Here is a 144,179-nt window from a genome sequence, read left to right on the forward strand (position 1 = left end):
TATCTGATTCCCCGCCTCTGAATCCCCAACTCTGATGCCCTGCCTCTGATTCACCAGCTCTGATTCCCCGCCTTTGATTCCCCCCGTCTGATTCCCAGCGTCTGATTCCCCATCTCTGATTCACCGCCTCTGATTCCCCACCTCTGATTCCCCATTTCTGATTCCGCACATCCGATTCCCTGCCTCTGATTCCCCGACTCTGATTCCCCACCTCTGATTCCCCCAGCTCTGATTCCCCGCCTCTGATTCCCCGCATCTGATTCCCTGCCTCTGATTCCCCGCCTCTGATTCCCCATCTCTGATTCCCCACCTCTGATTCCCCGTGTCTGATTCCCAGCCTCTGATTCCCCGCCTCTGATTCCCAGCCTCTGATTCCCTGCCACTGATTCCCCGCCCCTGATTCCCCGCCTCTGATTCCCTGCCACTGATTCCCCGCCCCTGATTCCCAGCCTCTGATTCCCCATATCTGATTCCCTGCCTCTGATTCCCCATATCTGATTCCCCGCCTCTATTTCCCCATATCTGCTTCGCCGCCTCTGATTCCCCAACTCTGATTCCATGCCTCTGATTCCCAAGTTCTGATTTCCCGCCTCTGATTCCCGGCATCCGATTCCCTGCCTCTGATTCCCCGCCTCTGATTCCCCATCTCTGATTCCCCGCCTCTGATTCCCCGTGTCTGATTCCCTGCCTCTGATTCCCCGCCTCTGATTCCTTCATCTGATTCCCTGCCACTGATTCCCTGCCCCTGATTCCCCACCTCTGATTCCCCATATCTGATTCCCCGCCTCTGTTTTCCCGCCTCTGATTCCCTGCCTCTTATTCCCCATATCTGATTCCCCGCCTCTGATTCCCCAACTCTGATTCCACCGCCTCTGATTCCCCAGCTCTGAATCCCCGCCTCTGATTCCCCGCGTCTGATTCCCCAACTCTGATTCCCCGCCTCTGATTCCCCAGCTCTGATTTCCCGCCTCTGATTTCCGGCATCCGATTCCCTGCCTCTGATTCCCCGCCTCTGATTCCCCATCTCTGATTCCCCGCCTCTGATTCCCCGTGTCTGATTCCCTGCCTCTGATTCCCCGCCTCTGATTCCCCGCGTCTGATTCCCTGCCACTGATTCCCTGCCCCTGATTCCCCACCTCTGATTCCCCATATCTGATTCCCCGCCTCTGTTTCCCCGCCTCTGATTCCCCGCCTCTGTTTCCCCATATCTGATTCCCCGCCTCTGATTCCCCAACTCTGATTCCCCTCCTCTAATTCGCCAGCTATGATTCCCCGCCTCTGATTCCCTGCATCTGATTCCCTGCCTCTGATACCCCGCCTCTGATTCCCCTTCTCTGATTCACCACCTCTGAATCCCCACCTCTGATTCCCCATCTCTGATTCCGCACATCCGATTCCCTGCCTCTGATTCCCCGCCTCTGATTCCCCGCCTCTGTTTCCCTGCCTCTGATTCCCCTCCTCTGATTCCCCAACTCTGATTCCCCGCCTCTGATTCCCCAGCTCTGATTCCCCGCCTTTTATTCCCGGCCTCTGATTCCCTGCCACTGATTCCCCGCCCCTGATTCCCCACCTCTGATTCCCCATATCTGATTCCCCGCCTCTGTTTCCCCAGCTCTGATTCCCCACCTCTGATTACCCAGCTCTTTCCCTGCCACTGATTCCCCGCCCCTGATTCCCCACCTCTGATTCCCCATATCTGATTCCCCGCCTCTGTTTCCCCAGCTCTGATTCCCTGCCTCTGATTCCCTGCCCTGATTCCCCATCTCTGTTTCACTGCCTTTGTTTCGCCACCTCTGATTCCCCATATCTGATTCCCCGCCTCTGTTTCCCCGCCTCTGATTCGCTGCCTCTGATTCCCAACCTCTGATTCCACACCTCTGATTCCCCATATCTGATTCCCCGACTCTATTTCCCCATATCTGATTCCCCGCCTCTGATTCCCCAACTCTGATTCCCCGCCTCTGATTCCCCAGCTCTGATTCCCCGCCTCTGATTCCCGGCGTCTGATTCCCTGCCTCTGATTCCCCGCCTCTGATTCCCCATCTCTGATTCCCCGCCTCTGATTCCCCGTGTCTGATTCCCTTACTCTGATTCCCCGCCTCTGATTCCCCCCCTCTGATTCCCTGCCACTGATTCCCTGCCCCTGATTGCCCACTTCTGATTCCCCATATCTGATTCCCCGCCTGTTTCCCCGCCTCTGATTCCCCGCCTCTGATTCCCCATATCTGATTCCCTGCCTCTGATTCCCCAACTCTGATTCCCCGCCTCTGATTCCCCATATCTTATTCCCCGCCTCTGTTTCCCCCCCTCTGATTCCCAGCCTCTGATTCCCCATATCTGATTCCCCGCCTTTGATTCCCCATATCTGATTCCCCGCCTCATTTTCCCCATATCTGCTTCGCCGCCTCTGATTCCCCAACTCTGATTCCCCTCCTCTGATTCCCCAGCTCTGATTTCCCGCCTCTGATTTCCGGCATCCGATTCCCTGCCTCTGATTCCCCGCCTCTGATTCCCCATCTCTGATTCCCCGCCTCTGATTCCCCGTGTCTGATTCCCCGCCTCTGATTCCCCATATCTGATTCCCCGCCTCATTTTCCACATATCTGCTTCGCCGCCTCTGATTCCCCAACTCTGATTCCCCGCCTCTGATTCCCCAGCTCTGATTTCCTGCCTCTGATTTCCGGCATCCGATTCCCTGCCTCTGATTCCCCGCCTCTGATTCCCCATCTCTGATTCCCCGCCTCTGATTCCCCGTGTCTGATTCCCTGCCTCTGATTCCCCGCCTCTGATTCCCCGCGTCTGATTCCCTGCCACTGATTCCCTGCCCCTGATTCCCCACCTCTGATTCCCCATATCTGATTCCCCGCCTCTGTTTCCCCGCCTCTGATTCCCCGCCTCTGTTTCCCCATATCTGATTCCCCGCCTCTGATTCCCCAACTCTGATTCCCCTCCTCTAATTCGCCAGCTATGATTCCCCGCCTCTGATTCCCTGCATCTGATTCCCTGCCTCTGATTCCCCGCCTCTGATTCCCCTTCTCTGATTCACCACCTCTGAATCCCCACCTCTGATTCCCCATCTCTGATTCCGCACATCCGATTCCCTGCCTCTGATTCCCCGCCTCTGATTCCCCGCCTCTGATTCCCTGCCTCTGATTCGCAACCTCTAATTCCCCACCTCTGATTCCCCATATCTGATTCCCCGCCTCTGTTTCCCTGCCTCTGATTCCCGGCCTCTGTTTCCCCATATCTGATTCCCCTCCTCTGATTCCCCAACTCTGATTCCCCGCCTCTGATTCCCCAGCTCTGATTCCCCGCCTTTTATTCCCGGCCTCTGATTCCCTGCCACTGATTCCCCGCCCCTGATTCCCCACCTCTGATTCTCCATATCTGATACCCCGCCTCTCTTTCCCCAGCTCTGATTCCCCACCTCTGATTCCCCAGATCTGATTCCCTGCCACTGATTTCCCGCCCCTGATTCCCCACCTCTGATTCCCCATATCTGATTCCCCGCCTCTGTTTCCCCAGCTCTGATTCCCTGCCTCTGATTCCCTGCCCTGATTCCCCATCTCTGTTTCACCGCCTTTGATTCGCAACCTCTGATTCACCATATCTGATTCCCCGCCTCTGTTTCCCCGCCTCTGATTCCCTGCCTCTGATTCCCAACCTCTGATTCCACACCTCTGATTCCCCATATCTGATTCCCCGACTCTATTTCCCCATATCTGATTCCCCGCCTCTGATTCCCCAACTCTGATTCCCCGCCTCTGATTCCCCAGCTCTGATTCCCCGCCTCTGATTCCCGGCGTCCGATTCCCTGCCTCTGATTCCCCGCCTCTGATTCCCCATCTCTGATTCCCCGCCTCTGATTCCCCGTGTCTGATTCCCTTACTCTGATTCCCCGCCTCTGATTCCCCCCCTCTGATTCCCTGCCACTGATTCCCTGCCCCTGATTCCCCACTTCTGATTCCCCATATCTGATTCCCCGCCTGTTTCCCCGCCTCTGATTCCCCGCCTCTGATTCCCCATATCTGATTCCCTGCCTCTGATTCCCCAACTCTGATTCCCCGCCTCTGATTCCGCATATATTATTCCCCGCCTCTGTTTCCCCCCCTGATTCCCAGCCTCTGATTCCCCATATCTGATTCCCCGCCTTTGATTCCCCATATCTGATTCCCCGCCTCATTTTCCCCATATCTGCTTCGCCGCCTCTGATTCCCCAACTCTGATTCCCCTCCTCTGATTCCCCAGCTCTGATTTCCCGCCTCTGAATTCCGGCATCCGATTCCCTGCCTCTGATTCCCCGCCTCTGATTCCCCATCTCTGATTCCCCGCCTCTGATTCCCCGTGTCTGATTCCCTGCATCTGATTCCCCGCCTCTGATTCCCCACGTCTGATTCCCTGCCACTGATTCCCTGCCCCGGATTCCCCACCTCTGATTCCCCATATCTGATTCCCCGCCTCTGTTTCCCCGCCTCTGATTCCCCGCCTCTGTTTCCCCATATCTGATTCCCCGCCTCTGATTCCCCAACTCTGATTCCCCTCCTCTAATTCGCCAGCTATGATTCCCCGCCTTTGATTCCCTGCGTCTGAGTCCCTGCCTCTGATTCCCCGCCTCTGATTCCCCTTTTCTGATTCACCACCTCTGAATCCCCACCTCTGATTCCCCATCTCTGATTCCGCACATCCGATTCCCTGCCTCTGATTCCCCGCCTCTGATTCCCCGCCTCTGATTCCCTGCCTCTGATTCGCAACCTCTAATTCCCCACCTCTGATTCCCCATATCTGATTCCCCGCCTCTGTTTCCCTGCCTCTGATTCCCGGCCTCTGTTTCCCCATATCTGATTCCCCTCCTCTGATTCCCCAACTCTGATTCCCCGCCTCTGATTCCCCAGCTCTGATTCCCCGCCTTTTATTCCCGGCCTCTGATTCCCTGCCACTGATTCCCCGCCCCTGATTCCCCACCTCTGATTCCCCATATCTGATTCCCCGCCTCCGTTTCCCCAGCACTGATTCCCCACCTCTGATTCCCCAGCTCTGATTCCCTGCCACTGATTCCCCGCCCCTGATTCCCCACCTCTGATTCCCCATATCTGATTCCCCCCTTCTGTTTCCCCAGCTCTGATTCCCTGCCTCTGATTCCCTGCCCTGATTCCCCATCTCTGTTTCACCGCCTTTGATTCGCCACCTCTGATTCCCCATATCTGATTCCCCGCCTCTGTTTCCCCGCCTCTGATTCCCTGCCTCTGATTCCCATCCTCTGATTCCACACCTCTGATTCCCCATATCTGATTCCCCGCCTCTATTTCCCCATATCTGATTCCCCGCCTCTGATTCCCCAACTCTGATTCCCTGCCTCTGATTCCCCAGCTCTGATTCCCCGCCTCTGATTCCCGACGTCCGATTCCCTGCCTCTGATTCCCCGCCTCTGATTCCCCATCTCTGATTCCACGCCTCTGATTCCCCGTGTCTGATTCCCTGCCTCTGATTCCCCGCCTCTGATTCCCCGCCTCTGATTCCCTGCCACTGATTCCCTGCCCCTGATTCCCCACTTCTGATTCCCCATATCTGATTCCCCGCCTCTGTTTCACCACCTCTGATTCCCCGCCTCTGATTCCCCATATCTGATTCCCTGCCTCTGATTCCCCAACTCTGATTCCCCGCCTCTGATTCCCCAGCTCTGAATCCCCGCCTCTGATTCCCCGCCTCTGATTCTCCATATCTCATTCCCCGCCTCTGAATCCCCATCTCTGATTCCCGGACTCTGATTCCCCACCTCTGATCCCCGGCCTCTTATTCCCAGCATTTGATTCCCGGCCTCTGATTCCCCATCTCTGATTCCGCACATCTGATTCCCTGCCTCTGATTCCCCACCTCTGATTCCCCATATCTGATTCCCCGCCTCTGTTTCCCCGCCTCTGATTCCCCGCCTCTGTTTCCCCATATCTAATTACCCACCTCTGATGCCCCAACTCTGATTCCCCGCCTCTGATTCCCCAGCTCTGATTCCCCGCCTCTGATTCCCCGCATCTGATTCCCAATGTCTGATTCCCCGCCTCTGTTTCCCCGCCTCTGATTCCCCACCTCTGTTTCCCCATATCTGATTCCCCGCCTCTCTTTCCCCCCCTCTGATTCCCAGCCTCTGATTCCCCATATCTGATTCCCCGCCTCTGATTCCCCATATCTGATTCCCCGCCTCATTTTCCCCATATCTGCTTCGCCGCCTCTGATTCCCCAACTCTGATTCCCCGCCTCTGATTCCCCAGCTCTGATTCCCCGCCTGTGATTCCCGGCGTCCGATTACCTGCCTCTGATTCCCCGCCTCTGATTCCCCATCTCTGATTCCCCGCCTCTGATTCCCCGTGTCTGATTCCCTGCCTCTGATTCCCCGCCTCTGATTCCCCGCCTCTGATTCCCTGCCACTGATTCCCTGCCCCTGATTCCCCACTTCTGATTGCCCATATCTGATTCCCCGCCTGTTTCCCCGCCTCTGATTCCCCGCCTCTGATTTCCCATATCTGATTCCCTGCCTCTGATTCCCCAACTGTGATTCCCCGCCTCTGATTCCCCAGCTCTGAATCCCCGCCTCTGATTCCCCGCGTCTGATTCCCTGCCTCTGATTCCCCGCCTTGATTCCCCATCTCTGATTCACAACCTTTGATTCCCCACCTCTGATTCCCCATATCTGATTCCCCGCATCTGTTTCCCCGCCTCTGATTCCCCGCCTCTGATTCCCCATATTTGATTCCCCGGCTCTGATTGCCCACCTCTGATTCCCCGCCTCTGATTCGCCAGCTCTGATTCCCCGCCTCTGATTCCCCGCATCTGATTCCCTGCCTCTGATTCCCCGCCTCTGATTCCCCATCTCTGATTCACCGCCTTTGATTCGCCACCTCTGATTCCCCATATCTGATTCCCCACCTCTGTTTCGCCGCCTCTGATTCCCTGCCACTGATTCCCAGCCCCTGATTCCCCACCTCTGATTCCACATATCTTATTCCCCGCCTCTGTTTCCCCCCCTCTGATTCCCAGCCTCTGATTCCCCATATCTGATTCCCCGCCTCTGATTCCCCATATCTGATTCCCCGCCTTATTTTCCCCATATCTGCTTCGCCGCCTCTGATTCCCCAACTCTGATTCCCCTCCTCTGATTCCCCAGCTCTGATTTCCCGCCTCCGATTTCCGGCATCCGATTCCCTGCCTCTGATTCCCCGCCTCTGATTCCCCATCTCTGATTCCCCGCCTCTGACTCCCCGTGTCTGATTCCCTGCCTCTGATTCCCCGCCTCTGATTCCCCGCGTCTGATTCCCTGCCACTGATTCCCTGACCCTGATTCCCCACCTCTGATTCCCCATATCTGATTCCCCGCCTCTGTTTCCCCGCCTCTGATTCCCCGCCTCTGTTTCCCCACCTCTGATTCCCCGCCTCTGATTCCCCAACTCTGATTCCCCTCCTCTAATTCGCCAGCTATGATTCCCCTCTTCTGATTCCCTGCGTCTGATTCCCTGCCTCTGATTCCCCGCCTCTGATTCCCCTTCTCTGATTCACCACCTCTGAATCCCCACCTCTGATTCCCCATCTCTGATTCCGCACATCCGATTCCCTGCCTCTGATTCCCCGCCTCTGATTTCCCGCCTCTGATTCCCTGCCTCTGATTCGCAACCTCTAATTCCCCACCTCTGATTCCCCATATCTGATTCCCCGCCTCTGTTTCCCTGCCTCTGATTCCCGGCCTCTGTTTCCCCATATCTGATTCCCCTCCTCTGATTCCCCAACTCTGATTCCCCGCCTCTGATTCCCCAGCTCTGATTCCCCGCCTTTTATTCCCGGCCTCTGATTCCCTGCCACTGATTCCCCGCCCCTGATTCCCCACCTCTGATTCACCATATCTGATTCTCCGCCTCTGTTTCCCCAGCTCTGATTCCCCACCTCTGATTCCCCAGCTCTGATTCCCTGCCACTGATTCCCCGCCCCTGATTCCCCACCTCTGATTCCCCATATCTGATTCCCCGCCTCTGTTTCCCCAGCTCTGATTTCCTGCCTCTGATTCCCTCCCCTGATTCCCCATCTCTGTTTCACCGCCTATGATTCGCCACCTCTGATTCCCCATATCTGATTCCCCGCCTCTGTTTCCCCGCCTCTGATTCCCTGCCTCTGATTCCCAACCTCTAATTCCCCATATCTGATTCCCCGCCTCTATTTCCCCATATCTGAATCCCCGCCTCTGATTCCCCAACTCTGATTCCCCGCCTCTGATTCCCCAGCTCTGATTCCCCGCCTCTGATTCCCGGCGTCCGATTCCCTGCCTCTGCTTCCCCGCCTCTGATTCCCCATCTATGATTCCCCGCCTCTGATTCCCCGTGCCTGATTCCCTGCCTCTGATTCCCCGCCTCTGATTCCCCGCCTCTGATTCCCTGCCACTGATTCCCTGCCCCTGATTCCCCACTTCTGATTCCCCATATCTGATTCCCCGCCTCTGTTTCCCCGCCTCTGATACCCCGCCTCTGATTCCCCATATCTGAATCCCTGCCTCTGATTCCCCAACTCTGATTCCCCGCCTCTGATTCCCCAGCTCTGAATCCCCGCCTCTGATTCCCCGCCTCTGATTCTCCATATCTCATTCCCCGCCTCTGAATCCCCATCTCTGATTCCCGGACTCTGATTCCCCACCTCTGATTCCCGGCCTCTTATTCCCAGCATTTGATTCCCGGCCTCTGATTCCCGGCCTTTGATTCCCCGCTTTTGATTCTGATTCCCTGCCTCTGATTCCCCATCTCTGATTCCGCACATCTGATTCCCTGCCTCTGATTCCCCACCTCTGATTCCCCATATCTGATTCCCCGCCTCTGTTTCCCCGCCTCTGATTCCCCGCCTCTGTTTGCCCATATCTAATTCCCCACCTCTGATGCCCCAACTCTGATTCCCCGCCTCTGATTCCCCAGCTCTGATTCCCCGCCTCTGATTCCCCGCATCTGATTCCCCATGTCTGATTCCCCGCCTCTGTTTCCCCGCCTCTGATTCCCCGCCTCTGTTTCCCCATATCTGATTCCCCGCCTCTGATTCCCCAGCTCTGATTCCCTGCCTCTGATTCCCCGCGTTCTATTCCCTGCCTTTGATTCCCCATCTCTGATTCACCACCTCTGATTCCCCACCTCTGATTCCCCATATCTAATTCCCCGCCTCTGTTTGCCCGCCTCTGATTCCCCGCCTCTGTTTCCCCATATCTGATTCCCCGCCTCTGAATCCCCAACTCTGATGCCCTGCCTCTGATTCACCAGCTCTGATTCCCCGCCTTTGATTCCCCCCGTCTGATTCCCAGCGTCTGATTCCCCATCTCTGATTCACCGCCTCTTATTCCCCACCTCTGATTCCCCATTTCTGATTCCGCACAACCGATTCCCTGCCTCTGATTCCCCGACTCTGATTCCCCACCTCTGATTCCCCCAGCTCTGATTCCCCGCCTCTGATTCCCCGCATCTGATTCCCTGCCTCTGATTCCCCGCCTCTGATTCCCCATCTCTGATTCCCCACCACTGATTCCCCGTGTCTGATTCCCAGCCTCTGATTCCCCGCCTCTGATTCCCAGCCTCTGATTCCCTGCCACTGATTCCCCGCCCCTGATTCCCCGCCTCTGATTCCCCGCCTCTGATTCCCTGCCACTGATTCCCCGCCCCTGATTCCCAGCCTCTGATTCCCCATATCTGATTCCCTGCCTCTGATTCCCCATATCTGATTCCCCGCCTCTATTTCCCCATATCTGCTTCGCCGCCTCTGATTCCCCAACTCTGATTCCCCGCCTCTGATTCCCCAGCTCTGATTTCCCGCCTCTGATTCCCGGCATCCGATTCCCTGCCTCTGATTCCCCGCCTCTGATTCCCCATCTCTGATTCCCCGCCTCTGATTCCCCGTGTCTGATTCCCTGCCCCTGATTCCCCACCTCTGATTCCCCATATCTGATTCCCCGCCTCTGTTTTCCCGCCTCTGATTCCCTGCCTCTTATTCCCCATATCTGATTCCCCGCCTCTGATTCCCCAACTCTGATTCCACCGCCTCTGATTCCCCAGCTCTGAATCCCCGCCTCTGATTCCCCGCGTCTGATTCCCCAACTCTGATTCCCCGCCTCTGATTCCCCAGCTCTGATTTCCCGCCTCTGATTTCCGGCATCCGATTCCCTCCCTCTGATTCCCCGCCTCTGATTCCCCATCTCTGATTCCCCGCCTCTGATTCCCCGTGTCTGATTCCCTGCCTCTGATTCCCCGCCTCTGATTCCCCGCGTCTGATTCCCTGCCACTGATTCCCTGACCCTGATTCCCCACCTCTGATTCCCCATATCTGATTCCCCGCCTCTGTTTCCCCGCCTCTGAATCCCCGCCTCTGTTTCCCCATATCTGATTCCCCGCCTCTGATTCCCCAACTCTGATTCCCCTCCTCTAATTCGCCAGCTATGATTCCCCGCCTCTGATTCCCTGCATCTGATTCCCTGCCTCTGATACCCCGCCTCTTATTCCCCTTCTCTGATTCACCACCTCTGAATCCCCACCACTGATTCCCCATCTCTGATTCCGCACATCCGATTCCCTGCCTCTGATTCCCCGCCTCTGATTCCCCGCCTCTGTTTCCCTGCCTCTGATTCCCCTCCTCTGATTCCCCAACTCTGATTCCCCGCCTCTGATTCCCCAGCTCTGATTCCCCGCCTTTTATTCCCGGCCTCTGATTCCCTGCCACTGATTCCCCGCCCCTGATTCCCCACCTCTGATTCCCCATATCTGATTCCCCGCCTCTGTTTCCCCAGCTCTGATTCCCCACCTCTGATTACCCAGCTCTTTCCCTGCCACTGATTCCCCGCCCCTGATTCCCCACCTCTGATTCCCCATATCTGATTCCCCGCCTCTGTTTCCCCAGCTCTGATTCCCTGCCTCTGATTCCCTGCCCTGATTCCCCATCTCTGTTTCACTGCCTTTGTTTCGCCACCTCTGATTCCCCATATCTGATTCCCCGCCTCTGTTTCCCCGCCTCTGATTCGCTGCCTCTGATTCCCAACCTCTGATTCCACACCTCTGATTCCCCATATCTGATTCTTCGACTCTATTTCCCCATATCTGATTCCCCGCCTCTGATTCCCCAACTCTGATTCCCCGCCTCTGATTCCCCAGCTCTGATTCCCCGCCTCTGATTCCCGGCGTCCGATTCCCTGCCTCTGATTCCCCGCCTCTGATTCCCCATCTCTGATTCCCCGCCTCTGATTCCCCGTGTCTGATTCCCTTACTCTGATTCCCCGCCTCTGATTCCCCCCCTCTGATTCCCTGCCACTGATTCCCTGCCCCTGATTCCCCACTTCTGATTCCCCATATCTGATTCCCCGCCTGTTTCCCCGCCTCTGATTCCCCGCCTCTGATTCCCCATATCTGATTCCCTGCCTCTGATTCCCCAACTCTGATTCCCAACCTCTGATTCCCCATATGTTATTCCCCGCCTCTGTTTCCCCCCCTCTGATTCCCAGCCTCTGATTCCCCATACCTGATTCCCCGCCTTTGATTCCCCATATCTGATTCCCCGCCTCATTTTCCCCATATCTGCTTCGCCGCCTCTGATTCCCCAACTCTGATTCCCCTCCTCTGATTCCCCAGCTCTGATTTCCCGCCTCTGAATTCCGGCATCCGATTCCCTGCCTCTGATTCCCCGCCTCTGATTCCCCATCTCTGATTCCCCGCCTCTGATTCCCCGTGTCTGATTCCCTGCATCTGATTCCCCGCCTCTGATTCCCCGCGTCTGATTCCCTGCCACTGATTCCCTGCCCCTGATTCCCCACCTCTGATTCCCCATATCTGATTTCCCGCCTCTGTTTCCCCGCCTCTGATTCCCCGCCTCTGTTTCCCCATATCTGATTCCCCGCCTCTGATTCCCCAACTCTGATTCCCCTCCTCTAATTCGCCAGCTATGATTCCCCGCCTTTGATTCCCTGCGTCTGATTCCCTGCCTCTGATTCCCCGCCTCTGATTCCCCTTCTCTGATTCACCACCTCTGAATCCCCACCTCTGATTCCCCATCTCTGATTCCGCACATCCGATTCCCTGCCTCTGATTCCCCGCCTCTGATTCCCCGCCTCTGATTCCCTGCCTCTGATTCGCAACCTCTAATTCCCCACCTCTGATTCCCCAACTCTGATTCCCCGCCTCTGATTCTCCATCTCTGATTCCCCGCATTTTATTCCCGGCCTCTGATTCCCTGCCACTGATTCCCCGCCCCTGATTCCCCACCTCTGATTCCCCATATCTGATTCCCAGCCTCTGTTTCCCCAGCTCTGATTCCCCACCTCTGATTCCCCAGCTCTGATTCCCTGCCACTGATTCCCCGCCCCTGATTCCCCACCTCTGATTCCCCATATCTGATTCCCCGCCTCTGTTTCCCCAGCTCTGATTCCCTCCCTCTGATTCACTGCCCTGATTCCCCATCTCTGTTTCACCGCCTTTGATTCGTCACCTCTGATTCACCATATCTGATTCCCCGCCTCTGTTTCCCCGCCTCTGATTCCCTGCCTCTGATTCCCAACCTCTGATTCCACACCTCTGATTCCCCATATCTGATTCCCCACCTCTATTTCCCCATATCTGATTCCCCGCCTCTGATTCCCCAACTCTGATTCCCCGCCTCTGATTCCCCAGCTCTGATTCCCCGCCTCTGATACCCGGCGTCCGATTCCCTGCCTCTGATTCCCCGCCTCTGATTCCCCATCTCTGATTCCCCGCCTCTGATTCCCCGTGTCTGATTCCCTGCCTCTGATTCCCCGCCTCTGATTCCCCACCTCTGATTCCCTGCCACTGATTCCCTGCCCCTGATTCCCCACCTCTGATTCCCCATATCTGATTCCCCGCCTCTGTTTCCCCACCTCTGATTCCCCGCCTCTGATTCCCCATATCTGATTCCCTGCCTCTGATTCCCAAACTCTGATTCCCCGCCTCTGATTCCCCAGCTCTGAATCCACGCCTCTGATTCCCCGCATCTGATTCCCTGCCTATGATTCCCTGCCTTGATTCCCCATCTCTGATTCACAACCTCTGATTCCCCACCTCTTATTCCCCATATCTGATTCCCCGCCTCTGTTTCCCCATATCTGATTCCCCGGCTCTGATTGCCCACCTCTATTCCCCGCCTCTGATTCGCCAGCTCTGATTCGCCTCCTCTGATTCCCCGCATCTGATTCCCTGCCTCTGATTCCGCGCCTCTGATTCTCCATTTCTGATTCACCGCCTTTGATTCGCCACCTCTGATTCCCCATATCTGATTCACCACCTCTGTTTCCCCGCCTCTGATTCCCCGCCTCTGATTCTCCATATCTCATTCCCCGCCTCTGATTCCCCGCGTCTGATTCCCAGCGTCTGAATCCCCGTGTCTGATTTCCTGCCTCTGATTCCCCGCCTCTTATTCCCCATCTCTGATTCACCGCCTCTGATTCCCCACCTCTGATTCCCCGCGTCTGATTCCCTGCCTCTGATTCCCCGCCTCTGATTCCCCAGCTCTGATTCCCCGCCTCTGATTCCCCATCTCTGATTCCCCGCCTCTGATTCCCCGTGTCTGATTCCCTGCCTCTGATTCCCCGCCTCTGATTCCCCAGCTCTGATTCCCCTCCTCTGATTCCCCAACTCTGATTCCCCGCCTCTGATTCCCCAGCTCTGATTCCCCGCCTTTTATTCCCGGCCTCTGATTCCCTGCCACTGATTCCCCGCCCCTGATTCCCCACCTCTGATTCACCATATCTGATTCTCCGCCTCTGTTTCCCCAGCTCTGATTCCCCACCTCTGATTCCCCAGCTCTGATTCCCTGCCACTGATTCCCCGCCCCTGATTCCCCACCTCTGATTCCCCATATCTGATTCCCCGCCTCTGTTTCCCCAGCTCTGATTTCCTGCCTCTGATTCCCTCCCCTGATTCCCCATCTCTGTTTCACCGCCTATGATTCGCCACCTCTGATTCCCCATATCTGATTCCCCGCCTCTGTTTCCCCGCCTCTGATTCCCTGCCTCTGATTCCCAACCTCTAATTCCCCATATCTGATTCCCCGCCTCTATTTCCCCATATCTGAATCCCCGCCTCTGATTCCCCAACTCTGATTCCCCGCCTCTGATTCCCCAGCTCTGATTCCCCGCCTCTGATTCCCGGCGTCCGATTCCCTGCCTCTGCTTCCCCGCCTCTGATTCCCCATCTATGATTCCCCGCCTCTGATTCCCCGTGCCTGATTCCCTGCCTCTGATTCCCCGCCTCTGATTCCCCGCCTCTGATTCCCTGCCACTGATTCCCTGCCCCTGATTCCCCACTTCTGATTCCCCATATCTGATTCCCCGCCTCTGTTTCCCCGCCTCTGATACCCCGCCTCTGATTCCCCATATCTGAATCCCTGCCTCTGATTCCCCAACTCTGATTCCCCGCCTCTGATTCCCCAGCTCTGAATCCCCGCCTCTGATTCCCCGCCTCTGATTCTCCATATCTCATTCCCCGCCTCTGAATCCCCATCTCTGATTCCCGGACTCTGATTCCCCACCTCTGATTCCCGGCCTCTTATTCCCAGCATTTGATTCCCGGCCTCTGATTCCCGGCCTTTGATTCCCCGCTTTTGATTCTGATTCCCTGCCTCTGATTCCCCATCTCTGATTCCGCACATCTGATTCCCTGCCTCTGATTCCCCACCTCTGATTCCCCATATCTGATTCCCCGCCTCTGTTTCCCCGCCTCTGATTCCCCGCCTCTGTTTGCCCATATCTAATTCCCCACCTCTGATGCCCCAACTCTGATTCCCCGCCTCTGATTCCCCAGCTCTGATTCCCCGCCTCTGATTCCCCGCATCTGATTCCCCATGTCTGATTCCCCGCCTCTGTTTCCCCGCCTCTGATTCCCCGCCTCTGTTTCCCCATATCTGATTCCCCGCCTCTGATTCCCCAGCTCTGATTCCCTGCCTCTGATTCCCCGCGTTCTATTCCCTGCCTTTGATTCCCCATCTCTGATTCACCACCTCTGATTCCCCACCTCTGATTCCCCATATCTAATTCCCCGCCTCTGTTTGCCCGCCTCTGATTCCCCGCCTCTGTTTCCCCATATCTGATTCCCCGCCTCTGAATCCCCAACTCTGATGCCCTGCCTCTGATTCACCAGCTCTGATTCCCCGCCTTTGATTCCCCCCGTCTGATTCCCAGCGTCTGATTCCCCATCTCTGATTCACCGCCTCTTATTCCCCACCTCTGATTCCCCATTTCTGATTCCGCACAACCGATTCCCTGCCTCTGATTCCCCGACTCTGATTCCCCACCTCTGATTCCCCCAGCTCTGATTCCCCGCCTCTGATTCCCCGCATCTGATTCCCTGCCTCTGATTCCCCGCCTCTGATTCCCCATCTCTGATTCCCCACCACTGATTCCCCGTGTCTGATTCCCAGCCTCTGATTCCCCGCCTCTGATTCCCAGCCTCTGATTCCCTGCCACTGATTCCCCGCCCCTGATTCCCCGCCTCTGATTCCCCGCCTCTGATTCCCTGCCACTGATTCCCCGCCCCTGATTCCCAGCCTCTGATTCCCCATATCTGATTCCCTGCCTCTGATTCCCCATATCTGATTCCCCGCCTCTATTTCCCCATATCTGCTTCGCCGCCTCTGATTCCCCAACTCTGATTCCCCGCCTCTGATTCCCCAGCTCTGATTTCCCGCCTCTGATTCCCGGCATCCGATTCCCTGCCTCTGATTCCCCGCCTCTGATTCCCCATCTCTGATTCCCCGCCTCTGATTCCCCGTGTCTGATTCCCTGCCTCTGATTCCCCGCCTCTGATTCCTTCATCTGATTCCCTGCCACTGATTCCCTGCCCCTGATTCCCCACCTCTGATTCCCCATATCTGATTCCCCGCCTCTGTTTTCCCGCCTCTGATTCCCTGCCTCTTATTCCCCATATCTGATTCCCCGCCTCTGATTCCTCAACTCTGATTCCACCGCCTCTGATTCCCCAGCTCTGAATCCCCGCCTCTGATTCCCCGCGTCTGATTCCCCAACTCTGATTCCCCGCCTCTGATTCCCCAGCTCTGATTTCCCGCCTCTGATTTCCGGCATCCGATTCCCTCCCTCTGATTCCCCGCCTCTGATTCCCCATCTCTGATTCCCCGCCTCTGATTCCCCGTGTCTGATTCCCTGCCTCTGATTCCCCGCCTCTGATTCCCCGCGTCTGATTCCCTGCCACTGATTCCCTGACCCTGATTCCCCACCTCTGATTCCCCATATCTGATTCCCCGCCTCTGTTTCCCCGCCTCTGAATCCCCGCCTCTGTTTCCCCATATCTGATTCCCCGCCTCTGATTCCCCAACTCTGATTCCCCTCCTCTAATTCGCCAGCTATGATTCCCCGCCTCTGATTCCCTGCATCTGATTCCCTGCCTCTGATACCCCGCCTCTTATTCCCCTTCTCTGATTCACCACCTCTGAATCCCCACCACTGATTCCCCATCTCTGATTCCGCACATCCGATTCCCTGCCTCTGATTCCCCGCCTCTGATTCCCCGCCTCTGTTTCCCTGCCTCTGATTCCCCTCCTCTGATTCCCCAACTCTGATTCCCCGCCTCTGATTCCCCAGCTCTGATTCCCCGCCTTTTATTCCCGGCCTCTGATTCCCTGCCACTGATTCCCCGCCCCTGATTCCCCACCTCTGATTCCCCATATCTGATTCCCCGCCTCTGTTTCCCCAGCTCTGATTCCCCACCTCTGATTACCCAGCTCTTTCCCTGCCACTGATTCCCCGCCCCTGATTCCCCACCTCTGATTCCCCATATCTGATTCCCCGCCTCTGTTTCCCCAGCTCTGATTCCCTGCCTCTGATTCCCTGCCCTGATTCCCCATCTCTGTTTCACTGCCTTTGTTTCGCCACCTCTGATTCCCCATATCTGATTCCCCGCCTCTGTTTCCCCGCCTCTGATTCGCTGCCTCTGATTCCCAACCTCTGATTCCACACCTCTGATTCCCCATATCTGATTCTTCGACTCTATTTCCCCATATCTGATTCCCCGCCTCTGATTCCCCAACTCTGATTCCCCGCCTCTGATTCCCCAGCTCTGATTCCCCGCCTCTGATTCCCGGCGTCCGATTCCCTGCCTCTGATTCCCCGCCTCTGATTCCCCATCTCTGATTCCCCGCCTCTGATTCCCCGTGTCTGATTCCCTTACTCTGATTCCCCGCCTCTGATTCCCCCCCTCTGATTCCCTGCCACTGATTCCCTGCCCCTGATTCCCCACTTCTGATTCCCCATATCTGATTCCCCGCCTGTTTCCCCGCCTCTGATTCCCCGCCTCTGATTCCCCATATCTGATTCCCTGCCTCTGATTCCCCAACTCTGATTCCCAACCTCTGATTCCCCATATGTTATTCCCCGCCTCTGTTTCCCCCCCTCTGATTCCCAGCCTCTGATTCCCCATACCTGATTCCCCGCCTTTGATTCCCCATATCTGATTCCCCGCCTCATTTTCCCCATATCTGCTTCGCCGCCTCTGATTCCCCAACTCTGATTCCCCTCCTCTGATTCCCCAGCTCTGATTTCCCGCCTCTGAATTCCGGCATCCGATTCCCTGCCTCTGATTCCCCGCCTCTGATTCCCCATCTCTGATTCCCCGCCTCTGATTCCCCGTGTCTGATTCCCTGCATCTGATTCCCCGCCTCTGATTCCCCGCGTCTGATTCCCTGCCACTGATTCCCTGCCCCTGATTCCCCACCTCTGATTCCCCATATCTGATTTCCCGCCTCTGTTTCCCCGCCTCTGATTCCCCGCCTCTGTTTCCCCATATCTGATTCCCCGCCTCTGATTCCCCAACTCTGATTCCCCTCCTCTAATTCGCCAGCTATGATTCCCCGCCTTTGATTCCCTGCGTCTGATTCCCTGCCTCTGATTCCCCGCCTCTGATTCCCCTTCTCTGATTCACCACCTCTGAATCCCCACCTCTGATTCCCCATCTCTGATTCCGCACATCCGATTCCCTGCCTCTGATTCCCCGCCTCTGATTCCCCGCCTCTGATTCCCTGCCTCTGATTCGCAACCTCTAATTCCCCACCTCTGATTCCCCAACTCTGATTCCCCGCCTCTGATTCTCCATCTCTGATTCCCCGCATTTTATTCCCGGCCTCTGATTCCCTGCCACTGATTCCCCGCCCCTGATTCCCCACCTCTGATTCCCCATATCTGATTCCCAGCCTCTGTTTCCCCAGCTCTGATTCCCCACCTCTGATTCCCCAGCTCTGATTCCCTGCCACTGATTCCCCGCCCCTGATTCCCCACCTCTGATTCCCCATATCTGATTCCCCGCCTCTGTTTCCCCAGCTCTGATTCCCTCCCTCTGATTCCCTGCCCTGATTCCCCATCTCTGTTTCACCGCCTTTGATTCGTCACCTCTGATTCACCATATCTGATTCCCCGCCTCTGTTTCCCCGCCTCTGATTCCCTGCCTCTGATTCCCAACCTCTGATTCCACACCTCTGATTCCCCATATCTGATTCCCCACCTCTATTTCCCCATATCTGATTCCCCGCCTCTGATTCCCCAACTCTGATTCCCCGCCTCTGATTCCCCAGCTCTGATTCCCCGCCTCTGATACCCGGCGTCCGATTCCCTGCCTCTGATTCCCCGCCTCTGATTCCCCATCTCTGATTCCCCGCCTCTGATTCCCCGTGTCTGATTCCCTGCCTCTGATTCCCCGCCTCTGATTCCCCACCTCTGATTCCCTGCCACTGATTCCCTGCCCCTGATTCCCCACCTCTGATTCCCCATATCTGATTCCCCGCCTCTGTTTCCCCACCTCTGATTCCCCGCCTCTGATTCCCCATATCTGATTCCCTGCCTCTGATTCCCAAACTCTGATTCCCCGCCTCTGATTCCCCAGCTCTGAATCCACGCCTCTGATTCCCCGCATCTGATTCCCTGCCTATGATTCCCTGCCTTGATTCCCCATCTCTGATTCACAACCTCTGATTCCCCACCTCTTATTCCCCATATCTGATTCCCCGCCTCTGTTTCCCCATATCTGATTCCCCGGCTCTGATTGCCCACCTCTATTCCCCGCCTCTGATTCGCCAGCTCTGATTCGCCTCCTCTGATTCCCCGCATCTGATTCCCTGCCTCTGATTCCGCGCCTCTGATTCTCCATTTCTGATTCACCGCCTTTGATTCGCCACCTCTGATTCCCCATATCTGATTCACCACCTCTGTTTCCCCGCCTCTGATTCCCCGCCTCTGATTCTCCATATCTCATTCCCCGCCTCTGATTCCCCGCGTCTGATTCCCAGCGTCTGAATCCCCGTGTCTGATTTCCTGCCTCTGATTCCCCGCCTCTTATTCCCCATCTCTGATTCACCGCCTCTGATTCCCCACCTCTGATTCCCCGCGTCTGATTCCCTGCCTCTGATTCCCCGCCTCTGATTCCCCAGCTCTGATTCCCCGCCTCTGATTCCCCATCTCTGATTCCCCGCCTCTGATTCCCCGTGTCTGGTTCCCTGCCTCTGATTCCCCGCCTCTGATTCCCCGCCTCTGATTCCCTGCCACTGATTCCCTGCCCCTGATTCCCCACCTCTGATTCCCCATATCTGATTCCCCGCCTCTGTTTCCCCGCCTCTGATTCCCCGCCTCTGATTCCCCATATCTGATTCCCTGCCTCTGATTCCCCAACTCTGATTCCCCGCCTCTGATTCCCCAGCTCTGAATCCACGCCTCTGATTCCCCGCATCTGATTCCCTGCCTCTGATTCCCCGCCTTGATTCCCCATCTCTGATTCACAACCTCTGATTCCCCACCTCTTATTCCCCATATCTGATTCCCCACCTCTGTTTCCCCATATCTGATTCCCCGGCTCTGATTGCCCACCTCTATTCCCCGCCTCTGATTCGACAGCTCTGATTCGCCTCCTCTGATTCCCCGCATCTGATTCCCTGCCTCTGATTCCGCGCCTCTGATTCCCCATCTCTGATTCACCGCCTTTGATTCGCCACATCTGATTCCCCAGCTCTGATTCCCCGCCTCTGATTCCCCGCATCTGATTCCCTGCATCTGATTCCAAGCCTCTGATTCCCTGCCTCTGATTCCCAACCTCTGCTTCCCCACCTCTGATTCCCCATATCTGATTCCCCGCCTCTGTTTCCCCGCCTCGGATTCCCCGCCTCTGTTTCCCCATATCTGATTCCCGGCCTCTGATTCCCCGCCTCTGATTCCCCGCCTCTGATTCCCTGCCTCTGATTCCCCATCTCCGATTCCGCACATCTGATTCCCTTCCTCTGATTCCCCGCCTCTGATTTTCCGCCTCTGATTCCCTGCCTCTGATTCCCAACCTCGGATTCCCCACCTCTGATTCCCCATATCTGATTCCCCGCCTCTGTTTCCCCGCCTCTGATTCCCCGCCTCTGATTCCCCAGCTCTGATTCCCCGTGTTTGATTCCCTGCCTCTGATTCCCTGCCCTGATTCCCCATCTCTGTTTCACCGCCTTTGATTCGCCACCTCTGATTCCCCATATCTGATTCCCCGCCTCTGTTTCCCCGACTCTGATTCCCTGCCTCTGATTCCCAACCTCTGATTCCACACCTCTGATTCCCCATATCTGATTCCCCGCCTCTATTTCCCCATATCTGATTCCCCGCCTCTGATTCCCCAACTCTGATTCCCCGCCTCTGATTCCCCAGCTCTGATTCCCCGACTCTGATTCCCGGCATCCGATTCCCTGCCTCTGATTCCCCGCCTCTGATTCCCCATCTCTGATTCCCCGCCTCTGATTCCCCGTGTCTGATTCCCTGCCTTTGATTCCCCGCCTCTGATTCCCCGCCTCTGATTCCCTGCCACTGATTCCCTGCCCCTGATTCCCCACCTCTGATTCCCCACATCTGATTCCCCGCCTCTGTTTCCCCGCCTCTGATTCCCCGCCTCTGATTCCCCATATCTGATTCCCTGCCTCTGATTCCCCAACTCTGATTCCCCGCCTCTGATTCCCCAGCTCTGAATCCCCGCCTCTGATTCCCCGCGTCTGATTCCCTGCCTCTGATTCCCCGCCTTGATTCCCCATCTCTGATTCACAACCTCTGATTCCCCACCTCTGATTCCCTATATTTGATTCCCCGCCTCTGTTTCCCCGCCTCTGATTCCCCGCCTCTGATTCCCCATATCTGATTCCCCGCCTCTGATTGCCCACCTCTGATTCCCAGCCTCTGATTCGCCAGCTCTGATTCCCCGCCTCTGATTCCCCGCATCTGATTCCCTGCCTCTGATTCCCCGCCTCTGATTCCCCATCTCTGATTCACCGCCTTTGATTCGCCACCTCTGATTCCCCATATCTGATTCCCCACCTCTGATTCCCGGCCTCTTATTCCCAGCATCTGATTCCCGGCCTCTGATTCCCGGCCTCTGATTCCCCGCTTCTGATTCTGATTCCCTGCCTCTTATTCCCCATCTCTGATTCCGCACATCTTATTCCCTGCCTCTGATTCCCCACCTCTGATTCCCCATGTCTGATTCCCCGCCACTGTTTCCCCGCCTCTGATTCCCGGCCTCTTATTCCCAGCATCTGATTCCCGGCCTCTGATTCCCGGCCTCTGATTCCCCGCTTCTGATTCTGATTCCCTGCCTCTTATTCCCCATCTCTGATTCCGCACATCTGATTCCCTGCCTCTGATTCCCCACCTCTGATTCCCCATATCTGATTCCCCGCCTCTGTTTCCCCGCCTCTGATTCCCCGCCTCTGTTTCCCTATATCTAATTCCCCACCTCTGATGCCCCAACTCAGATTCCCCGCCTCTGATTCCCCAGCTCTGATTCCCCGCCTCTGATTCCCTGCATCCGATTCCCCATATCTGATTCCCCGCCTCTGTTTCACCGCCTCTGATTCCCCGCCTCTGTTTCCCCATATTTGATTCCCGCCTCTGATTCCCAACTATGAATCCCCTCCTCTGATTCCCCAGCTCTGATTCCCTGCCTCTGATTCCCCGCGTTCTATTCCCTGCCTCTGATTCCCCGCCTGTGATTCCCCATCACTGATTCACCACCTCTGATTCCCTACCTCTTATTCCCCATATCTAATTCCCCGCCTCTGTTTGCCCGCCTCTGATTCACCGCCTCTGTTTCCCCATATCTGATTCCCCGCCTCTGAATCCCCAACTCTGATTCCCTGCCTCAGATTCCCCAGCTCTGATTCCCCGCCTTTGATTCCCCCCGTCTGATTCCCAGCCTCTGAATCCCCGTGTCTGATTTCCTGCCTCTGATTCCCCGCCTCTGATTCCCCATCTCTGATTCACCTCCTCTGATTCCCCACCTCTGATTCCCCCTCTCAGATTCCCCGCTTCTGATTCCCCAGCTCTGAATCCCCACCTCTGATTCCCCGCGTCTGATTCCCTGCCTCTGATTCCCCGCCTCTGATTCCCCATCTGTGATTCACAACCTCTGATGCCCCACCTCTGATTCCCCATATCTGATTCCCTGCCTCTGTTTCCCCGCCTCTGATTCCCCACCTCTGTTTCCCCATATCTGATTCCCCACCTCTGATTCCCCAACTCTAATACCCCGCCTCTGATTCCCCAGCTCTGATTCCCCGCCTCTGATTCCCCGCATCTGATTCCCTGCCTCTGATTCCCCGCCTCTGATTCCAGGCCTCTGATTCCCAGCATCTGATTCCGGCCTCTGATTCCCGGCCTCTGATTCCCTGCTTCTGATTCTGATTCCCTGCCTCTGATTCCCCATCTCTGATTCCGCACATCTGATTCCCTGCCTCTGATTCCCCACCTCTGATTCCCCATATCTGATTCCCCGCCTCTGTTTCCCCGCCTCTGATTCCCCGACTCTGTTTCCCAATATCTAAGTCCCCACCTCTGATTCCCCAAATCTGATTCCCCACCTCTGATTCCCCAGCTCTGATTCCCCGCCTCTGATTCCCCGCATCTGATACCCTGCATCTGATTCCAAGCCTCTGATTCCCTGCCTCTGATTCCCAACCTCTGATTCCCCACCTCTGATTCCCCATATCTGATTCCCCGCCTCTGTTTCCCCGCCTCGGATTCCCCGCCTCTGTTTCCCCACATCTGATTCCCGGCCTCTGATTCCCCGCCTCTGATTCCCCATATCTGATTCCCTGCCTCTGCTTCCCCAACTCTGATTCCCCGCCTCTGATTCCCCAGCTCTGAATCCCCGCCTCTGATTCCCCGCGTCTGATTCCCTGCCTCTAATTCCCCGCCTTGATTCCCCATTTCTGATTCACAACCTCTGATTCCCCACCTCTGATTCCCTATATTTGATTCCCCGCCTCTGTTTCCCCGCCTCTGATTCCCCGCCTCTGATTCCCCATATCTGATTCCCCGCCTCTGATTGCCCACCTCTGATTCCCAGCCTCTGATTCGCCAGCTCTGATTCCCCGCCTCTGATTCCCCGCATCTGATTCCCTGCCTCTGATTCCCCGCCTCTGATTCCCCATCTCTGATTCACCGCCTTTGATTCGCCACCTCTGATTCCCCATATCTGATTCCCCGCCTCTGTTTCCCCGCCTCTGATTCCCCGCCTCTGATTCTCCATATCTCATTCCCCGCCTCTGAATCCCCATCTCTGATTCCCGGACTCTGATTCCCCTCCTCTGATTCCCGGCCTCTTATTCCCAGCATCTGATTCCCGGCCTCTGATTCCCGGTCTCTGATTCCCCGCTTCTGATTCCCTGCCTCTGATTCCCCATCTCTGATTCCGCACATCTGATTCCCTGCCTCTGATTCCCCACCTCTGATTCCCCATATCTGATTCCCCGCCTCTGTTTCCCTGCCTCTGATTCCCCGCCTCTGTTTCCCTATATCTAATTCCCCACCTCTGATGCCCCAACTCTGATTCCCCGCCTCTGATTCCCCAGCTCTGATTCCCCGCCTCTGATTCCCTGCATCCGATTCCCCATATCTGATTCCCCGCCTCTGTTTCCCCGCCTCTGATTCCCCGCCTCTGTTTCCCCATATCTGATTCCCGCCTCTGATTCCCAATTATGATTCCCCGCCTCTGATTCCCCAGCTCTGATTCCCCGCCTCTGAATCCCCAACTCTGATTCCCTGCCTCAGATTCCCCAGCTCTGATTCCCCGCCTTTGATTCCCCCCGTCTGATTCCCAGCCTCTGAATCCCCGTGTCTGATTTCCTGCCTCTGAATCCCCGCCTCTGTTTCCCCATCTCTGATTCACCGCCTCTGATTCCCCACCTCTGATTCCCCATCTCTGATTCCCCGCCTCTGTTTCCCCGCCTCTGATTCCCTGCCTCTGATTCCCCATATCTGATTCCCCGCCTCTGATTCCCCAACTTTGATTCCCCGCTTCTGATTCCCTGCCTCTGATTCCCCACCTCTGATTCCCCATATCTGATTCCCCGCCTCTGTTTCCCCGCCTCTGATTCCCCGCCTCTGTTTCCCTATATCTAATTCCCCACCTCTGATGCCCCAACTCTGATTCCCCGCCTCTGATTCCCCAGCTCTGATTCCCCAACTCTGATTCCCCGCTTCTGATTCCCCAGCTCTGAATCCCCGCCTCTGATTCCCCGCGTCTGATTCCCTGCCTCTGATTCCCCGCCTCTGATTCCCCATCTGTGATTCACAACCTCTGATGCCCCACCTCTGATTCCCCATATCTGATTCCCCGCCTCTGTTTCCCCGCCTCTGTTTCCACGCCTCTGATTCGCTGCCTCTGATTCCCAACCTCTGATTCCACACCTCTGATTACCCATATCTGATTCCCCGACTCTATTTCCCCATATCTGATTCCCCGCCTCTGATTCCCCAACTCTGATTCCCCGCCTCTGATTCCCCAGCTCTTATTCCCCGACTCTGATTCCCGGCATCCGATTCCCTGCCTCTGATTCCCCGCCTCTGATTCCCCATCTCTGATTCCCCGCCTCGGATTCCCCGTGTCTGATTCCCTGCCTTTGATTCCCCGCCTCTGATTCCCCGCCTCTGATTCCCTGCCACTGATTCCCTGCCCCTGATTCCCCACCTCTGATTCCCCACATCTGATTCCCCGCCTCTGTTTCCCCGCCTCTGATTCCCCGCCTCTGATTCCCCATATCTGATTCCCTGCCTCTGATTCCCCAACTCTGATTCCCCGCCTCTGATTCCCCAGCTCTGAATCCCCGCCTCTGATTCCCCGCGTCTGATTCCCTGCCTCTGATTCCCCGCCTTGATTCCCCATCTCTGATTCACAACCTCTGATTCCCCACCTCTGATTCCCTATATTTGATTCCCGCCTCTGTTTCCCCTCCTCTGATTCCCCGCCTCTGATTCCCCATATCTGATTCCCCGCCTCTGATTGCCCACCTCTGATTCCCAGCCTCTGATTCGCCAGCTCTGATTCCCCGCCTCTGATTCCCCGCATCTGATTCCCTGCCTCTGATTCCCCGCCTCTGATTCCCCTTCTCTGATTCACCGCCTTTGATTCGCCACCTCTGATTCCCCATATCTGATTCCCCACCTCTGATTCCCGGCCTCTTATTCCCAGCATCTGATTCCCGGCCTCTGATTCCCGGCCTCTGATTCCCCGCTTCTGATTCTGATTCCCTGCCTCTTATTCCCCATCTCTGATTCCGCACATCTGATTCCCTGCCTCTGATTCCCCACCTCTGATTCCCCATATCTGATTCCCCGCCTCTGTTTCCCCGCCTCTGATTCCCGGCCTCTTATTCCCAGCATCTGATTCCCGGCCTCTGATTCCCGGCCTCTGATTCCCCGCTTCTGATTCTGATTCCCTGCCTCTTATTCCCCATCTCTGATTCCGCACATCTGATTCCCTGCCTCTGATTCCCAACCTCTGATTCCCCATATCTGATTCCCGGCCTTTGTTTCCCCGCCTCTGATTCCCCGCCTCTGTTTCCCTATATCTAATTCCCCACCTCTGATGCCCCAACTCAGATTCCCCGCCTCTGATTCCCCAGCTCTGATTCCCCGCAATCTGATTCCCTGCATCCGATTCCCCATATCTGATTCCCCGCCTTGATTCCCCATCTCTGATTCACAACCTCTGATTCCCCACCTCTGATTCCCTATATTTGATTCCCCGCCTCTGTTTCCCCGCCTCTGATTCCCCGCCTCTGATTCCCCATATCTGATTCCCCGCCTCTGATTGCCCACCTCTGATTCCCAGCCTCTGATTCGCCAGCTCTGATTCCCCGCCTCTGATTCCCCGCATCTGATTCCCTGCCTCTGATTCCCCGCCTCTGATTCCCCATCTCTGATTCACCGCCTTTGATTCGCCACCTCTGATTCCCCATATCTGATTCCCCGCCTCTGTTTCCCCGCCTCTGATTCCCCGCCTCTGATTCTCCATATCTCATTCCCCGCCTCTGAATCCCCATCTATGATTCCCGGACTCTGATTCCCCTCCTCTGATTCCCGGCCTCTTATTCCCAGCATCTGATTCCCGGCCTCTGATTCCCGGTCTCTGATTCCCCGCTTCCGATTCCCTGCCTCTGATTCCCCATCTCTGATTCCGCACATCTGATTCCCTGCCTCTGATTCCCCACCTCTGATTCCCCATATCTGATTCCCCGCCTCTGTTTCCCCGCCTCTGATTCCCCGCCTCTGTTTCCCTATATCTAATTCCCCACCTCTGATGCCCCAACTCTGATTCCCCGCCTCTGATTCCCCAGCTCTGATTCCCCGCCTCTGATTCCCTGCATCCGATTCCCCATATCTGATTCCCCGCCTCTGTTTCCCCGCCTCTGATTCCCCGCCTCTGTTTCCCCATATCTGATTCCCGCCTCTGATTCCCAATTATGATTCCCCGCCTCTGATTCCCCAGCTCTGATTCCCCGCCTCTGAATCCCCAACTCTGATTCCCTGCCTCAGATTCCCCAGCTCTGATTCCCCGCCTTTGATTCCCCCCGTCTGATTCCCAGCCTCTGAATTCCCGTGTCTGATTTCCTGCCTCTGAATCCCCGCCTCTGATTCCCCATCTCTGATTCACCGCCTCTGATTCCCCACCTCTGATTCCCCATCTCTGATTCCGCACATCCAATTCCCTGCCTCTGATTCCCCAACTCTGATTCCCCGCCTCAGATTCCCCGCGTCTGATTCCCTGCCTCTGATTCCCCGCCTCTGATTCCCTGCCTCTGATTCCCCATATCTGATTCCCCGCCTCTGATTCCCCAACTTTGATTCCCCGCTTCTGATTCCCTGCCTCTGATTCCCCACCTCTGATTCCCCATATCTGATTCCCCGCCTCTGTTTCCCCGCCTCTGATTCCCTGCCTCTGATTCCCCATATCTGATTCCCCGCCTCTGATTCCCCAACTTTGATTCCCCGCTTCTGATTCCCTGCCTCTGATTCCCCACCTCTGATTCCCCATATCTGATTCCCCGCCTCTGTTTCCCCGCCTCTGATTCCCCGCCTCTGTTTCCCTATATCTAATTCCCCACCTCTGATGCCCCAACTCTGATTCCCCGCCTCTGATTCCCCAGCTCTGATTCCCCAACTCTGATTCCCCGCTTCTGATTCCCCAGCTCTGAATCCCCGCCTCTGATTCCCCGCGTCTGATTCCCTGCCTCTGATTCCCCGCCTCTGATTCCCCATCTGTGATTCACAACCTCTGATGCCCCACCTCTGATTCCCCATATCTGATTCCCCGCCTCTGTTTCCCCGCCTCTGTTTCCCCGCCTCTGATTCGCTGCCTCTGATTCCCAACCTCTGATTCCACACCTCTGATTCCCCATATCTGATTCCCCGACTCTATTTCCCCATATCTGATTCCCCGCCTCTGATTCCCCAACTCTGATTCCCCGCCTCTGATTCCCCAGCTCTTATTCCCCGACTCTGATTCCCGGCATCCGATTCCCTGCCTCTGATTCCCCGCCTCTGATTCCCCATCTCTGATTCCCCGCCTCTGATTCCCCGTGTCTGATTCCCTGCCTTTGATTCCCCGCCTCTGATTCCCCGCCTCTGATTCCCTGCCACTGATTCCCTGCCCCTGATTCCCCACCTCTGATTCCCCACATCTGATTCCCCGCCTCTGTTTCCCCGCCTCTGATTCCCCGCCTCTGATTCCCCATATCTGATTCCCTGCCTCTGATTCCCCAACTCTGATTCCCCGCCTCTGATTCCCCAGCTCTGAATCCCCGCCTCTGATTCCCCGCGTCTGATTCCCTGCCTCTGATTCCCCGCCTTGATTCCCCATCTCTGATTCACAACCTCTGATTCCCCACCTCTGATTCCCTATATTTGATTCCCCGCCTCTGTTTCCCCGCCTCTGATTCCCCGCCTCTGATTCCCCATATCTGATTCCCCGCCTCTGATTGCCCACCTCTGATTCCCAGCCTCTGATTCGCCAGCTCTGATTCCCCGCCTCTGATTCCCCGCATCTGATTCCCTGCCTCTGATTCCCCGCCTCTGATTCCCCTTCTCTGATTCACCGCCTTTGATTCGCCACCTCTGATTCCCCATATCTGATTCCCCACCTCTGATTCCCGGCCTCTTATTCCCAGCATCTGATTCCCGGCCTCTGATTCCCGGCCTCTGATTCCCCGCTTCTGATTCTGATTCCCTGCCTCTTATTCCCCATCTCTGATTCCGCACATCTGATTCCCTGCCTCTGATTCCCCACCTCTGATTCCCCATATCTGATTCCCCGCCTCTGTTTCCCCGCCTCTGATTCCCGGCCTCTTATTCCCAGCATCTGATTCCCGGCCTCTGATTCCCGGCCTCTGATTCCCCGCTTCTGATTCTGATTCCCTGCCTCTTACTCCCCATCTCTGATTCCGCACATCTGATTCCCTGCCTCTGATTCCCCACCTCTGATTCCCCATATCTGATTCCCCGCCTCTGTTTCCCCGCCTCTGATTCCCCGCCTCTGTTTCCCTATATCTAATTCCCCACCTCTGATGCCCCAACTCAGATTCCCCGCCTCTGATTCCCCAGCTCTGATTCCCCGCCTCTGATTCCCTGCATCCGATTCCCCATATCTGATTCCCCGCCTCTGTTTCACCGCCTCTGATTCCCCGCCTCTGTTTCCCCATATCTGATTCCCGCCTCTGATTCCCAACTATGAATCCCCTCCTCTGATTCCCCAGCTCTGATTCCCTGCCTCTGATTCCCCGCGTTCTATTCCCTGCCTCTGATTCCCCGCCTGTGATTCCCCATCACTGATTCACCACCTCTGATTCCCTACCTCTGATTCCCCGCATCTGATACCCTGCATCTGATTCCAAGCCTCTGATTCCCTGCCTCTGATTCCAAACCTCTGATTCCCCACCTCTGATTCCCCATATCTGATTCCCCGCCTCTGTTTCCCCGCCTCGGATTCCCCGCCTCTGTTTCCCTATATCTAATTCCCCACCTCTGATGCCCCAACTCTGATTCCCCGCCTCTGATTCCCCAGCTCTGATTCCCCGCCTCTGATTCCCTGCATCCGATTCCCCATATCTGATTCCCCGCCTCTGTTTCCCCGCCTCTGATTCCCCGCCTCTGTTTCCCCATATCTGATTCCCGCCTCTGATTCCCAACTATGATTCCCCGCCTCTGATTCCCCAGCTCTGATTCCCCGCCTCTGAATCCCCAACTCTGATTCCCTGCCTCAGATTCCCCAGCTCTGATTCCCCGCCTTTGATTCCCCCCGTCTGATTCCCAGCCTCTGAATCCCCGTGTCTGATTTCCTGCCTCTGATTCCCCGCCTCTGATTCCCCATCTCTGATTCACCGCCTCTGATTCCCCACCTCTGATTCCCCATCTCTGATTCCGCACATCCAATTCCCTGCCTCTGATTCCCCAACTCTGATTCCCCACCTCTGATTCCCCAGCTCTGATTCCCCGCCTCAGATTCCCCGCGTCTGATTCCCTGCCTCTGATTCCCCGCCTCTGATTCCCTGCCTCTGATTCCCCATATCTGATTCCCCGCCTCTGATTCCCCAACTTTGATTCCCCGCTTCTGATTCCCTGCCTCTGATTCCCCACCTCTGATTCCCCATATCTGATTCCCCGCCTCTGTTTCCCCGCCTCTGATTCCCCGCCTCTGTTTCCCTATATCTAATTCCCCACCTCTGATGCCCCAACTCTGATTCCCCGCCTCTGATTCCCCAGCTCTGATTCCCCAACTCTGATTCCCCGCTTCTGATTCCCCAGCTCTGAATCCCCGCCTCTGATTCCCCGCGTCTGATTCCCTGCCTCTGATTTCCCGCCTCTGATTCCCCATCTGTGATTCACAACCTCTGATGCCCCACCTCTGATTCCCCATATCTGATTCCCCGCCTCTGTTTCCCCGCCTCTGTTTCCCCGCCTCTGATTCGCTGCCTCTGATTCCCAACCTCTGATTCCACACCTCTGATTCCCCATATCTGATTCCCCGACTCTATTTCCCCATATCTGATTCCCCGCCTCTGATTCCCCAACTCTGATTCCCCACCTCTGATTCCCCAGCTCTGATTCCCCGACTCTGATTCCCGGCATCCGATTCCCTGCCTCTGATTCCCCGCCTCTGATTCCCCATCTCTGATTCCCCGCCTCTGATTCCCCGTGTCTGATTCCCTGCCTTTGATTCCCCGCCTCTGATTCCCCGCCTCTGATTCCCTGCCACTGATTCCCTGCCCCTGATTCCCCACCTCTGATTCCCCACATCTGATTCCCCGCCTCTGTTTCCCCGCCTCTGATTCCCCGCCTCTGATTCCCCATATCTGATTCCCTGCCTCTGATTCCCCAACTCTGATTCCCCGCCTCTGATTCCCCAGCTCTGAATCCCCGCCTCTGATTCCCCGCGTCTGATTCCCTGCCTCTGATTCCCCGCCTTGATTCCCCATCTCTGATTCACAACCTCTGATTCCCCACCTCTGATTCCCTATATTTGATTCCCCGCCTCTGTTTCCCCGCCTCTGATTCCCCGCCTCTGATTCCCCATATCTGATTCCCCGCCTCTGATTGCCCACCTCTGATTCCCAGCCTCTGATTCGCCAGCTCTGATTCCCCGCCTCTGATTCCCCGCATCTGATTCCCTGCCTCTGATTCCCCGCCTCTGATTCCCCATCTCTGATTCACCGCCTTTGATTCGCCACCTCTGATTCCCCATATCTGATTCCCCACCTCTGATTCCCGGCCTCTTATTCCCAGCATCTGATTCCCGGCCTCTGATTCCCGGCCTCTGATTCCCCGCTTCTGATTCTGATTCCCTGCCTCTTATTCCCCATCTCTGATTCCGCACATCTGATTCCCTGCCTCTGATTCCCCACCTCTGATTCCCCATATCTGATTCCCCGCCTCTGTTTCCCCGCCTCTGATTCCCGGCCTCTTATTCCCAGCATCTGATTCCCGGCCTCTGATTCCCGGCCTCTGATTCCCCACTTCTGATTCTGATTCCCTGCCTCTTATTCCCCATCTCTAATTCCGCACATCTGATTCCCTGCCTCTGATTCCCCACCTCTGATTCCCCATATCTGATTCCCCGCCTCTGTTTCCCCGCCTCTGATTCCCCGCCTCTGTTTCCCTATATCTAATTCCCCACCTCTGATGCCCCAACTCAGATTCCCCGCCTCTGATTCCCCAGCTCTGATTCCCCGCCTCTGATTCCCTGCATCCGATTCCCCATATCTGATTCCCCGCCTCTGTTTCACCGCCTCTGATTCCCCGCCTCTGTTTCCCCATATCTGATTCCCGCCTCTGATTCCCAACTATGAATCCCCTCCTCTGATTCCCCAGCTCTGATTCCCTGCCTCTGATTCCCCGCGTTCTATTCCCTGCCTCTGATTCCCCGCCTGTGATTCCCCATCACTGATTCACCACCTCTGATTCCCTACCTCTGATTCCCCATATCTAATTCCCCGCCTCTGTTTGCCCGCCTCTGATTCCCCGCCTCTGTTTCCCCATATCTGATTCCCCGCCTCTGAATCCCCAACTCTGATTCCCTGCCTCAGATTCCCCAGCTCTGATTCCCCGCCTTTGATTCCCCCCGTCTGATTCCCAGCCTCTGAATCCCCGTGTCTGATTTCCTGCCTCTGATTCCCCGCCTCTGATTCCCCATCTCTGATTCACCTCCTCTGATTCCCCACCTCTGATTCCCCCTCTCTGATTCCGCACATCCAATTCCCTGCCTCTGATTCCCCAACTCTGATTCCCCACCTCTGATTCCCCAGCTCTGATTCCCCGCCTCAGATTCCCCGCGTCTGATTCCCTGCCTCTGATTCCACGCCTCTGATTCCCTAGCTCTGAATCCCCGCCTCTGATTCCCCGCGTCTGATTCCCCAACTCTGATTCCCCGCCTCTGATTCCCCAGCTCTGATTTCCCGCCTCTGATTTCCGGCATCCGATTCCCTCCCTCTGATTCCCCGCCTCTGATTCCCCATCTCTGATTCCCCGCCTCTGATTCCCCGTGTCTGATTCCCTGCCTCTGATTCCCCGCCTCTGATTCCCCGCGTCTGATTCCCTGCCACTGATTCCCTGACCCTGATTCCCCACCTCTGATTCCCCATATCTGATTCCCCGCCTCTGTTTCCCCGCCTCTGAATCCCCGCCTCTGTTTCCCCATATCTGATTCCCCGCCTCTGATTCCCCAACTCTGATTCCCCTCCTCTAATTCGCCAGCTATGATTCCGCGCCTCTGATTCCCTGCATCTGATTCCCTGCCTCTGATACCCCGCCTCTGATTCCCCTTCTCTGATTCACCACCTCTGAATCCCCACCACTGATTCCCCATCTCTGATTCCGCACATCCGATTCCCTGCCTCTGATTCCCCGCCTCTGATTCCCCGCCTCTGTTTCCCTGCCTCTGATTCCCCTCCTCTGATTCCCCAACTCTGATTCCCCGCCTCTGATTCCCCAGCTCTGATTCCCCGCCTTTTATTCCCGGCCTCTGATTCCCTGCCACTGATTCCCCGCCCCTGATTCCCCACCTCTGATTCCCCATATCTGATTCCCCGCCTCTGTTTCCCCAGCTCTGATTCCCCACCTCTGATTACCCAGCTCTTTCCCTGCCACTGATTCCCCGCCCCTGATTCCCCACCTCTGATTCCCCATATCTGATTCCCCGCCTCTGTTTCCCCAGCTCTGATTCCCTGCCTCTGATTCCCTGCCCTGATTCCCCATCTCTGTTTCACTGCCTTTGTTTCGCCACCTCTGATTCCCCATATCTGATTCCCCGCCTCTGTTTCCCCGCCTCTGATTCGCTGCCTCTGATTCCCAACCTCTGATTCCACACCTCTGATTCCCCATATCTGATTCTTCGACTCTATTTCCCCATATCTGATTCCCCGCCTCTGATTCCCCAACTCTGATTCCCCGCCTCTGATTCCCCAGCTCTGATTCCCCGCCTCTGATTCCCGGCGTCCGATTCCCTGCCTCTGATTCCCCGCCTCTGATTCCCCATCTCTGATTCCCCGCCTCTGATTCCCCGTGTCTGATTCCCTTACTCTGATTCCCCGCCTCTGATTCCCCCCCTCTGATTCCCTGCCACTGATTCCCTGCCCCTGATTCCCCACTTCTGATTCCCCATATCTGATTCCCCGCCTGTTTCCCCGCCTCTGATTCCCCGCCTCTGATTCCCCATATCTGATTCCCTGCCTCTGATTCCCCAACTCTGATTCCCAACCTCTGATTCCCCATATGTTATTCCCCGCCTCTGTTTCCCCCCCTCTGATTCCCAGCCTCTGATTCCCCATACCTGATTCCCCGCCTTTGATTCCCCATATCTGATTCCCCGCCTCATTTTCCCCATATCTGCTTCGCCGCCTCTGATTCCCCAACTCTGATTCCCCTCCTCTGATTCCCCAGCTCTGATTTCCCGCCTCTGAATTCCGGCATCCGATTCCCTGCCTCTGATTCCCCGCCTCTGATTCCCCATCTCTGATTCCCCGCCTCTGATTCCCCGTGTCTGATTCCCTGCATCTGATTCCCCGCCTCTGATTCCCCGCGTCTGATTCCCTGCCACTGATTCCCTGCCCCTGATTCCCCACCTCTGATTCCCCATATCTGATTTCCCGCCTCTGTTTCCCCGCCTCTGATTCCCCGCCTCTGTTTCCCCATATCTGATTCCCCGCCTCTGATTCCCCAACTCTGATTCCCCTCCTCTAATTCGCCAGCTATGATTCCCCGCCTTTGATTCCCTGCGTCTGATTCCCTGCCTCTGATTCCCCGCCTCTGATTCCCCTTCTCTGATTCACCACCTCTGAATCCCCACCTCTGATTCCCCATCTCTGATTCCGCACATCCGATTCCCTGCCTCTGATTCCCCGCCTCTGATTCCCCGCCTCTGATTCCCTGCCTCTGATTCGCAACCTCTAATTCCCCACCTCTGATTCCCCAACTCTGATTCCCCGCCTCTGATTCTCCATCTCTGATTCCCCGCATTTTATTCCCGGCCTCTGATTCCCTGCCACTGATTCCCCGCCCCTGATTCCCCACCTCTGATTCCCCATATCTGATTCCCAGCCTCTGTTTCCCCAGCTCTGATTCCCCACCTCTGATTCCCCAGCTCTGATTCCCTGCCACTGATTCCCCGCCCCTGATTCCCCACCTCTGATTCCCCATATCTGATTCCCCGCCTCTGTTTCCCCAGCTCTGATTCCCTCCCTCTGATTCCCTGCCCTGATTCCCCATCTCTGTTTCACCGCCTTTGATTCGTCACCTCTGATTCACCATATCTGATTCCCCGCCTCTGTTTCCCCGCCTCTGATTCCCTGCCTCTGATTCCCAACCTCTGATTCCACACCTCTGATTCCCCATATCTGATTCCCCACCTCTATTTCCCCATATCTGATTCCCCGCCTCTGATTCCCCAACTCTGATTCCCCGCCTCTGATTCCCCAGCTCTGATTCCCCGCCTCTGATACCCGGCGTCCGATTCCCTGCCTCTGATTCCCCGCCTCTGATTCCCCATCTCTGATTCCCCGCCTCTGATTCCCCGTGTCTGATTCCCTGCCTCTGATTCCCCGCCTCTGATTCCCCACCTCTGATTCCCTGCCACTGATTCCCTGCCCCTGATTCCCCACCTCTGATTCCCCATATCTGATTCCCCGCCTCTGTTTCCCCACCTCTGATTCCCCGCCTCTGATTCCCCATATCTGATTCCCTGCCTCTGATTCCCAAACTCTGATTCCCCGCCTCTGATTCCCCAGCTCTGAATCCACGCCTCTGATTCCCCGCATCTGATTCCCTGCCTATGATTCCCTGCCTTGATTCCCCATCTCTGATTCACAACCTCTGATTCCCCACCTCTTATTCCCCATATCTGATTCCCCGCCTCTGTTTCCCCATATCTGATTCCCCGGCTCTGATTGCCCACCTCTATTCCCCGCCTCTGATTCGCCAGCTCTGATTCGCCTCCTCTGATTCCCCGCATCTGATTCCCTGCCTCTGATTCCGCGCCTCTGATTCTCCATTTCTGATTCACCGCCTTTGATTCGCCACCTCTGATTCCCGATATCTGATTCACCACCTCTGTTTCCCCGCCTCTGATTCCCCGCCTCTGATTCTCCATATCTCATTCCCCGCCTCTGATTCCCCGCGTCTGATTCCCAGCGTCTGAATCCCCGTGTCTGATTTCCTGCCTCTGATTCCCCGCCTCTTATTCCCCATCTCTGATTCACCGCCTCTGATTCCCCACCTCTGATTCCCCGCGTCTGATTCCCTGCCTCTGATTCCCCGCCTCTGATTCCCCAGCTCTGATTCCCCGCCTCTGATTCCCCATCTCTGATTCCCCGCCTCTGATTCCCCGTGTCTGGTTCCCTGCCTCTGATTCCCCGCCTCTGATTCCCCGCCTCTGATTCCCTGCCACTGATTCCCTGCCCCTGATTCCCCACCTCTGATTCCCCATATCTGATTCCCCGCCTCTGTTTCCCCGCCTCTGATTCCCCGCCTCTGATTCCCCATATCTGATTCCCTGCCTCTGATTCCCCAACTCTGATTCCCCGCCTCTGATTCCCCAGCTCTGAATCCACGCCTCTGATTCCCCGCATCTGATTCCCTGCCTCTGATTCCCCGCCTTGATTCCCCATCTCTGATTCACAACCTCTGATTCCCCACCTCTTATTCCCCATATCTGATTCCCCACCTCTGTTTCCCCATATCTGATTCCCCGGCTCTGATTGCCCACCTCTATTCCCCGCCTCTGATTCGACAGCTCTGATTCGCCTCCTCTGATTCCCCGCATCTGATTCCCTGCCTCTGATTCCGCGCCTCTGATTCCCCATCTCTGATTCACCGCCTTTGATTCGCCACATCTGATTCCCCAGCTCTGATTCCCCGCCTCTGATTCCCCGCATCTGATTCCCTGCATCTGATTCCAAGCCTCTGATTCCCTGCCTCTGATTCCCAACCTCTGCTTCCCCACCTCTGATTCCCCATATCTGATTCCCCGCCTCTGTTTCCCCGCCTCGGATTCCCCGCCTCTGTTTCCCCATATCTGATTCCCGGCCTCTGATTCCCCGCCTCTGATTCCCCGCCTCTGATTCCCTGCCTCTGATTCCCCATCTCCGATTCCGCACATCTGATTCCCTTCCTCTGATTCCCCGCCTCTGATTTTCCGCCTCTGATTCCCTGCCTCTGATTCCCAACCTCGGATTCCCCACCTCTGATTCCCCATATCTGATTCCCCGCCTCTGTTTCCCCGCCTCTGATTCCCCGCCTCTGATTCCCCAGCTCTGATTCCCCGTGTTTGATTCCCTGCCTCTGATTCCCTGCCCTGATTCCCCATCTCTGTTTCACCGCCTTTGATTCGCCACCTCTGATTCCCCATATCTGATTCCCCGCCTCTGTTTCCCCGACTCTGATTCCCTGCCTCTGATTCCCAACCTCTGATTCCACACCTCTGATTCCCCATATCTGATTCCCCGCCTCTATTTCCCCATATCTGATTCCCCGCCTCTGATTCCCCAACTCTGATTCCCCGCCTCTGATTCCCCAGCTCTGATTCCCCGACTCTGATTCCCGGCATCCGATTCCCTGCCTCTGATTCCCCGCCTCTGATTCCCCATCTCTGATTCCCCGCCTCTGATTCCCCGTGTCTGATTCCCTGCCTTTGATTCCCCGCCTCTGATTCCCCGCCTCTGATTCCCTGCCACTGATTCCCTGCCCCTGATTCCCCACCTCTGATTCCCCACATCTGATTCCCCGCCTCTGTTTCCCCGCCTCTGATTCCCCGCCTCTGATTCCCCATATCTGATTCCCTGCCTCTGATTCCCCAACTCTGATTCCCCGCCTCTGATTCCCCAGCTCTGAATCCCCGCCTCTGATTCCCCGCGTCTGATTCCCTGCCTCTGATTCCCCGCCTTGATTCCCCATCTCTGATTCACAACCTCTGATTCCCCACCTCTGATTCCCTATATTTGATTCCCCGCCTCTGTTTCCCCGCCTCTGATTCCCCGCCTCTGATTCCCCATATCTGATTCCCCGCCTCTGATTGCCCACCTCTGATTCCCAGCCTCTGATTCGCCAGCTCTGATTCCCCGCCTCTGATTCCCCGCATCTGATTCCCTGCCTCTGATTCCCCGCCTCTGATTCCCCATCTCTGATTCACCGCCTTTGATTCGCCACCTCTGATTCCCCATATCTGATTCCCCACCTCTGATTCCCGGCCTCTTATTCCCAGCATCTGATTCCCGGCCTCTGATTCCCGGCCTCTGATTCCCCGCTTCTGATTCTGATTCCCTGCCTCTTATTCCCCATCTCTGATTCCGCACATCTTATTCCCTGCCTCTGATTCCCCACCTCTGATTCCCCATGTCTGATTCCCCGCCTCTGTTTCCCCGCCTCTGATTCCCGGCCTCTTATTCCCAGCATCTGATTCCCGGCCTCTGATTCCCGGCCTCTGATTCCCCGCTTCTGATTCTGATTCCCTGCCTCTTATTCCCCATCTCTGATTCCGCACATCTGATTCCCTGCCTCTGATTCCCCACCTCTGATTCCCCATATCTGATTCCCCGCCTCTGTTTCCCCGCCTCTGATTCCCCGCCTCTGTTTCCCTATATCTAATTCCCCACCTCTGATGCCCCAACTCAGATTCCCCGCCTCTGATTCCCCAGCTCTGATTCCCCGCCTCTGATTCCCTGCATCCGATTCCCCATATCTGATTCCCCGCCTCTGTTTCACCGCCTCTGATTCCCCGCCTCTGTTTCCCCATATTTGATTCCCGCCTCTGATTCCCAACTATGAATCCCCTCCTCTGATTCCCCAGCTCTGATTCCCTGCCTCTGATTCCCCGCGTTCTATTCCCTGCCTCTGATTCCCCGCCTGTGATTCCCCATCACTGATTCACCACCTCTGATTCCCTACCTCTTATTCCCCATATCTAATTCCCCGCCTCTGTTTGCCCGCCTCTGATTCACCGCCTCTGTTTCCCCATATCTGATTCCCCGCCTCTGAATCCCCAACTCTGATTCCCTGCCTCAGATTCCCCAGCTCTGATTCCCCGCCTTTGATTCCCCCCGTCTGATTCCCAGCCTCTGAATCCCCGTGTCTGATTTCCTGCCTCTGATTCCCCGCCTCTGATTCCCCATCTCTGATTCACCTCCTCTGATTCCCCACCTCTGATTCCCCCTCTCAGATTCCCCGCTTCTGATTCCCCAGCTCTGAATCCCCACCTCTGATTCCCCGCGTCTGATTCCCTGCCTCTGATTCCCCGCCTCTGATTCCCCATCTGTGATTCACAACCTCTGATGCCCCACCTCTGATTCCCCATATCTGATTCCCTGCCTCTGTTTCCCCGCCTCTGATTCCCCACCTCTGTTTCCCCATATCTGATTCCCCACCTCTGATTCCCCAACTCTAATACCCCGCCTCTGATTCCCCAGCTCTGATTCCCCGCCTCTGATTCCCCGCATCTGATTCCCTGCCTCTGATTCCCCGCCTCTGATTCCAGGCCTCTGATTCCCAGCATCTGATTCCGGCCTCTGATTCCCGGCCTCTGATTCCCTGCTTCTGATTCTGATTCCCTGCCTCTGATTCCCCATCTCTGATTCCGCACATCTGATTCCCTGCCTCTGATTCCCCACCTCTGATTCCCCATATCTGATTCCCCGCCTCTGTTTCCCCGCCTCTGATTCCCCGACTCTGTTTCCCAATATCTAAGTCCCCACCTCTGATTCCCCAAATCTGATTCCCCACCTCTGATTCCCCAGCTCTGATTCCCCGCCTCTGATTCCCCGCATCTGATACCCTGCATCTGATTCCAAGCCTCTGATTCCCTGCCTCTGATTCCCAACCTCTGATTCCCCACCTCTGATTCCCCATATCTGATTCCCCGCCTCTGTTTCCCCGCCTCGGATTCCCCGCCTCTGTTTCCCCACATCTGATTCCCGGCCTCTGATTCCCCGCCTCTGATTCCCCATATCTGATTCCCTGCCTCTGCTTCCCCAACTCTGATTCCCCGCCTCTGATTCCCCAGCTCTGAATCCCCGCCTCTGATTCCCCGCGTCTGATTCCCTGCCTCTAATTCCCCGCCTTGATTCCCCATTTCTGATTCACAACCTCTGATTCCCCACCTCTGATTCCCTATATTTGATTCCCCGCCTCTGTTTCCCCGCCTCTGATTCCCCGCCTCTGATTCCCCATATCTGATTGCCCGCCTCTGATTGCCCACCTCTGATTCCCAGCCTCTGATTCGCCAGCTCTGATTCCCCGCCTCTGATTCCCCGCATCTGATTCCCTGCCTCTGATTCCCCGCCTCTGATTCCCCATCTCTGATTCACCGCCTTTGATTCGCCACCTCTGATTCCCCATATCTGATTCCCCGCCTCTGTTTCCCCGCCTCTGATTCCCCGCCTCTGATTCTCCATATCTCATTCCCCGCCTCTGAATCCCCATCTCTGATTCCCGGACTCTGATTCCCCTCCTCTGATTCCCGGCCTCTTATTCCCAGCATCTGATTCCCGGCCTCTGATTCCCGGTCTCTGATTCCCCGCTTCTGATTCCCTGCCTCTGATTCCCCATCTCTGATTCCGCACATCTGATTCCCTGCCTCTGATTCCCCACCTCTGATTCCCCATATCTGATTCCCCGCCTCTGTTTCCCTGCCTCTGATTCCCCGCCTCTGTTTCCCTATATCTAATTCCCCACCTCTGATGCCCCAACTCTGATTCCCCGCCTCTGATTCCCCAGCTCTGATTCCCCGCCTCTGATTCCCTGCATCCGATTCCCCATATCTGATTCCCCGCCTCTGTTTCCCCGCCTCTGATTCCCCGCCTCTGTTTCCCCATATCTGATTCCCGCCTCTGATTCCCAATTATGATTCCCCGCCTCTGATTCCCCAGCTCTGATTCCCCGCCTCTGAATCCCCAACTCTGATTCCCTGCCTCAGATTCCCCAGCTCTGATTCCCCGCCTTTGATTCCCCCCGTCTGATTCCCAGCCTCTGAATCCCCGTGTCTGATTTCCTGCCTCTGAATCCCCGCCTCTGTTTCCCCATCTCTGATTCACCGCCTCTGATTCCCCACCTCTGATTCCCCATCTCTGATTCCCCGCCTCTGTTTCCCCGCCTCTGATTCCCTGCCTCTGATTCCCCATATCTGATTCCCCGCCTCTGATTCCCCAACTTTGATTCCCCGCTTCTGATTCCCTGCCTCTGATTCCCCACCTCTGATTCCCCATATCTGATTCCCCGCCTCTGTTTCCCCGCCTCTGATTCCCCGCCTCTGTTTCCCTATATCTAATTCCCCACCTCTGATGCCCCAACTCTGATTCCCCGCCTCTGATTCCCCAGCTCTGATTCCCCAACTCTGATTCCCCGCTTCTGATTCCCCAGCTCTGAATCCCCGCCTCTGATTCCCCGCGTCTGATTCCCTGCCTCTGATTCCCCGCCTCTGATTCCCCATCTGTGATTCACAACCTCTGATGCCCCACCTCTGATTCCCCATATCTGATTCCCCGCCTCTGTTTCCCCGCCTCTGTTTCCACGCCTCTGATTCGCTGCCTCTGATTCCCAACCTCTGATTCCACACCTCTGATTACCCATATCTGATTCCCCGACTCTATTTCCCCATATCTGATTCCCCGCCTCTGATTCCCCAACTCTGATTCCCCGCCTCTGATTCCCCAGCTCTTATTCCCCGACTCTGATTCCCGGCATCCGATTCCCTGCCTCTGATTCCCCGCCTCTGATTCCCCATCTCTGATTCCCCGCCTCGGATTCCCCGTGTCTGATTCCCTGCCTTTGATTCCCCGCCTCTGATTCCCCGCCTCTGATTCCCTGCCACTGATTCCCTGCCCCTGATTCCCCACCTCTGATTCCCCACATCTGATTCCCCGCCTCTGTTTCCCCGCCTCTGATTCCCCGCCTCTGATTCCCCATATCTGATTCCCTGCCTCTGATTCCCCAACTCTGATTCCCCGCCTCTGATTCCCCAGCTCTGAATCCCCGCCTCTGATTCCCCGCGTCTGATTCCCTGCCTCTGATTCCCCGCCTTGATTCCCCATCTCTGATTCACAACCTCTGATTCCCCACCTCTGATTCCCTATATTTGATTCCCCGCCTCTGTTTCCCCTCCTCTGATTCCCCGCCTCTGATTCCCCATATCTGATTCCCCGCCTCTGATTGCCCACCTCTGATTCCCAGCCTCTGATTCGCCAGCTCTGATTCCCCGCCTCTGATTCCCCGCATCTGATTCCCTGCCTCTGATTCCCCGCCTCTGATTCCCCTTCTCTGATTCACCGCCTTTGATTCGCCACCTCTGATTCCCCATATCTGATTCCCCACCTCTGATTCCCGGCCTCTTATTCCCAGCATCTGATTCCCGGCCTCTGATTCCCGGCCTCTGATTCCCCGCTTCTGATTCTGATTCCCTGCCTCTTATTCCCCATCTCTGATTCCGCACATCTGATTCCCTGCCTCTGATTCCCCACCTCTGATTCCCCATATCTGATTCCCCGCCTCTGTTTCCCCGCCTCTGATTCCCGGCCTCTTATTCCCAGCATCTGATTCCCGGCCTCTGATTCCCGGCCTCTGATTCCCCGCTTCTGATTCTGATTCCCTGCCTCTTATTCCCCATCTCTGATTCCGCACATCTGATTCCCTGCCTCTGATTCCCAACCTCTGATTCCCCATATCTGATTCCCCGCCTTTGTTTCCCCGCCTCTGATTCCCCGCCTCTGTTTCCCTATATCTAATTCCCCACCTCTGATGCCCCAACTCAGATTCCCCGCCTCTGATTCCCCAGCTCTGATTCCCCGCAATCTGATTCCCTGCATCCGATTCCCCATATCTGATTCCCCGCCTTGATTCCCCATCTCTGATTCACAACCTCTGATTCCCCACCTCTGATTCCCTATATTTGATTCCCCGCCTCTGTTTCCCCGCCTCTGATTCCCCGCCTCTGATTCCCCATATCTGATTCCCCGCCTCTGATTGCCCACCTCTGATTCCCAGCCTCTGATTCGCCAGCTCTGATTCCCCGCCTCTGATTCCCCGCATCTGATTCCCTGCCTCTGATTCCCCGCCTCTGATTCCCCATCTCTGATTCACCGCCTTTGATTCGCCACCTCTGATTCCCCATATCTGATTCCCCGCCTCTGTTTCCCCGCCTCTGATTCCCCGCCTCTGATTCTCCATATCTCATTCCCCGCCTCTGAATCCCCATCTATGATTCCCGGACTCTGATTCCCCTCCTCTGATTCCCGGCCTCTTATTCCCAGCATCTGATTCCCGGCCTCTGATTCCCGGTCTCTGATTCCCCGCTTCCGATTCCCTGCCTCTGATTCCCCATCTCTGATTCCGCACATCTGATTCCCTGCCTCTGATTCCCCACCTCTGATTCCCCATATCTGATTCCCCGCCTCTGTTTCCCCGCCTCTGATTCCCCGCCTCTGTTTCCCTATATCTAATTCCCCACCTCTGATGCCCCAACTCTGATTCCCCGCCTCTGATTCCCCAGCTCTGATTCCCCGCCTCTGATTCCCTGCATCCGATTCCCCATATCTGATTCCCCGCCTCTGTTTCCCCGCCTCTGATTCCCCGCCTCTGTTTCCCCATATCTGATTCCCGCCTCTGATTCCCAATTATGATTCCCCGCCTCTGATTCCCCAGCTCTGATTCCCCGCCTCTGAATCCCCAACTCTGATTCCCTGCCTCAGATTCCCCAGCTCTGATTCCCCGCCTTTGATTCCCCCCGTCTGATTCCCAGCCTCTGAATTCCCGTGTCTGATTTCCTGCCTCTGAATCCCCGCCTCTGATTCCCCATCTCTGATTCACCGCCTCTGATTCCCCACCTCTGATTCCCCATCTCTGATTCCGCACATCCAATTCCCTGCCTCTGATTCCCCAACTCTGATTCCCCGCCTCAGATTCCCCGCGTCTGATTCCCTGCCTCTGATTCCCCGCCTCTGATTCCCTGCCTCTGATTCCCCATATCTGATTCCCCGCCTCTGATTCCCCAACTTTGATTCCCCGCTTCTGATTCCCTGCCTCTGATTCCCCACCTCTGATTCCCCATATCTGATTCCCCGCCTCTGTTTCCCCGCCTCTGATTCCCTGCCTCTGATTCCCCATATCTGATTCCCCGCCTCTGATTCCCCAACTTTGATTCCCCGCTTCTGATTCCCTGCCTCTGATTCCCCACCTCTGATTCCCCATATCTGATTCCCCGCCTCTGTTTCCCCGCCTCTGATTCCCCGCCTCTGTTTCCCTATATCTAATTCCCCACCTCTGATGCCCCAACTCTGATTCCCCGCCTCTGATTCCCCAGCTCTGATTCCCCAACTCTGATTCCCCGCTTCTGATTCCCCAGCTCTGAATCCCCGCCTCTGATTCCCCGCGTCTGATTCCCTGCCTCTGATTCCCCGCCTCTGATTCCCCATCTGTGATTCACAACCTCTGATGCCCCACCTCTGATTCCCCATATCTGATTCCCCGCCTCTGTTTCCCCGCCTCTGTTTCCCCGCCTCTGATTCGCTGCCTCTGATTCCCAACCTCTGATTCCACACCTCTGATTCCCCATATCTGATTCCCCGACTCTATTTCCCCATATCTGATTCCCCGCCTCTGATTCCCCAACTCTGATTCCCCGCCTCTGATTCCCCAGCTCTTATTCCCCGACTCTGATTCCCGGCATCCGATTCCCTGCCTCTGATTCCCCGCCTCTGATTCCCCATCTCTGATTCCCCGCCTCTGATTCCCCGTGTCTGATTCCCTGCCTTTGATTCCCCGCCTCTGATTCCCCGCCTCTGATTCCCTGCCACTGATTCCCTGCCCCTGATTCCCCACCTCTGATTCCCCACATCTGATTCCCCGCCTCTGTTTCCCCGCCTCTGATTCCCCGCCTCTGATTCCCCATATCTGATTCCCTGCCTCTGATTCCCCAACTCTGATTCCCCGCCTCTGATTCCCCAGCTCTGAATCCCCGCCTCTGATTCCCCGCGTCTGATTCCCTGCCTCTGATTCCCCGCCTTGATTCCCCATCTCTGATTCACAACCTCTGATTCCCCACCTCTGATTCCCTATATTTGATTCCCCGCCTCTGTTTCCCCGCCTCTGATTCCCCGCCTCTGATTCCCCATATCTGATTCCCCGCCTCTGATTGCCCACCTCTGATTCCCAGCCTCTGATTCGCCAGCTCTGATTCCCCGCCTCTGATTCCCCGCATCTGATTCCCTGCCTCTGATTCCCCGCCTCTGATTCCCCTTCTCTGATTCACCGCCTTTGATTCGCCACCTCTGATTCCCCATATCTGATTCCCCACCTCTGATTCCCGGCCTCTTATTCCCAGCATCTGATTCCCGGCCTCTGATTCCCGGCCTCTGATTCCCCGCTTCTGATTCTGATTCCCTGCCTCTTATTCCCCATCTCTGATTCCGCACATCTGATTCCCTGCCTCTGATTCCCCACCTCTGATTCCCCATATCTGATTCCCCGCCTCTGTTTCCCCGCCTCTGATTCCCGGCCTCTTATTCCCAGCATCTGATTCCCGGCCTCTGATTCCCGGCCTCTGATTCCCCGCTTCTGATTCTGATTCCCTGCCTCTTACTCCCCATCTCTGATTCCGCACATCTGATTCCCTGCCTCTGATTCCCCACCTCTGATTCCCCATATCTGATTCCCCGCCTCTGTTTCCCCGCCTCTGATTCCCCGCCTCTGTTTCCCTATATCTAATTCCCCACCTCTGATGCCCCAACTCAGATTCCCCGCCTCTGATTCCCCAGCTCTGATTCCCCGCCTCTGATTCCCTGCATCCGATTCCCCATATCTGATTCCCCGCCTCTGTTTCACCGCCTCTGATTCCCCGCCTCTGTTTCCCCATATCTGATTCCCGCCTCTGATTCCCAACTATGAATCCCCTCCTCTGATTCCCCAGCTCTGATTCCCTGCCTCTGATTCCCCGCGTTCTATTCCCTGCCTCTGATTCCCCGCCTGTGATTCCCCATCACTGATTCACCACCTCTGATTCCCTACCTCTGATTCCCCGCATCTGATACCCTGCATCTGATTCCAAGCCTCTGATTCCCTGCCTCTGATTCCAAACCTCTGATTCCCCACCTCTGATTCCCCATATCTGATTCCCCGCCTCTGTTTCCCCGCCTCGGATTCCCCGCCTCTGTTTCCCTATATCTAATTCCCCACCTCTGATGCCCCAACTCTGATTCCCCGCCTCTGATTCCCCAGCTCTGATTCCCCGCCTCTGATTCCCTGCATCCGATTCCCCATATCTGATTCCCCGCCTCTGTTTCCCCGCCTCTGATTCCCCGCCTCTGTTTCCCCATATCTGATTCCCGCCTCTGATTCCCAACTATGATTCCCCGCCTCTGATTCCCCAGCTCTGATTCCCCGCCTCTGAATCCCCAACTCTGATTCCCTGCCTCAGATTCCCCAGCTCTGATTCCCCGCCTTTGATTCCCCCCGTCTGATTCCCAGCCTCTGAATCCCCGTGTCTGATTTCCTGCCTCTGATTCCCCGCCTCTGATTCCCCATCTCTGATTCACCGCCTCTGATTCCCCACCTCTGATTCCCCATCTCTGATTCCGCACATCCAATTCCCTGCCTCTGATTCCCCAACTCTGATTCCCCACCTCTGATTCCCCAGCTCTGATTCCCCGCCTCAGATTCCCCGCGTCTGATTCCCTGCCTCTGATTCCCCGCCTCTGATTCCCTGCCTCTGATTCCCCATATCTGATTCCCCGCCTCTGATTCCCCAACTTTGATTCCCCGCTTCTGATTCCCTGCCTCTGATTCCCCACCTCTGATTCCCCATATCTGATTCCCCGCCTCTGTTTCCCCGCCTCTGATTCCCCGCCTCTGTTTCCCTATATCTAATTCCCCACCTCTGATGCCCCAACTCTGATTCCCCGCCTCTGATTCCCCAGCTCTGATTCCCCAACTCTGATTCCCCGCTTCTGATTCCCCAGCTCTGAATCCCCGCCTCTGATTCCCCGCGTCTGATTCCCTGCCTCTGATTTCCCGCCTCTGATTCCCCATCTGTGATTCACAACCTCTGATGCCCCACCTCTGATTCCCCATATCTGATTCCCCGCCTCTGTTTCCCCGCCTCTGTTTCCCCGCCTCTGATTCGCTGCCTCTGATTCCCAACCTCTGATTCCACACCTCTGATTCCCCATATCTGATTCCCCGACTCTATTTCCCCATATCTGATTCCCCGCCTCTGATTCCCCAACTCTGATTCCCCACCTCTGATTCCCCAGCTCTGATTCCCCGACTCTGATTCCCGGCATCCGATTCCCTGCCTCTGATTCCCCGCCTCTGATTCCCCATCTCTGATTCCCCGCCTCTGATTCCCCGTGTCTGATTCCCTGCCTTTGATTCCCCGCCTCTGATTCCCCGCCTCTGATTCCCTGCCACTGATTCCCTGCCCCTGATTCCCCACCTCTGATTCCCCACATCTGATTCCCCGCCTCTGTTTCCCCGCCTCTGATTCCCCGCCTCTGATTCCCCATATCTGATTCCCTGCCTCTGATTCCCCAACTCTGATTCCCCGCCTCTGATTCCCCAGCTCTGAATCCCCGCCTCTGATTCCCCGCGTCTGATTCCCTGCCTCTGATTCCCCGCCTTGATTCCCCATCTCTGATTCACAACCTCTGATTCCCCACCTCTGATTCCCTATATTTGATTCCCCGCCTCTGTTTCCCCGCCTCTGATTCCCCGCCTCTGATTCCCCATATCTGATTCCCCGCCTCTGATTGCCCACCTCTGATTCCCAGCCTCTGATTCGCCAGCTCTGATTCCCCGCCTCTGATTCCCCGCATCTGATTCCCTGCCTCTGATTCCCCGCCTCTGATTCCCCATCTCTGATTCACCGCCTTTGATTCGCCACCTCTGATTCCCCATATCTGATTCCCCACCTCTGATTCCCGGCCTCTTATTCCCAGCATCTGATTCCCGGCCTCTGATTCCCGGCCTCTGATTCCCCGCTTCTGATTCTGATTCCCTGCCTCTTATTCCCCATCTCTGATTCCGCACATCTGATTCCCTGCCTCTGATTCCCCACCTCTGATTCCCCATATCTGATTCCCCGCCTCTGTTTCCCCGCCTCTGATTCCCGGCCTCTTATTCCCAGCATCTGATTCCCGGCCTCTGATTCCCGGCCTCTGATTCCCCACTTCTGATTCTGATTCCCTGCCTCTTATTCCCCATCTCTAATTCCGCACATCTGATTCCCTGCCTCTGATTCCCCACCTCTGATTCCCCATATCTGATTCCCCGCCTCTGTTTCCCCGCCTCTGATTCCCCGCCTCTGTTTCCCTATATCTAATTCCCCACCTCTGATGCCCCAACTCAGATTCCCCGCCTCTGATTCCCCAGCTCTGATTCCCCGCCTCTGATTCCCTGCATCCGATTCCCCATATCTGATTCCCCGCCTCTGTTTCACCGCCTCTGATTCCCCGCCTCTGTTTCCCCATATCTGATTCCCGCCTCTGATTCCCAACTATGAATCCCCTCCTCTGATTCCCCAGCTCTGATTCCCTGCCTCTGATTCCCCGCGTTCTATTCCCTGCCTCTGATTCCCCGCCTGTGATTCCCCATCACTGATTCACCACCTCTGATTCCATACCTCTGATTCCCCATATCTAATTCCCCGCCTCTGTTTGCCCGCCTCTGATTCCCCGCCTCTGTTTCCCCATATCTGATTCCCCGCCTCTGAATCCCCAACTCTGATTCCCTGCCTCAGATTCCCCAGCTCTGATTCCCCGCCTTTGATTCCCCCCGTCTGATTCCCAGCCTCTGAATCCCCGTGTCTGATTTCCTGCCTCTGATTCCCCGCCTCTGATTCCCCATCTCTGATTCACCTCCTCTGATTCCCCACCTCTGATTCCCCCTCTCTGATTCCGCACATCCAATTCCCTGCCTCTGATTCCCCAACTCTGATTCCCCACCTCTGATTCCCCAGCTCTGATTCCCCGCCTCAGATTCCCCGCGTCTGATTCCCTGCCTCTGATTCCACGCCTCTGATTCCCTGCCTCTGATTCCCCATATCTGATTCCCCGCCTCTGATTCCCCAACTCTGATTCCCCGCTTCTGATTCCCCAGCTCTGAATCCCCACCTCTGATTCCCCGCGTCTGATTCCCTGCCACTGATTCCCCGCCTCTGATTCCCCATCTGTGATTCACAACCTCTGATGCCCCACCTCTGATTCCCCATATCTGATTCCCTGCCTCTGTTTCCCCGCCTCTGATTCCCCACCTCTGATTCCCCAACTCTAATACCCCGCCTCAGATTCCCCAGCTCTGATTCCCCACCTCTGATTCCCCGCATCTGATTCCCTGCCTCTGATTCCCCGCCTCTGATTCCAGGCCTCTGATTCCCAGCATCTGATTCCGGCCTCTGATTCCCGGCCTCTGATTCCCTGCTTCTGATTCTGATTCCCTGCCTCTGATTCCCCATCTCTGATTCCGCAAATCTGATTCCCTGCCTCTGATTCCCCACCTCTGATTCCCCATATCTGAATCCCCGCCTCTGATTCCCCGCCTCTGATTCCCCGCCTCTGTTTCCCAATATCTAAGTCCCCACCTCTGATTCCCCAAATCTGATTCCCCACCTCTGATTCCCCAGCTCTGATTCCCCGCCTCTGATTCCCCGCATATGATACCCTGCATCTGATTCCAAGCCTCTGATTCCCTGCCTCTGATTCCCAACCTCTGATTCCCCACCTCTGATTCCCCATATCTGATTCCCCGCCTCTGTTTCCCCGCCTCGGATTCCCCGCCTCTGTTTCCCCACATCTGATTCCCGGCCTCTGATTCCCCGCCTATGATTCCCCATATCTGATTCCCTGCCTCTGCTTCCCCAACTCTGATTCACCGCCTCTGATTCCCCAGCTCTGAATACCCGCCTCTGATTCCCCGCGTCTGATTCCCTGCCTCTGATTCCCCGCCTTGATTCCCCATCTCTGATTCACAACCTCTGATTCCCCACCTCTGATTCCCTATATTTGATTCCCCGCCTCTGTTTCCCCGCCTCTGATTCCCCGCCTCTGATTCCCCATATCTGATTCCCCGCCTCTGATTGCCCACCTCTGATTCCCAGCCTCTGATTCGCCAGCTCTGATTCCCCGCCTCTGATTCCCCGCATCTGATTCCCTGCCTCTGATTCCCCGCCTCTGATTCCCCATCTCTGATTCACCGCCTTTGATTCACCACCTCTGATTCCCCATATCTGATTAACCGCCTCTGTTTCCCCGCCTCTTATTCCCCGCCTCTGATTCTCCATATCTCATTCCCCGCCTCTGAATCCCCATCTCTGATTCCCGGACTCTGATTCCCCTCCTCTGATTCCCGGCCTCTTATTCCCAGCATCTGATTCCCCGCTTCTGATTCCCTGCCTCTGATTCCCCATCTCTGATTCCGCACATCTGATTCCCTGCCTCTGATTCCCCACCTCTGATTCCCCATATCTGATTCCCCGCCTCTGTTTCCCCGCCTCTGATTCCCCGCCTCTGTTTCCCTATATCTAATTCCCCACCTCTGATGCCCCAACTCTGATTCCCCGCCTCTGATTCCCCAGCTCTGATTCCCCGCCTCTGATTCCCTGCTCCGATTCCCCATATCTGATTCCCCGCCTCTGTTTCCCCGCCTCTGATTCCCCGCCTCTGTTTCCCCATATCTGATTCCCGCCTCTGATTCCCAACTATGATTCCCCGCCTCTGATTCCCCAGCTCTGATTCCCCGCCTCTGAATCACCAACTCTGATTCCCTGCCTCAGATTCCCCAGCTCTGATTCCCCGCCTATGATTCCCCCTGTCTGATTCCCAGCCTCTGAATCCCCGTGTCTGATTTCCTGCCTCTGATTCCCCGCCTCTGATTCGCCATCTCTGATTCACCGCCTCTGATTCCCCACCTCTGATTTCCCATCTCTGATTCCGCACATCCAAATCCCTGCCTCTGATTCCCCAACTCTGATTCCACACCTCTGATTCCCCAGCTCTGATTCCCCGCCTCAGATTCCCGCGTCTGATTCCCTGCCTCTGATTCCCCGCCTCTGATTCCCTGCCTCTGATTCCCCATATCTGATTCCCCGCCTCTGATTCCCCAACTCTGATTCCCCGCTTCTGATTCCCGGCCTCTGATTCCCCACCTCTGATTCCCCATATCTGATTCCCCGCCTCTGTTTCCCCGCCTCTGATTCCCCGCCTCTGTTTCCCTATATCTAATTCCCCACCTCTGATGCCCCAACTCTGATTCCCCGCCTCTGATTCCCCAGCTCTGATTCCCCAACTCTGATTCCCCGCTTCTGATTCCCCAGCTCTGAATCCCCGCCTCTGATTCCCCGCGTCTGATTCCCTGCCTCTGATTCCCCGCCTCTGATTCCCCATCTGTGATTCACAACCTCTGATGCCCCACCTCTGATTCCCCATATCTGATTCCCCGCCTCTGTTTCCCCGCCTCTGATTCCCAGCCTCTGATTCCCCATATCTGATTCCCCGCCTCTGATTGCCCACCTCTGATTCCCCGCGTCTGATACCATGCCTCTGATTCCCCGCCTCTGATTCCCCATCTCTGATTCACCACCTCTGATTCCCGGCCTCTGATTCCCCATCTCTGATTCCGCACATCCGATTCCCTGCCTATGAATCCCCACCTCTGATTCCCCGCCTCTGATTCCCCATATCTGATTCCCTGCCTCTGTTTCCCCGCCTCTGATTCCCTACCTCTGTTTCCCCATATCTGATTCCCCGCCTCTGATTCCCCAACTCTAATACCCCGCCTCTGATTCCCCAGCTCTGATTCCCCGCCTCTGATTCCCCGCATCTGATTCCCTGCCTCTGATTCCCCGCCTCTGATTCCAGGCCTCTGATTCCCATCATCTGATTCCGGCCTCTGATTCCCGGCCTCTGATTCCCTGCTTCTGATTCTGATTCCCTGCCTCTGATTCCCCATCTCTGATTCCGCACATCTGATTCCCTGCCTCTGATTCCCCACCTCTGATTCCCCGCCTCTGTTTCCCCGCCTCTGATTCCCCGCCTCTGTTTCCCAATATCTAAGTCCCCACCTCTGATTCCCCAAATCTGATTCCCCACCTCTGATTCCCCAGCTCTGATTCCCCGCCTCTGATTCCCTTCATCTGATTCCGGCCTCTGATTCCCGGCCTCTGATTCCCTGCTTCTGATTCTGATTCCCTGCCTCTGATTCCCCATCTCTGATTCCGCACATCTGATTCCCTGCCTCTGATTCCCCACCTCTGATTCCCCAAATCTGATTCCCCACCTCTGATTCCCCAGCTCTGATTCCCCGCCTCTGATTCCCAACCTCTAATTCCCCACCTCTGATTCCCCATATCTGATTCCCCGCCTCTGTTTCCCCGCCTCGGATTCCCCGCCTCAGTTTCCCCATATCTGATTCCCGGCCTCTGATTCCCCGCCTCTGATTCCCCGCCTCTGATTTCCTGCCTCTGATTCCCCATCTCCGATTCCCTGCCTCTGATTCCCAACCTCTGATTCCCCACCTCTGATTCCCCATATCTGATTCCCCGCCTCTGTTTCCCCGCCTCTGATTCCCCGCCTCTGATTCCCAACTCTGATTCCCCGCCTCTGATTCCCCAGCTCTGATTCCCCGTGTTTGATTCCCTGCCTCTGATTCCCTGCCCTGATTCCCCATCTCTGTTTCACCGCCTTTGATTCGCCACCTCTGATTCCACATATCTGATTCCCCGCCTCTGTTTCCCCGACTCTGATTCCCTTCCTCTGATTCCCAAACTCTGATTCCACACCTCTGATTCCCCATATCTGATTCCCCGCCTCTATTTCCCCATATCTGAATCCCCGCCTCTGATTCCCCAACTCTGATTCCCCGCCTCTGATTCCCCAGCTCTGATTCCCCGACTCTGATTCCCGGCGTCCGATTCCCTGCCTCTGATTCCCCGTGTCTGATTCCCTGCCTCTGATTCCCCGCCTCTGATTCCCCGCCTCTGATTCCCTGACACTGAATCCCTGCCCCTGATTCCCCACCTCTGATTCCCCATATCTGATTCCCCGCCTCTGTTTCCCCGCCTCTGATTCCCCGCCTCTGATTCCCCATATCTGATTCCCTGCCTCTGATTCCCCAACTCTGATTCCCCGCCTCTGATTCCCCAGCTCTGAATCCCCGCCTCTGATTCCCCGTGTCTGATTCTCTGCCTCTGATTCCCCGCCTTGATTCCCCATCTCTGATTCACAACCTCTGATTCCCCACCTCTGATTCCCTATATTTGATTCCCCGCCTCTGTTTCCCCGCCTCTGATTCCCCGCCTCTGATTCCCCATATCTGATTCCCCGCCTCTGATTGCCCACCTCTGATTCCCCGCCTCTGATTCACCAGCTCTGATTCCCCATATCTGATTCCCCGCCTCTGTTTCCACGACTCTGATTCCCTGCCTCTGATTCCCAACCTCTGATTCCACACCTCTGATTCCCCATATCTGATTCCCCGCCTCTATTATCCCATATCTGATTCCCCGCCTCTGATTCCCCAAATCTGATTCCCCGCCTCTGATTCCCCAGCTCTGATTCCCCGACTCTGATTCCCGGCATCCGATTCCCTGCCTCTGATTCCCCGCCTCTGATTCCCCATCTCTGATTCCCCGCCTCTGATTCCCCGTGTCTGATTCCCTGCCTTTGATTCCCCGCCTCTGATTCCCCGCCTCTGATTCCCTGCCACTGATTCCCTGCCCCTGATTCCCCACCTCTGATTCCCCACATCTGATTCCCCGCCTCTGTTTCCCCGCCTCTGATTCCCCGCCTCTGATTCCCCATATCTGATTCCCTGCCTCTGATTCCCCAACTCTGATTCCCCGCCTCTGATTCCCCAGCTCTGAATCCCCGCCTCTGATTCCCCGCGTCTGATTCCCTGCCTCTGATTCCCCGCCTTGATTCCCCATCTCTGATTCACAACCTCTGATTCCCCACATCTGATTCCCTATATTTGATTCCCCGCCTCTGTTTCCCCGCCTCTGATTCCCCGCCTCTGATTCCCCATATCTGATTCCCCGCCTCTGATTGCCCACCTCTGATTCCCAGCCTCTGATTCGCCTGCTCTGATTCCCCGCCTCTGATTCCCCGCATCTGATTCCCTGCCTCTGATTCCCCGCCTCTGATTCCCCATCTCTGATTCACCGCCTTTGATTCGCCACCTATGATTCCCCATATCTGATTCCCCACCTCTGATTCCCGGCCTCTTATTCCCAGCATCTGATTCCCGGCCTCTGATTCCCGGCCTCTGATTCCCCGCTTCTGATTCTGATTCCCTGCCTCTTATTCCCCATCTCTGAATCCGCACATCTGATTCCCTGCCTCTGATTCCCCACCTCTGATTCCCCATATCTGATTCCCCGCCTCTGTTTCCCCGCCTCTGATTCCCGGCCTCTTATTCCCAGCATCTGATTCCCGGCCTCTGATTCCCGGCCTCTGATTCCCCGCTTCTGATTCTGATTCCCTGCCTCTCATTCCCCATCTCTGATTCCGCACATCTGATTCCCCGCCTCTGTTTCCCCGCCTCTGATTCCCCGCCTCTGTTTCCCTATATCTAATTCCCCACCTCTGATGCCCCAACTCTTATTCCCCGCCTCTGATTCCCCAGCTCTGATTCCCCGCCTCTGATTCCCTGCATCCGATTCCCCATATCTGATTCCCCGCCTCTGTTTCACCGCCTCTGATTCCCCGCCTCTGTTTCCCCATATCTGATTCCCGCCTCTGATTCCCAACTATGAATCCCCTCCTCTGATTCCCCAGCTCTGATTCCCTGCCTCTGATTCCCCGCGTTCTATTCCCTGCCTCTGATTCCACGCCTGTGATTCCCCATCACTGATTCACCACCTCTGATTCCCCACCTCTGATTCCCCATATCTAATTCCCCGCCTCTGTTTGCCCGCCTCTGATTCCCCGCCTCTGTTTCCCCATATCTGATTCCCCGCCTCTGAATCCCCAACTCTGATTCCCTGCCTCAGATTCCCCAGCTCTGATTCCCCGCCTTTGATTCCCCCCGTCTGATTCCCAGCCTCTGAATCCCCGTGTCTGATTTCCGGCCTCTGATTCCCCGCCTCTGATTCCCCATCTCTGATTCACCTCCTCTGATTCCCCACCTCTGATTCCCCCTCTCTGATTCCGCACATCCAATTCCCTGCCTCTGATTCCCCAACTCTGATTCCCCACCTCTGATTCCCCAGCTCTGATTCCCCGCCTCAGATTCCCCGCGTCTGATTCCCTGCCTCTGATTCCCCGCCTCTGATTCCCTGCCTCTGATTCCCCATATCTGATTCCCCGCCTCTGATTCCCCAACTCTGATTCCCCGCCTCTGATTCCCCAGCTCTGAATCCCCGCCTCTGATTCCCCGTGTCTGATTCCCTGCCTCTGATTCCCCGCCTTGATTCCCCATCTCTGATTCACAACCTCTGATTCCCCACCTCTGATTCCCTATATTTGATTCCCCGCCTCTGTTTCCCCGCCTCTGATTCCCCGCCTCTGATTCCCCATATCTGATTCCCCGCCTCTGATTGCCCACCTCTGATTCCCCGCCTCTGATTCGCCAGCTCTGATTCCCCATATCTGATTCCCCGCCTCTGTTTCCACGACTCTGATTCCCTGCCTCTGATTCCCAACGTCTGATTCCACACCTCTGATTCCCCATATCTGATTCCCCGCCTCTATTTCCCCATATCTGATTCCCCGCCTCTGATTCCCCAACTCTGATTCCCCGCCTCTGATTCCCCAGCTCTGATTCCCCGACTCTGATTCCCGGCATCCGATTCCCTGCCTCTGATTCCCCGCCTCTGATTCCCCATCTCTGATTCCCCGCCTCTGATTCCCCGTGTCTGATTCCCTGCCTTTGATTCCCCGCCTCTGATTCCCCGCCTCTGATTCCCTGCCACTGATTCCCTGCCCCTGATTCCCCACCTCTGATTCCCCACATCTGATTCCCCGCCTCTGTTTCCCCGCCTCTGATTCCCCGCCTCTGATTCCCCATATCTGATTCCCTGCCTCTGATTCCCCAACTCTGATTCCCCGCCTCTGATTCCCCAGCTCTGAATCCCCGCCTCTGATTCCCCGCGTCTGATTCCCTGCCTCTGATTCCCCGCCTTGATTCCCCATCTCTGATTCACAACCTCTGATTCCCCACCTCTGATTCCCTATATTTGATTCCCCGCCTCTGTTTCCCCGCCTCTGATTCCCCGCCTCTGATTCCCCATATCTGATTCCCCGCCTCTGATTGCCCACCTCTGATTCCCAGCCTCTGATTCGCCTGCTCTGATTCCCCGCCTCTGATTCCCCGCATCTGATTCCCTGCCTCTGATTCCCCGCCTCTGATTCCCCATCTCTGATTCACCGCCTTTGATTCGCCACCTCTGATTCCCCATATCTGATTCCCCACCTCTGATTCCCGGCCTCTTATTCCCAGCATCTGATTCCCGGCCTCTGATTCCCGGCCTCTGATTCCCCGCTTCTGATTCTGATTCCCTGCCTCTTATTCCCCATCTCTGATTCCGCACATCTGATTCCCTGCCTCTGATTCCCCACCTCTGATTCCCCATATCTGATTCCCCGCCTCTGTTTCCCCGCCTCTGATTCCCGGCCTCTTATTCCCAGCATCTGATTCCCGGCCTCTGATTCCCGGCCTCTGATTCCCCGCTTCTGATTCTGATTCCCTGCCTCTTATTCCCCATCTCTGATTACGCACATCTGATTCCCCGCCTCTGTTTCCCCGCCTCTGATTCTCCGCCTCTGTTTCCCTATATCTAATTCCCCACCTCTGATGCCCCAACTCTGATTCCCCGCCTCTGATTCCCCAGCTCTGATTCCCCGCCTCTGATTCCCTGCATCCGATTCCCCATATCTGATTCCCCGCCTCTGTTTCACCGCCTCTGATTCCCCGCCTCTGTTTCCCCATATCTGATTCCCGCCTCTGATTCCCAACTATGAATCCCCTCCTCTGATTCCCCAGCTCTGATTCCCTGCCTCTGATTCCCCGCGTTCTATTCCCTGCCTCTGATTCCCCGCCTGTGATTCCCCATCACTGATTCACCACCTCTGATTCCCTACCTCTGATTCCCCATATCTAATTCCCCGCCTCTGTTTGCCCGCCTCTGATTCCCCGCCTCTGTTTCCCCATATCTGATTCCCCGCCTCTGAATCCCCAACTCTGATTCCCTGCCTCAGATTCCCCAGCTCTGATTCCCCGCCTTTGATTCCCCCCATCTGATTCCCAGCCTCTGAATCCCCGTGTCTGATTTCCGGCCTCTGATTCCCCGCCTCTGATTCCCCATCTCTGATTCACCTCCTCTGATTCCCCACCTCTGATTCCCCCTCTCTGATTCCGCACATCCAATTCCCTGCCTCTGATTCCCCAACTCTGATTCCCCACCTCTGATTCCCCAGCTCTGATTCCCCGCCTCAGATTCCCCGCGTCTGATTCCCTGCCTCTGATTCCCCGCCTCTGATTCCCTGCCTCTGATTCCCCATATCTGATTCCCCGCCTCTGATTCCCCAACTCTGATTCCCCGCTTCTGATTCCCCAGCTCTGAATCCCCGCCTCTGATTCCCCGCGTCTGATTCCCTGCCTCTAATTCCCCGCCTCTGATTCCCCATCTGTGATTCACAACCTCTGATGCCCCACCTCTGATTCCCCATATCTGATTCCCTGCCTCTGTTTCCCCGCCTCTGATTCCCCACCTCTGTTTCCCCATATCTGATTCCCCACCTCTGATTCCCCAACTCTAATACCCCGCCTCTGATTCCCCAGCTCTGATTCCCCGCCTCTGATTCCCCGCCTCTGATTCCCTGCCTCTGATTCCCCGCCTCTGATTCCAGGCCTCTGATTCCCAGCATCTGATTCCGGCCTCTGATTCCCGGCCTCTGATTCCCTGCTTCTGATTCTGATTCCCTGCCTCTGATTCCCCATCTCTGATTCCGCACATCTGATTCCCTGCCTCTGATTCCCCACCTCTGATTCCCCATATCTGATTCCCCGCCTCTGTTTCCCCGCCTCTGATTCCCCGCCTCTGTTTCCCAATATCTAAGTCCCCACCTCTGATTCCCCAAATCTGATTCCCCACCTCTGATTCCCCGCCTCGGATTCCCCGCATCTGATACCCTGCATCTGATTCCAAGCCTCTGATTCCCTGCCTCTGATTCCCAACCTCTGATTCCCCACCTCTGATTCCCCATATCTGATTCCCCGCCTCTGTTTCCCCGCCTCGGATTCCCCGCCTCTGTTTCCCCACATCTGATTCCCGGCCTCTGATTCCCCGCCTCTGATTCCCCATATCTGATTCCCTGCCTCTGATTCCCCAACTCTGATTCCCCGCCTCTGATTCCCCAGCTCTGAATCCCCGCCTCTGATTCCCCGCGTCTGATTCCCTGCCTCTGATTCCCCGCCTTGATTCCCCATCTCTGATTCACAACCTCTGATTCCCCACCTCTGATTCCCTATATTTGATTCCCCGCCTCTGTTTCCCCGCCTCTGATTCCCCGCCTCTGATTCCCCATATCAGATTCCCCGCCTCTGATTGCCCACCTCTGATTCCCAGCCTCTGATTCGCCAGCTCTGATTCCCCGCCTCTGATTCCCCGCATCTGATTCCCTGCCTCTGATTCCCCGCCTCTGATTCCCCATCTCTGATTCACCGCCTTTGATTCGCCACCTCTGATTTCCCATATCTGATTCCCCGCCTCTGTTTCCCCGCCTCTGATTCCCCACCTCTGTTTCCCCATATCTGATTCCCCACCTCTGATTCCCCAACTCTAATACCCCGCCTCTGATTCCCCAGCTCTGATTCCCCGCCTCTGATTCCCCGCCTCTGATTCCCTGCCTCTGATTCCCCGCCTCTGATTCCAGGCCTCTGATTCCCCGCCTCTGATTCCCCATCTCTGATTCACCTCCTCTGATTCCCCACCTCTGATTCCCCCTCTCTGATTCCGCACATCCAATTCCCTGCCTCTGATTCCCCAACTCTGATTCCCCACCTCTGATTCCCCAGCTCTGATTCCCCGCCTCAGATTCCCCGCGTCTGATTCCCTGCCTCTGATTCCCCGCCTCTGATTCCCTGCCTCTGATTCCCCATATCTGATTCCCCGCCTCTGATTCCCCAACTCTGATTCCCCGCTTCTGATTCCCCAGCTCTGAATCCCCGCCTCTGATTCCCCGCGTCTGATTCCCTGCCTCTAATTCCCCGCCTCTGATTCCCCATCTGTGATTCACAACCTCTGATGCCCCACCTCTGATTCCCCATATCTGATTCCCTGCCTCTGTTTCCCCGCCTCTGATTCCCCACCTCTGTTTCCCCATATCTGATTCCCCACCTCTGATTCCCCAACTCTAATACCCCGCCTCTGATTCCCCAGCTCTGATTCCCCGCCTCTGATTCCCCGCCTCTGATTCCCTGCCTCTGATTCCCCGCCTCTGATTCCAGGCCTCTGATTCCCAGCATCTGATTCCGGCCTCTGATTCCCGGCCTCTGATTCCCTGCTTCTGATTCTGATTCCCTGCCTCTGATTCCCCATCTCTGATTCCGCACATCTGATTCCCTGCCTCTGATTCCCCACCTCTGATTCCCCATATCTGATTCCCCGCCTCTGTTTCCCCGCCTCTGATTCCCCGCCTCTGTTTCCCAATATCTAAGTCCCCACCTCTGATTCCCCAAATCTGATTCCCCACCTCTGATTCCCCGCCTCGGATTCCCCGCATCTGATACCCTGCATCTGATTCCAAGCCTCTGATTCCCTGCCTCTGATTCCCAACCTCTGATTCCCCACCTCTGATTCCCCATATCTGATTCCCCGCCTCTGTTTCCCCGCCTCGGATTCCCCGCCTCTGTTTCCCCACATCTGATTCCCGGCCTCTGATTCCCCGCCTCTGATTCCCCATATCTGATTCCCTGCCTCTGATTCCCCAACTCTGATTCCCCGCCTCTGATTCCCCAGCTCTGAATCCCCGCCTCTGATTCCCCGCGTCTGATTCCCTGCCTCTGATTCCCCGCCTTGATTCCCCATCTCTGATTCACAACCTCTGATTCCCCACCTCTGATTCCCTATATTTGATTCCCCGCCTCTGTTTCCCCGCCTCTGATTCCCCGCCTCTGATTCCCCATATCAGATTCCCCGCCTCTGATTGCCCACCTCTGATTCCCAGCCTCTGATTCGCCAGCTCTGATTCCCCGCCTCTGATTCCCCGCATCTGATTCCCTGCCTCTGATTCCCCGCCTCTGATTCCCCATCTCTGATTCACCGCCTTTGATTCGCCACCTCTGATTTCCCATATCTGATTCCCCGCCTCTGTTTCCCCGCCTCTGATTCCCCGCCTCTGATTCTCAATATATCATTCCCCGCCTCTGAATCCCCATCTCTGATTCCCGGACTCTGATTCCCCTCCTCTGATTCCCGGCCTCTTATTCCCAGCATCTGATTCCCGGCCTCTGATTCCCGGCCTCTGATTCCCCTCTTCTGATTCCCTGCCTCTGATTCCCCATCTCTGATTCCGCACATCTGATTCCCTGCCTCTGATTCCCCACCTCTGATTCCCCATATCTGATTCCCCGCCTCTGTTTCCCCGCCTCTGATTCCCCGCCTCTGTTTCCCTATATCTAATTCCCCACCTCTGATGCCCCAACTCTGATTCCCCGCCTCTGATTCCCCAGCTCAGATTCCCCGCCTCTGATTCCCTGCATCCGATTCCCCATATCTGATTCCCCGCCTCTGTTTCCCCGCCTCTGATTCCCCGCCTCTGTTTCCCCAGCTCTGATTCCCTGCCTCTGATTCCCCGCGTTCTATTCCCTGCCTCTGATTCCCCGCCTGTGATTCCCCATCACTGATTCACCACCTCTGATTCCCTACCTCTGATTCCCCATATCTAATTCCCCGCCTCTGTTTGCCCGCCTCTGATTCCCCGCCTCTGTTTCCCCATATCTGATTCCCCGCCTCTGAATCCCCAACTCTGATTCCCTGCCTCAGATTCCCCAGCTCTGATTCCCCGCCTTTGATTCCCCCCGTCTGATTCCCAGCCTCTGAATCCCCGTGTCTGATTTCCTGCCTCTGATTCCCCGCCTCTGATTCCCCATCTCTGATTCACCGCCTCTGATTCCCCTCCTCTGATTCCCCATCTCTGATTCCGCACATCCAATTCCCTGCCTCTGATTCCCCAACTCTGATTCCCCACCTCTGATTCCCCAGCTCTGATTCCCCGCCTCAGATTCCCCGCGTCTGATTCCCTGCCTCTGATTCCCCGCCTCTGATTCCCTGCCTCTGATTCCCCATATCTGATTCCCCGCCTCTGATTCCCCAACTCTGATTCCCCGCTTCTGATTCCCCAGCTCTGAATCCCCGCCTCTGATTCCCCGCGTCTGATTCCCTGCCTCTGATTCCCCGCCTCTGATTCCCCATCTCTGATTCAGAACCTCTGATGCCCCACCTCTGATTCCCCATATCTGATTCCCCGCCTCTGTTTCCCCGCCTCTGATTCCCCGCCTCTGATTCCCCATATCTGATTCCCCGCCTCTGATTGCCCACCTCTGATTCCCCGCGTCTGATACCCTGCCTCTGATTCCCCGCCTCTGATTCCCCATCTCTGATTCACCACCTCTGATTCCCGGCCTATGATTCCCCACCTCTGATTCCCCGCCTCTGATTCCCCATATCTGATTCCCTGCCTCTGATTCCCCGCCTCTGATTCCAGGCCTCTGATTCCCATCATCTGATTCCGGCCTCTGATTCCCGGCCTCTGATTCCCTGCTTCTGATTCTGATTCCCCGCCTCTGATTCCCTGCCTCTGATTCCCCATATCTGATTCCCCGCCTCTGATTCCCCAACTCTGATTCCCCGCTTCTGATTCCCCAGCTCTGAATCCCCGCCTCTGATTCCCCGCGTCTGATTCCCTGCCTCTAATTCCCCGCCTCTGATTCCCCATCTGTGATTCACAACCTCTGATGCCCCACCTCTGATTCCCCATATCTGATTCCCTGCCTCTGTTTCCCCGCCTCTGATTCCCCACCTCTGTTTCCCCATATCTGATTCCCCACCTCTGATTCCCCAACTCTAATACCCCGCCTCTGATTCCCCAGCTCTGATTCCCCGCCTCTGATTCCCCGCCTCTGATTCCCTGCCTCTGATTCCCCGCCTCTGATTCCAGGCCTCTGATTCCCAGCATCTGATTCCGGCCTCTGATTCCCGGCCTCTGATTCCCTGCTTCTGATTCTGATTCCCTGCCTCTGATTCCCCATCTCTGATTCCGCACATCTGATTCCCTGCCTCTGATTCCCCACCTCTGATTCCCCATATCTGATTCCCCGCCTCTGTTTCCCCGCCTCTGATTCCCCGCCTCTGTTTCCCAATATCTAAGTCCCCACCTCTGATTCCCCAAATCTGATTCCCCACCTCTGAATCCCCAGCTCTGATTCCCCGCCTCGGATTCCCCGCATCTGATACCCTGCATCTGATTCCAAGCCTCTGATTCCCTGCCTCTGATTCCCAACCTCTGATTCCCCACCTCTGATTCCCCATATCTGATTCCCCGCCTCTGTTTCCCCGCCTCGGATTCCCCGCCTCTGTTTCCCCACATCTGATTCCCGGCCTCTGATTCCCCGCCTCTGATTCCCCATATCTGATTCCCTGCCTCTGATTCCCCAACTCTGATTCCCCGCCTCTGATTCCCAAGCTCTGAATCCCCGCCTCTGATTCCCCGCGTCTGATTCCCTGCCTCTGATTCCCCGCCTTGATTCCCCATCTCTGATTCACAACCTCTGATTCCCCACCTCTGATTCCCTATATTTGATTCCCCGCCTCTGTTTCCCCGCCTCTGATTCCCCGCCTCTGATTCCCCATATCAGATTCCCCGCCTCTGATTGCCCACCTCTGATTCCCAGCCTCTGATTCGCCAGCTCTGATTCCCCGCCTCTGATTCCCCGCATCTGATTCCCTGCCTCTGATTCCCCGCCTCTGATTCCCCATCTCTGATTCACCGCCTTTGATTCGCCACCTCTGATTCCCCATATCTGATTCCCCGCCTCTGTTTCCCCGCCTCTGATTCCCCGCCTCTGATTCTCAATATCTCATTCCCCGCCTCTGAATCCCCATCTCTGATTCCCGGACTCTGATTCCCCTCCTCTGATTCCCGGCCTCTTATTCCCAGCATCTGATTCCCGGCCTCTGATTCCCGGCCTCTGATTCCCCTCTTCTGATTCCCTGCCTCTGATTCCCCATCTCTGATTCCGCACATCTGATTCCCTGCCTCTGATTCCCCACCTCTGATTCCCCATATCTGATTCCCCGCCTCTGTTTCCCCGCCTCTGATTCCCCGCCTCTGTTTCCCTATATCTAATTCCCCACCTCTGATTCCCCAGCTCTGATTCCCCGCCTCTGATTCCCTGCATCCGATTCCCCATATCTGATTCCCCGCCTCTGTTTCCCCGCCTCTGATTCCCCGCCTCTGTTTCCCCATATCTAATTCCCGCCTCTGATTCCCAACTATGATTCCCCGCCTCTGATTCCCCAGCTCTGATTCCCTGCCTCTGATTCCCCGCGTTCTATTCCCTGCCTCTGATTCCCCGCCTGTGATTCCCCATCACTGATTCACCACCTCTGATTCCCTACCTCTGATTCCCCATATCTAATTCCCCGCCTCTGTTTGCCCGCCTCTGATTCCCCGCCTCTGTTTCCCCATATCTGATTCCCCGCCTCTGAATCCCCAACTCTGATTCCCTGCCTCAGATTCCCCAGCTCTGATTCCCCGCCTTTGATTCCCCCCGTCTGATTCCCAGCCTCTGAATCCCCGTGTCTGATTTCCTGCCTCTGATTCCCCGCCTCTGATTCCCCATCTCTGATTCACCGCCTCTGATTCCCCTCCTCTGATTCCCCATCTCTGATTCCGCACATCCAATTCCCTGCCTCTGATTCCCCAACTCTGATTCCCCACCTCTGATTCCCCAGCTCTGATTCCCCGCCTCAGATTCCCCGCGTCTGATTCCCTGCCTCTGATTCCCCGCCTCTGATTTCCTGCCTCTGATTCCCCATATCTGATTCCCCGCCTCTGATTCCCCAACTCTGATTCCCCGCTTCTGATTCCCCAGCTCTGAATCCCCGCCTCTGATTCCCCGCGTCTGATTCCCTGCCTCTGATTCCCCACCTCTGATTCCCCATCTCTGATTCAGAACCTCTGATGCCCCACCTCTGATTCCCCATATCTGATTCCCCGCCTCTGTTTCCCCGCCTCTGATTCCCCGCCTCTGATTCCCCATATCTGATTCCCCGCCTCTGATTGCCCACCTCTGATTCCCCGCGTCTGATACCCTGCCTCTGATTCCCCGCCTCTGATTCCCCATCTCTGATTCACCACCTCTGATTCCCGGCCTATGATTCCCCACCTCTGATTCCCCGCCTCTGATTCCCCATATCTGATTCCCTGCCTCTGATTCCCCGCCTCTGATTCCAGGCCTCTGATTCCCATCATCTGATTCCGGCCTCTGATTCCCGGCCTCTGATTCCCTGCTTCTGATTCTGATTCCCTGCCTCTGATTCCCCATCTCTGATTCCGCACATCTGATTCCCTGCCTCTGATTCCCCACCTCTGATTCCCCATATCTGATTCCCCGCCTCTGTTTCCCCGCCTCTGATTCCCCGCCTCTGTTTCCCAATATCTAAGTCCCCACCTCTGATTCCCCAAATCTGATTCCCCACCTCTGATTCCCCAGCTCTGATTCCCCGCCTCTGATTCCCCGCATCTGATTCCCTGCATCTGATTCCAAGCCTCTGATTCCCTGCCTCTGATTCCCAACCTCTGATTCCCCACCTCTGATTCCCCATATCTGATTCCCCGCCTCTGTTTCCCCGCCTCGGATTCCCCACCTCAGTTTCCCCATATCTGATTCCCGGCCTCTGATTCCCAACCTCTGATTCCCCACCTCTGATTCCCCATATCTGATTCCCCGCCTGTGATTCCCCGCCTCTGATTCCCCATCTCTGATTCACCGCCTTTGATTCGCCACCTCTGATTCCCCATATCTGATTCCCCGCCTCTGATTCCCCGCCTCTGATTCCCCGCCTCTGATTCTCCATATCTCATTCCCCGCCTCTGAATCCCCATCTCTGATTCCCGGACTCTGATTCCCCTCCTCTGATTCCCGGCCTCTTATTCCCAGCATCTGATTCCCGGCCTCTGATTCCCGGCCTCTGATTCCCCGCTTCTGATTCCCTGCATCTGATTCCCCATCTCTGATTCCGCACATCTGATTCCCTGCCTCTGATTCCCCACCTCTGATTCCCCATATCTGATTCCCGGACTCTGATTCCCCTCCTCTGATTCCCGGCCTCTTATTCCCAGCATCTGATTCCCGGCCTCTGATTCCCGGCCTCTGATTCCCCGCCTCTGTTTCCCCGACTCTGATTCCCTTCCTCTGATTCCCAACCTCTGATTCCCCGCCTCTGATTCCCCATCTCTGATTCCCCGCCTCTGATTCCCCGTGTCTGATTCCCTGCCTCTGATTCCCCGCCTCTGATTCCCCGCCTCTGATTCCCTGACACTGAATCCCTGCCCCTGATTCCCCACCTCTGATTCCCCGTGTCTGATTCCCTGCCTCTGATTCCCCGCCTCTGATTCCCCGCCTCTGATTCCCTGACACTGAATCCCTGCCCCTGATTCCCCACCTCTGATTCCCCATATCTGATTCCCCGCCTCTATTTCCCCGCCTCTGATTCCCCGCCTCTGATTCCCCATATCTTATTCCCTGCCTCTGATTCCCCAACTCTGATTCCCCGCCTCTGATTCCCCAGCTCTGAATCCCCGCGTCTGATTCCCCGTGTCTGATTCCCTGCCTCTGATTCCACGCATTGATTCCCCATCTCTGATTCACAACCTCTGATTCCCCACCTCTGATTCCCTATATTTGATTCCCCGCCTCTGTTTCCCCGCCTCTGATTCCCCGCCTCTGATTCCCCATATCTGATTCCCCGCCTCTGATTGCCCACCTCTGATTCCCCGCCTCTGATTCGCCAGCTCTGATTCCCCGCCTCTGATTCCCCGCATCTGATTCCCTGCCTCTGATTCCCCGCCTCTGATTCCCCATCTCTGATTCACCGCCTTTGATTCGCCACCTCTGATTCCCCATATCTGATTCCCCACCTCTGTTTCCCGGCCTCTGATTCCCCGCCTCTGATTCTCCATATCTCATTCCCCGCCTCTGAATCCCCATCTCTGATTCCCGGACTCTGATTCCCCAACTCTGATTCCCGGCCTCTTATTCCCAGCATCTGATTCCCGGCCTCTGATTCCCCGCTTCTTATTCTGATTCCCTGCCTCTGATTCCCCATCTCTGATTCAGCACATCTGAATCCCTGCCTCTGATTCCCCACCTCTGATTCCTCATATCTGATTCCCCGCCTCTGTTTCCCCGCCTCTGATTCCCCGCCTCTGTTTCCCTATATCTAATTCCCCACCTCTGATGCCCCAACTCTGATTCCCCGCCTCTGATTCCCCAGCTCTGATTCCCCGCCTCTGATTCCCCGCATCCGATTCCCCATATCTGATTCCCCGCCTCTGTTTCCCCGCCTCTGATTCCCCGCCTCTGTTTCCCCATATCTGATTCCCCGCCTCTGATTCCCAACTATGATTCCCCGCCTCTGATTCCCCAGCTCTGATTCCCTGCGTCTGATTCCCTGCGTTCTATTCCCTGCCTCTGATTCCCCACCTGTGATTCCCCATCACTGATTCACCACCTCTGATTCCCCACCTCTGATTCCCCATATCTAATTCCCCGCCTCTGTTTGCCCGCCTCTGATTCCCCGCCTCTGTTTCCCCATATCTGATTCCCCGTCTCTGAATCCCCAACTCTGATTCCCTGCCTCTGATTCCCCAGCTCTGATTCCCCGCCTTTGATTCCCCCCGTCTGATTCCCAGCCTCTGAATCCCCGTGTCTGATTTCCTGCCTCTGATTCCCCGCCTCTGATTCCCCATCTCTGATTCCTCTGATTCCCCACATCTGATTCCCCATCTCTGATTCCGCACATCCGATTCCCTGCCTCTGATTCCCCAACTCTGATTCCCCACCTCTGATTCCCCAGCTCTGATTCCCCGCCTCAGATTCCCCGCGTCTGATTCCCTGCCTCTGATTCCCCGCCTCTGATTCCCTGCCTCTGATTCCCCATATCTGATTCCCCGCCTCTGATTCCCCAACTCTGATTCCCCGCTTCTGATTCCCCAGCTCTGAATCCCCGCCTCTGATTCCCCGCGTCTGATTCCCTGCCTCTGATTCCCCGCCTCTGATTCCCCATCTGTGATTCACAACCTCTGATGCCCCACCTCTGATTCCCCATATCTGATTCCCCGCCTCTGTTTCCCCGCCTCTGATTCCCCGCCTCTGATTCCCCATATCTGATTCCCCGCCTCTGATTGCCCACCTCTGATTCCCCGCGTCTGATACCCTGCCTCTGATTCCCCGCCTCTGATTCCCTGCCTCTGTTCCCCGCCTCTGATTTCCTACCTCTGTTTCCCCATATCTGATTCCCCGCCTCTGATTCCCCAACTCTAATACCCCGCCTCTGATTCCCCAGCTCTGATTCCCCGCCTCTGATTCCCCGCATCTGAATCCCTGCCTCTGATTCCCCGCCTCTGATTCCAGGCTTCTGATTCCCATCATCTGATTTCGGCCTCTGATTCCCGGCCTCTGATTCCCTGCTTCTGATTCTGATTCCCTGCCTCTGATTCCCCATCTCTGATTCCGCACATCTGATTCCCTGCCTCTGATTCCCCACCTCTGATTCCCCATATCTGATTCCCCGCCTCTGTTTCCCCGCCTCTGATTCCCCGCCTCTGTTTCCCAATATCTAAGTCCCCACCTCTGATTCCCCAAATCTGAGTCCCCACCTCTGATTCCCCAGCTCTGATTCCCCGCCTCTGATTCCCCGCATCTGATTCCCTGCATCTGATTCCAAGCCTCTGATTCCCTGCCTCTGATTCCCAATCTCTGATTCCCCAACTCTGATTCACCATATCTGATTCCCCGCCTCTGTTTCCCCGCCTCGGATTCCCCGCCTCAGTTTCCCCATATCTGATTCCCGGCCTCTGATTCCCCGCCTCTGATTCTCCGCCTCTGATTCCCTGCCTCTGATTCCCCATCTCCGATTCCCTGCCTCTGATTCCCAACCTCTGATTCCCCACCTCTGATTCCCCATATCTGATTCCCCGCCTCTGTTTCCCCGCCTCTGATTCCCCGCCTCTGATTCCCAACTCTGATTCCCCGCCTCTGATTCCCCAGCTCTGATTCCCCGTGTTTGATTCCCTGCCTCTGATTCCCTGCCTGATTCCCCATCTCTGTTTCACCGCCTTTGATTCGCCACCTCTGATTCCACATATCTGATTCCCTGCCTCTGATTCCCCGCCTCTGATTCCAGGCCTCTGATTCCCATCATCTGATTCCGGCCTCTGATTCCCGGCCTCTGATTCCCTGCTTCTGATTCTGATTCCCTGCCTCTGATTCCCCATCTCTGATTCCGCACATCTGATTCCCTGCCTCTGATTCCCCACCTCTGATTCCCCATATCTGATTCCCCGCCTCTGTTTCCCCGCCTCTGATTCCCCGCCTCTGTTTCCCAATATCTAAGTCCCCACCTCTGATTCCCCAAATCTGATTCCCCACCTCTGATTCCCCAGCTCTGATTCCCCGCCTCTGATTCCCCGCATCTGATTCCCTGCATCTGATTCCAAGCCTCTGATTCCCTGCCTCTGATTCCCAACCTCTGATTCCCCACCTCTGATTCCCCATATCTGATTCCCCGCCTCTGTTTCCCCGCCTCGGATTCCCCACCTCAGTTTCCCCATATCTGATTCCCGGCCTCTGATTCCCAACCTCTGATTCCCCACCTCTGATTCCCCATATCTGATTCCCCGCCTCTGATTCCCCGCCTCTGATTCCCCATCTCTGATTCACCGCCTTTGATTCGCCACCTCTGATTCCCCATATCTGATTCCCCGCCTCTGTTTCCCCGCCTCTGATTCCCCGCCTCTGATTCTCCATATCTCATTCCCCGCCTCTGAATCCCCATCTCTGATTCCCGGACTCTGATTCCCCTCCTCTGATTCCCGGCCTCTTATTCCCAGCATCTGATTCCCGGCCTCTGATTCCCGGCCTCTGATTCCCCGCCTCTGATTCCCTGCCTCTGATTCCCCATCTCTGATTCCGCACATCTGATTCCCTGCCTCTGATTCCCCACCTCTGATTCCCCATATCTGATTCCCGGACTCTGATTCCCCTCCTCTGATTCCCGGCCTCTTATTCCCAGCATCTGATTCCCGGCCTCTGATTCCCGGCCTCTGATTCCCCGCCTCTGTTTCCCCGACTCTGATTCCCTTCCTCTGATTCCCAACCTCTGATTCCCCGCCTCTGATTCCCCATCTCTGATTCCCCGCCTCTGATTCCCCGTGTCTGATTCCCTGCCTCTGATTCCCCGCCTCTGATTCCCCGCCTCTGATTCCCTGACACTGAATCCCTGCCCCTGATTCCCCACCTCTGATTCCCCGTGTCTGATTCCCTGCCTCTGATTCCCCGCCTCTGATTCCCCGCCTCTGATTCCCTGACACTGAATCCCTGCCCCTGATTCCCCACCTCTGATACCCCATATCTGATTCCCCGCCTCTATTTCCCCGCCTCTGATTCCCCGCCTCTGATTCCCCATATCTTATTCCCTGCCTCTGATTCCCCAACTCTGATTCCCTGCCTCTGATTCCCCAGCTCTGAATCCCCGCCTCTGATTCCCCGTGTCTGATTCCCTGCCTCTGATTCCCCGCATTGATTCCCCATCTCTGATTCACAACCTCTGATTCCCCACCTCTGATTCCCTATATTTGATTCCCCGCCTCTGTTTCCCCGCCTCTGATTCCCCGCCTCTGATTCCCCATATCTGATTCCCCGCCCCTGATTGCCCACCTCTGATTCCCCGCCTCTGATTCGCCAGCTCTGATTCCCCGCCTCTGATTCCCCGCATCTGATTCCCTGCCTCTGATTCCCCGCCTCTGATTCCCCATCTCTGATTCACCGCCTTTGATTCGCCACCTCTGATTCCCCATATCTGATTCCCCACCTCTGTTTCCCGGCCTCTGATTCCCCGCCTCTGATTCTCCATATCTCATTCCCCGCCTCTGAATCCCCATCTCTGATTCCCGGACTCTGATTCCCCAACTCTGATTCCCGGCCTCTTATTCCCAGCATCTGATTCCCGGCCTCTGATTCCCGGCCTCTGATTCCCCGCTTCTTATTCTGATTCCCTGCCTCTGATTCCCCATCTCTGATTCAGCACATCTGAATCCCTGCCTTTGATTCCCCACCTCTGATTCCTCATATCTGATTCCCCGCCTCTGTTTCCCCGCCTCTGATTCCCCGCCTCTGTTTCCCTATATCTAATTCCCCACCTCTGATGCCCCAACTCTGATTCCCCGCCTCTGATTCCCCAGCTCTGATTCCCCGCCTCTGATTCCCCGCATCCGATTCCCCATATCTGATTCCCCGCCTCTGTTTCCCCGCCTCTGATTCCCCGCCTCTGTTTCCCCATATCTGATTCCCCGCCTCTGATTCCCAACTATGATTCCCCGCCTCTGATTCCCCAGCTCTGATTCCCTGCGTCTGATTCCCTGCGTTCTATTCCCTGCCTCTGATTCCCCACCTGTGATTCCCCATCACTGATTCACCACCTCTGATTCCCCACCTCTGATTCCCCATATCTAATTCCCCGCCTCTGTTTGCCCGCCTCTGATTCCCCGCCTCTGTTTCCCCATATCTGATTCCCCGTCTCTGAATCCCCAACTCTGATTCCCTGCCTCTGATTCCCCAGCTCTGATTCCCCGCCTTTGATTCCCCCCGTCTGATTCCCAGCCTCTGAATCCCCGTGTCTGATTTCCTGCCTCTGATTCCCCGCCTCTGATTCCCCATCTCTGATTCCTCTGATTCCCCACATCTGATTCCCCATCTCTGATTCCGCACATCCGATTCCCTGCCTCTGATTCCCCAACTCTGATTCCCCACCTCTGATTCCCCAGCTCTGATTCCCCGCCTCAGATTCCCCGCGTCTGATTCCCTGCCTCTGATTCCCCGCCTCTGATTCCCTGCCTCTGATTCCCCATATCTGATTCCCCGCCTCTGATTCCCCAACTCTGATTCCCCGCTTCTGATTCCCCAGCTCTGAATCCCCGCCTCTGATTCCCCGCGTCTGATTCCCTGCCTCTGATTCCCCGCCTCTGATTCCCCATCTGTGATTCACAACCTCTGATGCCCCACCTCTGATTCCCCATATCTGATTCCCCGCCTCTGTTTCCCCGCCTCTGATTCCCCGCCTCTGATTCCCCATATCTGATTCCCCGCCTCTGATTGCCCACCTCTGATTCCCCGCGTCTGATACCCTGCCTCTGATTCCCCGCCTCTGATTCCCCATCTCTGATTCACCACCTCTGATTCCCGGCCTCTGATTCCCCATCTCTGATTCCGCACATCCGATTCCCTGCCTATGATTCCCCACCTCTGATTCCCCGCCTCTGATTCCCCATATCTGATTCCCTGCCTCTGTTCCCCGCCTCTGATTTCCTACCTCTGTTTCCCCATATCTGATTCCCCGCCTCTGATTCCCCAACTCTAATACCCCGCCTCTGATTCCCCAGCTCTGATTCCCCGCCTCTGATTCCCCGCATCTGAATCCCTGCCTCTGATTCCCCGCCTCTGATTCCAGGCTTCTGATTCCCATCATCTGATTTCGGCCTCTGATTCCCGGCCTCTGATTCCCTGCTTCTGATTCTGATTCCCTGCCTCTGATTCCCCATCTCTGATTCCGCACATCTGATTCCCTGCCTCTGATTCCCCACCTCTGATTCCCCATATCTGATTCCCCGCCTCTGTTTCCCCGCCTCTGATTCCCCGCCTCTGTTTCCCAATATCTAAGTCCCCACCTCTGATTCCCCAAATCTGATTCCCCACCTCTGATTCCCCAGCTCTGATTCCCCGCCTCTGATTCCCCGCATCTGATTCCCTGCATCTGATTCCAAGCCTCTGATTCCCTGCCTCTGATTCCCAACCTCTGATACCCCAACTCTGATTCCCCATATCTGATTCCCCGCCTCTGTTTCCCCGCCTCGGATTCCCCGCCTCAGTTTCCCCATATCTGATTCCCGGCCTCTGATTCCCCGCCTCTGATTCTCCGCCTCTGATTCCCTGCCTCTGATTCCCCATCTCCGATTCCCTGCCTCTGATTCCCAACCTCTGATTCCCCACCTCTGATTCCCCATATCTGATTCCCCGCCTCTGTTTCCCCGCCTCTGATTCCCCGCCTCTGATTCCCAACTCTGATTCCCCGCCTCTGATTCCCGAGCTCTGATTCCCCGTGTTTGATTCCCTGCCTCTGATTCCCTGCCTGATTCCCCATCTCTGTTTCACCGCCTTTGATTCGCCACCTCTGATTCCACATATCTGATTCCCTGCCTCTGATTCCCCGCCTCTGATTCCAGGCCTCTGATTCCCATCATCTGATTCCGGCCTCTGATTCCCGGCCTCTGATTCCCTGCTTCTGATTCTGATTCCCTGCCTCTGATTCCCCATCTCTGATTCCGCACATCTGATTCCCTGCCTCTGATTCCCCACCTCTGATTCCCCATATCTGATTCCCCGCCTCTGTTTCCCCGCCTCTGATTCCCCGCCTCTGTTTCCCAATATCTAAGTCCCCACCTCTGATTCCCCAAATCTGATTCCCCACCTCTGATTCCCCAGCTCTGATTCCCCGCCTCTGATTCCCCGCATCTGATTCCCTGCATCTGATTCCAAGCCTCTGATTCCCTGCCTCTGATTCCCAACCTCTGATTCCCCACCTCTGATTCCCCATATCTGATTCCCCGCCTCTGTTTCCCCGCCTCGGATTCCCCACCTCAGTTTCCCCATATCTGATTCCCGGCCTCTGATTCCCAACCTCTGATTCCCCACCTCTGATTCCCCATATCTGATTCCCCGCCTCTGATTCCCCGCCTCTGATTCCCCATCTCTGATTCACCGCCTTTGATTCGCCACCTCTGATTCCCCATATCTGATTCCCCGCCTCTGTTTCCCCGCCTCTGATTCCCCGCCTCTGATTCTCCATATCTCATTCCCCGCCTCTGAATCCCCATCTCTGATTCCCGGACTCTGATTCCCCTCCTCTGATTCCCGGCCTCTTATTCCCAGCATCTGATTCCCGGCCTCTGATTCCCCGCTTCTGATTCCCTGCCTCTGATTCCCCATCTCTGATTCCGCACATCTGATTCCCTGCCTCTGATTCCCCACCTCTGATTCCCCATATCTGATTCCCGGACTCTGATTCCCCTCCTCTGATTCCCGGCCTCTTATTCCCAGCATCTGATTCCCGGCCTCTGATTCCCGGCCTCTGATTCCCCGCCTCTGTTTCCCCGACTCTGATTCCCTTCCTCTGATTCCCAACCTCTGATTCCCCGCCTCTGATTCCCCATCTCTGATTCCCCGCCTCTGATTCCCCGTGTCTGATTCCCTGCCTCTGATTCCCCGCCTCTGATTCCCCGCCTCTGATTCCCTGACACTGAATCCCTGCCCCTGATTCCCCACCTCTGATTCCCCGTGTCTGATTCCCTGCCTCTGATTCCCCGCCTCTGATTCCCCGCCTCTGATTCCCTGACACTGAATCCCTGCCCCTGATTCCCCACCTCTGATTCCCCATATCTGATTCCCCGCCTCTGTTTCCCCGCCTCTGATTCCCCGCCTCTGATTCCCCATATCTTATTCCCTGCCTCTGATTCCCCAACTCTGATTCCCCGCCTCTGATTCCCCAGCTCTGAATCCCCGCCTCTGATTCCCCGTGTCTGATTCCCTGCCTCTGATTCCCCGCCTTGATTCCCCATCTCTGATTCACAACCTCTGATTCCCCACCTCTGATTCCCTATATTTGATTCCCCGCCTCTGTTTCCCCGCCTCTGTTTCCCCGCCTCTGATTCCCCGCCTCTGATTCCCCATATCTGATTCCCCGCCTCTGATTGCCCACCTCTGATTCCCCGCCTCTGATTCGCCAGCTCTGATTCCCCGCCTCTGATTCCCCGCATCTGATTCCCTGCCTCTGATTCCCCGCCTCTGATTCCCCATCTCTGATTCACCGCCTTTGATTCGCCACCTCTGATTCCCCATATCTGATTCCCCACCTCTGTTTCCCGGCCTCTGATTCCCCGCCTCTGATTCTCCATATCTCATTCCCCGCCTCTGAATCCCCATCTCTGATTCCCGGACTCTGATTCCCCAACTCTGATTCCCGGCCTCTTATTCCCAGCATCTGATTCCCGGCCTCTGATTCCCGGCCTCTGATTCCCCGCTTCTTATTCTGATTCCCTGCCTCTGATTCCCCATCTCTGATTCAGCACATCTGAATCCCTGCCTCTGATTCCCCACCTCTGATTCCTCATATCTGATTCCCCGCCTCTGTTTCCCCGCCTCTGATTCCCCGCCTCTGTTTCCCTATATCTAATTCCCCACCTCTGATGCCCCAACTCTGATTCCCCGCCTCTGATTCCCCAGCTCTGATTCCCCGCCTCTGATTCCCCGCATCCGATTCCCCATATCTGATTCCCCGCCTCTGTTTCCCCGCCTCTGATTCCCCGCCTCTGTTTCCCCATATCTGATTCCCCGCCTCTGATTCCCAACTATGATTCCCCGCCTCTGATTCCCCAGCTCTGATTCCCTGCGTCTGATTCCCTGCGTTCTATTCCCTGCCTCTGATTCCCCACCTGTGATTCCCCATCACTGATTCACCACCTCTGATTCCCCACCTCTGACTCCCCATATCTAATTCCCCGCCTCTGTTTGCCCGCCTCTGATTCCCCGCCTCTGTTTCCCCATATCTGATTCCCCGTCTCTGAATCCCCAACTCTGATTCCCTGCCTCTGATTCCCCAGCTCTGATTCCCCGCCTTTGATTCCCCCCGTCTGATTCCCAGCCTCTGAATCCCCGTGTCTGATTTCCTGCCTCTGATTCCCCGCCTCTGATTCCCCATCTCTGATTCCTCTGATTCCCCACATCTGATTCCCCATCTCTGATTCCGCACATCCGATTCCCTGCCTCTGATTCCCCAACTCTGATTCCCCACCTCTGATTCCCCAGCTCTGATTCCCCGCCTCAGATTCCCCGCGTCTGATTCCCTGCCTCTGATTCCCCGCCTCTGATTCCCCATCTCTGATTCCCCACCTCTGATTCCCCGTGTCTGATTCCCTGCCTCTGATTCCCCGCCTCTGAATCCCAGCCTCTGATTTCCCATATCTGATTCCCCGCCTCTGATTCCCTGCCTCTGATTCCCCAGCTCTGATTCCCCGCCTTTGATTCCCCCCATCTGATTCCCAGCCTCTGAATCCCCGTGTCTGATTTCCTGCCTCTGATTCCCCGCCTCTGATTCCCCATCTCTGATTCACCACCTCTGATTCCCCATCTCTGATTCCCCACCTCTGATTCCCCGTGTCTGATTCCCTGCCTCTGATTCCCCGCCTCTGAATCCCAGCCTCTGATTCCCCGCCTCTGTTTCCCCGCCTCTGATTCCCCGCCTCTGATTCCCCATATCTGATTCCCTGCCTCTGATTCCCCAACTCTGATTCACCGCCTCTGATTCCCCAGCTCTGAATCCCCGCCTCTGATTCCCCGCGTCTGATTCCCTGCCTCTGATTCCCCGCCTTGATTCCCCATCTCTGATTCCCCACCTCTGATTCCCCATATCTGATTCCCTGCCTCTGTTTCCCCGCCTCTGATTCCCCACCTCTGTTTCCCCATATCTGATTCCCCGCCTCTGATTCCCCAACTCTAATACCCCGCCTCTGATTCCCCAGCTCTGATTCCCCGCCTCTGATTCCCCGCATCTGATTTCCTGCCTCTGATTCCCCGCCTCTGATTCCAGGCCTCTGATTCCCAGCATCTGATTCCGGCCTCTGATTCCCGGCCTCTGATTCCCTGCTTCTGATTCTGATTCCCTGCCTCTGATTCCCCATCTCTGATTCCGCACATCTGATTCCCAACCTCGGATTCCCCACCTCTGATTCCCCATATCTGATTCCCCGCCTCTGTTTCCCCGCCTCTGATTCCCCGCCTCTGATTCCCAACTCTGATTCCCCGCCTCTGATTCCCCAGCTCTGATTCCCCGTGTTTGATTCCCTGCCTCTGATTCCCTGCCCTGATTCCCCATCTCTGTTTCACCGCCTTTGATTCGCCACCTCTGATTCCCCATATCTGATTCCCCGACTCTGATTCCCTGCCTCTGATTCCCAACCTCTGATTCCACACCTCTGATTCCCCATATCTGATTCCCCGCCTCTATTTCCCCATATCTGATTCCCCGCCTCTGATTCCCCAGCTCTGATTCCCCGACTCTGATTCCCGGAGTCTGATTCCCTGCCTCTGATTCCCCGCCTCTGATACCCCATCTCTGATTCCCCGCCTCCGATTCCCCGTGTCTGATTCCCTGCCTCTGATTCCCCGCCTCTGATTCCCCGCCTCTGATTCCCTGCCACTGATTCCCTGCCCCTGATTCCCCAATTCTGATTCCCCATATCTGATTCCCCGCCTCTGTTTCCCCGCCTCTGATTCCCCGCCTCTGAATCCCCATATCTGATTCCCTGCCTCTGATTCCCCAACTCTGATTCACCGCCTCTGATTCCCCAGCTCTGAATCCCCGCCTCTGATTCCCCGCGTCTGATTCCCTGCCTCTGATTCCCCGCCTTGATTCCCCATCTCTGATTCACAACCTCTGATTCCCCACCTCTGATTCCCTATATTTGATTCCCGGACTCTGTTTCCCCGCCTCTGATTCGCAACCTCTAATTCCCCACCTCTGATTCCCCATATCTGATTCCCCGCCTCTGTTACCCTGCCTCTGATTCCCGGCCTCTGCTTCCCCATATCTGATTCCCCTCCTCTGATTCCCCAACTCTGATTCCCCGCCTCTGATTCCCCAGCTCTGAATCCCCGCCTTTTATTCCCGGCCTCTGATTCCCTGCCACTGATTCCCCGCCCCTGATTCCCCACCTCTGATTCCCCATATCTGATTCCCCGCCTCTGTTTCCCCAGCTCTGATTCTCCACCTCTGATTCCCCAGCTCTGATTCCCTGCCACTGATTCCCCGCCCCTGATTCCCCACCTCTGATTTCCCATATCTGATTCCCCGCCTCTGTTTCCCCAGCTCTGATTCCCTGCCTCTGATTCCCTGCCCTGATTCCCCATCTCTGTTTCACCGCCTTTGATTCGCCACCTCTGATTCCCCATATCTGATTCCCCGCCTCTGTTTCCCCGCCTCTGATTCCCTGCCTCTGATTCCCAACCTCTGATTCCACACCTCTGATTCCCCATATCTGATTCCCCGCCTCTATTTCCCCATATCTGATTCCCCGCCTCTGATTCCCCAACTCTGATTCCCCGCCTCTGATTCCCCAGCTCTGATTCCCCGCCTCTGATTCCCGGCGTCCGATTCCCTGCCTCTGATTCCCCGCCTCTGATTCCCCATCTCTGATTCTCCATATCTGATTCCCCGCCTCTGAATCCCCATCTCTGATTCCCGGACTCTGATTCCCCTCCTCTGATTCCCGGCCTCTTATTCCCAGCATCTGATTCCCGGCCTCTGATTCCCGGCCTCTGATTCCCCGCTTCTGATTCTGATTCCCTGCCTCTGATTCCCCATCTCTGATTCCGCACATCTGATTCCCTGCCTCTGATTCCCCACCTCTGATTCCCCATATCTGATTCCCCACCTCTGTTTCCCCGCCTCTGATTCCCCGCCTCTGTTTCCCTATATCTAATTCCCCACCTCTGATGCCCCAACTCTGATTCCCCGCCTCTGATTCCCCAGCTCTGATTCCCCGCCTCTGATTCCCTGCATCCGATTCCCCATATCTGATTCCCCGCCTCTGATTCCCCAGCTCTGATTCCCCGACTCTGATTCCCGGCATCCGATTCCCTGCCTCTGATTCCCCGCCTCTGATTCCCCATCTCTGATTCCCCGCCTCTGATTCCCCGTGTCTGATTCCCTGCCTTTGATTCCCCGCCTCTGATTCCCCGCCTCTTATTCCCTGCCACTGATTCCCTGCCCCTGATTCCCCACCTCTGATTCCCCACATCTGATTCCCCGCCTCTGTTTCCCCGCCTCTGATTCCCCGCCTCTGATTTCCCATATCTGATTCCCTTCCTCTGATTCCCCAACTCTGATTCCCCGCCTCTGATTCCCCAGCTCTGAATCCCCGCCTCTGATTCCCCGCGTCTGATTCCCTGCCTCTGATTCCCCGCCTTGATTCCCCATCTCTGATTCACAACCTCTGATTCCCCACCTCTGATTCCCTATATTTGATTCCCCGCCTCTGTTTCCCCGCCTCTGATTCCCCGCCTCTGATTCCCCATATCTGATTCCCCGCCTCTGATTGCCCACCTCTGATTCCCAGCCTCTGATTCCCCAGCTCTGATTCCCCGCCTCTGATTCCCCGCATCTGATTCCCTGCCTCTGATTCCCCGCCTCTGATTCCCCATCTCTGATTCACCGCCTTTGATTCGCCACCTCTGATTCCCCATATCTGATTCCCCACCTCTGATTCCCGGCCTCTTATTCCCAGCATCTGATTCCCGGCCTCTGATTCCCGGCCTCTTATTCCCCGCTTCTGATTCTGATTCCCTGCCTCTTATTCCCCATCTCTGATTCCGCACATCTGATTCCCTGCCTCTGATTCCCCACCTCTGATTCCCCATATCTGATTCCCCGCCTCTGTTTCCCCGCCTCTGATTCCCGGCCTCTTATTCCCAGCATGTGATTCCCGGCCTCTGATTCCCGGCCTCTGATTCCCCGCTTCTGATTCTGATTCCCTGCCTCTTATTCCCCATCTCTGATTCCGCACATCTGATTCCCTGCCTCTGATTCCCCACCTCTGATTCCCCATATCTGATTCCCCGCCTCTGTTTCCCCGCCTCTGATTCCCCGCCTCTGTTTCCCTATATCTAATTCCCCACCTCTGATGCCCCAACTCTGATTCCCCGCCTCTGATTCCCCAGCTCTGATTCCCCGCCTCTGATTCCCTGCATCCGATTCCCCATATCTGATTCCCCGCCTCTGTTTCACCGCCTCTGATTCCCCGCCTCTGTTTCCCCATATCTGATTCCCGCCTCTGATTCCCAACTATGAATCCCCTCCTCTGATTCCCCAGCTCTGATTCCCTGCCTCTGATTCCCCGCGTTCTATTCCCTGCCTCTGATTCCCCGCCTGTGATTCCCCATCACTGATTCACCACCTCTGATTCCCTACCTCTGATTCCCCATATCTAATTCCCCGCCTCTGTTTGCCCGCCTCTGATTCCCCGCCTCTGTTTCCCCATATCTGATTCCCCGCCTCTGAATCCCCAACTCTGATTCCCTGCCTCAGATTCCCCAGCTCTGATTCCCCGCCTTTGATTCCCCCATCTGATTCCCAGCCTCTGAATCCCCGTGTCTGATTTCCTGCCTCTGATTCCCCGCCTCTGATTCCCCATCTCTGATTCCCCACCTCTGATTCCCCAAATCTGATTCCCCACCTCTGATTCCCCAGCTCTGATTCCCCGCCTCTGATTCCCCGCATCTGATTCCCTGCGTCTGATTCCAAGCCTCTGATTCCCTGCCTCTGATTCCCAACCTCTGATTCCCCACCTCTGATTCCCCATATCTACTTCCCCGCCTCTGTTTCCCCGCCTCGGATTCCCCGCCTCAGTTTCCCCATATCTGATTCCCGGCCTCTGATTCCCCGCCTCTGATTCCCCGCCTCTGATTCCCTGCCTCTGATTCCCCATCTCCGATTCCCTGCCTTTTATTCCCAACCTCTGATTCCCCACGTCTGATTCCCCATATCTGATTCCCCGCCTCTGTTTCCCCGCCTCTGATTCCCCGCCTCTGATTCCCAACTCTGATTCCCCGCCTCTGATTCCCCAGCTCTGATTCCCCGTGTTTGATTCCCTGCCTCTGATTCCCTGCCCTGATTCCCCATCTCTGTTTCACCGCCTTTGATTCGCCACCTCTGATTCCACATATCTGATTCCCCGCCTCTGTTTCCCCGACTCTGATTCCCTTCCTCTGATTCCCAACCTCTGATTCCACACCTCTGATTCCCCATATCTGATTCCCCGCCTCTATTTCCCCATATCTGAATCCCCGCCTCTGATTCCCCAACTCTGATTCCCCGCCTCTGATTCCCCAGCTCTGATTCCCCGACTCTGATTCCCGGCGTCCGATTCCCTGCCTCTGATTCCCCGCCTCTGATTCCCCATCTCTGATTCCCCGCCTCTGATTCCCCGTGTCTGATTCCCTGCCTCTGATTCCCCGCCTCTGATTCCCCGCCTCTGATTCCCTGACACTGAATCCCTGCCCCTGATTCCCCACCTCTGATTCCCCATATCTGATTCCCCGCCTCTGTTTCCCCGCCTCTGACTCCCCGCCTCTGATTCCCCATATCTGATTCCCTGCCTCTGATTCCCCAACTCTGATTCCCCGCCTCTGATTCCCCAGCTCTGAATCCCCGCCTCTGATTCCCCGTGTCTGATTCCCTGCCTCTGATTCCCCGCCTTGATTCCCCATCTCTGATTCACAACCTCTGATTCCCCACCTCTGATTCCCTATATTTGATTCCCCGCCTCTGATTCCCCGCCTCTGATTCCCCATATCTGATTCCCCGCCTCTGATTGCCCACCTCTGATTCCCCGCCTCTGATTCGCCAGCTCTGATTCCCCGCCTCTGATTCCCCGCATCTGATTCCCTGCCTCTGATTCCCCGCCTCTGATTCCCCATCTCTGATTCACCGCCTTTGATTCGCCACCTCTGATTCCCCATATCTGATTCCCCACCTCTGTTTCCCGGCCTCTGATTCCCCGCATCTGATTCTCCATATCTCATTCCCCGCCTCTGAATCCCCATCTCTGATTCCCGGACTCTGATTCCCCACCTCTGATTCCCGGCCTCTTATTCCCAGCATCTGATTCCCGGCCTCTGATTCCCGGCCTCTGATTCCCCGCTTCTGATTCTGATTCCCTGCCTCTGATTCCCCATCTCTGATTCAGCACATCTGAATCCCTGCCTCTGATTCCCCACCTCTGATTCCTCATATCTGATTCCCCGCCTCTGTTTCCCCGCCTCTGATTCCCCGCCTCTGTTTCCCTATATCTAATTCCCCACCTCTGATGCCCCAACTCTGATTCCCCGCCTCTGATTCCCCAGCTCTGATTCCCCGCCTCTGATTCCCCGCATCCGATTCCCCATATCTGATTCCCCGCCTCTGTTTCCCCGCCTCTGATTCCCCGCCTCTGTTTCCCCATATCTGATTCCCCGCCTCTGATTCCCAAATATGATTCCCCGCCTCTGATTCCCCAGCTCTGATTCCCTGCGTCTGATTCCCTGCGTTCTATTCCCTGCCTCTGATTCCCAACCTGTGATTCCCCATCACTGATTCACCACCTCTGATTCCCCACCTCTGATTCCCCATATCTAATTCCCCGCCTCTGTTTGCCCGCCTCTGATTCCCCGCCTCTGTTTCCCCATATCTGATTCCCCGTCTCTGAATCCCCAACTCTGATTCCCTGCCTCTGATTCCCCAGCTCTGATTCCCCGCCTTTGATTCCCCCCGTCTGATTCCCAGCCTCTGAATCCCCGTGTCTGATTTCCTGCCTCTGATTCCCCGCCTCTGATTCCCCATCTCTGATTCCTCTGATTCCCCACATCTGATTCCCCATCTCTGATTCCGCACATCCGATTCCCTGCCTCTGATTCCCCAACTCTGATTCCCCACCTCTGATTCCCCAGCTCTGATTCCCCGCCTCAGATTCCCCGCGTCTGATTCCCTGCCTCTGATTCCCCGCCTCTGATTCCCCATCTCTGATTCCCCACCTCTGATTCCCCGTGTCTGATTCCCTGCCTCTGATTCCCCGCCTCTGAATCCCAGCCTCTGATTCCCCATATCTGATTCCCCGCCTCTGATTCCCTGCCTCTGATTCCCCAGCTCTGATTCCCCGCCTTTGATTCCCCCCGTCTGATTCCCAGCCTCTGAATCCCCGTGTCTGATTTCCTGCCTCTGATTCCCCGCCTCTGATTCCCCATCTCTGATTCACCGCCTCTGATTCCCCATCTCTGATTCCCCACCTCTGATTCCCCGTGTCTGATTCCCTGCCTCTGATTCCCCATCTCTGATTCACCGCCTCTGATTCCCCATCTCTGATTCCCCACCTCTGATTCCCCGTGTCTGATTCCCTGCCTCTGATTCCCCGCCTCTGAATCCCAGCCTCTGATTCCCCATATCTGATTCCCCGCCTCTGATTCCCTGCCTCTGATTCCCCAGCTCTGATTCCCCGGCTTTGATTCCCCCCGTCTGATTCCCAGCCTCTGAATCCCCGTGTCTGATTTCCTGCCTCTGATTCCCCGCCTCTGATTCCCCATCTCTGATTCACCGCCTCTGATTCCCCATCTCTGATTCCCCACCTCTGATTCCCCATATCTGATTCCCTGCCTCTGTTTCCCCGCCTCTGATTCCCCACCTCTGTTTCCCCATATCTGATTCCCCGCCTCTGATTCCCCAACTCTAATACCCCGCCTCTGATTCCCCAGCTCTGATTCCCCGCCTCTGATTCCCCGCATCTGATTCCCTGCCTCTGATTCCCCGCCTCTGATTCCAGGCCTCTGATTCCCAGCATCTGATTCCGGCCTCTGATTCCCGGCCTCTGATTCCCTGCTTCTGATTCTGATTCCCTGCCTCTGATTCCCCATCTCTGATTCCGCACATCTGATTCCCAACCTCGGATTCCCCACCTCTGATTCCCCATATCTGATTCCCCGCCTCTGTTTCCCCGCCTCTGATTCCCCGCCTCTGATTCCCAACTCTTATTCCCCGCCTCTGATTCCCCAGCTCTGATTCCCCGTGTTTGATTCCCTGCCTCTGATTCCCTGCCCTGATTCCCCATCTCTGTTTCACCGCCTTTGATTCGCCACCTCTGATTCCCCATATCTGATTCCCCGCGTCTGATTCCCTGCCTCTGATTCCCCGCCTCTGGTTCCCCATCTGTGATTCACAACCTCTGATGCCCCACCTCTGATTCCCCATATCTGATTCCCCGCCTCTGTTTCCCCGCCTCTGATTCCCCGCCTCTGATTCCCCATATCTGATTCCCCGCCTCTGACAGCCCACCTCTGATTCCCCGCGTCTGATACCCTGCCTCTGATTCCCCGCGTCTGATTCCCCATCTCTGATTCACCACCTCTGATTCCCGGCCTCTGATTCCCCATCTCTGATTCCGCACATCCGATTCCCTGCCTATGATTCCCCACCTCTGATTCCCCGCCTCTGATTCCCCATATCTGATTCCCTGCCTCTGTTTCCCCGCCTCTGATTTCCTACCTCTGTTTCCCCATATCTGATTCCCCGCCTCTGATTCCCCAACTCTAATACCCCGCCTCTGATTCCCCAGCTCTGATTCCCCGCCTCTGATTCCCCGCATCTGAATCCCTGCCTCTGATTCCCCGCCTCTGATTCCAGGCCTCTGATTCCCATCATCTGATTCCGGCCTCTGATTCCCGGCCTCTGATTCCCTGCTTCTGATTCTGATTCCCTGCCTCTGATTCCCCATCTCTGATTCCGCACATCTGATTCCCTGCCTCTGATTCCCCACCTCTGATTCCCCATATCTGATTCCCCGCCTCTGTTTCCCCGCCTCTGATTCCCCGCCTCTGTTTCCCAATATCTAAGTCCCCACCTCTGATTCCCCAAATCTGATTCCCCACCTCTGATTCCCCAGCTCTGATTCCCCGCCTCTGATTCCCCGCATCTGATTCCCTGCATCTGATTCCAAGCCTCTGATTCCCTGCCTCTGATTCCCAACCTCTGATTCCCCAACTCTGATTCCCCATATCTGATTCCCCGCCTCTGTTTCCCCGCCTCGGATTCCCCGCCTCAGTTTCCCCATATCTGATTCCCGGCCTCTGATTCCCCGCCTCTGATTCCCCGCCTCTGATTCCCTGCCTCTGATTCCCCATCTCCGATTCCCCGCCTCTGATTCCCCGCCTCTGATTCCCAACTCTGATTCCCCGCCTCTGATTCCCCAGCTCTGATTCCCCGTGTTTGATTCCCTGCCTCTGATTCCCTGCCTGATTCCCCATCTCTGTTTCACCGCCTTTGATTCGCCACCTCTGATTCCACATATCTGATTCCCTGCCTCTGATTCCCCGCCTCTGATTCCAGGCCTCTGATTCCCATCATCTGATTCCGGCCTCTGATTCCCGGCCTCTGATTCCCTGCTTCTGATTCTGATTCCCTGCCTCTGATTCCCCATCTCTGATTCCGCACATCTGATTCCCTGCCTCTGATTCCCCACCTCTGATTCCCCATATCTGATTCCCCGCCTCTGTTTCCCCGCCTCTGATTCCCCGCCTCTGTTTCCCAATATCTAAGTCCCCACCTCTGATTCCCCAAATCTGATTCCCCACCTCTGATTCCCCAGCTCTGATTCCCCGCCTCTGATTCCCCGCATCTGATTCCCTGCATCTGATTCCAAGCCTCTGATTCCCTGCCTCTGATTCCCAACCTCTGATTCCCCACCTCTGATTCCCCATATCTGATTCCCCGCCTCTGTTTCCCCGCCTCGGATTCCCCACCTCAGTTTCCCCATATCTGATTCCCGGCCTCTGATTCCCAACCTCTGATTCCCCACCTCTGATTCCCCATATCTGATTCCCCGCCTCTGATTCCCCGCCTCTGATTCCCTGACACTGATTCACCGCCTTTGATTCGCCACCTCTGATTCCCCATATCTGATTCCCCGCCTCTGTTTCCCCGCCTCTGATTCCCCGCCTCTGATTCTCCATATCTCATTCCCCGCCTCTGAATCCCCATCTCTGATTCCCGGACTCTGATTCCCCTCCTCTAATTCCCGGCCTCTTATTCCCAGCATCTGATTCCCGGCCTCTGATTCCCGGCCTCTGATTCCCCGCTTCTGATTCCCTGCCTCTGATTCCCCATCTCTGATTCCGCACATCTGATTCCCTGCCTCTGATTCCCCACCTCTGATTCCCCATATCTGATTCCCGGACTCTGATTCCCCTCCTCTGATTCCCGGCCTCTTATTCCCAGCATCTGATTCCCGGCCTCTGATTCCCGGCCTCTGATTCCCCGCCTCTGTTTCCCCGACTCTGATTCCCTTCCTCTGATTCCCAACCTCTGATTCCCCGCCTCTGATTCCCCATCTCTGATTCCCCGCCTCTGATTCCCCGTGTCTGATTCCCTGCCTCTGATTCCCCGCCTCTGATTCCCCGCCTCTGATTCCCTGACACTGAATCCCTGCCCCTGATTCCCCACCTCTGATTCCCCGTGTCTGATTCCCTGCCTCTGATTCCCCGCCTCTGATTCCCCGCCTCTGATTCCCTGACACTGAATCCCTGCCCCTGATTCCCCACCTCTGATTCCCCATATCTGATTCCCCGCCTCTGTTTCCCCGCCTCTGATTCCCCGCCTCTGATTCCCCATATCTTATTCCCTGCCTCTGATTCCCCAACTCTGATTCCCCGCCTCTGATTCCCCAGCTCTGCATCCCCGCCTCTGATTCCCCGTGTCTGATTCCCTGCCTCTGATTCCCCGCCTTGATTCCCCATCTCTGATTCACAACCTCTGATTCCCCACCTCTGATTCCCTATATTTGATTCCCCGCCTCTGTTTCCCCGCCTCTGATTCCCCGCCTCTGATTCCCCATATCTGATTCCCCGCCTCTGATTGCCCACCTCTGATTCCCCGCCTCTGATTCGCCAGCTCTGATTCCCCGCCTCTGATTCCCCGCATCTGATTCCCTGCCTCTGATTCCCCGCCTCTGATTCCCCATCTCTGATTCACCGCCTTTGATTCGCCACCTCTGATTCCCCATATCTGATTCCCCACCTCTGTTTCCCGGCCTCTGATTCCCCGCCTCTGATTCTCCATATCTCATTCCCCGCCTCTGAATCCCCATCTCTGATTCCCGGACTCTGATTCCCCAACTCTGATTCCCGGCCTCTTATTCCCAGCATCTGATTCCCGGCCTCTGATTCCCGGCCTCTGATTCCCCGCTTCTTATTCTGATTCCCTGCCTCTGATTCCCCATCTCTGATTCAGCACATCTGAATCCCTGCCTCTGATTCCCCACCTCTGATTCCTCATATCTGATTCCCCGCCTCTGTTTCCCCGCCTCTGATTCCCCGCCTCTGTTTCCCTATATCTAATTCCCCACCTCTGATGCCCCAACTCTGATTCCCCGCCTCTGATTCCCCAGCTCTGATTCCCCGCCTCTGATTCCCCGCATCCGATTCCCCATATCTGATTCCCCGCCTCTGTTTCCCCGCCTCTGATTCCCCGCCTCTGTTTCCCCATATCTGATTCCCCGCCTCTGATTCCCAACTATGATTCCCCGCCTCTGATTCCCCAGCTCTGATTCCCTGCGTCTGATTCCCTGCGTTCTATTCCCTGCCTCTGATTCCCCACCTGTGATTCCCCATCACTGATTCACCACCTCTGATTCCCCACCTCTGACTCCCCATATCTAATTCCCCGCCTCTGTTTGCCCGCCTCTGATTCCCCGCCTCTGTTTCCCCATATCTGATTCCCCGTCTCTGAATCCCCAACTCTGATTCCCTGCCTCTGATTCCCCAGCTCTGATTCCCCGCCTTTGATTCCCCCCGTCTGATTCCCAGCCTCTGAATCCCCGTGTCTGATTTCCTGCCTCTGATTCCCCGCCTCTGATTCCCCATCTCTGATTCCTCTGATTCCCCACATCTGATTCCCCATCTCTGATTCCGCACATCCGATTCCCTGCCTCTGATTCCCCAACTCTGATTCCCCACCTCTGATTCCCCAGCTCTGATTCCCCGCCTCAGATTCCCCGCGTCTGATTCCCTGCCTCTGATTCCCCGCCTCTGATTCCCCATCTCTGATTCCCCACCTCTGATTCCCCGTGTCTGATTCCCTGCCTCTGATTCCCCGCCTCTGAATCCCAGCCTCTGATTTCCCATATCTGATTCCCCGCCTCTGATTCCCTGCCTCTGATTCCCCAGCTCTGATTCCCCGCCTTTGATTCCCCCCATCTGATACCCAGCCTCTGAATCCCCGTGTCTGATTTCCTGCCTCTGATTCCCCGCCTCTGATTCCCCATCTCTGATTCACCACCTCTGATTCCCCATCTCTGATTCCCCACCTCTGATTCCCCGTGTCTGATTCCCTGCCTCTGATTCCCCGCCTCTGAATCCCAGCCTCTGATTCCCCGCCTCTGTTTCCCCGCCTCTGATTCCCCGCCTCTGATTCCCCATATCTGATTCCCTGCCTCTGATTCCCCAACTCTGATTCACCGCCTCTGATTCCCCAGCTCTGAATCCCCGCCTCTGATTCCCCGCGTCTGATTCCCTGCCTCTGATTCCCCGCCTTGATTCCCCATCTCTGATTCCCCACCTCTGATTCCCCATATCTGATTCCCTGCCTCTGTTTCCCCGCCTCTGATTCCCCACCTCTGTTTCCCCATATCTGATTCCCCGCCTCTGATTCCCCAACTCTAATACCCCGCCTCTGATTCCCCAGCTCTGATTCCCCGCCTCTGATTCCCCGCATCTGATTTCCTGCCTCTGATTCCCCGCCTCTGATTCCAGGCCTCTGATTCCCAGCATCTGATTCCGGCCTCTGATTCCCGGCCTCTGATTCCCTGCTTCTGATTCTGATTCCCTGCCTCTGATTCCCCATCTCTGATTCCGCACATCTGATTCCCAACCTCGGATCCCCACCTCTGATTCCCCATATCTGATTCCCCGCCTCTGTTTCCCCGCCTCTGATTCCCCGCCTCTGATTCCCAACTCTGATTCCCCGCCTCTGATTCCCCAGCTCTGATTCCCCGTGTTTTATTCCCTGCCTCTGATTCCCTGCCCTGATTCCCCATCTCTGTTTCACCGCCTTTGATTCGCCACCTCTGATTCCCCATATCTGATTCCCCGACTCTGATTCCCTGCCTCTGATTCCCAACCTCTGATTCCACACCTCTGATTCCCCATATCTGATTCCCCGCCTCTATTTCCCCATATCTGATTCCCCGCCTCTGATTCCCCAGCTCTGATTCCCCGACTCTGATTCCCGGAGTCTGATTCCCTGCCTCTGATTCCCCGCCTCTGATTCCCCATCTCTGATTCCCCGCCTCCGATTCCCCGTGTCTGATTCCCTGCCTCTGATTCCCCGCCTCTGATTCCCCGCCTCTGATTCCCTGCCACTGATTCCCTGCCCCTGATTCCCCAATTCTGATTCCCCATATCTGATTCCCCGCCTCTGTTTCCCCGCCTCTGATTCCCCGCCTCTGAATCCCCATATCTGATTCCCTGCCTCTGATTCCCCAACTCTGATTCACCGCCTCTGATTCCCCAGCTCTGAATCCCCGCCTCTGATTCCCCGCGTCTGATTCCCTGCTACTGATTCCCCGCCTTGATTCCCCATCTCTGATTCACAACCTCTGATTCCCCACCTCTGATTCCCTATATTTGATTCCCGGACTCTGTTTCCCCGCCTCTGATTCGCAACCTCTAATTCCCCACCTCTGATTCCCCATATCTGATTCCCCGCCTCTGTTACCCTGCCTCTGATTCCCGGCCTCTGCTTCCCCATATCTGATTCCCCTCTTCTGATTCCCCAAATCTGATTCCCCGCCTCTGATTCCCCAGCTCTGAATCCCCGCCTTTTATTCCCGGCCTCTGATTCCCTGCCACTGATTCCCCGCCCCTGATTCCCCACCTCTGATTCCCCATATCTGATTCCCCGCCTCTGTTTCCCCAGCTCTGATTCTCCACCTCTGATTCCCCAGCTCTGATTCCCTGCCACTGATTCCCCGCCCCTGATTCCCCACCTCTGATTTCCCATATCTGATTCCCCGCCTCTGTTTCCCCAGCTCTGATTCCCTGCCTCTGATTCCCTGCCCTGATTCCCCATCTCTGTTTCACCGCCTTTGATTCGCCACCTCTGATTCCCCATATCTGATTCCCCGCCTCTGTTTCCCCGCCTCTGATTCCCTGCCTCTGATTCCCAACCTCTGATTCCACACCTCTGATTCCCCATATCTGATTCCCCGCCTCTATTTCCCCATATCTGATTCCCCGCCTCTGATTCCCCAACTCTGATTCCCCGCCTCTGATTCCCCAGCTCTGATTCCCCGCCTCTGATTCCCGGCGTCCGATTCCCTGCCTCTGATTCCCCGCCTCTGATTCCCCATCTCTGATTCTCCATATCTGATTCCCCGCCTCTGAATCCCCATCTCTGATTCCCGGACTCTGATTCCCCTCCTCTGATTCCCGGCCTCTTATTCCCAGCATCTGATTCCCGGCCTCTGATTCCCGGCCTCTGATTCCCCGCTTCTGATTCTGATTCCCTGCCTCTGATTCCCCATCTCTGATTCCGCACATCTGATTCCCTGCCTCTGATTCCCCACCTCTGATTCCCCATATCTGATTCCCCACCTCTGTTTCCCCGCCTCTGATTCCCCGCCTCTGTTTCCCTATATCTAATTCCCCACCTCTGATGCCCCAACTCTGATTCCCCGCCTCTGATTCCCCAGCTCTGATTCCCCGCCTCTGATTCCCTGCATCCGATTCCCCATATCTGATTCCCCGCCTCTGATTCCCCAGCTCTGATTCCCCGACTCTGATTCCCGGCATCCGATTCCCTGCCTCTGATTCCCCGCCTCTGATTCCCCATCTCTGATTCCCCGCCTCTGATTCCCCGTGTCTGATTCCCTGCCTTTGATTCCCCGCCTCTGATTCCCCGCCTCTGATTCCCTGCCACTGATTCCCTGCCCCTGATTCCCCACCTCTGATTCCCCACATCTGATTCCCCGCCTCTGTTTCCCCGCCTCTGATTCCCCGCCTCTGATTTCCCATATCTGATTCCCTTCCTCTGATTCCCCAACTCTGATTCCCTGCCTCTGATTCCCCAGCTCTGAATCCCCGCCTCTGATTCCCCGCGTCTGATTCCCTGCCTCTGATTCCCCGCCTTGATTCCCCATCTCTGATTCACAACCTCTGATTCCCCACCTCTGATTCCCTATATTTGATTCCCCGCCTCTGTTTCCCCGCCTCTGATTCCCCGCCTCTGATTCCCCATATCTGATTCCCCGCCTCTGATTGCCCACCTCTGATTCCCAGCCTCTGATTCCCCAGCTCTGATTCCCCGCCTCTGATTCCCCGCATCTGATTCCCTGCCTCTGATTCCCCGCCTCTGATTCCCCATCTCTGATTCACCGCCTTTGATTCGCCACCTCTGATTCCCCATATCTGATTCCCCACCTCAGATTCCCGGCCTCTTATTCCCAGCATCTGATTCCCGGCCTCTGATTCCCGGCCTCTTATTCCCCGCTTCTGATTCTGATTCCCTGCCTTTTATTCCCCATCTCTGATTCCGCACATCTGATTCCCTGCCTCTGATTCCCCACCTCTGATTCCCCATATCTGATTCCCCGCCTCTGTTTCCCCGCCTCTGATTCCCGGCCTCTTATTCCCAGCATGTGATTCCCGGCCTCTGATTCCCGGCCTCTGATTCCCCGCTTCTGATTCTGATTCCCTGCCTCTTATTCCCCATCTCTGATTCCGCACATCTGATTCCCTGCCTCTGATTCCCCACCTCTGATTCCCCATATCTGATTCCCCGCCTCTGTTTCCCCGCCTCTGATTCCCCGCCTCTGTTTCCCTATATCTAATTCCCCACCTCTGATGCCCCAACTCTGATTCCCCGCCTCTGATTCCCCAGCTCTGATTCCCCGCCTCTGATTCCCTGCATCCGATTCCCCATATCTGATTCCCCGCCTCTGTTTCACCGCCTCTGATTCCCCGCCTCTGTTTCCCCATATCTGATTCCCGCCTCTGATTCCCAACTATGAATCCCCTCCTCTGATTCCCCAGCTCTGATTCCCTGCCTCTGATTCCCCGCGTTCTATTCCCTGCCTCTGATTCCCCGCCTGTGATTCCCCATCACTGATTCACCACCTCTGATTCCCTACCTCTGATTCCCCATATCTAATTCCCCGCCTCTGTTTGCCCGCCTCTGATTCCCCGCCTCTGTTTCCCCATATCTGATTCCCCGCCTCTGAATCCCCAACTCTGATTCCCTGCCTCAGATTCCCCAGCTCTGATTCCCCGCCTTTGATTCCCCCATCTGATTCCCAGCCTCTGAATCCCCGTGTCTGATTTCCTGCCTCTGATTCCCCGCCTCTGATTCCCCATCTCTGATTCCCCACCTCTGATTCCCCGCATCTGATTCCCTGCGTCTGATTCCAAGCCTCTGATTCCCTGCCTCTGATTCCCAACCTCTGATTCCCCACCTCTGATTCCCCATATCTACTTCCCCGCCTCTGTTTCCCCGCCTCGGATTCCCCGCCTCAGTTTCCCCATATCTGATTCCCGGCCTCTGATTCCCCGCCTCTGATTCCCCGCCTCTGATTCCCTGCCTCTGATTCCCCATCTCCGATTCCCTGCCTTTTATTCCCAACCTCTGATTCCCCACGTCTGATTCCCCATATCTGATTCCCCGCCTCTGTTTCCCCGCCTCTGATTCCCCGCCTCTGATTCCCAACTCTGATTCCCCGCCTCTGATTCCCCAGCTCTGATTCCCCGTGTTTGATTCCCTGCCTCTGATTCCCTGCCCTGATTCCCCATCTCTGTTTCACCGCCTTTGATTCGCCACCTCTGATTCCACATATCTGATTCCCCGCCTCTGTTTCCCCGACTCTGATTCCCTTCCTCTGATTCCCAACCTCTGATTCCACACCTCTGATTCCCCATATCTGATTCCCCGCCTCTATTTCCCCATATCTGAATCCCCGCCTCTGATTCCCCAACTCTGATTCCCCGCCTCTGATTCCCCAGCTCTGATTCCCCGACTCTGATTCCCGGCGTCCGATTCCCTGCCTCTGATTCCCCGCCTCTGATTCCCCATCTCTGATTCCCCGCCTCTGATTCCCCGTGTCTGATTCCCTGCCTCTGATTCCCCGCCTCTGATTCCCCGCCTCTGATTCCCTGACACTGAATCCCTGCCCCTGATTCCCCACCTCTGATTCCCCATATCTGATTCCCCGCCTCTGTTTCCCCGCCTCTGACTCCCCGCCTCTGATTCCCCATATCTGATTCCCTGCCTCTGATTCCCCAACTCTGATTCCCCGCCTCTGATTCCCCAGCTCTGAATCCCCGCCTCTGATTCCCCGTGTCTGATTCCCTGCCTCTGATTCCCCGCCTTGATTCCCCATCTCTGATTCACAACCTCTGATTCCCCACCTCTGATTCCCTATATTTGATTCCCCGCCTCTGATTCCCCGCCTCTGATTCCCCATATCTGATTCCCCGCCTCTGATTGCCCACCTCTGATTCCCCGCCTCTGATTCGCCAGCTCTGATTCCCCGCCTCTGATTCCCCGCATCTGATTCCCTGCCTCTGATTCCCCGCCTCTGATTCCCCATCTCTGATTCACCGCCTTTGATTCGCCACCTCTGATTCCCCATATCTGATTCCCCACCTCTGTTTCCCGGCCTCTGATTCCCCGCATCTGATTCTCCATATCTCATTCCCCGCCTCTGAATCCCCATCTCTGATTCCCGGACTCTGATTCCCCACCTCTGATTCCCGGCCTCTTATTCCCAGCATCTGATTCCCGGCCTCTGATTCCCGGCCTCTGATTCCCCGATTCTGATTCTGATTCCCTGCCTCTGATTCCCCATCTCTGATTCAGCACATCTGAATCCCTGCCTCTGATTCCCCACCTCTGATTCCTCATATCTGATTCCCCGCCTCTGTTTCCCCGCCTCTGATTCCCCGCCTCTGTTTCCCTATATCTAATTCCCCACCTCTGATGCCCCAACTCTGATTCCCCGCCTCTGATTCCCCAGCTCTGATTCCCCGCCTCTGATTCCCCGCATCCGATTCCCCATATCTGATTCCCCGCCTCTGTTTCCCCGCCTCTGATTCCCCGCCTCTGTTTCCCCATATCTGATTCCCCGCCTCTGATTCCCAAATATGATTCCCCGCCTCTGATTCCCCAGCTCTGATTCCCTGCGTCTGATTCCCTGCGTTCTATTCCCTGCCTCTGATTCCCAACCTGTGATTCCCCATCACTGATTCACCACCTCTGATTCCCCACCTCTGATTCCCCATATCTAATTCCCCGCCTCTGTTTGCCCGCCTCTGATTCCCCGCCTCTGTTTCCCCATATCTGATTCCCCGTCTCTGAATCCCCAACTCTGATTCCCTGCCTCTGATTCCCCAGCTCTGATTCCCCGCCTTTGATTCCCCCCGTCTGATTCCCAGCCTCTGAATCCCCGTGTCTGATTTCCTGCCTCTGATTCCCCGCCTCTGATTCCCCATCTCTGATTCCTCTGATTCCCCACATCTGATTCCCCATCTCTGATTCCGCACATCCGATTCCCTGCCTCTGATTCCCCAACTCTGATTCCCCACCTCTGATTCCCCAGCTCTGATTCCCCGCCTCAGATTCCCCGCGTCTGATTCCCTGCCTCTGATTCCCCGCCTCTGATTCCCCATCTCTGATTCCCCACCTCTGATTCCCCGTGTCTGATTCCCTGCCTCTGATTCCCCGCCTCTGAATCCCAGCCTCTGATTCCCCATATCTGATTCCCCGCCTCTGATTCCCTGCCTCTGATTCCCCAGCTCTGATTCCCCGCCTTTGATTCCCCCCGTCTGATTCCCAGCCTCTGAATCCCCGTGTCTGATTTCCTGCCTCTGATTCCCCGCCTCTGATTCCCCATCTCTGATTCACCGCCTCTGATTCCCCATCTCTGATTCCCCACCTCTGATTCCCCGTGTCTGATTCCCTGCCTCTGATTCCCCGCCTCTGAATCCCAGCCTCTGATTCCCCATATCTGATTCCCCGCCTCTGATTCCCTGCCTCTGATTCCCCAGCTCTGATTCCCCGCCTTTGATTCCCCCCGTCTGATTCCCAGCCTCTGAATCCCCGTGTCTGATTTCCTGCCTCTGATTCCCCGCCTCTGATTCCCCATCTCTGATTCACCGCCTCTGATTCCCCATCTCTGATTCCCCACCTCTGATTCCCCATATCTGATTCCCTGCCTCTGTTTCCCCGCCTCTGATTCCCCACCTCTGTTTCCCCATATCTGATTCCCCGCCTCTGATTCCCCAACTCTAATACCCCGCCTCTGATTCCCCAGCTCTGATTCCCCGCCTCTGATTCCCCGCATCTGATTCCCTGCCTCTGATTCCCCGCCTCTGATTCCAGGCCTCTGATTCCCAGCATCTGATTCCGGCCTCTGATTCCCGGCCTCTGATTCCCTGCTTCTGATTCTGATTCCCTGCCTCTGATTCCCCATCTCTGATTCCGCACATCTGATTCCCAACCTCGGATTCCCCACCTCTGATTCCCCATATCTGATTCCCCGCCTCTGTTTCCCCGCCTCTGATTCCCCGCCTCTGATTCCCAACTCTTATTCCCCGCCTCTGATTCCCCAGCTCTGATTCCCCGTGTTTGATTCCCTGCCTCTGATTCCCTGCCCTGATTCCCCATCTCTGTTTCACCGCCTTTGATTCGCCACCTCTGATTCCCCATATCTGATTCCCCGCGTCTGATTCCCTGCCTCTGATTCCCCGCCTCTGGTTCCCCATCTGTGATTCACAACCTCTGATGCCCCACCTCTGATTCCCCATATCTGATTCCCCGCCTCTGTTTCCCCGCCTCTGATTCCCCGCCTCTGATTCCCCATATCTGATTCCCCGCCTCTGACAGCCCACCTCTGATTCCCCGCGTCTGATACCCTGCCTCTGATTCCCCGCGTCTGATTCCCCATCTCTGATTCACCACCTCTGATTCCCGGCCTCTGATTCCCCATCTCTGATTCCGCACATCCGATTCCCTGCCTATGATTCCCCACCTCTGATTCCCCGCCTCTGATTCCCCATATCTGATTCCCTGCCTCTGTTTCCCCGCCTCTGATTTCCTACCTCTGTTTCCCCATATCTGATTCCCCGCCTCTGATTCCCCAACTCTAATACCCCGCCTCTGATTCCCCAGCTCTGATTCCCCGCCTCTGATTCCCCGCATCTGAATCCCTGCCTCTGATTCCCCGCCTCTGATTCCAGGCCTCTGATTCCCATCATCTGATTCCGGCCTCTGATTCCCGGCCTCTGATTCCCTGCTTCTGATTCTGATTCCCTGCCTCTGATTCCCCATCTCTGATTCCGCACATCTGATTCCCTGCCTCTGATTCCCCACCTCTGATTCCCCATATCTGATTCCCCGCCTCTGTTTCCCCGCCTCTGATTCCCCGCCTCTGTTTCCCAATATCTAAGTCCCCACCTCTGATTCCCCAAATCTGATTCCCCACCTCTGATTCCCCAGCTCTGATTCCCCGCCTCTGATTCCCCGCATCTGATTCCCTGCATCTGATTCCAAGCCTCTGATTCCCTGCCTCTGATTCCCAACCTCTGATTCCCCAACTCTGATTCCCCATATCTGATTCCCCGCCTCTGTTTCCCCGCCTCGGATTCCCCGCCTCAGTTTCCCCATATCTGATTCCCGGCCTCTGATTCCCCGCCTCTGATTCCCCGCCTCTGATTCCCTGCCTCTGATTCCCCATCTCCGATTCCCTGCCTCTGATTCCCAACCTCTGATTCCCCACCTCTGATTCCCCATATCTGATTCCCCGCCTCTGTTTCCCCGCCTCTGATTCCCCGCCTCTGATTCCCAACTCTGATTCCCCGCCTCTGATTCCCCAGCTCTGATTCCCCGTGTTTGATTCCCTGCCTCTGATTCCCTGCCCTGATTCCCCATCTCTGTTTCGCCGCCTTTGATTCGCCACCTCTGATTCCACATATCTGATTCCCCGCCTCTGTTTCCCCGACTCTGATTCCCTTCCTCTGATTCCCAACCTCTGATTCCCCGCCTCTGATTCCCCGCCTCTGATTCCCCGTGTCTGATTCCCTGCCTCTGATTCCCCGCCTCTGATTCCCCGCCTCTGATTCCCTGACACTGAATCCCTGCCCCTGATTCCCCACCTCTGATTCCCCGTGTCTGATTCCCTGCCTCTGATTCCCCGCCTCTGATTCCCCGCCTCTGATTCCCTGACACTGAATCCCTGCCCCTGATTCCCCACCTCTGATTCCACATATCTGATTCCCCGCCTCTGTTTCCCCGCCTCTGATTCCCCGCCTCTGATTCCCCATATCTTATTCACTGCCTCTGATTCCCCAACTCTGATTCCCCGCCTCTGATTCCCCAGCTCTGAATCCCCGCGCCTGATTCCCCGTGTCTGATTCCCTGCCTCTGATTCCCCGCCTTGATTCCCCATCTCTGATTCACAACCTCTGATTCCCCACCTCTGATTCCCTATATTTGATTCACCGCCTCTGTTTCCCCGCCTCTGATTCCCCGCCTCTGATTCCCCATATCTGATTCCCCGCCTCTGATTGCCCACCTCTGATTCCCCGCCTCTGATTCGCCAGCTCTGATTCCCCGCCTCTGATTCCCCGCATCTGATTCCCTGCCTCTGATTCCCCGCCTCTGATTCCCCATCTCTGATTCACCGCCTTTGATTCGCCACCTCTGATTCCCCATATCTGATTCCACACCTCTGTTTCCCGGCCTCTGATTCCCCGCCTCTGATTCTCCATATCTGATTCCCCGCCTGTGATTCCCCGCCTCTGATTCCCCATCTCTGATTCACCGCCTTTGATTCGCCACCTCTGATTCCCCATATCTGATTCCCCGCCTCTGTTTCCCCGCCTCTGATTCCCCGCCTCTGATTCTCCATATCTCATTCCCCGCCTCTGAATCCCCATCTCTGATTCCCGGACTCAGATTCCCCTCCTCTGATTCCCGGCCTCTTATTCCCAGCATCTGATTCCCGGCCTCTGATTCCCGGCCTCTGATTCCCCGCTTCTGAATCCCTGCCTCTGATTCCCCATCTCTGATTCCGCACATCTGATTCCCTGCCTCTGATTCCCCACCTCTGATTCCCCATACCTGATTCCCGGACTCTGATTCCCCTCCTCTGATTCCCGGCCTCTTATTCCCAGCATCTGATTCCCGGCCTCTGATTCCCGGCCTCTGATTCCCCGCCTCTGTTTCCCCGACTCTGATTCCCTTCCTCTGATTCCCAACCTCTGATTCCCCGCCTCTGATTCCCCATCTCTGATTCCCCGCCTCTGATTCCCCGTGTCTGATTCCCTGCCTCTGATTCCCCGCCTCTGATTCCCCGCCTCTGATTCCCTGACACTGAATCCCTGCCCCTGATTCCCCACCTCTGATTCCCCGTGTCTGATTCCCTGCCTCTGATTCCCCGCCTCTGATTCCCCGCCTCTGATTCCCTGACACTGAATCCCTGCCCCTGATTCCCCACCTCTGATTCCCCATATCTGATTCCCCGCCTCTGTTTCCCCGCCTCTGATTCCCCGCCTCTGATTCCCCATATCTTATTCCCTGCCTCTGATTCCCCAACTCTGATTCCCCGCCTCTGATTCCCCAGCTCTGAATCTCCGCCTCTGATTCCCCGTGTCTGATTCCCTGCCTCTGATTCCCCGCATTGATTCCCCATCTCTGATTCACAACCTCTGATTCCCCACCTCTGATTCCCTATATTTGATTCCCCGCCTCTGTTTCCCCGCCTCTGATTCCCCGCCTCTGATTCCCCATATCTGATTCCCCGCCTCTGATTGCCCACCTCTGATTCCCCGCCTCTGATTCGCCAGCTCTGATTCCCCGCCTCTGATTCCCCGCATCTGATTCCCTGCCTCTGATTCCCCGCCTCTGATTCCCCATCTCTGATTCACCGCCTTTGATTCGCCACCTCTGATTCCCCATATCTGATTCCCCACCTCTGTTTCCCGGCCTCTGATTCCCCGCCTCTGATTCTCCATATCTCATTCCCCGCCTCTGAATCCCCATCTCTGATTCCCGGACTCTGATTCCCCAACTCTGATTCCCGGCCTCTTATTCCCAGCATCTGATTCCCGGCCTCTGATTCCCGGCCTCTGATTCCCCGCTTCTTATTCTGATTCCCTGCCTCTGATTCCCCATCTCTGATTCAGCACATCTGAATCCCTGCCTCTGATTCCCCACCTCTGATTCCTCATATCTGATTCCCCGCCTCTGTTTCCCCGCCTCTGATTCCCCGCCTCTGTTTCCCTATATCTAATTCCCCACCTCTGATGCCCCAACTCTGATTCCCCGCCTCTGATTCCCCAGCTCTGATTCCCCGCCTCTGATTCCCCGCATCCGATTCCCCATATCTGATTCCCCGCCTCTGTTTCCCCGCCTCTGATTCCCCGCCTCTGTTTCCCCATATCTGATTCCCCGCCTCTGATTCCCAACTATGATTCCCCGCCTCTGATTCCCCAGCTCTGATTCCCCGCCTCAGATTCCCCGCGTCTGATTCCCTGCCTCTGATTCCCCGCCTCTGATTCCCTGCCTCTGATTCCCCATATCTGATTCCCCGCCTCTGATTCCCCAACTCTGATTCCCCGCTTCTGATTCCCCAGCTCTGAATCCCCGCCTCTGATTCCCCGCGTCTGATTCCCTGCCTCTGATTCCCCGCCTCTGATTCCCCATCTGTGATTCACAACCTCTGATGCCCCACCTCTGATTCCCCATATCTGATTCCCCGCCTCTGTTTCCCCGCCTCTGATTCCCCGCCTCTGATTCCCCATATCTGATTCCCCGCCTCTGATTGCCCACCTCTGATTCCCCGCGTCTGATACCCTGCCTCTGATTCCCCGCCTCTGATTCCCCATCTCTGATTCACCACCTCTGATTCCCGGCCTCTGATTCCCCATCTCTGATTCCGCACATCCGATTCCCTGCCTATGATTCCCCACCTCTGATTCCCCGCCTCTGATTCCCCATATCTGATTCCCTGCCTCTGTTTCCCCGCCTCTGATTTCCTACCTCTGTTTCCCCATATCTGATTCCCCGCCTCTGATTCCCCAACTCTAATACCCCGCCTCTGATTCCCCAGCTCTGATTCCCCGCCTCTGATTCCCCGCATCTGAATCCCTGCCTCTGATTCCCCGCCTCTGATTCCAGGCTTCTGATTCCCATCATCTGATTCCGGCCTCTGATTCCCGGCCTCTGATTCCCTGCTTCTGATTCTGATTCCCTGCCTCTGATTCCCCATCTCTGATTCCGCACATCTGATTCCCTGCCTCTGATTCCCCACCTCTGATTCCCCATACCTGATTCCCGGACTCTGATTCCCCTCCTCTGATTCCCGGCCTCTTATTCCCAGCATCTGATTCCCGGCCTCTGATTCCCGGCCTCTGATTCCCCGCCTCTGTTTCCCCGACTCTGATTCCCTTCCTCTGATTCCCAACCTCTGATTCCCCGCCTCTGATTCCCCATCTCTGATTCCCCGCCTCTGATTCCCCGTGTCTGATTCCCTGCCTCTGATTCCCCGCCTCTGATTCCCCGCCTCTGATTCCCTGACACTGAATCCCTGCCCCTGATTCCCCACCTCTGATTCCCCGTGTCTGATTCCCTGCCTCTGATTCCCCGCCTCTGATTCCCCGCCTCTGATTCCCTGACACTGAATCCCTGCCCCTGATTCCCCACCTCTGATTCCCCATATCTGATTCCCCGCCTCTGTTTCCCCGCCTCTGATTCCCCGCCTCTGATTCCCCATATCTTATTCCCTGCCTCTGATTCCCCAACTCTGATTCCCCGCCTCTGATTCCCCAGCTCTGAATCTCCGCCTCTGATTCCCCGTGTCTGATTCCCTGCCTCTGATTCCCCGCATTGATTCCCCATCTCTGATTCACAACCTCTGATTCCCCACCTCTGATTCCCTATATTTGATTCCCCGCCTCTGTTTCCCCGCCTCTGATTCCCCGCCTCTGATTCCCCATATCTGATTCCCCGCCTCTGATTGCCCACCTCTGATTCCCCGCCTCTGATTCGCCAGCTCTGATTCCCCGCCTCTGATTCCCCGCATCTGATTCCCTGCCTCTGATTCCCCGCCTCTGATTCCCCATCTCTGATTCACCGCCTTTGATTCGCCACCTCTGATTCCCCATATCTGATTCCCCACCTCTGTTTCCCGGCCTCTGATTCCCCGCCTCTGATTCTCCATATCTCATTCCCCGCCTCTGAATCCCCATCTCTGATTCCCGGACTCTGATTCCCCAACTCTGATTCCCGGCCTCTTATTCCCAGCATCTGATTCCCGGCCTCTGATTCCCGGCCTCTGATTCCCCGCTTCTTATTCTGATTCCCTGCCTCTGATTCCCCATCTCTGATTCAGCACATCTGAATCCCTGCCTCTGATTCCCCACCTCTGATTCCTCATATCTGATTCCCCGCCTCTGTTTCCCCGCCTCTGATTCCCCGCCTCTGTTTCCCTATATCTAATTCCCCACCTCTGATGCCCCAACTCTGATTCCCCGCCTCTGATTCCCCAGCTCTGATTCCCCGCCTCTGATTCCCCGCATCCGATTCCCCATATCTGATTCCCCGCCTCTGTTTCCCCGCCTCTGATTCCCCGCCTCTGTTTCCCCATATCTGATTCCCCGCCTCTGATTCCCAACTATGATTCCCCGCCTCTGATTCCCCAGCTCTGATTCCCTGCGTCTGATTCCCTGTGTTCTATTCCCTGCCTCTGATTCCCCACCTGTGATTCCCCATCACTGATTCACCACCTCTGATTCCCCACCTCTGATTCCCCATATCTAATTCCCCGCCTCTGTTTGCCCGCCTCTGATTCCCCGCCTCTGTTTCCCCATATCTGATTCCCCGTCTCTGAATCCCCAACTCTGATTCCCTGCCTCTGATTCCCCAGCTCTGATTCCCCGCCTTTGATTCCCCCCGTCTGATTCCCAGCCTCTGAATCCCCGTGTCTGATTTCCTGCCTCTGATTCCCCGCCTCTGATTCCCCATCTCTGATTCCTCTGATTCCCCACATCTGATTCCCCATCTCTGATTCCGCACATCCGATTCCCTGCCTCTGATTCCCCAACTCTGATTCCCCACCTCTGATTCCCCAGCTCTGATTCCCCGCCTCAGATTCCCCGCGTCTGATTCCCTGCCTCTGATTCCCCGCCTCTGATTCCCTGCCTCTGATTCCCCATATCTGATTCCCCGCCTCTGATTCCCCAACTCTGATTCCCCGCTTCTGATTCCCCAGCTCTGAATCCCCGCCTCTGATTCCCCGCGTCTGATTCCCTGCCTCTGATTCCCCGCCTCTGATTCCCCATCTGTGATTCACAACCTCTGATGCCCCACCTCTGATTCCCCATATCTGATTCCCCGCCTCTGTTTCCCCGCCTCTGATTCCCCGCCTCTGATTCCCCATATCTGATTCCCCGCCTCTGATTGCCCACCTCTGATTCCCCGCGTCTGATACCCTGCCTCTGATTCCCCGCCTCTGATTCCCCATCTCTGATTCACCACCTCTGATTCCCGGCCTCTGATTCCCCATCTCTGATTCCGCACATCCGATTCCCTGCCTATGATTCCCCACCTCTGATTCCCCGCCTCTGATTCCCCATATCTGATTCCCTGCCTCTGTTTCCCCGCCTCTGATTTCCTACCTCTGTTTCCCCATATCTGATTCCCCGCCTCTGATTCCCCAACTCTAATACCCCGCCTCTGATTCCCCAGCTCTGATTCCCCGCCTCTGATTCCCCGCATCTGAATCCCTGCCTCTGATTCCCCGCCTCTGATTCCAGGCTTCTGATTCCCATCATCTGATTCCGGCCTCTGATTCCCGGCCTCTGATTCCCTGCTTCTGATTCTGATTCCCTGCCTCTGATTCCCCATCTCTGATTCCGCACATCTGATTCCCTGCCTCTGATTCCCCACCTCTGATTCCCCATATCTGATTCCCCGCCTCTGTTTCCCCGCCTCTGATTCCCCGCCTCTGTTTCCCAATATCTAAGTCCCCACCTCTGATTCCCCAAATCTGATTCCCCACCTCTGATTCCCCAGCTCTGATTCCCCGCCTCTGATTCCCCGCATCTGATTCCCTGCATCTGATTCCAAGCCTCTGATTCCCTGCCTCTGATTCCCAACCTCTGATTCCCCGCCTCTGATTCCCCATCTCTGATTCACCGCCTCTGATTCCCCATCTCTGATTCCCCACCTCTGATTCCCCGTGTCTGATTCCCTGCCTCTGATTCCCCGCCTCTGAATCCCAGCCTCTGATTCCCCATATCTGATTCCCCGCCTCTGATTCCCCGCCTCTGTTTCCCCAGCTCTGATTCCCCGCCTTTGATTCCCCCCGTCTGATTCCCAGCCTCTGAATCCCCGTGTCTGATTTCCTGCCTCTGATTCCCCGCCTCTGATTCCCCATCTCTGATTCCTCTGATTCCCCACATCTGATTCCCCATCTCTGATTCCGCACATCCGATTCCCTGCCTCTGATTCCCCAACTCTGATTCCCCACCTCTGATTCCCCAGCTCTGATTCCCCGCCTCAGATTCCCCGCGTCTGATTCCCTGCCTCTGATTCCCCGCCTCTGATTCCCCATCTCTGATTCCCCACCTCTGATTCCCCGTGTCTGATACCCTGCCTCAGATTCCCCGCCTCTGAATCCCAGCCTCTGATTCCCCATATCTGATTCCCCGCCTCTGATTCCCTGCCTCTGATTCCCCAGCTCTGATTCCCCGCCTTTGATTCCCCCCGTCTGATTCCCAGCCTCTGAATCCCCGTGTCTGATTTCCTGCCTCTGATTCCCCGCCTCTGATTCCCCATCTCTGATTCACCGCCTCTGATTCCCCATCTCTGATTCCCCACCTCTGATTCCCCGTGTCTGATTCCCTGCCTCTGATTCCCCGCCTCTGAATCCCAGCCTCTGATTCCCCATATCTGATTCCCCGCCTCTGATTCCCTGCCTCTGATTCCCCAGCTCTGATTCCCCGCCTTTGATTCCCCCCGTCTGATTCCCAGCCTCTGAATCCCCGTGTCTGATTTCCTGCCTCTGATTCCCCGCCTCTGATTCCCCATCTCTGATTCACCGCCTCTGATTCCCCATCTCTGATTCCCCACCTCTGATTCCCCATATCTGATTCCCTGCCTCTGTTTCCCCGCCTCTGATTCCCCACCTCTGTTTCCCCATATCTGATTCCCCGCCTCTGATTCCCCAACTCTAATACCCCGCCTCTGATTCCCCAGCTCTGATTCCCCGCCTCTGATTCCCCGCATCTGATTCCCTGCCTCTGATTCCCCGCCTCTGATTCCAGGCCTCTGATTCCCAGCATCTGATTCCGGCCTCTGATTCCCGGCCTCTGATTCCCTGCTTCTGATTCTGATTCCCTGCCTCTGATTCCCCATCTCTGATTCCGCACATCTGATTCCCAACCTCGGATTCCCCACCTCTGATTCCCCATATCTGATTCCCCGCCTCTGTTTCCCCGCCTCTGATTCCCCGCCTCTGATTCCCAACTCTTATTCCCCGCCTCTGATTCCCCAGCTCTGATTCCCCGTGTTTGATTCCCTGCCTCTGATTCCCTGCCCTGATTCCCCATCTCTGTTTCACCGCCTTTGATTCGCCACCTCTGATTCCCCATATCTGATTCCCCGCGTCTGATTCCCTGCCTCGGATTCCCCGCCTCTGATTCCCCATCTGTGATTCACAACCTCTGATGCCCCACCTCTGATTCCCCATATCTGATTCCCCGCCTCTGTTTCCCCGCCTCTGATTCCCCGCCTCTGATTCCCCATATCTGATTCCCCGCCTCTGATTGCCCACCTCTGATTCCCCGCGTCTGATACCCTGCCTCTGATTCCCCGCCTCTGATTCCCCATCTCTGATTCACCACCTCTGATTCCCGGCCTCTGATTCCCCATCTCTGATTCCGCACATCCGATTCCCTGCCTATGATTCCCCACCTCTGATTCCCCGCCTCTGATTCCCCATATCTGATTCCCTGCCTCTGTTTCCCCGCCTCTGATTTCCTACCTCTGTTTCCCCATATCTGATTCCCCGCCTCTGATTCCCCAACTCTAATACCCCGCCTCTGATTCCCCAGCTCTGATTCCCCGCCTCTGATTCCCCGCATCTGAATCCCTGCCTCTGATTCCCCGCCTCTGATTCCAGGCCTCTGATTCCCATCATCTGATTCCGGCCTCTGATTCCCGGCCTCTGATTCCCTGCTTCTGATTCTGATTCCCTGCCTCTGATTCCCCATCTCTGATTCCGCACATCTGATTCCCTGCCTCTGATTCCCCACCTCTGATTCCCCATATCTGATTCCCCGCCTCTGATTCCCAATATCTAAGTCCCCACCTCTGATTCCCCAAATCTGATTCCCCACCTCTGATTCCCCAGCTCTGATTCCCCGCCTCTGATTCCCCGCATCTGATTCCCTGCATCTGATTCCAAGCCTCTGATTCCCTGCCTCTGATTCCCAACCTCTGATTCCCCAACTCTGATTCCCCATATCTGATTCCCCGCCTCTGTTTCCCCGCCTCGGATTCCCCGCCTCAGTTTCCCCATATCTGATTCCCGGCCTCTGATTCCTCGCCTCTGATTCCCCGCCTCTGATTCCCTGCCTCTGATTCCCCATCTCCGATTCCCTGCCTCTGATTCCCAACCTCTGATTCCCCACCTCTGATTCCCCATATCTGATTCCCCGCCTCTGTTTCCCCGCCTCTGATTCCCCGCCTCTGATTCCCAACTCTGATTCCCCGCCTCTGATTCCCCAGCTCTGATTCCCCGTGTTTGATTCCCTGCCTCTGATTCCCTGCCTGATTCCCCATCTCTGTTTCACCGCCTTTGATTCGCCACCTCTGATTCCACATATCTGATTCCCTGCCTCTGATTCCCCGCCTCTGATTCCAGGCCTCTGATTCCCATCATCTGATTCCGGCCTCTGATTCCCGGCCTCTGATTCCCTGCTTCTGATTCTGATTCCCTGCCTCTGAATCCCCATCTCTGATTCCGCACATCTGATTCCCTGCCTCTGATTCCCCACCTCTGATTCCCCATATCTGATTCCCCGCCTCTGTTTCCCCGCCTCTGATTCCCCGCCTCTGTTTCCCAATATCTAAGTCCCCACCTCTGATTCCCCAAATCTGATTCCCCACCTCTGATTCCCCAGCTCTGATTCCCCGCCTCTGATTCCCCGCATCTGATTCCCTGCATCTGATTCCAAGCCTCTGATTCCCTGCCTCTGATTCCCAACCTCTGATTCCCCACCTCTGATTCCCCATATCTGATTCCCCGCCTCTGTTTCCCCGCCTCGGATTCCCCGCCTCAGTTTCCCCAAATCTGATTCCCGGCCTCTGATTCCCCGCCTCTGATTCCCCTCCTCTGATTCCCTGCCTCTGATTCCCCATCTCCGATTCCCTGCCTCTGATTCCCAACCTCTGATTCCCCACCTCTGATTCCCCATATCTGATTCCCCGCCTCTGTTTCCCCGCCTCTGATTCCCCGCCTCTGATTCCCAACTCTGATTCCCCGCCTCTGATTCCCCAGCTCTGATTCCCCGTGTTTGATTCCCTGCCTCTGATTCCCTGCCCTGATTCCCCATCTCTGTTTCACCGCCTTTGATTCGCCACCTCTGATTCCACATATCTGATTCCCCGCCTCTGTTTCCCCGACTCTGATTCCCTTCCTCTGATTCCCAATCTCTGATTCCCTGACACTGAATCCCTGCCCCTGATTCCCCACCTCTGATTCCCAATATCTGATTCCCCGCCTCTGTTTCCCCGCCTCTGATTCCCCGCCTCTGATTCCCCATATCTTATTCCCTGCCTCTGATTCCCCAACTCTGATTCCCCGCCTCTGATTCCCCAGCTCTGAATCCCCGCCCCTGATTCCCCGTGTCTGATTCCCTGCCTCTGATTCCCCGCCTTGATTCCCCATCTCTGATTCACAACCTCTGATTCCCCACCTCTGATTCCCTATATTTGATTCACCGCCTCTGTTTACCCGCCTCTGATTCCCCGCCTCTGATTCCCCATATCTGATTCCCCGCCTCTGATTGCCCACCTCTGATTCCCCGCCTCTGATTCGCCAGCTCTGATTCCCCGCCTCTGATTCCCCGCATCTGATTCCCTGCCTCTGATTCCCCGCCTCTGATTCCCCATCTCTGATTCACCGCCTTTGATTCGCCACCTCTGATTCCCCATATCTGATTCCCCACCTCTGTTTCCCGGCCTCTGATTCCCCGCCTCTGATTCTCCATATCTGATTCCCCGCCTGTGATTCCCCGCCTCTGATTCCCCATCTCTGATTCACCGCCTTTGATTCGCCACCTCTGATTCCCCATATCTGAATCCCCGCCTCTGTTTCCCCGCCTCTGATTCCCCGCCTCTGATTCTCCATATCTCATTCTCCGCCTCTGAATCCCCATCTCTGATTCCCGGACTCAGATTCCCCTCCTCTGATTCCCGGCCTCTTATTCCCAGCATCTGATTCCCGGCCTCTGATTCCCGGCCTCTGATTCCCCGCTTCTGATTCCCTGCCTCTGATTCCCCATCTCTGATTCCGCACATCTGATTCCCTGCCTCTGATTCCCCACCTCTGATTCCCCATACCTGATTCCCGGACTCTGATTCCCCTCCTCTGATTCCCGGCGTCTTATTCCCAGCATCTGATTCCCGGCCTCTGATTCCCGGCCTCTGATTCCCCGCCTCTGTTTCCCCGACTCTGATTCCCTTCCTCTGATTCCCAACCTCTGATTCCCCGCCTCTGATTCCCCATCTCTGATTCCCCGCCTCTGATTCCCCGTGTCTGATTCCCTGCCTCTGATTCCCCGCCTCTGATTCCCCGCCTCTGATTCCCTGACACTGAATCCCTGCCCCTGATTCCCCACCTCTGATTCCCCGTGTCTGATTCCCTGCCTCTGATTCCCCGCCTCTGATTCCCCGCCTCTGATTCCCTGACACTGAATCCCTGCCCCTGATTCCCCACCTCTGATTCCCCATATCTGATTCCCCGCCTCTGTTTCCCCGCCTCTGATTCCCCGCCTCTGATTCCCCATATCTTATTCCCTGCCTCTGATTCCCCAACTCTGATTCCCCGCCTCTGATTCCCCAGCTCTGAATCTCCGCCTCTGATTCCCCATGTCTGATTCCCTGCCTCTGATTCCCCGCATTGATTCCCCATCTCTGATTCACAACCTCTGATTCCCCACCTCTGATTCCCTATATTTGATTCCCCGCCTCTGTTTCCCCGCCTCTGATTCCCCGCCTCTGATTCCCCATATCTGATTCCCCGCCTCTGATTGCCCACCTCTGATTCCCCGCCTCTGATTCGCCAGCTCTGATTCCCCGCCTCTGATTCCCCGCATCTGATTCCCTGCCTCTGATTCCCCGCCTCTTATTCCCCATCTCTGATTCACCGCCTTTGATTCGCCACCTCTGATTCCCCATATCTGATTCCCCACCTCTGTTTCCCGGCCTCTGATTCCCCGCCTCTGATTCTCCATATCTCATTCCCCGCCTCTGAATCCCCATCTCTGATTCCCGGACTCTGATTCCCCAACTCTGATTCCCGGCCTCTTATTCCCAGCATCTGATTCCCGGCCTCTGATTCCCGGCCTCTGATTCCCCGCTTCTTATTCTGATTCCCTGCCTCTGATTCCCCATCTCTGATTCAGCACATCTGAATCCCTGCCTCTGATTCCCCACCTCTGATTCCTCATATCTGATTCCCCGCCTCTGTTTCCCCGCCTCTGATTCCCCGCCTCTGTTTCCCTATATCTAATTCCCCACCTCTGATGCCCCAACTCTGATTCCCCGCCTCTGATTCCCCAGCTCTGATTCCCCGCCTCTGATTCCCCGCATCCGATTCCCCATATCTGATTCCCCGCCTCTGTTTCCCCGCCTCTGATTCCCCGCCTCTGTTTCCCCATATCTGATTCCCCGCCTCTGATTCCCAACTATGATTCCCCGCCTCTGATTCCCCAGCTCTGATTCCCTGCGTCTGATTCCCTGTGTTCTATTCCCTGCCTCTGATTCCCCACCTGTGATTCCCCATCACTGATTCACCACCTCTGATTCCCCACCTCTGATTCCCCATATCTAATTCCCCGCCTCTGTTTGCCCGCCTCTGATTTCCCGCCTCTGTTTCCCCATATCTGATTCCCCGTCTCTGAATCCCCAACTCTGATTCCCTGCCTCTGATTCCCCAGCTCTGATTCCCCGCCTTTGATTCCCCCCGTCTGATTCCCAGCCTCTGAATCCCCGTGTCTGATTTCCTGCCTCTGATTCCCCGCCTCTGATTCCCCATCTCTGATTCCTCTGATTCCCCACATCTGATTCCCCATCTCTGATTCCGCACATCCGATTCCCTGCCTCTGATTCCCCAACTCTGATTCCCCACCTCTGATTCCCCAGCTCTGATTCCCCGCCTCAGATTCCCCGCGTCTGATTCCCTGCCTCTGATTCCCCGCCTCTGATTCCCTGCCTCTGATTCCCCATATCTGATTCCCCGCCTCTGATTCCCCAACTCTGATTCCCCGCTTCTGATTCCCCAGCTCTGAATCCCCGCCTCTGATTCCCCGCGTCTGATTCCCTGCCTCTGATTCCCCGCCTCTGATTCCCCATCTGTGATTCACAACCTCTGATGCCCCACCTCTGATTCCCCATATCTGATTCCCCGCCTCTGTTTCCCCGCCTCTGATTCCCCGCCTCTGATTCCCCATATCTGATTCCCCGCCTCTGATTGCCCACCTCTGATTCCCCGCGTCTGATACCCTGCCTCTGATTCCCCGCCTCTGATTCCCCATCTCTGATTCACTACTCTGATTCCCGGCCTCTGATTCCCCATCTCTGATTCCGCACATCCGATTCCCTGCCTATGATTCCCCACCTCTGATTCCCCGCCTCTGATTCCCCATATCTGATTCCCTGCCTCTGTTTCCCCGCCTCTGATTTCCTACCTCTGTTTCCCCATATCTGATTCCCCGCCTCTGATTCCCCAACTCTAATACCCCGCCTCTGATTCCCCAGCTCTGATTCCCCGCCTCTGATTCCCCGCATCTGAATCCCTGCCTCTGATTCCCCGCCTCTGATTCCAGGCTTCTGATTCCCATCATCTGATTCCGGCCTCTGATTCCCGGCCTCTGATTCCCTGCTTCTGATTCTGATTCCCTGCCTCTGATTCCCCATCTCTGATTCCGCACATCTGATTCCCTGCCTCTGATTCCCCACCTCTGATTCCCCATATCTGATTCCCCGCCTCTGTTTCCCCGCCTCTGATTCCCCGCCTCTGTTTCCCAATATCTAAGTCCCCACCTCTGATTCCCCAAATCTGATTCCCCACCTCTGATTCCCCAGCTCTGATTCCCCGCCTCTGATTCCCCGCATCTGATTCCCTGCATCTGATTCCAAGCCTCTGATTCCCTGCCTCTGATTCCCAACCTCTGATTCCCCGCCTCTGATTCCCCATCTCTGATTCACCGCCTCTGATTCCCCATCTCTGATTCCCCACCTCTGATTCCCCGTGTCTGATTCCCTGCCTCTGATTCCCCGCCTCTGAATCCCAGCCTCTGATTCCCCATATCTGATTCCCCGCCTCTGATTCCCCGCCTCTGTTTCCCCAGCTCTGATTCCCCGCCTTTGATTCCCCCCGTCTGATTCCCAGCCTCTGAATCCCCGTGTCTGATTTCCTGCCTCTGATTCCCCGCCTCTGATTCCCCATCTCTGATTCCTCTGATTCCCCACATCTGATTCCCCATCTCTGATTCCGCACATCCGATTCCCTGCCTCTGATTCCCCAACTCTTATTCCCCACCTCTGATTCCCCAGCTCTGATTCCCCGCCTCAGATTCCCCGCGTCTGATTCCCTGCCTCTGATTCCCCGCCTCTGATTCCCCATCTCTGATTCCCCACCTCTGATTCCCCGTGTCTGATTCCCTGCCTCAGATTCCCCGCCTCTGAATCCCAGCCTCTGATTCCCCATATCTGATTCCCCGCCTCTGATTCCCTGCCTCTGATTCCCCAGCTCTGATTCCCCGCCTTTGATTCCCCCCGTCTGATTCCCAGCCTCTGAATCCCCGTGTCTGATTTCCTGCCTCTGATTCCCCGCCTCTGATTCCCCATCTCTGATTCACCGCCTCTGATTCCCCATCTCTGATTCCCCACCTCTGATTCCCCGTGTCTGATTCCCTGCCTCTGATTCCCCGCCTCTGAATCCCAGCCTCTGATTCCCCATATCTGATTCCCCGCCTCTGATTCCCTGCCTCTGATTCCCCAGCTCTGATTCCCCGCCTTTGATTCCCCCCGTCTGATTCCCAGCCTCTGAATCCCCGTGTCTGATTTCCTGCCTCTGATTCACCGCCTCTGATTCCCCATCTCTGATTCACCGCCTCTGATTCCCCATCTCTGATTCCCCACCTCTGATTCCCCATATCTGATTCCCTGCCTCTGTTTCCCCGCCTCTGATTCCCCACCTCTGTTTCCCCATATCTGATTCCCCGCCTCTGATTCCCCAACTCTAATACCCCGCCTCTGATTCCCCAGCTCTGATTCCCCGCCTCTGATTCCCCGCATCTGATTCCCTGCCTCTGATTCCCCGCCTCTGATTCCAGGCCTCTGATTCCCAGCATCTGATTCCGGCCTCTGATTCCCGGCCTCTGATTCCCTGCTTCTGATTCTGATTCCCTGCCTCTGATTCCCCATCTCTGATTCCGCACATCTGATTCCCAACCTCGGATTCCCCACCTCTGATTCCCCATATCTGATTCCCCGCCTCTGTTTCCCCGCCTCTGATTCCCCGCCTCTGATTCCCAACTCTTATTCCCCGCCTCTGATTCCCCAGCTCTGATTCCCCGTGTTTGATTCCCTGCCTCTGATTCCCTGCCCTGATTCCCCATCTCTGTTTCACCGCCTTTGATTCGCCACCTCTGATTCCCCATATCTGATTCCCCGCGTCTGATTCCCTGCCTCTGATTCCCCGCCTCTGATTCCCCATCTGTGATTCACAACCTCTGATGCCCCACCTCTGATTCCCCATATCTGATTCCCCGCCTCTGTTTCCCCGCCTCTGATTCCCCGCCTCTGATTCCCCATATCTGATTCCCCGCCTCTGATTGCCCACCTCTGATTCCCCGCGTCTGATACCCTGCCTCTGATTCCCCGCCTCTGATTCCCCATCTCTGATTCACCACCTCTGATTCCCGGCCTCTGATTCCCCATCTCTGATTCCGCACATCCGATTCCCTGCCTATGATTCCCCACCTCTGATTCCCCGCCTCTGATTCCCCATATCTGATTCCCTGCCTCTGTTTCCCCGCCTCTGATTTCCTACCTCTGTTTCCCCATATCTGATTCCCCGCCTCTGATTCCCCAACTCTAATACCCCGCCTCTGATTCCCCAGCTCTGATTCCCCGCCTCTGATTCCCCGCATCTGAATCCCTGCCTCTGATTCCCCGCCTCTGATTCCAGGCCTCTGATTCCCATCATCTGATTCCGGCCTCTGATTCCCGGCCTCTGATTCCCTGCTTCTGATTCTGATTCCCTGCCTCTGATTCCCCATCTCTGATTCCGCACATCTGATTCCCTGCCTCTGATTCCCCACCTCTGATTCCCCATATCTGATTCCCCGCCTCTGTTTCCCCGCCTCTGATTCCCCGCCTCAGTTTCCCAATATCTAAGTCCCCACCTCTGATTCCCCAAATCTGATTCCCCACCTCTGATTCCCCAGCTCTGATTCCCCGCCTCTGATTCCCCGCATCTGATTCCCTGCATCTGATTCCAAGCCTCTGATTCCCTGCCTCTGATTCCCAACCTCTGATTCCCCAACTCTGATTCCCCATATCTGATTCCCCGCCTCTGTTTCCCCGCCTCGGATTCCCCGCCTCAGTTTCCCCATATCTGATTCCCGGCCTCTGATTCCTCGCCTCTGATTCCCCGCCTCTGATTCCCTGCCTCTGATTCCCCATCTCCGATTCCCTGCCTCTGATTCCCAACCTCTGATTCCCCACCTCTGATTCCCCATATCTGATTCCCCGCCTCTGTTTCCCCGCCTCTGATTCCCCGCCTCTGATTCCCAACTCTGATTCCCCGCCTCTGATTCCCCAGCTCTGATTCCCCGTGTTTGATTCCCTGCCTCTGATTCCCTGCCTGATTCCCCATCTCTGTTTCACCGCCTTTGATTCGCCACCTCTGATTCCACATATCTGATTCCCTGCCTCTGATTCCCCGCCTCTGATTCCAGGCCTCTGATTCCCATCATCTGATTCCGGCCTCTGATTCCCGGCCTCTGATTCCCTGCTTCTGATTCTGATTCCCTGCCTCTGAATCCCCATCTCTGATTCCGCACATCTGATTCCCTGCCTCTGGATCCCCACCTCTGATTCCCCATATCTGATTCCCCGCCTCTGTTTCCCCGCCTCTGATTCCCCGCCTCTGTTTCCCAATATCTAAGTCCCCACCTCTGATTCCCCAAATCTGATTCCCCACCTCTGTTTCCCCGACTCTGATTCCCTTCCTCTGATTCCCAACCTCTGATTCCCTGACACTGAATCCCTGCCCCTGATTCCCCACCTCTGATTCCCAATATCTGATTCCCCGCCTCTGTTTCCCCGCCTCTGATTCCCCGCCTCTGATTCCCCACATCTTATTCCCTGCCTCTGATTCCCCAACTCTGATTCCCCGCCTCTGATTCCCCAGCTCTGAATCCCCGCCCCTGATTCCCCGTGTCTGATTCCCTGCCTCTGATTCCCCGCCTTGATTCCCCATCTCTGATTCACAACCTCTGATTCCCCACCTCTGATTACCTATATTTGATTCCCCGCCTCTGTTTCCCCGCCTCTGATTCCCCGCCTCTGATTCCCCATATCTGATTCCCCGCCTCTGATTGCCCACCTCTGATTCCCCGCCTCTGATTCGCCAGCTCTGATTCCCCGCCTCTGATTCCCCTCCTCTGATTCCCGGCCTCTTATTCCCAGCATCTGATTCCCGGCCTCTGATTCCCGGCCTCTGATTCCCCGCTTCTGATTCCCTGCCTCTGATTCCCCATCTCTGATTGCGCACATCTGATTCCCTGCCTCTGATTCCCCACCTCTGATTCCCCATATCTGATTCCCGGACTCTGATTCCCCTCCTCTGATTCCCGGCCTCTTATTCCCAGCATCTGATTCCCGGCCTCTGATTCCCGGCCTCTGATTCCCCGCCTCTGTTTCCCCGACTCTGATTCCCTTCCTCTGATTCCCAACCTCTGATTCCCCGCCTCTGATTCCCCATCTCTGATTCCCCGCCTCTGATTCACCGTGTCTGATTCCCTGCCTCTGATTCCCCGCCTCTGATTCCCCGCCTCTGAATCCCTGACACTGAATCCCTGCCCCTGATTCCCCACCTCTGATTCCCCGTGTCTGATTCCCTGCCTCTGATTCCCCGCCTCTGATTCCCCGCCTCTGATTCCCTGACACTGAATCCCTGCCCCTGATTCCCCACCTCTGATTCCCCATATCTGATTCCCCGCCTCTGTTTCCCCGCCTCTGATTCCCCGCCTCTGATTCCCCATATCTTATTCCCTGCCTCTGATTCCCCAACTCTGATTCCCCGCCTCTGATTCCCCAGCTCTGAATCCCCGCCTCTGATTCCCCGTGTCTTATTCCCTGCCTCTGATTCCCCGCATTGATTCCCCATCTCTGATTCACAACCTCTGATTCCCCACCTCTGATTCCCTATATTTGATTCCCCGCCTCTGTTTCCCCGCCTCTGATTCCCCGCCTCTGATTCCCCATATCTGATTCCCCGCCTCTGATTGCCCACCTCTGATTCCCCGCCTCTGATTCGCCAGCTCTGATTCCCCGCCTCTGATTCCCCGCATCTGATTCCCTGCCTCTGATTCCCCGCCTCTGATTCCCCATCTCTGATTCACCGCCTTTGATTCGCCACCTCTGATTCCCCATATCTGATTCCCCACCTCTGATTCCCCATATCTGATTCCCCACCTCTGTTTCCCGGCCTCTGATTCCCCGCCTCTGATTCTCCATATCTCATTCCCCGCCTCTCAATCCCCATCTCTGATTCCCGGACTCTGATTCCCCAACTCTGATTCCCGGCCTCTTATTCCCAGCATCTGATTCCCGGCCTCTGATTCCCGGCCTCTGATTCCCCGCCTCTTATTCTGATTCCCTGCCTCTGATTCCCCATCTCTGATTCAGCACATCTGAATCCCTGCCTCTGATTCCCCACCTCTGATTCCTCATATCTGATTCCCCGCCTCTGTTTCCCCGCCTCTGATTCCCCGCCTCTGTTTCCCTATATCTAATTCCCCACCTCTGATGCCCCAACTCTGATTCCCCGCCTCTGATTCCCCAGCTCTGATTCCCCGCCTCTGATTCCCCGCATCCGATTCCCCATATCTGATTCCCCGCCTCTGTTTCCCCGCCTCTGATTCCCCGCCTCTGTTTCCCCATATCTGATTCCCCGCCTCTGATTCCCAACTATGATTCCCCGCCTCTGATTCCCCAGCTCTGATTCCCTGCGTCTGATTCCCTGCGTTCTATTCCCTGCCTCTGATTCCCCACCTGTGATTCCCCATCACTGATTCACCACCTCTGATTCCCCACCTCTGATTCCCCATATCTAATTCCCCGCCTCTGTTTGCCCGCCTCTGATTCCCCGCCTCTGTTTCCCCATATCTGATTCCCCGTCTCTGAATCCCCAACTCTGATTCCCTGCCTCTGATTCCCCAGCTCTGATTCCCCGCCTTTGATTCCCCCCGTCTGATTCCCAGCCTCTGAATCCCCGTGTCTGATTTCCTGCCTCTGATTCCCCGCCTCTGATTCCCCATCTCTGATTCCTCTGATTCCCCACATCTGATTCCCCATCTCTGATTCCGCACATCCGATTCCCTGCCTCTGATTCCCCAACTCTGATTCCCCACCTCTGATTCCCCAGCTCTGATTCCCCGCCTCAGATTCCCCGCGTCTGATTCCCTGCCTCTGATTCCCCGCCTCTGATTCCCTGCCTCTGATTCCCCATATCTGATTCCCCGCCTCTGATTCCCCAACTCTGATTCCCCGCTTCTGATTCCCCAGCTCTGAATCCCCGCCTCTGATTCCCCGCGTCTGATTCCCTGCCTCTGATTCCCCGCCTCTGATTCCCCATCTGTGATTCACAACCTCTGATGCCCCACCTCTGATTCCCCATATCTGATTCCCCGCCTCTGTTTCCCCGCCTCTGATTCCCCGCCTCTGATTCCCCATATCTGATTCCCCGCCTCTGATTGCCCACCTCTGATTCCCCGCGTCTGATACCCTGCCTCTGATTCCCCGCCTCTGATTCCCCATCTCTGATTCACCACCTCTGATTCCCGGCCTCTGATTCCCCATCTCTGATTCCGCACATCCGATTCCCTGCCTATGATTCCCCACCTCTGATTCCCCGCCTCTGATTCCCCATATCTGATTCCCTGCCTCTGTTTCCCCGCCTCTGATTTCCTACCTCTGTTTCCCCATATCTGATTCCCCGCCTCTGATTCCCCAACTCTAATACCCCGCCTCTGATTCCCCAGCTCTGATTCCCCGCCTCTGATTCCCCGCATCTGAATCCCTGCCTCTGATTCCCCGCCTCTGATTCCAGGCTTCTGATTCCCATCATCTGATTCCGGCCTCTGATTCCCGGCCTCTGATTCCCTGCTTCTGATCCTGATTCCCTGCCTCTGATTCCCCATCTCTGATTCCGCACATCTGATTCCCTGCCTCTGATTCCCCACCTCTGATTCCCCATATCTGATTCCCCGCCTCTGTTTCCCCGCCTCTGATTCCCCGCCTCTGTTTCCCAATATCTAAGTCCCCACCTCTGATTCCCCAAATCTGATTCCCCACCTCTGATTCCCCAGCTCTGATTCCCCGCCTCTGATTCCCCGCATCTGATTCCCTGCATCTGATTCCAAGCCTCTGATTCCCTGCCTCTGATTCCCAACCTCTGATTCCCCAACTCTGATTCCCCATATCTGATTCCCCGCCTCTGTTTCCCCGCCTCGGATTCCCCTCCTCAGTTTCCCCACATCTGATTCCCGGCCTCTGATTCCCCGCCTCTGATTCTCCGCCTCTGATTCCCTGCCTCTGATTCCCCATCTCCGATTCCCTGCCTCTGATTCCCAAACTCTGATTCCCCACCTCTGATTCCCCATATCTGATTCCCCGCCTCTGTTTCCCCGCCTCTGATTCCCCGCCTCTGATTCCCAACTCTGATTCCCCGCCTCTGATTCCCCAGCTCTGATTCCCCGTGTTTGATTCCCTGCCTCTGATTCCCTGCCTGATTCCCCATCTCTGTTTCACCGCCTTTGAATCTCCACCTCTGATTCCACATATCTGATTCCCTGCCTCTGATTCCCCGCCTCTGATTCCAGGCCTCTGATTCCCATCATCTGATTCCGGCCTCTGATTCCCGGCCTCTGATTCCCTGCTTCTGATTCTGATTCCCTGCCTCTGATTCCCCATCTCTGATTCCGCACATCTGATTCCCTGCCTCTGATTCCCCACCTCTGATTCCCCATATCTGATTCCCCGCCTCTGTTTCCCCGCCTCTGATTCCCCGCCTCTGTTTCCCAATATCTAAGTCCCCACCTCTGATTCCCCAAATCTGATTCCCCACCTCTGATTCCCCAGCTCTGATTCCCCGCCTCTGATTCCCCGCATCTGATTCCCTGCATCTGATTCCAAGCCTCTGATTCCCTGCCTCTGATTCCCAACCTCTGATTCCCCACCTCTGATTCCCCATATCTGATTCCCCGCCTCTGTTTCCCCGCCTAGGAATCCCCACCTCAGTTTCCCCATATCTGATTCCTGGCCTCTGATTCCCAACCTCTGATTCCCCACCTCTGATTCCCCATATCTGATTCCCCGCCTCTGATTCCCCGCCTCTGATTCCCCATCTCTGATTCACCGCCTTTGATTCGCCACATCTGATTCCCCATATCTGATTCCCCGCCTCTGTTTCCCCGCCTCTGATTCCCCGCCTCTGATTCTCCATATCTCATTCCCCGCCTCTGAATCCCCATCTCTGATTCCCGGACTCTGATTCCCCTCCTCTGATTCCCGGCCTCTTATTCCCAGCATCTGATTCCCGGCCTCTGATTCCCGGCCTCTGATTCCCCGCTTCTGATTCCCTGCCTCTGATTCCCCATCTCTGATTCCGCACATCTGATTCCCTGCCTCTGATTCCCCACCTCTGATTCCCCATATCTGATTCCCGGACTCTGATTCCCCTCCTCTGATTCCCGGCCTCTTATTCCCAGCATCTGATTCCCGGCCTCTGATTCCCGGCCTCTGATTCCCCGCCTCTGTTTCCCCGACTCTGATTCCCTTCCTCTGATTCCCAACCTCTGATTCCCCGCCTCTGATTCCCCATCTCTGATTCCCCGCCTCTGATTCCCCGTGTCTGATTCCCTGACTCTGATTCCCCGCCTCTGATTCCCCGCCTCTGATTCCCTGACACTGAATCCCTGCCCCTGATTCCCCACCTCTGATTCCCCGTGTCTGATTCCCTGCCTCTGATTCCCCGCGTCTGATTCCCCGCCTCTGAATCCCAGACACTGAATCCCTGCCCCTGATTCCCCACCTCTGATTCCCCATATCTGATTCCCCGCCTCTGTTTCCCCGCCTCTGATTCCCCGCCTCTGATTCCCCATATCTTATTCCCTGCCTCTGATTCCCCAACTCTGATTCCCCGCCTCTGATTCCCCAGCTCTGAATCCCCGCCTCTGATTCCCCGTGTCTGATTCCCTGCCTCTGATTCCCCGCCTTGATTCCCCATCTCTGATTCACAACCTCTGATTCCCCACCTCTGATTCCCTATATTTGATTCCCCGCCTCTGTTTCCCCGCCTCTGATTCCCCGCCTCTGATTCCCCATATCTGATTCCCCGCCTCTGATTGCCCACCTCTGATTCCCCGCCTCTGATTCGCCAGCTCTGATTCCCCGCCTCTGATTCCCCGCATCTGATTCCCTGCCTCTGATTCCCCGCCTCTGATTCCCCATCTCTGATTCACCGCCTTTGATTCGCCACCTCTGATTCCCCATATCTGATTCCCCACCTCTGTTTCCCGGCCTCTGATTCCCCGCCTCTGATTCTCCATATCTCATTCCCCGCCTCTGAATCCCCATCTCTGATTCCCGGACTCTGATTCCCCGCCTCTGATTCCCCATCTCTGATTCCTCTGATTCCCCACATCTGATTCCCCATCTCTGATTCCGCACATCCGATTCCCTGCCTCTGATTCCCCAACTCTGATTCCCCACCTCTGATTCCCCAGCTCTGATTCCCCGCCTCAGATTCCCATCGTCTGATTCCCTGCCTCTGATTCCCCGCCTCTGATTCCCCATCTCTGATTCCCCACCTCTGATTCCCCGTGTCTGATTCCCTGCCTCAGATTCCCCGCCTCTGAATCCCAGCCTCTGATTCCCCATATCTGATTCCCCGCCTCTGATTCCCTGCCTCTGATTCCCCAGCTCTGATTCCCCGCCTTTGATTCCCCCCGTCTGATTCCCAGCCTCTGAATCCCCGTGTCTGATTTCCTGCCTCTGATTCCCCGCCTCTGATTCCCCATCTCTGATTCACCGCCTCTGATTCCCCATCTCTGATTCCCCACCTCTGATTCCCCGTGTCTGATTCCCTGCCTCTGATTCCCCGCCTCTGAATCCCAGCCTCTGATTCCCCATATCTGATTCCCCGCCTCTGATTCCCTGCCTCTGATTCCCCAGCTCTGATTCCCCGCCTTTGATTCCCCCCGTCTGATTCCCAGCCTCTGAATCCCCGTGTCTGATTTCCTGCCTCTGATTCCCCGCCTCTGATTCCCCATCTCTGATTCACCGCCTCTGATTCCCCATCTCTGATTCCCCACCTCTGATTCCCCATATCTGATTCCCTGCCTCTGTTTCCCCGCCTCTGATTCCCCACCTCTGTTTCCCCATATCTGATTCCCCGCCTCTGATTCCCCAACTCTAATACCCCGCCTCTGATTCCCCAGCTCTGATTCCCCGCCTCTGATTCCCCGCATCTGATTCCCTGCCTCTGATTCCCCGCCTCTGATTCCAGGCCTCTGATTCCCAGCATCTGATTCCGGCCTCTGATTCCCGGCCTCTGATTCCCTGCTTCTGATTCTGATTCCCTGCCTCTGATTCCCCATCTCTGATTCCGCACATCTGATTCCCAACCTCGGATTCCCCACCTCTGATTCCCCATATCTGATTCCCCGCCTCTGTTTCCCCGCCTCTGATTCCCCGCCTCTGATTCCCAACTCTTATTCCCCGCCTCTGATTCCCCAGCTCTGATTCCCCGTGTTTGATTCCCTGCCTCTGATTCCCTGCCCTGATTCCCCATCTCTGTTTCACCGCCTTTGATTCGCCACCTCTGATTCCCCATATCTGATTCCCCGCGTCTGATTCCCTGCCTCTGATTCCCCGCCTCTGATTCCCCATCTGTGATTCACAACCTCTGATGCCCCACCTCTGATTCCCCATATCTGATTCCCCGCCTCTGTTTCCCCGCCTCTGATTCCCCGCCTCTGATTCCCCATATCTGATTCCCCGCCTCTGATTGCCCACCTCTGATTCCCCGCGTCTGATACCCTGCCTCTGATTCCCCGCCTCTGATTCCCCATCTCTGATTCACCACCTCTGATTCCCGGCCTCTGATTCCCCATCTCTGATTCCGCACATCCGATTCCCTGCCTATGATTCCCCACCTCTGATTCCCCGCCTCTGATTCCCCATATCTGATTCCCTGCCTCTGTTTCCCCGCCTCTGATTTCCTACCTCTGTTTCCCCATATCTGATTCCCCGCCTCTGATTCCCCAACTCTAATACCCCGCCTCTGATTCCCCAGCTCTGATTCCCCGCCTCTGATTCCCCGCATCTGAATCCCTGCCTCTGATTCCCCGCCTCTGATTCCAGGCCTCTGATTCCCATCATCTGATTCCGGCCTCTGATTCCCGGCCTCTGATTCCCTGCTTCTGATTCTGATTCCCTGCCTCTGATTCCCCATCTCTGATTCCGCACATCTGATTCCCTGCCTCTGATTCCCCACCTCTGATTCCCCATATCTGATTCCCCGCCTCTGTTTCCCCGCCTCTGATTCCCCGCCTCAGTTTCCCAATATCTAAGTCCCCACCTCTGATTCCCCAAATCTGATTCCCCACCTCTGATTCCCCAGCTCTGATTCCCCGCCTCTGATTCCCCGCATCTGATTCCCTGCATCTGATTCCAAGCCTCTGATTCCCTGCCTCTGATTCCCAACCTCTGATTCCCCAACTCTGATTCCCCATATCTGATTCCCCGCCTCTGTTTCCCCGCCTCGGATTCCCCGCCTCAGTTTCCCCATATCTGATTCCCGGCCTCTGATTCCTCGCCTCTGATTCCCCGCCTCTGATTCCCTGCCTCTGATTCCCCATCTCCGATTCCCTGCCTCTGATTCCCAACCTCTGATTCCCCACCTCTGATTCCCCATATCTGATTCCCCGCCTCTGTTTCCCCGCCTCTGATTCCCCGCCTCTGATTCCCAACTCTGATTCCCCGCCTCTGATTCCCCAGCTCTGATTCCCCGTGTTTGATTCCCTGCCTCTGATTCCCTGCCTGATTCCCCATCTCTGTTTCACCGCCTTTGATTCGCCACCTCTGATTCCACATATCTGATTCCCTGCCTCTGATTCCCCGCCTCTGATTCCAGGCCTCTGATTCCCATCATCTGATTCCGGCCTCTGATTCCCGGCCTCTGATTCCCTGCTTCTGATTCTGATTCCCTGCCTCTGAATCCCCATCTCTGATTCCGCACATCTGATTCCCTGCCTCTGATTCCCCACCTCTGATTCCCCATATCTGATTCCCCGCCTCTGTTTCCCCGCCTCTGATTCCCCGCCTCTGTTTCCCAATATCTAAGTCCCCACCTCTGATTCCCCAAATCTGATTCCCCACCTCTGATTCCCCAGCTCTGATTCCCCGCCTCTGATTCCCCGCATCTGATTCCCTGCATCTGATTCCAAGCCTCTGATTCCCTGCCTCTGATTCCCAACCTCTGATTCCCCACCTCTGATTCCCCATATCTGATTCCCCGCCTCTGTTTCCCCGCCTCGGATTCCCCGCCTCAGTTTCCCCAAATCTGATTCCCGGCCTCTGATTCCCCGCCTCTGATTCCCCTCCTCTGATTCCCTGCCTCTGATTCCCCATCTCCGATTCCCTGCCTCTGATTCCCAACCTCTGATTCCCCACCTCTGATTCCCCATATCTGATTCCCCGCCTCTGTTTCCCCGCCTCTGATTCCCCGCCTCTGATTCCCAACTCTGATTCCCCGCCTCTGATTCCCCAGCTCTGATTCCCCGTGTTTGATTCCCTGCCTCTGATTCCCTGCCCTGATTCCCCATCTCTGTTTCACCGCCTTTGATTCGCCACCTCTGATTCCACATATCTGATTCCCCGCCTCTGTTTCCCCGACTCTGATTCCCTTCCTCTGATTCCCAATCTCTGATTCCCTGACACTGAATCCCTGCCCCTGATTCCCCACCTCTGATTCCCAATATCTGATTCCCCGCCTCTGTTTCCCCGCCTCTGATTCCCCGCCTCTGATTCCCCATATCTTATTCCCTGCCTCTGATTCCCCAACTCTGATTCCCCGCCTCTGATTCCCCAGCTCTGAATCCCCGCCCCTGATTCCCCGTGTCTGATTCCCTGCCTCTGATTCCCCGCCTTGATTCCCCATCTCTGATTCACAACCTCTGATTCCCCACCTCTGATTCCCTATATTTGATTCACCGCCTCTGTTTACCCGCCTCTGATTCCCCGCCTCTGATTCCCCATATCTGATTCCCCGCCTCTGATTGCCCACCTCTGATTCCCCGCCTCTGATTCGCCAGCTCTGATTCCCCGCCTCTGATTCCCCGCATCTTATTCCCTGCCTCTGATTCCCCGCCTCTGATTCCCCATCTCTGATTCACCGCCTTTGATTCGCCACCTCTGATTCCCCATATCTGATTCCCCACCTCTGTTTCCCGGCCTCTGATTCCCCGCCTCTGATTCTCCATATCTGATTCCCCGCCTGTGATTCCCCGCCTCTGATTCCCCATCTCTGATTCACCGCCTTTGATTCGCCACCTCTGATTCCCCATATCTGAATCCCCGCCTCTGTTTCCCCGCCTCTGATTCCCCGCCTCTGATTCTCCATATCTCATTCTCCGCCTCTGAATCCCCATCTCTGATTCCCGGACTCAGATTCCCCTCCTCTGATTCCCGGCCTCTTATTCCCAGCATCTGATTCCCGGCCTCTGATTCCCGGCCTCTGATTCCCCGCTTCTGATTCCCTGCCTCTGATTCCCCATCTCTGATTCCGCACATCTGATTCCCTGCCTCTGATTCCCCACCTCTGATTCCCCATACCTGATTCCCGGACTCTGATTCCCCTCCTCTGATTCCCGGCCTCTTATTCCCAGCATCTGATTCCCGGCCTCTGATTCCCGGCCTCTGATTCCCCGCCTCTGTTTCCCCGACTCTGATTCCCTTCCTCTGATTCCCAACCTCTGATTCCCCGCCTCTGATTCCCCATCTCTGATTCCCCGCCTCTGATTCCCCGTGTCTGATTCCCTGCCTCTGATTCCCCGCCTCTGATTCCCCGCCTCTGATTCCCTGACACTGAATCCCTGCCCCTGATTCCCCACCTCTGATTCCCCGTGTCTGATTCCCTGCCTCTGATTCCCCGCCTCTGATTCCCCGCCTCTGATTCCCTGACACTGAATCCCTGCCCCTGATTCCCCACCTCTGATTCCCCATATCTGATTCCCCGCCTCTGTTTCCCCGCCTCTGATTCCCCGCCTCTGATTCCCCATATCTTATTCCCTGCCTCTGATTCCCCAACTCTGATTCCCCGCCTCTGATTCCCCAGCTCTGAATCTCCGCCTCTGATTCCCTGTGTCTGATTCCCTGCCTCTGATTCCCCGCATTGATTCCCCATCTCTGATTCACAACCTCTGATTCCCCACCTCTGATTCCCTATATTTGATTCCCCGCCTCTGTTTCCCCGCCTCTGATTCCCCGCCTCTGATTCCCCATATCTGATTCCCCGCCTCTGATTGCCCACCTCTGATTCCCCGCCTCTGATTCGCCAGCTCTGATTCCCCGCCTCTGATTCCCCGCATCTGATTCCCTGCCTCTGATTCCCCGCCTCTGATTCCCCATCTCTGATTCACCGCCTTTGATTCGCCACCTCTGATTCCCCATATCTGATTCCCCACCTCTGTTTCCCGGCCTCTGATTCCCCGCCTCTGATTCTCCATATCTCATTCCCCGCCTCTGAATCCCCATCTCTGATTCCCGGACTCTGATTCCCCAACTCTGATTCCCGGCCTCTTATTCCCAGCATCTGATTCCCGGCCTCTGATTCCCGGCCTCTGATTCCCCGCTTCTTATTCTGATTTCCTGCCTCTGATTCCCCATCTCTGATTCAGCACATCTGAATCCCTGCCTCTGATTCCCCACCTCTGATTCCTCATATCTGATTCCCCGCCTCTGTTTCCCCGCCTCTGATTCCCCGCCTCTGTTTCCCTATATCTAATTCCCCACCTCTGATGCCCCAACTCTGATTCCCCGCCTCTGATTCCCCAGCTCTGATTCCCCGCCTCTGATTCCCCGCATCCGATTCCCCATATCTGATTCCCCGCCTCTGTTTCCCCGCCTCTGATTGCCCGCCTCTGTTTCCCCATATCTGATTCCCCGCCTCTGATTCCCAACTATGATTCCCCGCCTCTGATTCCCCAGCTCTGATTCCCTGCGTCTGATTCCCTGTGTTCTATTCCCTGCCTCTGATTCCCCACCTGTGATTCCCCATCACTGATTCACCACCTCTGATTCCCCACCTCTGATTCCCCATATCTAATTCCCCGCCTCTGTTTGCCCGCCTCTGATTTCCCGCCTCTGTTTCCCCATATCTGATTCCCCGTCTCTGAATCCCCAACTCTGATTCCCTGCCTCTGATTCCCCAGCTCTGATTCCCCGCCTTTGATTCCCCCCGTCTGATTCCCAGCCTCTGAATCCCCGTGTCTGATTTCCTGCCTCTGATTCCCCGCCTCTGATTCCCCATCTCTGATTCCTCTGATTCCCCACATCTGATTCCCCATCTCTGATTCCGCACATCCGATTCCCTGCCTCTGATTCCCCAACTCTGATTCCCCACCTCTGATTCCCCAGCTCTGATTCCCCGCCTCAGATTCCCCGCGTCTGATTCCCTGCCTCTGATTCCCCGCCTCTGATTCCCTGCCTCTGATTCCCCATATCTGATTCCCCGCCTCTGATTCCCCAACTCTGATTCCCCGCTTCTGATTCCCCAGCTCTGAATCCCCGCCTCTGATTCCCCGCGTCTGATTCCCTGCCTCTGATTCCCCGCCTCTGATTCCCCATCTGTGATTCACAACCTCTGATGCCCCACCTCTGATTCCCCATATCTGATTCCCCGCCTCTGTTTCCCCGCCTCTGATTCCCCGCCTCTGATTCCCCATATCTGATTCCCCGCCTCTGATTGCCCACCTCTGATTCCCCGCGTCTGATACCCTGCCTCTGATTCCCCGCCTCTGATTCCCCATCTCTGATTCACTACTCTGATTCCCGGACTCTGATTCCCCATCTCTGATTCCGCACATCCGATTCCCTGCCTATGATTCCCCACCTCTGATTCCCCGCCTCTGATTCCCCATATCTGATTCCCTGCCTCTGTTTCCCCGCCTCTGATTTCCTACCTCTGTTTCCCCATATCTGATTCCCCGCCTCTGATTCCCCAACTCTAATACCCCGCCTCTGATTCCCCAGCTCTGATTCCCCGCCTCTGATTCCCCGCATCTGAATCCCTGCCTCTGATTCCCCGCCTCTGATTCCAGGCTTCTGATTCCCATCATCTGATTCCGGCCTCTGATTCCCGGCCTCTGATTCCCTGCTTCTGATTCTGATTCCCTGCCTCTGATTCCCCATCTCTGATTCCGCACATCTGATTCCCTGCCTCTGATTCCCCACCTCTGATTCCCCATATCTGATTCCCCGCCTCTGTTTCCCCGCCTCTGATTCCCCGCCTCTGTTTCCCAATATCTAAGTCCCCACCTCTGATTCCCCAAATCTGATTCCCCACCTCTGATTCCCCAGCTCTGATTCCCCGCCTCTGATTCCCCGCATCTGATTCCCTGCATCTGATTCCAAGCCTCTGATTCCCTGCCTCTGATTCCCAACCTCTGATTCCCCGCCTCTGATTCCCCATCTCTGATTCACCGCCTCTGATTCCCCATCTCTGATTCCCCACCTCTGATTCCCCGTGTCTGATTCCCTGCCTCTGATTCCCCGCCTCTGAATCCCAGCCTCTGATTCCCCATATCTGATTCCCCGCCTCTGATTCCCCGCCTCTGTTTCCCCAGTTCTGATTCCCCGCCTTTGATTCCCCCCGTCTGATTCCCAGCCTCTGAATCCCCGTGTCTGATTTCCTGCCTCTGATTCCCCGCCTCTGATTCCCCATCTCTGATTCCTCTGATTCCCCACATCTGATTCCCCATCTCTGATTCCGCACATCCGATTCCCTGCCTCTGATTCCCCAACTCTGATTCCCCACCTCTGATTCCCCAGCTCTGATTCCCCGCCTCAGATTCCCCGCGTCTGATTCCCTGCCTCTGATTCCCCGCCTCTGATTCCCCATCTCTGATTCCCCACCTCTGATTCCCCGTGTCTGATTCCCTGCCTCAGATTCCCCGCCTCTGAATCCCAGCCTCTGATTCCCCATATCTGATTCCCCGCCTCTGATTCCCTGCCTCTGATTCCCCAGCTCTGATTCCCCGCCTTTGATTCCCCCCGTCTGATTCCCAGCCTCTGAATCCCCGTGTCTGATTTCCTGCCTCTGATTCCCCGCCTCTGATTCCCCATCTCTGATTCACCGCCTCTGATTCCCCATCTCTGATTCCCCACCTCTGATTCCCCGTGTCTGATTCCCTGCCTCTGATTCCCCGCCTCTGAATCCCAGCCTCTGATTCCCCATATCTGATTCCCCGCCTCTGATTCCCTGCCTCTGATTCCCCAGCTCTGATTCCCCGCCTTTGATTCCCCCCGTCTGATTCCCAGCCTCTGAATCCCCGTGTCTGATTTCCTGCCTCTGATTCACCGCCTCTGATTCCCCATCTCTGATTCACCGCCTCTGATTCCCCATCTCTGATTCCCCACCTCTGATTCCCCATATCTGATTCCCTGCCTCTGTTTCCCCGCCTCTGATTCCCCACCTCTGTTTCCCCATATCTGATTCCCCGCCTCTGATTCCCCAACTCTAATACCCCGCCTCTGATTCCCCAGCTCTGATTCCCCGCCTCTGATTCCCCGCATCTGATTCCCTGCCTCTGATTCCCCGCCTCTGATTCCAGGCCTCTGATTCCCAGCATCTGATTCCGGCCTCTGATTCCCGGCCTCTGATTCCCTGCTTCTGATTCTGATTCCCTGCCTCTGATTCCCCATCTCTGATTCCGCACATCTGATTCCCAACCTCGGATTCCCCACCTCTGATTCCCCATATCTGATTCCCCGCCTCTGTTTCCCCGCCTCTGATTCCCCGCCTCTGATTCCCAACTCTTATTCCCCGCCTCTGATTCCCCAGCTCTGATTCCCCGTGTTTGATTCCCTGCCTCTGATTCCCTGCCCTGATTCCCCATCTCTGTTTCACCGCCTTTGATTCGCCACCTCTGATTCCCCATATCTGATTCCCCGCGTCTGATTCCCTGCCTCTGATTCCCCGCCTCTGATTCCCCATCTGTGATTCACAACCTCTGATGCCCCACTTCTGATTCCCCATATCTGATTCCCCGCCTCTGTTTCCCCGCCTCTGATTCCCCGCCTCTGATTCCCCATATCTGATTCCCCGCCTCTGATTGCCCACCTCTGATTCCCCGCGTCTGATACCCTGCCTCTGATTCCCCGCCTCTGATTCCCCATCTCTGATTCACCACCTCTGATTCCCGGCCTCTGATTCCCCATCTCTGATTCCGCACATCCGATTCCCTGCCTATGATTCCCCACCTCTGATTCCCCGCCTCTGATTCCCCATATCTGATTCCCTGCCTCTGTTTCCCCGCCTCTGATTTCCTACCTCTGTTTCCCCATATCTGATTCCCCGCCTCTGATTCCCCAACTCTAATACCCCGCCTCTGATTCCCCAGCTCTGATTCCCCGCCTCTGATTCCCCGCATCTGAATCCCTGCCTCTGATTCCCCGCCTCTGATTCCAGGCCTCTGATTCCCATCATCTGATTCCGGCCTCTGATTCCCGGCCTCTGATTCCCTGCTTCTGATTCTGATTCCCTGCCTCTGATTCCCCATCTCTGATTCCGCACATCTGATTCCCTGCCTCTGATTCCCCACCTCTGATTCCCCATATCTGATTCCCCGCCTCTGTTTCCCCGCCTCTGATTCCCCGCCTCAGTTTCCCAATATCTAAGTCCCCACCTCTGATTCCCCAAATCTGATTCCCCACCTCTGATTCCCCAGCTCTGATTCCCCGCCTCTGATTCCCCGCATCTGATTCCCTGCATCTGATTCCAAGCCTCTGATTCCCTGCCTCTGATTCCCAGCCTCTGATTCCCCAACTCTGATTCCCCATATCTGATTCCCCGCCTCTGTTTCCCCGCCTCGGATTCCCCGCCTCAGTTTCCCCATATCTGATTCCCGGCCTCTGATTCCTCGCCTCTGATTCCCCGCCTCTGATTCCCTGCCTCTGATTCCCCATCTCCGATTCCCTGCCTCTGATTCCCAACCTCTGATTCCCCACCTCTGATTCCCCATATCTGATTCCCCGCCTCTGTTTCCCCGCCTCTGATTCCCCGCCTCTGATTCCCAACTCTGATTCCCCGCCTCTGATTCCCCAGCTCTGATTCCCCGTGTTTGATTCCCTGCCTCTGATTCACTGCCTGATTCCCCATCTCTGTTTCACCGCCTTTGATTCGCCACCTCTGATTCCACATATCTGATTCCCTGCCTCTGATTCCCCGCCTCTGATTCCAGGCCTCTGATTCCCATCATCTGATTCCGGCCTCTGATTCCCGGCCTCTGATTCCCTGCTTCTGATTCTGATTCCCTGCCTCTGAATCCCCATCTCTGATTCCGCACATCTGATTCCCTGCCTCTGATTCCCCACCTCTGATTCCCCATATCTGATTCCCCGCCTCTGTTTCCCCGCCTCTGATTCCCCGCCTCTGTTTCCCAATATCTAAGTCCCCACCTCTGATTCCCCAAATCTGATTCCCCACCTCTGATTCCCCAGCTCTGATTCCCCGCCTCTGATTCCCCGCATCTGATTCCCTGCATCTGATTCCAAGCCTCTGATTCCCTGCCTCTGATTCCCAACCTCTGATTCCCCACCTCTGATTCCCCATATCTGATTCCCCGCCTCTGTTTCCCCGCCTCGGATTCCCCGCCTCAGTTTCCCCATATCTGATTCCCGGCCTCTGATTCCCCGCCTCTGATTCCCCTCCTCTGATTCCCTGCCTCTGATTCCCCATCTCCGATTCCCTGCCTCTGATTCCCAACCTCTGATTCCCCACCTCTGATTCCCCATATCTGATTCCCCGCCTCTGTTTCCCCGCCTCTGATTCCCCGCCTCTGATTCCCAACTCTGATTCCCCGCCTCTGATTCCCCAGCTCTGATTCCCCGTGTTTGATTCCCTGCCTCTGATTCCCTGCCCTGATTCCCCATCTCTGTTTCACCGCCTTTGATTCGCCACCTCTGATTCCACATATCTGATTCCCCGCCTCTGTTTCCCCGACTCTGATTCCCTTCCTCTGATTCCCAACCTCTGATTCCCTGACACTGAATCCCTGCCCCTGATTCCCCACCTCTGATTCCCAATATCTGATTCCCCGCCTCTGTTTCCCCGCCTCTGATTCCCCGCCTCTGATTCCCCATATCTTATTCCCTGCCTCTGATTCCCCAACTCTGATTCCCCGCCTCTGATTCCCCAGCTCTGAATCCCCGCCCCTGATTCCCCGTGTCTGATTCCCTGCCTCTGATTCCCCGCCTTGATTCCCCATCTCTGATTCACAACCTCTGATTCCCCACCTCTGATTACCTATATTTGATTCCCCGCCTCTGTTTCCCCGCCTCTGATTCCCCGCCTCTGATTCCCCATATCTGATTCCCCGCCTCTGATTGCCCACCTCTGATTCCCCGCCTCTGATTCGCCAGCTCTGATTCCCCGCCTCTGATTCCCCTCCTCTGATTCCCGGCCTCTTATTCCCAGCATCTGATTCCCGGCCTCTGATTCCCGGCCTCTGATTCCCCGCTTCTGATTCCCTGCCTCTGATTCCCCATCTCTGATTCCGCACATCTGATTCCCTGCCTCTGATTCCCCACCTCTGATTCCCCATATCTGATTCCCGGACTCTGATTCCCCTCCTCTGATTCCCGGCCTCTTATTCCCAGCATCTGATTCCCGGCCTCTGATTCCCGGCCTCTGATTCCCCGCCTCTGTTTCCCCGACTCTGATTCCCTTCCTCTGATTCCCAACCTCTGATTCCCCGCCTCTGATTCCCCATCTCTGATTCCCCGCCTCTGATTCACCGTGTCTGATTCCCTGCCTCTGATTCCCCGCCTCTGATTCCCCGCCTCTGAATCCCTGACACTGAATCCCTGCCCCTGATTCCCCACCTCTGATTCCCCGTGTCTGATTCCCTGCCTCTGATTCCCCGCCTCTGATTCCCCGCCTCTGATTCCCTGACACTGAATCCCTGCCCCTGATTCCCCACCTCTGATTCCCCATATCTGATTCCCCGCCTCTGTTTCCCCGCCTCTGATTCCCCGCCTCTGATTCCCCATATCTTATTCCCTGCCTCTGATTCCCCAACTCTGATTCCCCGCCTCTGATTCCCCAGCTCTGAATCCCCGCCTCTGATTCCCCGTGTCTTATTCCCTGCCTCTGATTCCCCGCATTGATTCCCCATCTCTGATTCACAACCTCTGATTCCCCACCTCTGATTCCCTATATTTGATTCCCCGCCTCTGTTTCCCCGCCTCTGATTCCCCGCCTCTGATTCCCCATATCTGATTCCCCGCCTCTGATTGCCCACCTCTGATTCCCCGCCTCTGATTCGCCAGCTCTGATTCCCCGCCTCTGATTCCCCGCATCTGATTCCCTGCCTCTGATTCCCCGCCTCTGATTCCCCATCTCTGATTCACCGCCTTTGATTCGCCACCTCTGATTCCCCATATCTGATTCCCCACCTCTGTTTCCCGGCCTCTGATTCCCCGCCTCTGATTCTCCATATCTCATTCCCCGCCTCTCAATCCCCATCTCTGATTCCCGGACTCTGATTCCCCAACTCTGATTCCCGGCCTCTTATTCCCAGCATCTGATTCCCGGCCTCTGATTCCCGGCCTCTGATTCCCCGCCTCTTATTCTGATTCCCTGCCTCTGATTCCCCATCTCTGATTCAGCACATCTGAATCCCTGCCTCTGATTCCCCACCTCTGATTCCTCATATCTGATTCCCCGCCTCTGTTTCCCCGCCTCTGATTCCCCGCCTCTGTTTCCCTATATCTAATTCCCCACCTCTGATGCCCCAACTCTGATTCCCCGCCTCTGATTCCCCAGCTCTGATTCCCCGCCTCTGATTCCCCGCATCCGATTCCCCATATCTGATTCCCCGCCTCTGTTTCCCCGCCTCTGATTCCCCGCCTCTGTTTCCCCATATCTGATTCCCCGCCTCTGATTCCCAACTATGATTCCCCGCCTCTGATTCCCCAGCTCTGATTCCCTGCGTCTGATTCCCTGCGTTCTATTCCCTGCCTCTGATTCCCCACCTGTGATTCCCCATCACTGATTCACCACCTCTGATTCCCCACCTCTGATTCCCCATATCTAATTCCCCGCCTCTGTTTGCCCGCCTCTGATTCCCCGCCTCTGTTTCCCCATATCTGATTCCCCGCCTCTGATTCCCCAGCTCTGATTCCCCGTGTTTGATTCCCTGCCTCTGATTCACTGCCTGATTCCCCATCTCTGTTTCACCGCCTTTGATTCGCCACCTCTGATTCCACATATCTGATTCCCTGCCTCTGATTCCCCGCCTCTGATTCCAGGCCTCTGATTCCCATCATCTGATTCCGGCCTCTGATTCCCGGCCTCTGATTCCCTGCTTCTGATTCTGATTCCCTGCCTCTGAATCCCCATCTCTGATTCCGCACATCTGATTCCCTGCCTCTGATTCCCCACCTCTGATTCCCCATATCTGATTCCCCGCCTCTGTTTCCCCGCCTCTGATTCCCCGCCTCTGTTTCCCAATATCTAAGTCCCCACCTCTGATTCCCCAAATCTGATTCCCCACCTCTGATTCCCCAGCTCTGATTCCCCGCCTCTGATTCCCCGCATCTGATTCCCTGCATCTGATTCCAAGCCTCTGATTCCCTGCCTCTGATTCCCAACCTCTGATTCCCCACCTCTGATTCCCCATATCTGATTCCCCGCCTCTGTTTCCCCGCCTCGGATTCCCCGCCTCAGTTTCCCCATATCTGATTCCCGGCCTCTGATTCCCCGCCTCTGATTCCCCTCCTCTGATTCCCTGCCTCTGATTCCCCATCTCCGATTCCCTGCCTCTGATTCCCAACCTCTGATTCCCCACCTCTGATTCCCCATATCTGATTCCCCGCCTCTGTTTCCCCGCCTCTGATTCCCCGCCTCTGATTCCCAACTCTGATTCCCCGCCTCTGATTCCCCAGCTCTGATTCCCCGTGTTTGATTCCCTGCCTCTGATTCCCTGCCCTGATTCCCCATCTCTGTTTCACCGCCTTTGATTCGCCACCTCTGATTCCACATATCTGATTCCCCGCCTCTGTTTCCCCGACTCTGACTCCCTTCCTCTGATTCCCAACCTCTGATTCCCTGACACTGAATCCCTGCCCCTGATTCCCCACCTCTGATTCCCAATATCTGATTCCCCGCCTCTGTTTCCCCGCCTCTGATTCCCCGCCTCTGATTCCCCATATCTTATTCCCTGCCTCTGATTCCCCAACTCTGATTCCCCGCCTCTGATTCCCCAGCTCTGAATCCCCGCCCCTGATTCCCCGTGTCTGATTCCCTGCCTCTGATTCCCCGCCTTGATTCCCCATCTCTGATTCACAACCTCTGATTCCCCACCTCTGATTACCTATATTTGATTCCCCGCCTCTGTTTCCCCGCCTCTGATTCCCCGCCTCTGATTCCCCATATCTGATTCCCCGCCTCTGATTGCCCACCTCTGATTCCCCGCCTCTGATTCGCCAGCTCTGATTCCCCGCCTCTGATTCCCCTCCTCTGATTCCCGGCCTCTTATTCCCAGCATCTGATTCCCGGCCTCTGATTCCCGGCCTCTGATTCCCCGCTTCTGATTCCCTGCCTCTGATTCCCCATCTCTGATTCCGCACATCTGATTCCCTGCCTCTGATTCCCCACCTCTGATTCCCCATATCTGATTCCCGGACTCTGATTCCCCTCCTCTGATTCCCGGCCTCTTATTCCCAGCATCTGATTCCCGGCCTCTGATTCCCGGCCTCTGATTCCCCGCCTCTGTTTCCCCGACTCTGATTCCCTTCCTCTGATTCCCAACCTCTGATTCCCCGCCTCTGATTCCCCATCTCTGATTCCCCGCCTCTGATTCACCGTGTCTGATTCCCTGCCTCTGATTCCCCGCCTCTGATTCCCCGCCTCTGAATCCCTGACACTGAATCCCTGCCCCTGATTCCCCACCTCTGATTCCCCGTGTCTGATTCCCTGCCTCTGATTCCCCGCCTCTGATTCCCCGCCTCTGATTCCCTGACACTGAATCCCTGCCCCTGATTCCCCACCTCTGATTCCCCATATCTGATTCCCCGCCTCTGTTTCCCCGCCTCTGATTCCCCGCCTCTGATTCCCCATATCTTATTCCCTGCCTCTGATTCCCCAACTCTGATTCCCCGCCTCTGATTCCCCAGCTCTGAATCCCCGCCTCTGATTCCCCGTGTCTTATTCCCTGCCTCTGATTCCCCGCATTGATTCCCCATCTCTGATTCACAACCTCTGATTCCCCACCTCTGATTCCCTATATTTGATTCCCCGCCTCTGTTTCCCCGCCTCTGATTCCCCGCCTCTGATTCCCCATATCTGATTCCCCGCCTCTGATTGCCCACCTCTGATTCCCCGCCTCTGATTCGCCAGCTCTGATTCCCCGCCTCTGATTCCCCGCATCTGATTCCCTGCCTCTGATTCCCCGCCTCTGATTCCCCATCTCTGATTCACCGCCTTTGATTCGCCACCTCTGATTCCCCATATCTGATTCCCCACCTCTGTTTCCCGGCCTCTGATTCCCCGCCTCTGATTCTCCATATCTCATTCCCCGCCTCTCAATCCCCATCTCTGATTCCCGGACTCTGATTCCCCAACTCTGATTCCCGGCCTCTTATTCCCAGCATCTGATTCCCGGCCTCTGATTCCCGGCCTCTGATTCCCCGCCTCTTATTCTGATTCCCTGCCTCTGATTCCCCATCTCTGATTCAGCACATCTGAATCCCTGCCTCTGATTCCCCACCTCTGATTCCTCATATCTGATTCCCCGCCTCTGTTTCCCCGCCTCTGATTCCCCGCCTCTGTTTCCCTATATCTAATTCCCCACCTCTGATGCCCCAACTCTGATTCCCCGCCTCTGATTCCCCAGCTCTGATTCCCCGCCTCTGATTCCCCGCATCCGATTCCCCATATCTGATTCCCCGCCTCTGTTTCCCCGCCTCTGATTCCCCGCCTCTGTTTCCCCATATCTGATTCCCCGCCTCTGATTCCCAACTATGATTCCCCGCCTCTGATTCCCCAGCTCTGATTCCCTGCGTCTGATTCCCTGCGTTCTATTCCCTGCCTCTGATTCCCCACCTGTGATTCCCCATCACTGATTCACCACCTCTGATTCCCCACCTCTGATTCCCCATATCTAATTCCCCGCCTCTGTTTGCCCGCCTCTGATTCCCCGCCTCTGTTTCCCCATATCTGATTCCCCGTCTCTGAATCCCCAACTCTGATTCCCTGCCTCTGATTCCCCAGCTCTGATTCCCCGCCTTTGATTCCCCCCGTCTGATTCCCAGCCTCTGAATCCCCGTGTCTGATTTCCTGCCTCTGATTCCCCGCCTCTGATTCCCCATCTCTGATTCCTCTGATTCCCCACATCTGATTCCCCATCTCTGATTCCGCACATCCGATTCCCTGCCTCTGATTCCCCAACTCTGATTCCCCACCTCTGATTCCCCAGCTCTGATTCCCCGCCTCAGATTCCCCGCGTCTGATTCCCTGCCTCTGATTCCCCGCCTCTGATTCCCTGCCTCTGATTCCCCATATCTGATTCCCCGCCTCTGATTCCCCAACTCTGATTCCCCGCTTCTGATTCCCCAGCTCTGAATCCCCGCCTCTGATTCCCCGCGTCTGATTCCCTGCCTCTGATTCCCCGCCTCTGATTCCCCATCTGTGATTCACAACCTCTGATGCCCCACCTCTGATTCCCCATATCTGATTCCCCGCCTCTGTTTCCCCGCCTCTGATTCCCCGCCTCTGATTCCCCATATCTGATTCCCCGCCTCTGATTGCCCACCTCTGATTCCCCGCGTCTGATACCCTGCCTCTGATTCCCCGCCTCTGATTCCCCATCTCTGATTCACCACCTCTGATTCCCGGCCTCTGATTCCCCATCTCTGATTCCGCACATCCGATTCCCTGCCTATGATTCCCCACCTCTGATTCCCCGCCTCTGATTCCCCATATCTGATTCCCTGCCTCTGTTTCCCCGCCTCTGATTTCCTACCTCTGTTTCCCCATATCTGATTCCCCGCCTCTGATTCCCCAACTCTAATACCCCGCCTCTGATTCCCCAGCTCTGATTCCCCGCCTCTGATTCCCCGCATCTGAATCCCTGCCTCTGATTCCCCGCCTCTGATTCCAGGCTTCTGATTCCCATCATCTGATTCCGGCCTCTGATTCCCGGCCTCTGATTCCCTGCTTCTGATTCTGATTCCCTGCCTCTGATTCCCCATCTCTGATTCCGCACATCTGATTCCCTGCCTCTGATTCCCCACCTCTGATTCCCCATATCTGATTCCCCGCCTCTGTTTCCCCGCCTCTGATTCCCCGCCTCTGTTTCCCAATATCTAAGTCCCCACCTCTGATTCCCCAAATCTGATTCCCCACCACTGATTCCCCAGCTCTGATTCCCCGCCTCTGATTCCCCGCATCTGATTCCCTGCATCTGATTCCAAGCCTCTGATTCCCTGCCTCTGATTCCCAACCTCTGATTCCCCAACTCTGATTCCCCATATCTGATTCCCCGCCTCTGTTTCCCCGCCTCGGATTCCCCTCCTCAGTTTCCCCATATCTGATTCCCGGCCTCTGATTCCCCGCCTCTGATTCTCCGCCTCTGATTCCCTGCCTCTGATTCCCCATCTCCGATTCCCTGCCTCTGATTCCCAAACTCTGATTCCCCACCTCTGATTCCCCATATCTGATTCCCCGCCTCTGTTTCCCCGCCTCTGATTCCCCGCCTCTGATTCCCAACTCTGATTCCCCGCCTCTGATTCCCCAGCTCTGATTCCCCGTGTTTGATTCCCTGCCTCTGATTCCCTGCCTGATTCCCCATCTCTGTTTCACCGCCTTTGAATCTCCACCTCTGATTCCACATATCTGATTCCCTGCCTCTGATTCCCCGCCTCTGATTCCAGGCCTCTGATTCCCATCATCTGATTCCGGCCTCTGATTCCCGGCCTCTGATTCCCTGCTTCTGATTCTGATTCCCTGCCTCTGATTCCCCATCTCTGATTCCGCACATCTGATTCCCTGCCTCTGATTCCCCACCTCTGATTCCCCATATCTGATTCCCCGCCTCTGTTTCCCCGCCTCTGATTCCCCGCCTCTGTTTCCCAATATCTAAGTCCCCACCTCTGATTCCCCAAATCTGATTCCCCACCTCTGATTCCCCAGCTCTGATTCCCCGCCTCTGATTCCCCGCATCTGATTCCCTGCATCTGATTCCAAGCCTCTGATTCCCTGCCTCTGATTCCCAACCTCTGATTCCCCACCTCTGATTCCCCATATCTGATTCCCCGCCTCTGTTTCCCCGCCTAGGAATCCCCACCTCAGTTTCCCCATATCTGATTCCCGGCCTCTGATTCCCAACCTCTGATTCCCCACCTCTGATTCCCCATATCTGATTCCCCGCCTCTGATTCCCCGCCTCTGATTCCCCATCTCTGATTCACCGCCTTTGATTCGCCACCTCTGATTCCCCATATCTGATTCCCCGCCTCTGTTTCCCCGCCTCTGATTCCCCGCCTCTGATTCTCCATATCTCATTCCCCGCCTCTGAATCCCCATCTCTGATTCCCGGACTCTGATTCCCCTCCTCTGATTCCCGGCCTCTTATTCCCAGCATCTGATTCCCGGCCTCTGATTCCCGGCCTCTGATTCCCCGCTTCTGATTCCCTGCCTCTGATTCCCCATCTCTGATTCCGCACATCTGATTCCCTGCCTCTGATTCCCCACCTCTGATTCCCCATATCTGATTCCCGGACTCTGATTCCCCTCCTCTGATTCCCGGCCTCTTATTCCCAGCATCTGATTCCCGGCCTCTGATTCCCGGCCTCTGATTCCCCGCCTCTGTTTCCCCGACTCTGATTCCCTTCCTCTGATTCCCAACCTCTGATTCCCCGCCTCTGATTCCCCATCTCTGATTCCCCGCCTCTGATTCCCCGTGTCTGATTCCCTGACTCTGATTCCCCGCCTCTGATTCCCCGCCTCTGATTCCCTGACACTGAATCCCTGCCCCTGATTCCCCACCTCTGATTCCCCGTGTCTGATTCCCTGCCTCTGATTCCCCGCCTCTGATTCCCCGCCTCTGAATCCCTGACACTGAATCCCTGCCCCTGATTCCCCACCTCTGATTCCCCATATCTGATTCCCCGCCTCTGTTTCCCCGCCTCTGATTCCCCGCCTCTGATTCCCCATATCTTATTCCCTGCCTCTGATTCCCCAACTCTGATTCCCCGCCTCTGATTCCCCAGCTCTGAATCCCCGCCTCTGATTCCCCGTGTCTGATTCCCTGCCTCTGATTCCCCGCCTTGATTCCCCATCTCTGATTCACAACCTCTGATTCCCCACCTCTGATTCCCTATATTTGATTCCCCGCCTCTGTTTCCCCGCCTCTGATTCCCCGCCTCTGATTCCCCATATCTGATTCCCCGCCTCTGATTGCCCACCTCTGATTCCCCGCCTCTGATTCGCCAGCTCTGATTCCCCGCCTCTGATTCCCCGCATCTGATTCCCTGCCTCTGATTCCCCGCCTCTTATTCCCCATCTCTGATTCACCGCCTTTGATTCGCCACCTCTGATTCCCCATATCTGATTCCCCACCTCTGTTTCCCGGCCTCTGATTCCCCGCCTCTGATTCTCCATATCTCATTCCCCGCCTCTGAATCCCCATCTCTGATTCCCGGACTCTGATTCCCCAACTCTGATTCCCGTCCTCTTATTCCCAGCATCTGATTCCCGGCCTCTGATTCCCGGCCTCTGATTCCCCGCTTCTTATTCTGATTCCCTGTCTCTGATTCCCCATCTCTGATTCAGCACATCTGAATCCCTGCCTCTGATTCCCCACCTCTGATTCCTCATATCTGATTCCCCGCCTCTGTTTCCCCGCCTCTGATTCCCAGCCTCTGTTTCCCTATATCTAATTCCCCACCTCTGATGCCCCAACTCTGATTCCCCGCCTCTGATTCCCCAGCTCTGATTCCCCACCTCTGATTCCCCGCATCCGATTCCCCATATCTGATTCCCCGCCTCTGTTTCCCCGCCTCTGATTCCCCGCCTCTGTTTCCCCATATCTGATTCCCCGCCTCTGATTCCCAACTATGATTCCCCGCCTCTGATTCCCCAGCTCTGATTCCCTGCGTCTGATTCCCTGCGTTCTATTCCCTGCCTCTGATTCCCCACCTGTGATTCCCCATCACTGATTCACCACCTCTGATTCCCCACCTCTGATTCCCCATATCTAATTCCCCGCCTCTGTTTGCCCGCCTCTGATTCCCCGCCTCTGTTTCCCCATATCTGATTCCCCGTCTCTGAATCCCCAACTCTGATTCCCTGCCTCTGATTCCCCAGCTCTGATTCCCCGCCTTTGATTCCCCCCGTCTGATTCCCAGCCTCTGAATCCCCGTGTCTGATTTCCTGCCTCTGATTCCCCGCCTCTGATTCCCCATCTCTGATTCCTCTGATTCCCCACATCTGATTCCCCGCCTCTGATTCCCCGCCTCTGATTCTCCATATCTCATTCCCCGCCTCTGAATCCCCATCTCTGATTCCCGGACTCTGATTCCCCTCCTCTGATTCCCGGCCTCTTATTCCCAGCATCTGATTCCCGGCCTCTGATTCCCGGCCTCTGATTCCCCGCTTCTGATTCCCTGCCTCTGATTCCCCATCTCTGATTCCGCACATCTGATTCCCTGCCTCTGATTCCCCACCTCTGATTCCCCATATCTGATTCCCGGACTCTGATTCCCCTCCTCTGATTCCCGGCCTCTTATTCCCAGCATCTGATTCCCGGCCTCTGATTCCCGGCCTCTGATTCCCCGCCTCTGTTTCCCCGACTCTGATTCCCTTCCTCTGATTCCCAACCTCTGATTCCCCGCCTCTGATTCCCCATCTCTGATTCCCCGCCTCTGATTCCCCGTGTCTGATTCCCTGACTCTGATTCCCCGCCTCTGATTCCCCGCCTCTGATTCCCTGACACTGAATCCCTGCCCCTGATTCCCCACCTCTGATTCCCCGTGTCTGATTCCCTGCCTCTGATTCCCCGCCTCTGATTCCCCGCCTCTGAATCCCTGACACTGAATCCCTGCCCCTGATTCCCCACCTCTGATTCCCCATATCTGATTCCCCGCCTCTGTTTCCCCGCCTCTGATTCCCCGCCTCTGATTCCCCATATCTTATTCCCTGCCTCTGATTCCCCAACTCTGATTCCCCGCCTCTGATTCCCCAGCTCTGAATCCCCGCCTCTGATTCCCCGTGTCTGATTCCCTGCCTCTGATTCCCCGCCTTGATTCCCCATCTCTGATTCACAACCTCTGATTCCCCACCTCTGATTCCCTATATTTGATTCCCCGCCTCTGTTTCCCCGCCTCTGATTCCCCGCCTCTGATTCCCCATATCTGATTCCCCGCCTCTGATTGCCCACCTCTGATTCCCCGCCTCTGATTCGCCAGCTCTGATTCCCCGCCTCTGATTCCCCGCATCTGATTCCCTGCCTCTGATTCCCAGCCTCTGATTCCCCATCTCTGATTCACCGCCTTTGATTCGCCACCTCTGATTCCCCATATCTGATTCCCCACCTCTGTTTCCCGGCCTCTGATTCCCCGCCTCTGATTCTCCATATCTCATTCCCCGCCTCTGAATCCCCATCTCTGATTCCCGGACTCTGATTCCCCAACTCTGATTCCCGTCCTCTTATTCCCAGCATCTGATTCCCGGCCTCTGATTCCCGGCCTCTGATTCCCCGCTTCTTATTCTGATTCCCTGTCTCTGATTCCCCATCTCTGATTCAGCACATCTGAATCCCTGCCTCTGATTCCCCACCTCTGATTCCTCATATCTGATTCCCCGCCTCTGTTTCCCCGCCTCTGATTCCCCGCCTCTGTTTCCCTATATCTAATTCCCCACCTCTGATGCCCCAACTCTGATTCCCCGCCTCTGATTCCCCAGCTCTGATTCCCCGCCTCTGATTCCCCGCATCCGATTCCCCATATCTGATTCCCCGCCTCTGTTTCCCCGCCTCTGATTCCCCGCCTCTGTTTCCCCATATCTGATTCCCTGCCTCTGATTCCCAACTATGATTCCCCGCCTCTGATTCCCCAGCTCTGATTCCCTGCGTCTGATTCCCTGCGTTCTATTCCCTGCCTCTGATTCCCCACCTGTGATTCCCCATCACTGATTCACCACCTCTGATTCCCCACCTCTGATTCCCCATATCTAATTCCCCGCCTCTGTTTGCCCGCCTCTGATTCCCCGCCTCTGTTTCCCCATATCTGATTCCCCGTCTCTGAATCCCCAACTCTGATTCCCTGCCTCTGATTCCCCAGCTCTGATTCCCCGCTTTTGATTCCCCCCGTCTGATTCCCAGCCTCTGAATCCCCGTGTCTGATTTCCTGCCTCTGATTCCCCGCCTCTGATTCCCCATCTCTGATTCCTCTGATTCCCCACATCTGATTCCCCATCTCTGATTCCGCACATCCGATTCCCTGCCTCTGATTCCCCAACTCTGATTCCCCACCTCTGATTTCCCAGCTCTGATTCCCCGCCTCAGATTCCCCGCGTCTGATTCCCTGCCTCTGATTCCCCGCCTCTGATTCCCCATCTCTGATTCCCCACCTCTGATTCCCCGTGTCTGATTCCCTGCCTCTGATTCCCCGCCTCTGAATCCCAGCCTCTGATTTCCCATATCTGATTCCCCGCCTCTGATTCCCTGCCTCTGATTCCCCAGCTCTGATTCCCCGCCTTTGATTCCCCCCATCTGATTCCCAGCCTCTGAATCCCCGTGTCTGATTTCCTGCCTCTGATTCCCCGCCTCTGATTCCCCATCTCTGATTCACCACCTCTGATTCCCCATCTCTGATTCCCCACCTCTGATTCCCCGTGTCTGATTCCCTGCCTCTGATTCCCCGCCTCTGAATCCCAGCCTCTGATTCCCCGCCTCTGTTTCCCCGCCTCTGATTCCCCGCCTCTGATTCCCCATATCTGATTCCCTGCCTCTGATTCCCCAACTCTGATTCATCGCCTCTGATTCCCCAGCTCTGAATCCCCGCCTCTGATTCCCCGCGTCTGATTCCCTGCCTCTGATTCCCCGCCTTGATTCCCCATTTCTGATTCACCACCTCTGATTCCCCATATCTGATTCCCTGCCTCTGTTTCCCCGCCTCTGATTCCCCACCTCTGTTTCCCCATATCTGATTCCCCGCCTCTGATTCCCCAACTCTAATACCCCGCCTCTGATTCCCCAGCTCTGATTCCCCGCCTCTGATTCCCCGCATCTGATTTCCTGCCTCTGATTCCCCGCCTCTGATTCCAGGCCTCTGATTCCCAGCATCTGATTCCGGCCTCTGATTCCCGGCCTCTGATTCCCTGCTTCTGATTCTTATTCCCTGCCTCTGATTCCCCATCTCTGATTCCGCACATCTGATTCCCAACCTCGGATTCCCCACCTCTGATTCCCCATATCTGATTCCCCGCCTCTGTTTCCCCGCCTCTGATTCCCCGCCTCTGATTCCCAACTCTGATTCCCCGCCTCTGATTCCCCAGCTCTGATTCCCGGTGTTTGATTCCCTGCCTCTGATTCCCTGCCCTGATTCCCCATCTCTGTTTCACCGCCTTTGATTCGCCACCTCTGATTCCCCATATCTGATTCCCCGACTCTGATTCCCTGCCTCTGATTCCCAACCTCTGATTCCACACCTCTGATTCCCCATATCTGATTCCCCGCCTCTATTTCCCCATATCTGATTCCCCGCCTCTGATTCCCCAGCTCTGATTCCCCGACTCTGATTCCCGGAGTCCGATTCCCTGCCTCTGATTCCCCGCCTCTGATACCCCATCTCTGATTCCCCACCTCCGATTCCCCGTGTCTGATTCCCTGCCTCTGATTCCCCGCCTCTGATTCCCCGCCTCTGATTCCCTGCCACTGATTCCCTGCCCCTGATTCCCCAATTCTGATTCCCCATATCTGATTCCCCGCCTCTGTTTCCCCGCCTCTGATTCCCCGCCTCTGAATCCCCATATCTGATTCCCTGCCTCTGATTCCCCAACTCTGATTCACCGCCTCTGATTCCCCAGCTCTGAATCCCCGCCTCTGATTCCCCGCGTCTGATTCCCCACCTCTGATTCCCTATATTTGATTCCCCGACTCTGTTTCCCCGCCTCTGATTCGCAACCTCTAATTCCCCACCTCTGATTCCCCATATCTGATTCCCCGCCTCTGTTACCCTGCCTCTGATTCCCGGCCTCTGCTTCCCCATATCTGATTCCCCTCCTCTGATTCCCCAACTCTGATTCCCCGCCTCTGATTCCCCAGCTCTGAATCCCCGCCTTTTATTCCCGGCCTCTGATTCCCTGCCACTGATTCCCCGCCCCTGATTCCCCACCTCTGATTCCCCATATCTGATTCCCCGCCTCTGTTTCCCCAGCTCTGATTTCCCACCTCTGATTCCCCAGCTCTGATTCCCTGCCACTGATTCCACGCCCCTGATTCCCCACCTCTGATTTCCCATATCTGATTCCCCGCCTCTGTTTCCCCAGCTCTGATTCCCTGCCTCTGATTCCCTGCCCTGATTCCCCATCTCTGTTTCACCGCCTTTGATTCGCCACCTCTGATTCCCCATATCTGATTCCCCGCCTCTGTTTCCCCGCCTCTGATTCCCTGCCTCTGATTCCCAACCTCTGATTCCACACCTCTGATTCCCCATATCTGATTCCCCGCCTCTATTTCCCCATATCTGATTCCCCGCCTCTGATTCCCCAACTCTGATTCCCCGCCTCTGATTCCCCAGCTCTGATTCCCCGCCTCTGATTCCCGGCGTCCGATTCCCTGCCTCTGATTCCCCGCCTCTGATTTCCCATCTCTGATTCTCCATATCTGATTCCCCGCCTCTGAATCCCCATCTCTGATTCCCGGACTCTGATTCCCCTCCTCTGATTCCCGGCCTCTTATTCCCAGCATCTGATTCCCGGCCTCTGATTCCCGGCCTCTGATTCCCCGCTTCTGATTCTGATTCCCTGCCTCTGATTCCCCATCTCTGATTCCGCACATCTGATTCCCTGCCTCTGATTCCCCACCTCTGATTCCCCATATCTGATTCCCCGCCTCTGTTTCCCCGCCTCTGATTCCCCGCCTCTGTTTCCCTATATCTAATTCCCCACCTCTGATGCCCCAACTCTGATTCCCCGCCTCTGATTCCCCAGCTCTGATTCCCCGCCTCTGATTCCCTGCATCCGATTCCCCATATCTGATTCCCCGCCTCTGATTCCCCAGCTCTGATTCCCCGACTCTGATTCCCGGCATCCGATTCCCTGCCTCTGATTCCCCGCCTCTGATTCCCCATCTCTGATTCCCCGCCTCTGATTCCCCGTGTCTGATTCCCTGCCTTTGATTCCCCGCCTCTAATTCCCCGCCTCTGATTCCCTGCCACTGATTCCCTGCCCCTGATTCCCCACCTCTGATTCCCCACATCTGATTCCCCGCCTCTGTTTCCCCGCCTCTGATTCCCCGCCTCTGATTTCCCATATCTGATTCCCTTCCTCTGATTCCCCAACTCTGATTCCCCGCCTCTGATTCCCCAGCTCTGAATCCCCGCCTCTGATTCCCCGCGTCTGATTCCCTGCCTCTGATTCCCCGCCTTGATTCCCCATCTCTGATTCACAACCTCTGATTCCCCACCTCTGATTCCCTATATTTGATTCCCCGCCTCTGTTTCCCCGCCTCTGATTCCCCGCCTCTGATTCCCCATATCTGATTCCCCGCCTCTGATTGCCCACCTCTGATTCCCAGCCTCTGATTCGCCAGCTCTGATTCCCCGCCTCAGATTCCCCGCATCTGATTCCCTGCCTCTGATTCCCCGCCTCTGATTCCCCATCTCTGATTCACCGCCTTTGATTCGCCACCTCTGATTCCCCATATCTGATTCCCCACCTCTGATTCCCGGCCTCTTATTCCCAGCATCTGATTCCCGGCCTCTGATTCCCGGCCTCTGATTCCCCGCTTCTGATTCTGATTCCCTGCCTCTTATTCCCCATCTCTGATTCCGCACATCTGATTCCCTGCCTCTGATTCCCCACCTCTGATTCCCCATATCTGATTCCCCGCCTCTGTTTCCCCGCCTCTGATTCCCGGCCACTTATTCCCAGCATCTGATTCCCGGCCTCTGATTCCCGGCCTCTGATTCCCCGCTTCTGATTCTGATTCCCTGCCTCTTATACCCCATCTCTGATTCCGCACATCTGATTCCCTGCCTCTGATTCCCCACCTCTGATTCCCCATATCTGATTCCCCGCCTCTGTTTCCCCGCCTCTGATTCCCCGCCTCTGTTTCCCTATATCTAATTCCCCACCTCTGATGCCCCAACTCTGATTCCCCGCCTCTGATTCCCCAGCTCTGATTCCCCGCCTCTGATTCCCTGCATCCGATTCCCCATATCTGATTCCCCGCCTCTGTTTCACCGCCTCTGATTCCCCGCCTCTGTTTCCCCATATCTGATTCCCGCCTCTGATTCCCAACTATGAATCCCCTCCTCTGATTCCCCAGCTCTGATTCCCTGCCTCTGATTCCCCGCGTTCTATTCCCTGCCTCTGATTCCCCGCCTGTGATTCCCCATCACTGATTCACCACCTCTGATTCCCTACCTCTGATTCCCCATATCTAATTCCCCGCCTCTGTTTGCCCGCCTCTGATTCCCCGCCTCTGTTTCCCCATATCTGATTCCCCGCCTCTGAATCCCGAACTCTGATTCCCTGCCTCAGATTCCCCAGCTCTGATTCCCCGCCTTTGATTCCCCCATCTGATTCCCAGCCTCTGAATCCCCGTGTCTGATTTCCTGCCTCTGATTCCCCGCCTCTGATTCCCCATCTCTGATTCCCCACCTCTGATTCCCCATATCTGATTCCCCGCCTCTGTTTCCCCGCCTCTGACTCCCCGCCTCTGTTTCCCAATATCTAAGTCCCCACCTCTGATTCCCCAAATCTGATTCCCCACCTCTGATTCCCCAGCTCTGATTCCCCGCCTCTGATTCCCCGCATCTGATTCCCTGCGTCTGATTCCAAGCCTCTGATTCCCTGCCTCTGATTCCCAACCTCTGATTCCCCACCTCTGATTCCCCATATCTACTTCCCCGCCTCTGTTTCCCCGCCTCGGATTCCCCACCT

The sequence above is a fragment of the Narcine bancroftii genome, chromosome 2 (genome assembly GCF_036971445.1).
Source record: "Narcine bancroftii isolate sNarBan1 chromosome 2, sNarBan1.hap1, whole genome shotgun sequence".
NCBI lineage: Eukaryota > Metazoa > Chordata > Chondrichthyes > Torpediniformes > Narcinidae > Narcine > Narcine bancroftii.